This window comes from Lethenteron reissneri, chromosome 52 (genome assembly GCF_015708825.2).
Source record: "Lethenteron reissneri isolate LAM-NWPU_2019-01 chromosome 52, ASM1570882v1, whole genome shotgun sequence".
NCBI classification, from domain to species: Eukaryota; Metazoa; Chordata; class Hyperoartia; order Petromyzontiformes; family Petromyzontidae; genus Lethenteron; species Lethenteron reissneri.
In genome coordinates this window covers 3,179,936-3,324,114 of record NC_083830.1, presented here as the reverse complement: position 1 = coordinate 3,324,114, position 144,179 = coordinate 3,179,936, and the positions used below count along the sequence as shown (strand labels likewise).

Genomic DNA, 144,179 nt, shown 5'->3' with positions numbered 1-144,179 from the left:
ACGCCTCTGCTGTGCCGCCTGTGACTTGCCTTCAAAGGTGTTGCTTGCTGCTGCTAGCTAACAACAACACTGCCCCCCCCCCAAAAAAAAGTCTGTTGCGGCTATACGCGGTGTGATCTTTGTTTTGCGTTTGGTTTGTGTTCGGACCTGGTGCTGGCCAACCATCCAACCGCCCGCCCGCCCGACTGCCTCGTGTGCCGTGCCGGACGTCATAGGTGGTGCCCACTCGCTGGCAACACTTGCCCCCAAAAGTTTGCTGAGGCTTCACGGGTGACCTTTGTCTTTGTGGGTGCACGCGGCACACGGAGCGTCAGCTCCAAACTGCAAGTGCCGATTGCCGTTGCGATTTTAAAACGATACGTTTCAAGTGTTATGAATGTTTGTATAACTTCTTTCGCACCCTACGTAGGCAATCGTGCTTCATCGGATATCGAGGATGGGGGGGGGGGGGTCAGAGAGCGGTGGCGCAGCGGTTAGCGCACTGCACGACGAAATCTCCGCCCCACCGCGGGCAACCCAAGCTCGATAGTAAGATCTTGATTAGAAGTTTTCGTGACTGCAGGAATCCATAGTCTTTGGTTATTTCGGTAAAGTCACGTAGGAATAAAAAGTCTGTCTCAACAGCAGACCATGATTTCTCACCTGATGATGGACGCTTGTGTTGCGCCCGAAACGTCGTGATTTATTTAATTGTATACCTACGTGACTTTACTTTTCGATAGTGAGGTTTGTCACGTAAACAGAACGTGGCCAATTCGTCACTAGTACAGCAACACCGGTGTGTTGGAGAGCCAAGCCACAACATTTACAATCTGAGTACGACGTGTCGCCAGTTATTACAAATAGCTTCATCAAGTGACAGACACATTTGTGGAGAAGTCCACCTGTTTCGTTCCTTAAACAGATGTGATGCCAACAGTTCTTCTTGCGCGAAGTGGGGGGGGGGGGAGGGAGGTGGCGATTAATTAATTTTACTTACATTATGCAGCCTTGTTTAGACCACCAGACTCTCAAAATCGTGACCCTATTATCACGTAGGTGTAGAAATCACATTTCCTCGATGTATCGGAGACGTGTTCCCGATTTTTGAAATCACTTGGATAAATAGCCCCGCTACGAAAAAAAACTAAAATTTACTGCCAAGCCCGGAGACGAGATTTCCAATGAGGGCAGTTGGCTACGTACGGTGCGAAAGAAGTTCAGCGCACGTAGCATGCACACAATAGATTGAGAAAAAAAATTCATCGATCCACGAATGGGAATGTCACAGGAAGCGATGTCACGTCAGGGCTTATGAAAAGGTGTTCCCATCGTGTGAATGACGAGTGCAAATGTGCAATTGAAGGGCCTTTCAAAGGTATTTCAGAGTTGTCTACTTTTCATTCGCCGTGACACTGCCAGCTTCTAATGTCCGACGTTCCATCGCCTTCGTGGGATGGCAGCGCGAAGTACAATAGAAATGCGGCGATGCACAATCGTCGAACAAACAATAATAACAGCACATTCTAGATTTGAAGCTTTCGTGACTGCAAGGATTCATACTCTTAGTTTTTTCGGTAAAGTCACGTAGGTAGAAAATGAAATACAGCAAATTTAGCTGTGACGGTCCCACCTGATGACGGAGACTTGTGTTGCCTCCGAAACGTCGTGATTTTTTATTTTTTATTATTTAAATTTTATTAATTTTAATTAATTTTTTACCTACGTGACTTCACCGAAAATAATAACAGCACAGATACACACCTGAAGACGGCCGCTTGTGTTGTGACCGAAACGTCGTTTTTTATTTTATTATGTTTTCTTCTACCCACGTGACTTTACCGAAAGAACCAGAGAGTATGGAGATTCCTGCAGTCACGAAAGCTTCAAGTCAAGATCTTTCTCCATGTAAGTGAAACCGATTGTTAGTTTACCCAGGTTAGGTTAGGCCCACTGAGCTATACAGCTCTTCTTCAGAAGCGACCTGGTCATCACAAATGAGAGCTCGACGAAGTGGCTCATCGTCGTGTGGACATTTCGAGCAGCCAAATACAATAAACGCGGGATGTTGATTCTAAATGTGGAGGGAAAAACCGGAGGACCCGGAGACAAATCCACGCGACGACGGGGAGAGAGGCACGCAAACTCCAAATACACTTGTCAACACACTTTTTCTGGCATAAGGTATTCCAATGGTTTTAATGTAATTTTGGGGTGCTGATTCGAAATCTGCCATCAGTTTTTGTTTATCACATCAGGTTTTTGAGATATCAAATTTTGCATTTTCAATAAAAACTGCAGAATAAAAATATTAAATAAATGTGGATATTTACATAAAATGATATTATAAACACACTATCCTAAAAATACAGCACCATATTTTAACACTAAAACAGCCACTGACTCGCAACAACTTGCAATCATAAGTGACAGAGTTAATTTCGGGTAAAATCAATGAAAATGGGGTATGCCGATAGCATAAAAATGAGATGTGATCAATTCTGAGATCAGATTTGGAATCAGCACCCTGAAATTAGTCTAGAACAGCTGCAATAGTCCAGGCCAATTTTTTTTTTTTTGTTGACCAGTGTTATACAGCAGCAGGCGTCGTCGGGGTCGGGATCGAACCCACGACCTCCTGCATACCAGGCGAGGTAGTTAACATCTCCGAGCCACCGTGGCAAATCGTAAGAAGATGCTCAGGGAAAGTGAGGCTCACTGCACCCAACACTCGTGCGCGTGGCATCAATCCAAAGTTCTCCAATCCTGGCCACGTGTTTCAGGCACACCGCAGCTCCTGGATTAGAAGACACCGTTCCAGCACCCCGCAACTTTTGTTTTAAATTGCCAGTGAGGGGGGGGGGGGGGAGAAAGGAGGATGGGTGTCCCCTTTGAACAATGCTCTTTGCCTCGCGAGGTTTTAGTTTAGGAGAGCGGGGTGATTATTAACGCGGACGGGAAGACGAGGGACAAAAGCGTTGCACGCCCGGTGAGGTTTTTTTTCTCTCTCTTCTGCCTTTCTCTCTTTCCTCAGGAGCGTGTTCGTGTCTATTCGCGTCGGCGTTTGGGCCACGACTCGTCAGAGGGCGGTGTGAATCATCGCTCCGCGCCGTTCGATGTCGAAGTTTCCCATTTCCCATCGGCTGCGTTTGCAGGCGGACAGCGGTGGGAGCTCACGGCCGTGGCTGATGATGATTACCATCGTCGGCAAAACTACACCCGTAGAACATGAAGTCAATGACAGCAACAGTGACAATAATACGCATCGTTGTATCAATCCGTTGCTGGATGAAGTTCTGCCCCGAGAGCCTTGCCGGTCGTGGCGATGGTTGTGTTGAGCCATACTTGACACAGACTCGCGTGGTACTAGTAGTAGCTGCTGCTACCTAGCTACTATGTGGTAGTAGCTATGTACTACATATGTAGTAGCTACAGGCCCTAGACTTTCAAGGGACCCCGCGCTTAATGCTTTCAAGCTATCAATTCCGGTTCGGTGATTCTGCACTTGCTCTCTTACTATAGTACTATACCGCCTTCGACTTTTTATGAACGACTGGGTGTTTAAGGTTAGAGCTCTGTCGTATTATCTGGCTGTATAGCAAATGAAAACAATACAATTACTTTACTATGCAAGTTAAATATGGCTGTGTTTTTAAATTAAGTGATTCTGCACTTGCTCTATTACTATAGTACTATACCGCCATCGACTTTTTACGAACGATTGGGTGTTTAAGGTTAGAGATATGTCGTATTATCTGGCTGTATAGCAAATGGAAACAAAAACAATTACCTTACTATGCAAGTTAAAAATGGGTGTGTTTTTTAAATTTACGTGAATTTTTTTTGTCATTTAGGACCCCTTTATAACATCATGCACCAGGCCCCGCACTCGTTTCGTCCGGCACTGACGTGACCAGTAGCCTGGAATCGAACTCAGGTGACCAGGGTTCATGGCGCAAGTGCGTTAACCACTTTGCCACCAATCCAATCCAAACAAAATGATCTGTATGCTAACTTTTTGTGTTTTTTATTCCTTTTCTTCGCAAATTCTAACATCGGTGTATGCGCTTAATCTCCTTAATGCAACAAAAATTATATATTTCTCGTCTGCCCGTCCCCATTGTGTTGGAAACTTGGAATGTTTCAGAGCTCAATGATTGAATGATCTCGGGTTGGATGTGGTATCGTCACACACACGCGCACGCTGGCGTGTGTCAAGAAACTGACAACAGTTGGGGTGGCGCATAGCGTGCGCGTTTGTGTGTGTGCGTGCGTGAGTGTGTGCGTGTGTGTGCGTGTGTGCGTTTGTGTGTGCGTGTGTACGTGCGTGTGTGTGTGCGTGTGTGTGCGCGTGTGTGCGCGTGCGTGTGTGCGTGTGTGCGTGTGTGCGTGCGTGTGTGCTTGTGTGTGTGCGTGCGCGTGCGTGTGTGCGTGTGTGTGTGCGTGTGTGTGTGCGTGTGTGTGTGCGTGTGTGTGCGTGTGTGTGTGCGTGTGTGTGCGCGTGCGTGTGTGTGTGTGTGTGCGTGTGTGTGTGCGTGTGTGTGCGTGTGTGTGTGCGTGTGTGTGCGCGTGCGTGTGTGTGTGTGTGCGCGTGTGTGTGTGCGTGTGTGTGCGTGTGTGTGTGTATATGAACCTGGCGACCCGGGTTCGATTCCCGCTCACGGCCAACACCAGTGACGATTATCTGATCCAGTCCTGGGCCTCCTCTAGGTCGACTCAGCCTGAAATGAGTGCCTGGTGCGGTGTGCAAACATCACCAATGGGGAGACAAGGGCGGTCGGGCGTGGTGCCTGCCACCCACCACCTCGTGTACCGTTTCGGCCTTCATCGGTGTTCGCTAACAGGACTTTCCCCAACAGTCTGTTGAGGCTATACGGGGGATTCTTTGTCTTTGTTAGCGAGCGCATATTAGATTGGCACGGGTTGGCTGCGTACGGTGAGAAGGAAGTTCAGCATGCCGCCTTTGTCTCTCTCCAAATAGTACTTTGCGGTGTCCTATCCCCAAAGACAACGATCGCCCGTACAGCCTGCACAGAATGTTGGGGCAAGTGCTGTTAAGCAAGCACCTCCGAACGCCGGCGCGATGCACGAGGGGGTACCCCGACCGCCTTTGTCTCCCCCCCCCCCCCAGCGGCGATGTTCACCACACACCTCGCCACCGGGTGCTCAGTTGAGGCCGAGTCGACCTAAGTAGAGGCCAGGGTCCTGATTCAGATTCATCGGTAGCCGTGAGCCGAAGTCGAACTCGTGTCGCCGGCTTCTTAGCGCAGCGCGCTCGCCGCCGCCACCACCACGACCGCTTCCAAGCGTACACAAAGACAAAGACCCCCACCCACCTCGGTATAGCCTTCGACAGGCTGTCGGGGCAAGTGCTCTTAGCTCCTCGCACGCGCACGCAAGGAAGCCCCGCGTGTCCCTTGTGCGTTCGAGAGCCCCCTGTACCCCCCCACCCCGCTGCGCGATGCTCGAAGGGGATTAGCGTGGGGACACGGTTTGTTTAGATAAATGTATGAATGTTTAAAGGCTGCACTGGGGGGGGGGGGGGGGACAATCGAGAGGCGAGAGAGGAAGCGGTGTGATCGAGTCCCCCGTGTTGGGCCGAGATTGATTTGTCGGCTGACTTAAATCGGGTGGCTCCAAAAGGGTTAATCATTGCAGGGCTCCCAGCGAAGTGTGGGACCCGTGCGTGTGTGCGTCTCTGTGTGTGTATCTGTGTGTCTCTATGTCTCTGTGTGTCTCTGTGTCTCTGTGTGTCTCTGTGTGTCTGTGTATCTGTGTGTATCTGTGTGTCTCTGCGTGTCTCTGTGTATCTGTGTGTCTTTGTGTGTCTCTGTGTGTCTCTGTATCTGTGTGTATCTGTGTGTCTCTGTGTGTCTCTGTGTATCTGTGTGTCTCTGTTTGTCTCTATGTGTCTCTGTGTGTTTGTGTGTCTATGTGTCTCTGTGTGTCTCTGTGTGTCTGTGTTTCTGTGTATATGTGCGTCTCTGTGTATCTGTGTGTCTCTGTGTGTCTGTGTGTGTGTGTTGGGGAGCGGTAGTGTAGCGGTTAGCGCGCTGCGCTACGAACCTGGCGACCGGCAAACACCAGTGACGATGATTTGAACCGATCCTGGGCCACCCCTAGGTCGACTCAGCCTCAAATGAGTACCTGGTGCCACTAGAGAGACAAAGGCGGTCGGGCGTGGGGTGCCACCCACCTCCGTGTGTGCCGTTTTGGCCTTCATAGGACCTACCCGCTAACAGCACTTGCCCCAATAGTCTGTCTAGACTATACGGGGGAACTTTGTCTTTTCGATGTAAAGCTTTCGTGACTGCAGGGATTCATCTTCTTGGTTCTTTCGGTAAAGTCACGTAGAAGGGAAATAATAAAATACAAAAAATAAAAATTCTCAGTGAGAATTATTTTATTATGTTTAAATCAGTGGCACATGCGGCAATAAAATCATTCTCAGTGAGAATTAATTTATTATGTTTTATTTTTATTATTTTATTATTTTATTCTCAGTGAGAATTATTTTATTATGTTTTATTTTTATTATTTTATTATTTCCCTTCTACGTGACTTTACCGAAAGAACCAAGAAGAACTTTATCTTTCTTCGAATGTTCATTGCGAACGGGGGGGGGAGGTTTTTGGCGGTGTGATGCCGGTCTTCCCTAGGTCGACTCAGCCCGAAATGAGTATCCAGTGTGTTGTATAAACATCAGCACTTGGGGAGACAAAGGCGGCCGGTCGTACGTGCGTGTCGGCCTCTCAAGAGGTCGCTGCTCACACACACACACGCGCGCGCGTGTGTGTGTGTGTGCCGGTCTTCCCTAGGTCGACTCAGCCCGAAATGAGTTACCCGCCACTGTGCATGGCGCAGATGTGTGGAGTGGCATTTCATGATGAGCTCTTGTGCGTTGCGGGGTGGCGGGTGGAGGTGAGAACGGAGCGGTGACGCCTGCGGTCTGTGCACAGTGCAACGGCGAGCCCGGGTTTGATTTCCAATAATGGATAAAATCAGTGGCACATGCGGCTGTGCGCGTGTGTGAACTTGAAACCCGACTTACGCCCGGTTGGCTCAGGCATAAATGAGCAGTTACTTTTCGATTTAAAGCTTTCGTGACTGCAAGGATTCATCTTCTTGGTTCTTTCGGTAAAGTCACGTAGAAGGGAAGTAATACAATAATAAAAATAAAACATAATAAAATGATTCTCACGACGTTTCGGCCACAACGCAAGCAGCCGTCCACAGGTTAAGACCAGGTCTGTCGGGGAGACAGCGTCATTCAGACGCTTTTTTTCTTTGGGTTAGATCGCGTAAATATATAAATGCGTCGTTAAACCCGCCGCCACCAGACATAGCCAACTAGTAAGGTTTGTCACGTAAACAGAACGTGGCCAATTCGTCACTAGTACAGCAACACCGGTGTGTTGGAGAGCAAATCTACAACATTTACATGAATTTGCATCACCCATTCACTCGTATCACTCATTCACTCACTCATTTTTTTAGACTATCTGCTGAATGGAAGTCAGTCGGTGGCTACGTACGGTGCGAAATAAATTCTTGCACACACACGCGCGCGCGTGTTTACAAGCTTACGGGTCTGCTTCTTTCCCACTCCACTCCATTACCACCACCACTGCAGCCACCACCACCACCACTGCCACCACCACGACCCAATAACAACCACGGAACCAACCCCACAATTCACAACGCAATGGATGGAGCTGCGCAACGTGAGAGGGGGGGGGGGGTCAGAAGTCACGCCTGTCCCCTCGCAAAACCGCAGCCGATTAAATATTTTGACGAATTACACCGCGGCCTCGCACCGACTGGTAATGGATGCCGCGCGCTCGCCTCCACGTTGTGACGCTCCCTCGTTCCGCAGCCACAAAACACACATCGCAGCCCCCCCACCACCACCCACAACCTCCCCACCCACCACCACCACCACCCTCCCCACTCACCACCACCAACAACTTCGCCACCCACCACCACCACGAACCTCCCTACCCACCACCACCACCCCACCCACCCACCACCCACCACCACCACCCACCACCAACCTCCCCACCCACCACCCACCACCACCACCCACCACCAACCTCCCCACCCACCACCCACCACCCTCCCCACCACCAACCTCCCCACCCACCACCACCACCTTCCCCACCCACCACCACCAACCTCCCCACCCACCACCCCCACCCTCCCCACCCACCACCCACCACCACCAACCTCCCCACCCACCACCCCCACCCTCCCCACCCACCACCCACCACCACCAACCTCCCCACCCACCACCCACCACCCTCCCCACCACCAACCTCCCCACCCACCACCACCACCTTCCCCACCCACCACCACCAACCTCCCCACCCACCACCCCCACCCTCCCCACCCACCACCCACCACCACCAACCTCCCCACCCACCACCCCCACCCTCCCCACCCACCACCATTACCACCACCAACCTCCCCACCCACCACCCACCACCACCACCCACCACCACCTACCTCCCCACCCACCACCCCCACCCTCCCCATCCACCACCACCACCACCACCAACCTCCCCACCCACCACCAACCTCCCCACCCACCACCACCACCCTCCCCACCCACCACCACCAACCTCCCCACCCACCACCCCCACCCTCCCCACCCACCACCACCACCCACCACCAATCTCCCCACCACCACCACCCGTCACCCGAGCCGGGCACAGTGAATAGAACGCGCGGTGCGTAACGAGTCGAGACCGGGGCGACTCGCAGGCGTGGACGTAGTCGGAGGTGGAGTTCGTGATGGTGGTGGAGTAGCGGACGGGTGGAGCTGCGGATGGAGGGATCGAGGACATCCTTGGGCAGTGAAAGGGGAGGGAGTTGGGAGCGTCTGGAGGCATCTGTTGATAGCTACCTCCGATGGAGCGTGGCATTTGGGCGATGCTGATGCTGCGCTGGCTCGTGGCTCAACGAGCACGGTTAATAAAAACACTCTCTTTACAACAACAACAATTCCGACACATTCGTCAATAACAACATTGCGCGTGACCTTAAAAGGAACACAACCATATTCTAGATTTGAAGCTTTCGTGACTGCAAGGATTCATACTCTTAGTTTTTTTCGGTAAAGTCACGTAGGTAAAAAATGAAATTAAAATGAATAAAAATAAAATAATAAAAATCACTTGATATAGCAAATCTGGATGTGACGGTCCCACCTGATGACGGAGACTTGTGTTGCCTCCGAAACGTCGTGATTTGTATTAATTTATTTTTTATTAATTTTAATTTCATTTTTTTACCTACGTGACTTTACCAAAAAAACCAAGAGTATGAACACAAACATAAATTGCGCTCGTCTTAGTAGTATTACGGCAGGGTTATCTCTCTCTCTCTCTCTTGTCAGAAATAAACCTCGCCTGGCACCCAGAGCTTCGTCTCCTCGTTCGATATGTTCCCGTCTTGCCGGCAGAGCCCGTGGAAGAGGCGTGCGAGGCAGCAGAAGCCAACAGCCACAGCGAGGATCGCGCGGCACGCGATCTTGCCGTGCGCCGAATTCGACGTTCTGGGCTTTGCCGAAGCGGGCAGACGCCCTACTGCCGAGCAGAGGCTGGAGCACGCGAAGTTCGCCAACCGGGGCGGTGATACTTCTCAGCGGCATCCCACATCGCAACGCGTACATGCGGCCTCTTTTGTTTTGAAATGTGGTATTCTAGAAGCCCTCTCCCCATACCGTATCGTGCACGAAAAACGAGCGTCCTCCTGCTTGCAGGAACGAAGCCGGGTGCCTCGATGTGAACTCGCTGCACGAAACAAGCCAGTCCCCGTCCGTAGCGTGGTTTATACTTTGTAGACTTTTTGTTTTTACATTTTTTTTCATTTCATTTCTTTCCACTTCCCTCCGTTTCGTGCCAACACGCTCGAGTCGTGGCCACATCTTGCTGGCACCAAATCTCTTAATTGGGCGCCGTCAAGCCATCCTCTGTTTGGGTCTTCCTCTATTTCGGGTTCCTTCCGTTCTTCCGAACAACAACAACAACCACAACAACAACCATTTTAACGCACCTGATGTTGTCCATCCTACCCCCGCACCCAGTGCCGGATGAAGCTAGTGCGGAGCCACTAGCATTTGTTATAAAGTGGCCCTGAATATAAACAAAACACGTAAATATTAGAACACAATTTTTGTTTACTTGCATAGTAAAGTAATTGTATCTTTTTCATTTTCTATACAGCCAGATAATACGACAAATCTCTAACCTTAAACGCACAGTCGTTCGTAAAAGTTGAAGGCGGTATAGTGCTATAGTAATAGAGCAAGTGCAGAATCACTGAACCGGAAACGATAGCTTGAAAGCATTTAGCACGGGGCCCTTGAAAGCGCTACATATGTATATGTAGTATATGTAGTAGCTACTACATATGTAGTAGTAGTAGTAGCTACTACATATGTAGCTACTTTTGCTACCAGGATAATCCGACGCTACCCGCTCCCACCCACCCAGCCACGCTTACCCAATCGCCTCTGCCCACCAAGCAAGAAAATGTTAACGACTTCTCCTGCACAGTCAATCGCTTGGAGGTTTGCGTGTGGTGGGGTAAAGCGTGGGGTCAGCCAGCCTCTTCCAATACGTCCGCTCAGCGTAGAAGAACAGAAGATGGTCCGTTAAATCCTCGTGAAAATTCGGGCCAAAGTCACCAAAGTCGCCCCTCCACTCCATCCCGTCCCTCCCTCGTAGCCCTTTCGTGAACCCTACGTGCCCACTGTTACGGTCACCCATTCCTCGGCCTTTGCACTTGCCATTGGCGAGATGTTAACTACCTCGCCTGGTATACTAGGAGGTCGTGGGTTCGATCCCGACCCTGACGCCTGCTGCTGTATATTTGGAGTTCGCGGTGTCTCTCTCTCTCATCATCAGCGTGGCTAGGAGATGTTAACTACCTCGCCTGGTATACTAGGAGGTCGTGGGTTCGATCCCGACCCTGACGCCTGCTGCTGTATATTTGGAGTTTGCGTGTCTTTCTCTCTCATCATCAGCGTGGCTAGGAGATGTTAACTACCTCGCCTGGTATACAGGAGGTCGTGGGTTCGATCCCGACCCTGACGCCTGCTGCTGTATATTTGGAGTTTGCGGTGTCTCTCTCTCTCATCATCAGCGTGGCTAGGAGATGTTAACTACCTCGCCTGGTATACAGGAGGTCGTGGGTTCGATCCCGACCCTGACGCCTGCTGCTGTATATTTGGAGTTTGCGGTGTCTCTCTCTCTCATCATCAGCGTGGCTAGGAGATGTTAACTACCTCGCCTGGTATACTAGGAGGTCGTGGGTTCGATCCCGACCCTGACGCCTGCTGCTGTATATTTGGAGTTTGCGGTGTCTCTCTCCCCGTGGTCGCGTGGATTTTTCTCGGGATCCTCCGGGTTTTTCTCTCCACATTTCAAATCACCGTGTACGTTTCCAGTATTTGGCTGCTACACATTACCCCGTTATAAGCCACTTCGTTGGGCTTTCATTTATGGCCAGATCGCATCTGAAAAGGAGCTACAGTACATAGCTCAGTGGACCTTCCACTGGTAAAATATATTTAAAAAACTGTAAATCTAGGTTATAATACAGTTTTTTTGGGGGGGTTACACCGCGTAAATATATAAATGTGCCGTTAAAACCCGCCACCACCCGACACAGCCACCTAGTAAGGTTTGTCACGTAAACAGAACGTGGTCAATTCGTCACTAGCACAGCACTAACCGGTGTGTTGGAGAGCCAAGCCACAACATTTACAATCTGAGCACAAATCCAAGTCGCTCCATTTTCGTTCCCGCTTTGAAACTCTGTTCCACAAAGAGCGTCGCGAGCTGATGCGCTCCGTGCACACACACACACACGAAACACGAGATAAAAGTCGGGGGGGGGGGGCGACGCGACAATTCGGCATCGTGTAACCGAAACCCGTACAGCGATTTCTCAGCAAGCAGCCGTCAGCTGGACCAGACAACAGACCTACAAAGACAAAGAACCCCCGTGTAGCCTCTAACAGAATGTTGGGGCAAGGCGATCGCCAAGCGAGTAGCAGCACCCATTAAAGCGGGCACCGCGCACGTGGTCCAGAACCACCACCACCACCCACCACCACCCTCCCTGTGGGAACCCGCCAGCTTCCGCGGATTTCTTCCGTCGCAAGTCGCGAGGTTTGGAGGAGGGGGTGGGGATGGGGGGGGGGGGAGACCTCCAGAGCCGCCCGCAATCCGGGGGGGGGCAGCGAGTGAGGGAGGGAGGCATCGGAGCGCGGGGATTTTGCTAAACGAGGTGCGCAGTTGATTTGGAGGGGCCCCATCAATCCCCCACCTCTCCTCTCTCTCTCCTCATCCTCCTCTCCGAGGATCGAGACCAATTTGGTGTGAGGAGCAGTGAAGAGTGGGGGGAGGGGGGGGCATAGGTTCAGGCACCCTTGCTGTGCTCCCCCCCCACCACCACCACCACCTCTTCACTGCCCCCCCCTCACTTCCGCAGACCGCCCCGACCCCCTCCACTGCCCCCCTCCCGCCCCCCACAATTTTCGACGAGCTCCTGCCGAGATGCTGCTCCACCCCGCACGCGAGCTGATTGTATCGCTCCGTCTCCTCGTTAGAAGTTCCTCCCGGACGGGTTCCATTCCTCGGCTGTCGCTTTCCATCCTTGCACGCGAGCCCATTTCATCGCTCCGTCTCCTCAAGCGGACGTCCTCCCGTCGATGTAACGGGAGTAGAGCACGAACCCTCCTTGCCTCTCATCAATTGCGTGACGTCGTTAGCTTGTGTCGGTGGGCAGGGGAGCGACGCTCACAACAACGAGCGGAGGGACCGGGTGGGTAAAATGAAGGAAGTTGGCAGAGTAGGGGGGTGAAGCTGGTGGTGGATCTGCGCGGTCGTCTCAGTCAGTTGGCCACGTTCTGTTTACGTGACAATCCTTACTAGTTGGCTGTGTCGGGTGGTGCCGGGTTTAACGACACATTTATATATTTACGCAATTTAACCCCCCCAAAAAGCCTCTATTATGGATGATATTGGTCGCGAAAGCGTGCTACGTGTTGAACCATGTTGTATACGTCTGTTGAACTTCTTTTGAAACCGTGCGAAGCCAACAGTGCTAATCGGGAAGGACAACAAACTGAATACAAAAAGCAGTCGCTTCAGACACTCGTTTTCAATCTGGATGATTTAAAAGTGCACTACAGCTCCCAGTGGCTCCGCGACATCGGGAAGGGAGGAGCGTTCCAGACGGCCGCAGAAGCGTCATCTGAAAGCGCCGCGCGACGATGCGGCAACCGCCGCGTTTGTTCGACGGTTCGCAGCCAGAAGCCACCGCTGCTGCTGCTGCTGCTTCTACGAGTTCGCGTGATGATGGTTTAGGCTCCTTGGCGAGATCAGCGGGCTATCGTGGTTCGTTTGTGCCCAAGTCACTCTCGCGAAGGGCGTTAGCCATGGCCAGGAATCGAACTCGGCCCGCAAGGGTTCATCAGCGCAGCGAGCAAAACGCCGCGGCGCCATTCGACAGCTCACACGGCGCTGCGTGTGTTTCTTAATAATTCGAAAGTGAATTATTTATAGGACGAGAATTATTAAATGGACTTATTATTGTTATTATTTTTAGTACGATACGACCGGTTCCAATGCTCTCTGTGATTTCCAAAGGGAATCTTTATCTCGTGTCGTGGCCACGAGAGTGCAATTGGGGATAAAATCTGAGCAACAGATTACAAAAACAGATTAGCAAACAAATTGACAAAACGTCAAATATTTTCGTTTTGTTCTCTGTTGGTTAGTTTTATGCATTGCAAAGTGTTGCTGGTTTCGCTGTGCATACTTTAGCCCAGGCCTCCCTTGGAAATAGGCTCTCACATGCTCGGAAAATACAGGTTTCAGAATCCGAATTTGTATTTGGACGTTATCGAATCCGATGAGCTGTGAAGCTCTTTGTGCACAGATGTCCACGAGTTTATCTGATGTCCGCCGGCCGAGTCGCCCTTAGCTCAATGGGCTTTACTCGGACATAAACTTCCGATTATAATTCTGATCATCATATTTTACTTTACCGAGTGTTAACATCCCCGGTGTTTAACAGTACTCTCTTTATTGTCAGCCAACACTGGTATAAACATGGGCATTTTCGTTCTTAAATCCTTTATATTAAGTTCGCTTGCTTGCTTGCGTGCTTGCGTGCTTGCTTGCTTGCTTGCTTACGACTTCCCGTGATCCAATCGAGCTGACATTTTGCACACAGACTCGTTGTGCGAGACAATTAATGTTCGTGAATTTTTTTTTCCAAATTTTTACACTGTTTAGGGAAAACAAATTAAATATTTAATTACCAATTGCTTAATACTGGCAGACAATCATCTGACCCATAGGTGGCAGCCATCTCAAGCCAGAGGACGAGAGGACTCTAGCCGCCACGCATATAAAGGATTTATAGTGAAAAACTTTGTTTTTACGGGTTATACTTGTTTTCTATCATGTGTATCTACAGGTGCTTGTACATACACATGTCCACGTACACTTGCACCCCGTACGCTCTTTTAGCCCCGCCCCCCCCCCCCCCCCGATACGTTCCACTCATTGGCTACCACATTCTGATAAGCTCCCCCCCCCTCTCCTCCCCCCTTAACTTGTATTTAAGGGCTTGCATCTTGAATCCCTGCCTCACTTGATGCAGCAAATCTGGCTGTGACGGTCCCACCTGATGACGGAGACTTGTGTTGCCTCCGAAACGTCGTGATTTTAATTTTATTTTTTTATTAATTTTAATTTCATTTTTTACCTACGTGACTTTACCGAAAGAATTAAGAGTATGAATCCTTGCAGTCACGAAAGCTTCAAATCTAGAATCGTTCTCATCAGCCATCGTCAATCCACTGCTGGAGAATAAGAATAATGATAACGATCGCAGTAACAGAAATTCGCCAGCGTTTTTTTTTAATATCGCAGCGTCATTCACGACGACTGCACCTCACGAAGTTTCGCAACCCGCAGCACACGCGGGTGACGAAAGGATGAATATGTTAGCAGTGGATTAGTGAGCGGTTACACCCAGAGTGGCCAAGAGACCTCATCAGGCCTCTTCCACCAGGCCTCATGACGATGCATTTGGGAGGCCTTCATCCAGCAGCGGATCGACCAGGGTGTGATAATGGTGATCACCACCTATGGGTGTCCGTGAGTCTCCGTGTAAGTCTCTCGCGTTTTGCTGCAACTATTTACTCCCAATCCAGCCGCACCTCCGATTTGCACGGTTGGCTACGTACGGTGCGAAAGAAGTGCATACGTCCATGGCTCAGTGGTGGAGTGAGCGGCATGCAACGGTACATATTGGGAGATAAAAATCCTGGTTTGGAACTTGACTCAGTGCCATCATCATCATCATCATGATCCCTCCGGGTCGATAAAAATAAGTACCAGTTTGTGGGGAAGTCAGCTTCGCTTGTCCTATAGGCGATACCCGCTCCCGCCATGAGCAAGTGGAATTTCCACCACTGGCGGCTCAAGGCTGTAAAGAAGAAATTATCACTGCCTCTTTTGCTCATTTGAGCAGAAAATAACTTTTATATTTTTATTTTGCGTGGACCATCTTCTTATCCGGAATGCCTTCGTGTATCGGTGTGCTTGTAAGCCGAGTACACGCTCACTGCCCACCCCATCTGTATTCCTCTGCGCACTCCTGCCCTCCGCTTTCAGCCACTTAATCGCAATCCACTCCACCCTATCTGCATTGGCGGAGTCATGACCACTCTTATTGATCAAGGAGTGAGTGAGTGAGCGGTGGGTGTGTGTGTGTGTAGGTGAGTGTTGTGCTGGATAGCGATGGAGGGAGGTAGGGGGAGGCTTGGCAAGCCTGACGCAGGGGACAAGCTTCATCGAGATCATCTTCATCATCAGCCACAATCAATCCACTGCTGGATGAAAGCATATCCACGCCGCCGCCGTCTCTCGCGGTGGCTGCGATGCAACACTCCGTCTGGCCCCTGCACGCGAATCCATTCCATCGCTCCATCTCCGTGGTGGTCGTGCCCTCTCCAATGCGTTCCACTCTTTGCCTGCCACTCCGTTGTTATCCTTGACGCGTCCCAACCAAGGCCTCTTACTTTCCTTAACAGTTCGTGTGATAATTGTTTTTTTACCCTTTTATCTGGCAACAAAACGGACACCTTTTTTTTACAAGGAGTCATGTTTGCATTGACCACAATACCTGCGGTTGGAATACAAACAAAAAACACAACTCTGATAATGTATGCACTGTCCTTGAAATTGATTGGTCCACACCCGAGACAGCTTTTCTTAGAACCTAGTCTCACATGGTGTTGGACTAGATGATGCCGTTAAACTAAGACTAAACTATGAACTAGTTTAGTTTGTATTTTACCAGGTGAGGACCAATGAGCTGTACAGCCCGTTCTCAGAAGCGATCTGGACACAAATGACAGCTCAACGAAATTCTAGATTTGAAGCTTTCGTGACTGCAAGGATTCATACTCTTGGGTTTTTGATACAGTAAATCTAGCTGTGACTGCCCCACCTGATGACGAAGACTTGTGTTGCCTCCGAAACGTCATGATTTATTATTTAATTTGTATTATTACTTTTATTAATTTAAATTGTATTATTTTTTACCTACGTGACTTTACAGGAAGAATATAGCTCAACGAAAGTGGGCTCATCGGGTGGAAATTGACAGCAGCCAAATACTCAAAACGCGTGAAGTTGATTCTAAATGTGGAGGAGAAAACCGGGGAACACAGAGAAAAATCCACGCGACGACGGAGAGACAGAAGGAGAGACATTCAGAACTCCAAATATACAACAGGCATCGTCAGGGTCGGGATGGAACCCACGAGCCTCCTGTACACCAGGCGAAGTAGTTAACATCTTTTTTTCGATTTAAAGCTTTCGTGACTGCAGGGATTCATCTTCTTGGTTCTTTCGGTAAAGTCACGTAGAAGGGAAGTAATAAAATAATAAAAATAAAACATAATAAAATAATTCTCACGACGTTTCGGCCACAACGCAAGCAGCAGTCCTCTGAAGACGCTGTCTCCCCGACAGACCTGCTCTTCACCTGATGACGGCTGCTTGCGTTGTGGCCGAAACGTCGTGAGAATTATTTCATTATGTTTTATTTTTATTATTTTATTACTTCCCTTCTACGTGACTTTACCGAAAGAACCAAGAAGATGATAGTTAACATCTCACTGGCGCCCATCGCGTGCATGTGCTTCTTACCCCGTGCGCGCTGCCAACACATGCCCCTCTGGGTGTGAATGACGAGCGTGCGTCTCTCTGTCCCTCGCGAACGACACTTTCCCGAAGCTGAAAAGTGTCAAGTTGTTGTGGGCTGCCGGTTGTTGGGTGAGTTGGTGGTTGGGTTGGTTGGGACAATGTAGGCAGAGTGGGTGGGTTGGTTGGTGGGTGGGTGGGTGGGTTGGTGGGTGGGTGGGTTGGTGGGTTGGTGGGTTGGTGGGTGGGTTGGTGGATGGGTTGGTGGGTGGGTTGGTGGGTAGGTTGGTGGGTGGGTAGGTTGGTGGGTTGGTGGGTGGGTGGGTAGGTAGAGGGGCGATTGTGTTTTTATTTTAAAACATTTGGGGAGATCAGGGAGGGGGGTGAAGGGGGGGGCGAGGAGGAAAGGGGGGGGGGCTATATAGTGCCTCTGCTCGTTAGGCTAAGTGCAGTCGCCTCCTCTCAGGGTCATAGGGCAAACACGGACACAGCCCACAAATCAATACTCGCCTGAGAAAAGAGGCTCCCGTATTATAGGAGAGTCCTCGGCGAGGGAGGTAGTTGAGGTGGGGGGGAGACACCTTTGTTTGTGCTGGGGTGGGTGGGTGGGTTTGGTGTGTGGGTGAGTGGGTTGGTGAGTGGGTGGGTGGGTGAGTGGGTGGTGAGTGGTGAGTGAGTGGGTGAGTGGGTGGGTGAGTGGGTGGGTGGGTGAGTGGGTGGGTGGGTGAGTGGGTGGGTGGCTGGGTGAGTGGGTGAGTGGGTGGGTGAGTGGGTGGGTGAGTGGGTGAGTGGGTGGGTGAGTGGGTGGGTGAGTGGGTGGGTGAGTGGGTGGGTGGGTGAGTGGGTGGGTGGGTGGGTGAGTGGGTGGGTGGCTGGGTGGCTGGGTGAGTGGGTGAGTGGGTGGGTGAGTGGGTGGGTGGGTGGCTGGGTGGGTGGCTGGGTGAGTGGGTGGGTGGGTGGGTGAGTGGGTGGGTGGGTGGGTGGCTGGGTGAGTGGGTGGGTGGGTGAGTGGGTGGGTGGATGAGTAGGTGGGTGGATGGGTGGGTGGCTGGGTGAGTGGGTGGGTGGGTGAGTGGGTGGGTGGTGGGTGAGTGGGTGGGTGGGTGGCTGGGTGGGTGGCTGGGTGAGTGGGTGGGTGAGTGGGTGAGTGGGTGGGTGGGTGGGTGAGTGGGTGGGTGAGTGGGTGGGTGGGTGAGTGGGTGAGTGGGTGGGTGGGTGAGTGAGTGAGTGGGTGGGTGGGTGGGTTTGATGGGTAGGTGGGTGAGTGAGTGGGTGGGTGGGTGGGTGGCTGGGTGAGTGGGTGGGTGAGTGGGTGAGTGAGTGGGTGGGTGGCTGGGTGAGTGGGTTGGTGAGTGGGTGGGTGGGTGGCTGGGTGGGTGGCTGGGTGGGTGAGTGGGTGAGTGGGTGGGTGGGTGGATGAGTGGGTGGGTGGCTGGGTGAGTGGGTGGGTGGGTTTGGTGAGTGTGTGGGTAGGTGGATGGGTGGGTGAGTGGGTGGATGGGCGGGTGAGTGGGTGGGTGGCTGGGTGAGTGGGTTTGGTGAGTGGGTGGGTGGGTGGCTGGGTGAGTGGGTGGGTGGGTTTGGTGAGTGGGTGGGTGGGTGGATGGGTGGGTGGCTGGGTGAGTGGGTTTGGTGAGTGGGTGGGTGAGTGGGTGGGTGAGTGAGTGAGTGGGTGAGTGAGTGGGTGGGTGAGTGGGTGGGTGAGTGGGGAGCAGTCGTGTAAGTCGCGCACATCGCGCTGCGCTACGAACCCGGCGGCCTCGAGTTCGATTCCCGTCCACGGCTCACCAATGTCTGAACCGGTCACGGGCCTCCCCTAGGTCGACTCAGCCTCAAATGAGTACACAGCGCTGTGTATAAACATCGCCGCTCGGGAGACAGAGGCGGCCGAGGCGTGGTTGCTGACCACCAACCCCCTCGTGTGCCGTGCCGGGCCTTCATAGGTGACACTCGCTAACAGCACTTGCCTCAACAGCTTGTCAAGGCTATTCGGGGGATCTTTGTATTTTTATAGTGTCATGAAGAGTGTTGGCCGTGAGCGGGACTCGGAACGCCGGGTTCGCAGCGCAGCGCGCTAACCACTACACCACCGCTCCCCACAGGTGCTACTCGCTAACGGCACTTGCCCGAGCGGTCTGTTCCAGGCTACACGGGGGATCTTTGTCTTTGGGTGAGTGGGAAGATGCCAGGCCCCCACCCACCCACCCACCACACACAAGTCCGGGCATTTTTCAAGACAAATGCAGCCCGTCTAGTGGCGCCTCCCGGAACGCCGCTCAGGGAAAAAAAGTGGGGGGGGGGGGGGGTAGTGGTGGGGGGGGTAGTGGGGGGTAGTGGGGGGTTAGTGGGGGGGGTAGTGGGGGGTTAGTGGGGGGGGTAGTGGGGGTTAGTGGGGTGGTAGTGGGGGGTTAGTGGGGGGGGGTAGTGGGGGGTTAGTGGGGGGGTAGTGGGGGGTAGTGGGGGTTAGTGGGGGGGGGGTAGTAGGGGGTAGTGGGGGGGGGTAGTGGGGGGTTAGTGGGGGGGTAGTGGGGGGTAGTGGGGGGTTAGTGGGTGGGGGGGGTAGTGGGGGGGTAGTGGGGGTAGTGGGGGGGGTAGTGGGGGGTTAGTGGGGGGGTAGTGGGGGGTTAGTGGGGGGGGTTAGTGGGGGGGGGTAGTGGGGGGGGGTAGTGGGGGTAGTGGGGGTAGTGGGGGGTTAGTGGGGGGGGGTAGTGGGGGGTAGTGGGGGGTTAGTGGGCGGGGGGGGGTAGAGAAAAGCCCCCCGAATGTTCGTCGTAGGAGGGGGGGGGTGATTGAGAAGGCCTCACTAGCACTGACGGAGCGAGCGGGAGTGGTGGTGGTGGTCGTGGTGGTGGTGGTAGTGGTGGTGGTGGTGGTGGTGGTCGTGGTGGTGGTGGTGGTCGTGGTGGTGGTGGTGGTCGTGGTGGTGTTGGTGGTGGTCGTGGTGGTGGTGGTGGTGGTGGTCGTGGTGGTGGTGGTCGTGGTGGTGGTGGTGGTCGTGGTGGTGGTGGTGGTGGTCGTGGTGGTGGTGGTGGTCGTGGTGGTCGTGGTGGTGGTGGTCGTGGTGGTGGTGGTCGTGGTGGTGGTGGTCGTGGTGGTGGTGGTCGTGGTGGTGGTGGTGGTCGTGGTGGTGGTGGTGGTGGTCGTGGTGGTCGTGGTGGTGGTGGTCGTGGTGGTGGTGGTCGTGGTGGTGGTGGTGGTCGTGGTGGTGGTGGTCGTGGTGGTGGTGGTCGTGGTGGTGGTGGTGGTCGTGGTGGTCGTGGTGGTCGTGGTGGTCGTGGTGGTGTGGTGGTCGTGGTGGTGGCGGTGGTCGTGGTGGTGGTGGTCGTGGTGGTGGTGGTGGTCGTGGTGGTGGTGGTGGTGGTCGTGGTGGTGGTGGTGGTGGTCGTGGTGGTGGTGGTGGTCGTGGTGGTGGTGGTGGTCGTGGTGGTCGTGGTGGTCGTGGTGGTGGTGGTGGTCGTGGTGGTGGTGGTGGTCGTGATGGTGGTGGTGGTGTCCGCTCCGTCTCCAGCAGGAAGCTCGCGGTCGCCGATTTGTTTTCGAGACGCTGTTCGAGGCGACGCCGTGGGAGACATTCGTGCAGGAGGCGCCGTACGAATGGAATGTAAATTATTGACAATGAAAGCGGCGTCGTCGTTGTTGTTGTTGTTGTGGTTGTTGTTGTTGTTGTGGTTGTTGTTGTTGTTGTGGGAGAATGTCATCAATAAAATAAAACAACGCATCGGTCTCCCAGATGTGTCTGTCCGCATTAAATGGTACAATAATGTATTGTTGTTGTTTATACAAACCATCAGCCACGCTTGAATATTCATCGACGAACACTTTACAGAGACTCAACACTGCCCATTGACTCCTCCGATTAGCACGGTTGACTACGTACGGTGCTAAAGAAGTCACTTAGAGGCGAATTGGAATATATGGGACCCTTTTTTGCCGGTAGAATTGGCGTTACACTCTCCGGCAATAACACAGGAGGTGTTCATAATCAACGTTTTTGGGTTTAGATCGCGTTGATTATGAATCATATTGGTCGCGAAAGCCTACGTGTTAAACACAGAAGGTGCTAATATCTTCACAGAATCAAATCGATACCTAGACATCAGGTCTGCATGTGTGGGTGAACCCTATTCTATTTTTCATGTTGACAATGATGATGTTATTATCATGGATGATGTTGTTGATGATGATGGTGATGTTGACGGTTGTGGTGGTGGTGATGATGATGGTGATGATGATGATGTTGACTCATTCCCTCACTCATTCCCTCGCTCACTCACTCACTCGCATCCTCATTCATTCCCTCACTCACTCGCATCCTCACTCATTCCCTCACTCACTCGCATCCTCATTCATTCCCTCACTCACTCGCATCCTCACTCATTCCCTCACTCACTCGCATCCTCATTCATTCCCTCACTCACTCGCATCCTCATTCATTCCCTCACTCACTCGCATCCTCACTCATTCCCTCACTCACTCGCATCCTCACTCATTCCCTCACTCACTCACTCGCTCACTCACTCACTCACATCCTCACTCATTCCCTCACTCACTCACTCGCTCACTCATTCCCTCACTCACTCACTCGCTTCCTCATTCATTCCCTCACTCACTCGCTCACTCATTCCCTCACTAACTCACTCGCATCCTCACTCATTCCCTCACTCACTTACTCATTCCCTCACTCACTCACATCCTCACTCATTCCCTCACTCACTCGTTCACTCACTCACTCACATCCTCACTCATTCCCTCACTCACTCACTCGCTCACTCATTCCCTCACTCACTCACTCGCTCACTCATTCCCTCACTCGCTCACTCATTCCCTCACTCACTCACTCACTCGCTCACTCATTCCCATGTCCCGTGCTCTCGGTGTTTCACCGTGCGGAGAGCGCTGCGCTGCTGAGCTCACGAAGCACGCGTGAGTGTTGCATTGGTGTGTGTGTGTGACTGTGTGTGTGTGTGAGTGACTGTGTGTGTGACTGTGTGTGTGACTGTGTGTGTGAGTGACTGTGTGTGTGACTGTGTGTGTGTGACTGTGTGAGTGTGTGTGTGTGTGACTGTGACTGTGTGAGTGTGTGTGACTGTGTGAGTGTGTGTGTGACTGTGTGTGTGAGTGTGTGTGAGTGTGTGACTGTGTGAGTGTGACTGTGAGTGCGACTGTGCGTGTGACTGTGTGTGTGTGACTGTGTGTGTGTGACTGTATGTGTGTGACTGTGTGTGAATATGTGTGTCGTTGTTGTCGTTGTTGTCGTTGTTGTTGTTGTCGTTGTCGTTGTCGTTGTTGTTGTTGTCGTTGTGTCGTTGTTGTTGTCGTTGTTGTCGTTGTTGTCGTTTATGTTGTTGTTGTCGTTGTTGTTGTCGTTGTCGTTGTTGTCGTTGTTGTCGTTGTTGTTGTTGTCATTGTTGTTGTTGTCGTTGTTGACGCACGTGTTTGCTAACGCGCGCCTGCGACGATCACGGTGGGGCTACGTACGGCGCGCAAGAAGTCCCGCGTGCAATCCGCGCGTGCAGATGAGCGGTGGGTCTAGTGGTGTGGTCCGATCAGCCGCTGCACATCGATCCACGCGCAACGCCGCAGGGTTCCATTCCCGACAGCGTCAAATACAGCGTCGGCAAGCGATCTGTTGCATTCATCCCCTCCCTCTCCTAGGTCGACTCAGCCTGAACATAGACACACGCTGTGATAATACAGTCTATATGGGCTTAGACCTACAGTCTATATGGGCTTAGACCTACAGTCTTAATGGGCTTAGACCTACAAGTCTATATGAACTTAGTCCTACAGTCTATATGGGTTTTTACCCTTTTAAACTGGTAAAAAACTGACTGTCAGTTTTGTACCAGTTTAAAAGGGTAAAAACCTACTACTATATTTTGCCACTGGTAAAAGAGATCTCATAGAGTCTATATGAGCTTAGACCTACAGTCTATATGAGCTTAGACCTACAACTCTAAATGAGCTTAGACCTACAGTCTATATGGGCTTAGTCCTACAGTCTATATGAGCTTAGACCTACAGTCTATATGAGCTTAGACCTACAACTCTATATGAGCTTAGACCTACAGTCTATATGGGCTTAGTCCTACAGTCTATATGGGCTTAGACCTACAAGTCTATATACTTAGACCTACAGCCTATATGGGCTTAGTCCTACAGTCTATATGGGCTTAGTCCTACAGTCTATATGGGCTTAGACCTACAAGTCTATATGCTTAGACCTACAGCCTATATGGGCTTAGTCCTACAGTCTATATGGACTTACACCTACAGTCTATATGGGCTTAGACCTACAATCTATATGGGCTTAGATCTACAGTCTATATGGGCTTAGACCTACAGTCTATATGGGCTTAGACCTACAGTCTATATGGGCTTAGTCCTACAGTCTATATGGGCTTAGACCTACAGTCTATATGGGCTTAGACCTACAAGTCTATATGAGCTTAGTCCTACAGTCTATATGGGCTTAGACCTACAGTCTATATGGGCTGTATTGTTAACGCGTTTGAACCCGACGACCTAAGTTCGATCACCGCCCCAGACTTAACAATCAGTGGTCGATTGCTACCTCCGAAGCGATCGTATCTTATATAGGTGCAAATCCTATACCTATCCAGCACTGACCGGCGTGGTGAAGTATGGTCAAAACAACCGAAATTGCACAGCACTGCGTCCATATCTATATATTTCTTAACACGTTATACATAGTACGGGTTATTGAATTTAACGCTGTTTCAAATACCACGGGTATAAGTCCATTTGAAAATAACGTGAGATAATGCACATCGCAATGCGTTTAATTTTGTACGCGTGTTATATGTTATTGCAATAATTAATATGTAGACCTATAAAACGCTACACGTTTAATGTATCGTAACCATAACCATATATAACACGCAAAGCCGACAGACTTTACACAGTTTGTCACAAATCTATATTTAACGTTTGCGCGTGTGATAAAATAGATTATAAATGTAATTCAATAACCCAAACCTCTCGTTTTTAACTGTGCAATACGGTCTGTATGATAGATACAGGGCGTCTAAATACCGTCTATAAAGTCGACAATACCTTCAGTACACGTACACAGCTTCGATACAATGTAGTGTATGATGCGTGAAGTAGTTTCACTTTATTTGGTTTGGATAATGTACGAATGCATAAGTGAATGAGTGAGTGGATAGGTAAGTGGATGAGCGAGTGGATAGGTGAGTGGATGAGCGAGTGGATAGGTGAGTGGATGAGCGAGTGGATGAGTGGATAGGTGAGTGGATGAGTGAGTGGATGAGTGAGTGTATAGGTGAGTGGATGAGTGAGTGAATGAGCGAGTGGATAGGTGAGTGGATGAGTGAGTGAATGACTGAGTGGATAGGTGAGCGGATGAATGAGTGGATAGGTGAGTGGATGAGCGAGTGGATAGGTGAGTGGATGAGCCAGTGGATAGGTGAGTGGATGAGCGAGTGGATGAGTGGATAGCTGAGTGGATGAGCGAGTGAATGAGTGAGTGGATGAGCGAGTGAATGTGTGAGTGGATTGGTGAGTGGATGAGCGAGTTAACGAGTGGATAGGTGAGTGGATGAGCAAGTGAATGAGTGAGTGGATGAGCGAGTGAATGAGTGAGTGGATTGGTTAGTGGATGAGCGAGTAAATGAGTGAGTGGATGAGAAAGTGAATGAGTGAGTGGATTGGTGAGTGGATGGGCGAGTGAATGAGTGAGTGGATGAGTGAGTGGATGAGTGAGTGGATGAGCGAGTGAATGAGTGAGTGGATAGGTGAGTGGATAGGTGAGTGAATGAATGAGTGGATAGGTGAGTGGATGGGCGAGTGAATGAGTGAGTGGATAGGTGAGTGAATGAGTGAGTGGATAGGTGATTGGATGGGCGAGTGAATGAGCGAGTGGATGAGTAAGTGGATGGGCGAGTGAATGAGTGAGTGGATAGGTGAGTGGATGAATGAGTGAATGAGCGAGTGAATTAGTGAGTGGATGGGCGAGTGGATGAGTGAATAGGTGAGTGGATGAGTGAGTGAATGAGCGAGTGGATAGGTGAGTGGATGAGTGAGTGGATGAGTGAGTGGATAGGTGAGTGAATGAGTGAGTTGATAGGTGAGTGAATGAGTGAGTGAATGAGTGAGTGGATGAGTGAATGGATGAGTGAATAGGTGAGTGGACGAGTGAGTGAATGAGCGAGTGGATAGGTGAGTGGATGAGCGAGAGAATGAGTGAGTGGATAGCTGAGTGAATGAGTGAATGAGTGAGTGGATGGGCGAGTGAATGAGTGAGTGGATGGGCAAGTGGATGAGCGAGTGAATGAGCGAGTGAATGAGTGAGTGGATGAGCGAGTGAATGAGCGAGTGGATGAGTGAGTGAATGAGCAAGTGGATGAGTGATTGAATGATCGAGTGAATGAGTGAGTGGATGAGCGAGTGAATAAGTGAGTGAATGAGTGAGTGGATGAGTGAGTGAATGAGCGAGTGGATGAGTGATTGAATGAGCGAGTGAATGAGTGAGTGGATGAGTGAGTGGATGACCGAGTGAATGAGTGAGTGGATGCGTGAGTGGATGAGTGATTGAATGAGCGAGTGAATGAGTGAGTGGATGAGTGAGTGGATGAGCGAGTGAATGAGTGAGTGAATGAGCGAGTGAATGAGTGAGTGGATGAGTGAGTAGATGAGCGAGTGAATGAGTGAGTGGATAGGTGAATGGATGAAGTGGGTGAGTGATGGCGGGTGAGTAATTGAGTGAGAAAAGGTTGAGTGAGTGAATTTAAAATCAAATTAAACAAATAGTAATCAGACCAAACACAACTAAATCGGAATAAAAAACACATTTTGCAGATCTTTAATCTACGACATTAATGTAAACTGTATATTGGTACATAACATGCATTCAGTCGATATATTCAATATTTACATTTAATGACATTAGTACACAGTCTATAAAATACAGTATTTGACAGAACTATATATGTATGTACAGCTTCATAAATACTGTATGTAATGCACAATTACAATTATACAGTGAAGATAATATTCAGCCCTTTGTCAATTTACTGCTGGATGAAGGCCTTCGCCTAACTTACAGTCGTGGGTGCGATTTTTAAACCATAATTAACCACTTCTAATTAGCGATAGAAGTTCAACATGCAACACAAACATACTAACACTACCCATAGACTCAACACTACCCATAGACTAACACTGCCCATAGACTCAACACTGCCCATAGACTCAACACTACCCATAGACTAACACTGCCCATAGACTCAACACTGCCCATAGACTAACACTACACATAGACTAACACTACCCATAGACTCAACACTGCCCATAGACTAACACTACACATAGACTAACACTACCCATAGACTCAACACTACCCATAGACTAACACTGCCCATAGACTCAACACTGCCCATAGACTAACACTACACATAGACTAACACTGCCCATAGACTCAACACTGCCCATAGACTAACACTACACATAGACTAACACTACCCATAGACTCAACACTGCCCATAGACTCAGCACTGCCCATAGACTCAACACTGCCCATAGACTCAACACTGCACCATAGACTCAACACTGCCCATAAACTAACACTACCCTTAGACTCAACACTGCCCATAGACTCAACACTGCCCATAGACTAACACTGCCCATAGACTAACACTGCCCATAGACTCTAAACTGCTCATAGATTCAACACTGCCCATAGACTCACCACTGCCCATAGACTCAACACTGCCCATAGACTCAACACTGCCCATAGACTCAACACTGCCCATGGACTCAACACTGCCCATAGACTCAACACTGCCCATAGACTAACACTGCCCATAGACTAACACTGCCCATAGACTAACACTACCCATAGACTCAACACTGCCCATAGACTCAACACTGCCCATAGACTAACACTACCCATAGACTAACACTGCCCATAGACTCAACACTGCCCATAGACTAACACTGCCCATAGACTCAACACTGCCCATAGACTCAACACTGCCCATAGACTAACACTATACATAGACTAACACTGCCGATAGACTAACACTGCCCATAGACTCAACACTACCCATAGACTCAACACTACCCATAGACTAACACTACCCATAGACTCAACACTACCCATAGACTAACACTACCCATAGACTAACACTGACCATAGACTAACACTACCCATAGACTCAACACTACCCATAGACTAACACTACCCATAGACTAACACTACCCATAGACTAACACTACCCATAGACGAACACTGCCCATAGACTCAACACCACCCATTCACTAACACCACCCATAGACTAACACCGCCCATAGACTAGCACCGCCTATAGACTAACACTACCCATAGACTCAACACTACCCATAGACTCAACACTGCCCATAGACTCAACACTACCCATAGACTCAAACCACCCATAGACTAACACCACCCATAGACTAGCACCGCCCATAGACTAACACTACCCATAGACTCAACACTACCCATAGACTAACAGTACCCATACACTAACACTACCCATAGACTAACACTACCCATAGACTAACACTCCCCATAGACTAACACTACCCATAGACTCAACACTACCCATAGACTCAACACTACCCATAGACTAACACTACCCATAGACTAACACTGCCCATAGTCTCAACACTACCCATAGACTCAACACTACCCATAGACTAACACTACCCATAGACTAACACTACCCATACACTAACACTACCCATACACTAACACTACCCATAGACTAACACTACCCATAGACTAACACTCCCCATAGACTAACACTACCCATAGACTCAACACTGCCCATAGACTCAACACTACCCATAGACTCAACACTACCCATAGACTCAACACTACCCATAGACTCAACACTGCCCATACACTAACACCACCCATAGACTAACAACTAACCCATACACTAACACTACCCATAGACTAACACTACCCATACACTAACACTACCCATACACTAACACTACCCATACACTAACACTACCCATATACTAACAACTAACCCATAGACTAACACTCCCCATAGACTAACAACTAACCCATAGACTAACACTACCCATACACTAACAGTACCCATACACTAACACTACCCATATACTAACAACTAACCCATAGACTAACACTAATAGCATCGCAACTGGGGAGACAAAGGCGGCCGGGCGTGGCTGCTGGCCACCCACCACGCCGGTCAATTCGGGGTACCATAGAAATGGAGTACTGTACAATAACTCATGTTGCGATACTGTCCTCTGATAAGACAAAGATCCCCCGTATAGCCTTAACACGCTGTTGGGGCAAGTGCTGTTAGCGAGCACCTATGAGGGCCGGCACGGCACACGAGGAGGGTGGGTGGCTAGCACCACGCCCGGCCGCCTTTGTCTCCCCAGTGGCGATGGCCAACACCAGTGACGATTATCTGAACCGGTCTTGGGCCTCCCCTAGGTCGACTCGGCCTCAAATTAGTACCACCCGGTGCGGTGTAAAGGCGGCCGGGCGTGGGTGCTGACGATATTTGCCCCTGCCTGTCTCTGCCGTACACTGCGAGAAATGTAGCAGGAGACCTCTTTGCCAAAATCCATGGCCCTCCCCATCGATTGCGCAATTGAATGCCTGCAGTGGGATCGATGCGATGTTAAGTTTAATCATTTATCGGCTCTTTAAAAGCATGATAAATGGCATCGCGAACGCGATATTGTTTACTCAACCTCGCAAAACGCATTAGGAGCTCGCTAATGTGTTTTGCTGCTGCGCTTACAAGAGAGTGTGTGTGTGTATATATACTGTACTGCATCCATATACAGTACTTTTTATATACTGTATTGTTGTAGATTCCGTGCCTTAATTACTCACTCGATATGTCCGAAATGCTGCTAAGCCGCCTTGTAGTCGGGATTTATTGGCGTAAGGCACTACCACTAAGAGCACTTGGTGTGGCAGGGCCAGTTTGACACGTGGTCTAGGACTTTCGCGACCAATATCATCCACAATACAGGGTTTTGTGTTTCTTTCAGTTAGATCGCGTAAATCTATAAATGTGTCGTTAAACCCGCCACCAGGTGAGACACTCACCAGGTGAGTCACACACCAGGTGAGTCACACGCCAGGCGAGTCACTCACCAGGTGAGTCACTCACCAGGTGAGTCACTCACCAGGTAAGTCACACACCAGGTGAGTCACTCACCAGGCGTGCAGAGCGACCCTCGCCCCGACACTGGCCACGTCTACGTGAGACCGGCATGCTCCCTACGTAAATCAAACACAGCATCTCGGGAAAGTCAGACGCACCAACAGACCTGTACCAGTGAAGTTCTACAGATCTGGCGACACACCACACCACCCCACAGACCACACACACTACACCACACACACCACACACCACGCCACACACACACACCACACGCACCACACCACACACACACACCACACACACACACCACACACCACACACCACACACCACACACCACACACACAGACCACACACACCACACTAGACACACCACACTAGACACACCACACACACCACACACACACCACACACACACCACACCACACACGCCACACCACACACACTACACCACACCACACACCACACACACACACCACACACACACCACACACACCACACCACACACACCACACACACACACACCACACACCACACACCACACACACAGACCACACACACCACACTAGACACACCACACTAGACACACCACACACACACACCACACACACACCACACACACCACACCACACACACCACACAACACACCACATATACCACACACACCACACACACCATACCACACACACACCACACACACCACACACCACACACACACACCACACACACACCACACACACCACACACACCACACACACCACACACACCATACCACACACACCACACACACCACACACCCCACACACCACACCACACACACCACACACACACAACACACACACCACACACACACCACACACACACCACACACACACACACACACACCACACACACACACCACACACACCACACACACCACACACACCATACCACACACACCACACACACCACACACCCCACACACCACACCACACACACCACACACACACAACACACACACCACACACACACCACACACACCACACACACCACACACACCGCACACCACACACCATACACACACACCACACACACACCACACACACACCACACACCACACCACACACACCGCACACCACACACCATACACACTACACCACACCACACACCACACACACCACACACAACACACCACACACCACACACACCACACCACACACCACACACACCACACACCACACACACCACACACACCACACAACACACCACACTACACACCACGCCTACCGGATTATAAGACGCCCCGACGAAGTTCGCTTTGAAATACAGGGAGCAGGCGGGCGCCGTGCGTCTTATAATCCGGTAACTTATTCACAAGCCGCGTCACTTAGCGATACTCTAGAGTTATGTGCGCAACACTGTCAATCCATTCGGGGGGGGCGTGGTTGGGTTGTTTGACCATACTTCACCACACCGGTCAGTGCGCATCGGTGACGAGGGTGGCCGAGCGAGGGCGAGGTTGGGGTGAGGGTATCACGGGACAGGTTCAGACCGTCGCTTGCCACTCGATGACTGCTGTGGTCAGGGATCAAACTCTGGCACGCTGGGTTCAGAGCACGGTGCGCTAACCACTGCGCCACCGCTCCACTCACGGTAGGATTCTCGATTTCGGCGGAACGTGCAGCGGCGTTTTTACTTCTGAGCACTTCGCTTTGTATTGTCGGGGCACCCGCGAGGGGGTGGTTGGAGTGGCGAATGCCGCACCAGGCCGCCTTTGTCTCTCCAGTGCGGCTGATCAAACACGGCATCGAGTACGCGTTTGAAAGCTGAATCTTTCTAGGGGAGGTGCAGGACATGTTGAGATCACACGTTCCACTGATATTGTGAACTGCGAGCATACACACTTTATACATACACATACACACACGCGCTCTCTGTATGTTGAACTTCTTTCACACCCTATGTAGCCAACCGTGCTAACCGGCGGTGTGTAAATGCGTTGTCTGAGTTATACACGCAGACAGTGGTGTCTAACATAGCGCGAATAGACTGTTGGGGCAATAATTCTAGATTTGAAGCTTTCGTGACTGCAAGAATTCATATTCTTAGGTGTTTTCGGTAAAGTCACGTAGGTAAAACATTAAAATTAATAAAAGTAAAATAAAATAAAAATAAAAATCACGACGTTTCGGAGGTAACACAAGTCTCCGTCATCAGGCTTTACCGAAAACACCTAAGAATATGTTGGGGCAAATGCCGCGAGCGAGGACATTTTAAAGTGGTTCGATTATTTTTTTTGCCAGGGGAAAGCGTGAACACAAGTTACATTCCCGGCTACGCTTCACGTCAGCGGCGGGCGACTTCTGCAGCAAGCGTTTTAGTTTTATTTGGAGTGTTTGGCCGCTAGGAATGTCCACGTGGTGATGAGCCACTGCGGTGAGCTATCGTTCGTGATGGGCAGGGCGGTTCTGAAAAATAAGCTCAGTGATGAAGCTGGTTGTGATTACTGGCGAAACGTCGTAACTCAGATTGTAAATGTTGTGGCTTGGCTCTCCAACACACCGGTTAGTGCTGCACTAGTATACTACACTATACACTACTATACACTACATTATACACTACACACTAGTGGTGTACTAGTATACTACACTATACACAACACTACTATACACTACACTTTACACTACTATACACTACACTAGTATACTACACTATACACTACACTACTATACACTACACTATACAATACACACTAGTGCTGTACTAGTATACTACACTATACACTACACTACTATACACTACACTATACACTACACACTAGTGCTGTACTAGTATACTGCACTATACACTACACCACTATACACTACACACTAGTGCTGTACTAGTATACTGCACTATACACTACACCACTATACGCTACACTATACACTACACTATACACTACACTACTATACACTACACTATACACTAGTGCTGTACTAGTATACTACACTATACACTACACTATACAATACACACTAGTGCTGTACTAGTATATGACACTATACACTACATTATACACTACACACTAGTGCTGTACTAGTATACTACACTATACACTACATTATACACTACACACTAGTGCTGTACTAGTATACTACACTATACACTACACTATACACTACACACTAGTGCTGTACTAGTATACTACACTATACACTACACTATACACTACACTACACACTAGTGCTGTACTAGTACACTACACTATACACTACTATACACTACACTATACACTACACACTAGTGCTGTACTAGTATACTACACTATACACTACTATACACTACACTATACACTACACACTAGTGCTGTACTAGTACACTACACTATACACTACACACTAGTTCTGTACTAGTATACTACACTATACACTACTATACACTACACACTAGTGCTGTACTAGCATACTGCACTATACACTACACCACTATACACTACACTATACACTACACTATACACTACACTATACACTACACTACTATACACTATACACTACACTATACACTAGTGCTGTACTAGTATACTACACTATACACTACACTATACACTACACACTAGTGCTGTACTAGTATACTACACTATATACTACACTATACACTACACTATACACTACACTATACACTACACACTAGTGCTGTACTAGTGACGAATTGGCCACGTTCTGTTTACGTGACAACCCTCACTAGTTGGCTGTGTCGGGTGGTGGCGGGTTTAACGACACATTTATAGATTTACGCTATCTAACCCAGAAAAAACCTCTATTATGGATGCTATTGGTCGCGAAAGCCGACTACATCTTGAACCAAACTCAGTGGGCTTTATCTGCTAAAATAAAATAGTTTAGTTTCATATCCTTGGTTCTTTCGGCAAAGTCACGTAGAAGGTAAATAATGAAATTATAATAAAACAAATAACTTTTTTTCGTATTATTTCCCTTCTGCGTGACTTTACCGAAAGAACCAAGAAGATGAATCCTTGCAGTCACGAAAGCTTTAAAATAAACGAGTTTAGTTTCATTTCTGTGAGTGATTTGTTTACCTTTGCCATACGTTGCGCTCCTATCGTGTTTTCGTATTGTTTGTTGTTGTTGTTTGTTGTTGTTGTTGTTGCAAGGTTCGTATTGTTTGTTGTTGTTGCAAGGTTCTGAACCGCCCCTACTGGACATCTGTAAAACATAAAATAACTTCATAGCTCATCGGATTCCCCCTCCGGTATAAATAAAGATTCGGATTCCGATTTTGAATCAGTCCTCCAGCACCCCCCCCTCCCCCCGCCGCCATGTCCATCAACCCGCACTGACAAACGAGGTGAAGTATGGTCAAACCCCCCCCCCCACCCTACCAACCCCCCCTTACGACCGCCACAGCATTGGGGAGGTTCGTCATCCAGCAGTGGATTAACAACGCTCTGCACTAAATTTCGATTTAATGCTTTCGTGACTGCAGGGATTCATCTTCTTGGTTCTTTCGGTAAAGTCACGTAGAAGGGAAATAATAAAATAAAAAAAATAAAACATAATAAAATATTTCTCACGACGTTTCGGCCACAACGGAAGCAGCCGTCCTCAGGTGGAGAGCAGGTCTGTCGAGGAGACAGCGTCTCTCCACCTGAGGACGGCTACTTTCGTTGTGGCCGAAACGTCGTGAGAATAATTTTATTATGTTTTATTTTTATTATTTTATTATTTCCATTCTACGTGACTTTACCGAAAGAACCAAGAAAACGCTCTGCACATTACGCTTCCTACGTTACATCTATACCACAATCGTGCCATCCACACAAATCGTGGTAGACACGCTCATTGCAACCGCTCCCAACACGTGGTTCGCACAGCACGGCCATCAACACACAGCAGAAGGGAACCAACGGTGCCGTCCACAATGACACTGAACTCGAGAAAGAAGAACACGTGGATGATTAGAGAACTTTAGTCCGCAGGTTTTAATAAGTGCGCAGCAGTCGTCACGAGAGCGATCCGTGGGGGCAAATTTGGCAGGATGCACGGCGCGGCTCGAAGGGGTCTCTAACCGTGGCAGGGTGGTCGAGGACAGTGATGGAACGGCAGCCCAAGGTAGTCGGAGCGTATGCGAGGGGCCGGTTCGCCTTCGTCCCAGCAGTGGATTTGCCGTGGCCGACTGTGTAATTATTAAACCGCGTTCCGTACCGCGCACAGCACTCCCACAAGGGGAATTTACTTGTCAGCAAAGTGTCTGGATTTCCCAGCAGTAGCATCATCATCAGCAGCAGCAGCAGCAGCCTCTATATGAGAACATCACAATCGTCGATCATCATGATGCATCATCAGCATCATCGTCATGGTCAATACGTTTATATCGTATCTGTTCATCATCATCATACTCAGCGTGCATCATCATAATCCGTCTCAATATTCCATGGGAGATTAGGCGCTGGTTGGCGAAGGGAGATGCTATATTGTCTTGCTCGGCAGAGGGCAGTAGAACCTAACCTAAAGCCATTCCACGTCGCTCTGAACAAAGATCGGGCTCGGGGTCTTTTAATCTCGTCTTTATCTCACATTATTCGGCTTGTTTGCCCAGGAAAGCCACACTGAGTCTCGTGACTCTTTTCAAGAGGGTCCTGCCAAGTGTTCACAGCTTTGGGTGGTTGGGGCTGATGCTTAACTCAACTCCAAATGGATTCATTTGCCGGCAACAAATTTATTTATATACTTTTTAAATCAAATTCAGACCACAACGCCGCCACGCAGCGACAAAGCAAACGAACGCCGCCACGAGATCTTTAACGTCCACCGTGAAACGTACGCCGCGTTTGTGTCGCTGTCTTACGGCTAACATGACGCCGCAGCATTAATCAGGGCGGCCGCTTGTCTCGAGCCGTTAACCTCCGCAAAACAAGCGAAGGCTCTTTAAACCTCGACACCCTTTTGCAAAAGTACGAGCCATGCTGCCTGAGTGTACGACATTACCATCGTGTCCACACGATGCACGTAAAACTACGTGCAGCTTCCTTGACACGTGTGTACGTACACACGTGTCAAACAATGCTGTTGTAGATACACGTTAGTGAATGAGCCCACTGTCGCTTGCATGTTAGGGACACGCGAAAGTTAGAAAGCGCCTATTACGAGTCACGGGGTGGGGGGTGGGGGGGTTATGCCAAGTGACCGCGCATTCCTCGATCGCCTTTGTCGCTTTCGTCCGAGTCGATCTAGGAGAGAGACAGCCTTAACTACACCCCGTCGCCTTTGTCTCCCCAGTGCTCGGTACGTTATCTACCACGCCGAGTACTAACTCAAGGCTCAGTCGATCGATATCTGGAGGCCCAGATACGCGTCACCGATGCTACACCACCACTCCCCAGACGAAACCAACAAGAGCGTGCAGCATACACACACACAAAGACAAAGATCCCCCGTATAGCCTTAACAGACTGTAGGGACAAGTGCTGTTAGCGAGCACCTATGAAGGCCGGCACGGCACACGAGGGGGGTGGGTGGCCAGCAACCACGCCCGACCGTCTTTGTCTCCCCAGTAGCAATGTTCACACATCGCACTCAGTACTAATTTGAGGCTGAGTCGACCTAGGGGATACCCAGGACCGGTTCAGATAATCGTCACCGGTGTTGGCCGTGAGCGGGAATCGAACTCGGGTCGCCGGGTTCATAGCGCAGCGTAGCGCTAACCGCTACACCACCGCTCCCCACTACACACACACACGCGTACACACACACACGCGCGTACACAAGACGTGCGCGTGTGATGTTTCAAATCCCCGTGTCCTCATGATGCACGAGCATTAAGACCGCAAGTTAATTCCTGTACTAAGTCACGCGCGTACAACAAGCAGCCCTGACATGCGAAACACTGAAGCATGAACCACCACCAAAATGCACACACTTGGAAACACACTCATTTAATACGATATATATACATATCCAAGTACATTTTAAAACATTTTTTTTATCTATATATGTACATTTCTTGAACATTTAATAGACATTCTTACCGGCCGGCGATGATGTTTACATTGGTATGAATTCATTAAAAATAAATAAACAGCCACGTAACAATACACATCCATTTGCATATCACAAATGCATATATACAATACGAATCACGGCCCATTGCATTGCATTCCTTGAACGCAGCGTGTAAGAGCCGTGGCTGGCTGACCGACCAACCTTCCGTCCGACTGATTCGCCGAACGTCCAAACCACTCACCGACTGCACCGCCGTTTGTTCGACTCGTCGACTGGCCGATTGACGCTCGCGATTGACCGACGAGCCAAAGGTATAAACGATTCTCTCTCCAGCCGCCCGGCTATCTCGGGTTGGCCGCATCGCTCTGCCTCTTGCCTTCAGCCTCCGAACGGACGAAGCCAACCCGCCGAAACTGACGAAGAGCCCAGCACTGAAGTTGAGTTGCGCGAAACTCGGGCACGGATGACTGCCGACTAAGATCGCCGGCTGGAAACCGACTGACCGTGTGGCTTGCGGTGTTAGCCCGGTTGTTAGCCGGCTGGCTGGCCCAGGCGTTTGACGAGAGAGGGTAGAGAGTGAGAAAGACGGCGATTCACAGCCACCCTCTCGACGTGACGTCAGCACGGATATAAAAGGGCTTTGCAGGGGAGAGCCTCTCCCCACTGCTTCACTTGCAAGGCAACTCTCTTGTTGTTGGCTGCCCTTCACTATCTCCCTCTCTCTCTCCCTCTCTCTGTGTGTGTGTCCAACAAGGCACATCACCGCAGCAGCAGCAGCAACAACAACATAATAATAACAATAGATGCTTTCGTGTTTTTTTTTAATCAAGCACTGGCTTGGGAGCTTCGCATTAGCGGCGAAAAAGTGTGCGAGGAAAGTTGGTGCAAGTCTCTGAAAGTAAATGTAGGGTTTGTTTTTATTTGAAACTAATTTTATTTTTTACTTTTTTTTCGAGTCACATTTAAAGGAGGGACATTTGCGGAAGCATGTAAAAAAGTACGTATGCTTTTTCTCACACTATTTTATATGTCAACGTTGGTAACGGTGGTTGTAATACTGCTAATGATGGGCGCAATTTTAAATGAAACGTGGAATGTACAGTTTGTAAGAGTGTTAATTTAGATAAACCCGTTCGTATTGCTGAGACTCCTTTACAAAAAAAGTTTTAAACAATCTTAAAAGGACATTCCTGGCAGAGTCATACAATTACATCAGCAGCAGGAGGACTCAATACAATACACTTAGAACCCCTAACTAAACTTCGATTACCCTATTTCCTTTCACTGAGACATCTCAGGATTTGTACATTTAACAACAAAAGGAAAGCCATTTTTTTAAAATTTCTCTTTCACCTTGGCCAGGTCATCGAACAAGCGTTGGTCCTCGGCCACAGAGACCCGCGTGTTGGCATCATCACCCGGGACCGGTCACTGACCCAACCTTGACCCGGCCACGATGGAGGGCTGAGCGCACCTGGGAGCGATGGCCGTGGAGATGACACTGAGTTGCTCAAGTTCTCCCAGCGGCCCTCTCGCCATGCAGTACGTGAACGACTTTGACCTCCTGAAATTCGAAGTCAAGAAGGAGCCAATGGCGAACGTCGCCGATCTTTCAGGACCAGACTCCCCGCCCCGGAACGGAGTAGGCTGCGGTGGTGGCGGCGGTGGTGGTGCTGGTGGTGGTGCTGGTGGTGGTGCTGGCGGTGGTGGTGGAAGTGGCTGCATTCGTCTCGGCTCCATCTCCTCGACGCCTTGCAGCTCCGTGCCCTCGTCACCAAGTCTCAGCCCGTCGACAGACCTCAGATCGCATCAGTTGGAAGAGCTCTATTGGATGGGACCTGGTTATGGGCAGCAGCAGCAGCAGCAGCATCAACAACATCAGCAGCAGCAGCCACCGCAGCAGCAGCATCAGCATCTCAACGCGGACCCTCTGAGTCTCACGCCGGAGGATGCCGTCGAGGCGCTCATCAACAGTGGCCACCACGGAACACCTCTACATGGATTCGATTACAGGGGTCTGCCTCCGAACCATCAGCAGCAGCAGCAACATCAGCAGCAGCAGCAACATCACAGCGACCATCAGCAGGCCCCCTATCTCCACGGCCCCGAGCTGGCTGAAGGACATCACCACCAGCAGCAACAGCATCACCACCACCATCAGCAGCAGCAACAGCAGCCGCAGCCGCAACAACAGCAGCAGCACTTGCAAGGTGCGCTTCCTCTAACCGCCCACCACCACCATCACAGCAACCACCACCACCACAGCAGCAGCAGTAGCAGCAGCAACCACCACCACCACCACCACCATCACAACCTTCGTGTCGACGACCGTTTCTCGGACGACCAGCTGGTCTCCATGTCCGTGCGCGAGTTGAACCGTCAACTCAGGGGCTTCAGCAAGGAGGAGGTCCTGCGGCTCAAGCAGAAGCGTCGGACCCTCAAGAACCGTGGCTACGCGCAGTCGTGCCGGCACAAGCGCGTGCAGCAGCGCCACCTGCTGGAGAACGAGAAGACGGACCTCCAACGGCAGGTGGACGCGCTGCGGATGGAGTTGGCTCGTCTCGCTCGAGAGAGGGACGCGTACAAGGCAAGATGCGAGCGTTTGTCAGCTGCGGTTACGTCCGGTGCAGCTCCGGCCGCCGTCGCCGCCGCTGCTGCTCAGTATCAAGGAGACGAGAGGACGGGGAAATCTTCCGACGCTTCCTCCTCCTCCGCTGCTGCTGCTGCACCAGCGCCCTCGCCTTCAGGATACTACTCGTGAGAGACAGAGACAGAGAGAGAGAGAGACAGGGAGAGACAAAGGGGGACGAGAGAGACTCACCCACACACCCCGGTAGGGTAGGGTAAGATGTGACTGCCTGCCCACCTGCCTGGTTTCTCACTTCACACCCGATGCTTCCTGGGTGGCCACTCTGTGGCTATTTCACCTGTCCGCACCCCCCCCCCCACTACCTGCTTGCCTGCCTGCCTCGTTCTACTAACTGCCTACCTGCATGCTCATCTCTATATCCGCATGTCTGCCTGCTTACCTGTGTTTTTTATATCTTGGGCTACCTACCCTGCCGATTTACATCCGCGCCTGTATAGCCACCGGTGTATTCGCCTATCTCTCGACTTAGCTACCTCTTCAGCTGTGTGGGCTACCTTTCTGCCAACCTAAATACTTCCCGAGCTTTATGACTTCCTGCACGCTCACCTTCTTTGCACGTCCACTTACCTCCCCCCATCCCTTCTCACTCATCCCACTCATCCACCCAGCTGCCTGGCGTACCTAACTCGCCACCTAATTGCTAATCTGCTCACTCATGCACATACCTGCCTGTCCACATAGCTACCACCCTACCTGCCCGCCTGCCTGCCTGTTTGTCGTGCCCACTACTCCCACGTGCTACACCTAAGCCCCGATGCCCGGCATTGTATTCATAACAGAGCCGCGTGCGCGCATCATTGTGTTATCAATCGCTGTTTGTTTGTTTTTTTACCTTTTTTACGAACATGTCACGTGCGTTTGTGTTTATTTTATTGTTGTAAATGCTTAAGAAATGCAATGTTTGCCAAACTGCCAGATTAGTTGTTGACGGATAAACAAAAGAACAAATGTGTACATACGATTCTTCAACCAACCCCCAACCCTCTCTTCATGTCTCTTGCCATATTAATATATATATTTTTTAAATTAATACCACGATTATCGTAGCGCGGCAGTAATAAGCACAGTAGCGTTGTGCAGTGCTGAGCTCTGCCCGATCTGCTCGTGACACTTTCGGCGCGTTCATGAATTCGTGAGCACGGCATGGGATCGTGCTGCGTGTGAATTGCAGTTGCGTGTCTACGTGAAATGTTGAACTTCCTTTTCTAGCACCGTACGTAGCCAAGCGTGTTCATCGGAGGTGTTATGATGCACGCACCACCACCTAACATTGTGGCCAAATTATTCTAGGCAACAGTAGCACAATAAGACGGCCATATAATATTGAAACATATAACTCGTTTCACTCCCGTTAGGGATTCATCGGGACTGTACAGCTCAGCCATCAGCGTCTGCTGTAATCATTACGATCATCAGAGTCACCACGATCATTGATCCAACGTTTGCCAATCGCTACCACCACTAATTCATTATCATCTCCACTGCTGGATGAAAGTCCTCCCCAAGGCTGCGTGGCAATATAATGACACTGGTCAACACACTTTTTCTGGCATAAGGTATTCCAACGGTTTTAATGTAATTTTGGGGTGCTGATTCCAAATCTGGCATCAGTTTTTATCTATCACATCAGGTTTTTGAGATATCAAATATTGCATTTTTAATAAAAACTGCAAAAGAAAAATATTAAATAAATGTGGATATCTACATAAAATGATATACACACACTATCCTAAAAATACAGCACCATATTTTAACACTCAAGCAGTCACTGACTCGCAACAACTTGCAATCATAAGTGACAGAGATAATTTCGGGTAAAATCAATGAAAATGGGGTATGCCGATAGCATAAAAATTAGATGTGATAGAGCAAATCTGAGATCAGATTTGGAAGCAGCACCCTGAAATTAGTCTAAAACAGCTGCAAAAGTCCAGGCCAGAAATTTTATTTTTTTTGACCAGTGTAATAATAATAACAACCACTGTCTGGTACGCAACTTAAGTTTCATCATCATCATCATCATCAGCAGCAGCAGTGGCCAGCCATGATCGATCCACTGCTGGGTGAACGTCTGTCCATAGCCGTCGCCATCCCTCGCGATCCTGCCAAGTGAGAGTTTAGCTGGCAGTTGTGGTAGTCGCGACCGTGATAAGGGTGCAACTGGAATCGCGTGTGTGGACATGCAGACGAACGTCTCTGTCCGGCGGGTTTATGATCGTATCACACACAGAGAGAGAGAGACTGTGTGGTGAGAGAGAGAGAATTGGTGCATCAGCCTGCAGAGTGTGTGCGGTGACTTGGTGCATAAACGACTCTTTTGCTAAACAGCACGAGCGGGAAAGAAACTTTGACACCCGGCGGTTTACAAAGCACATGTCCACGTGAAAATTACATGGTCTTGCAGGAGTAACACGCGTATCATACAAGCACGTTAGCGAGATGTTAACTACCTCGCCTGGTATGCAGGAGGTCTTGGGTTCGATCCCGACCCTGACGATGCCTGCTGTATTTGTAGTTTGCGTGTCTCTCTCTCTCTCACCCCGTGGTCGCGTGGATTTTTCTCCGGGTCCTCCGCTTTTTCCCTCCCCATTTAGAATCGGCATCACGCGTTCAGAGTAGTTGGCTGCTGCTGTACATATCCACACGATGATAAGCCACTTTGTTGAGCTATCAATCGTGGCCAGGTCGCTGCTGAATAATAGCTATATAGCTTAGCGGGCCTGACCTGGTAAAATATATATTTTTTTATAGTTAAAGGCTGGCGCACAGCATAACACACACACGGCTAATTGCAAAGCTTCACACGGTGAATGAGTCCAGTATAACTACGCAATTCACAGCTGATGTTGTATTAGTTTAGATCGCAGCGCGAGTAAAACGTTGCGTCGTAAACTCTCCTCCACCCGACGCAGCCAATTAACTCAGTTGTCACGTGAGCGCACGTGGACAATTTAGTACTGCTTCGGAGACACCAACAGGAGGATTTGTCCACGACTCTGGCTGTCACCTGATGAAGCTGGTTGTAATTACCGGCGAATCGTCACGGTACCCGAATTGTAAATGTTGTTGTGGGTTCACTCTCCAACACGCCGGTGTGATGAACTTACTAATTGGCCGTGTCGGGTGGCGGCGGCGGGTTTAACGACACGTTTATATATTCTTGGTTATTTCGGTAAAGTCACGTAGAAGCGAAATAATAAAATAATAAAAATAAAACATGATAAATTATTATGTTTTACTATGTTTTATTTTTATTATTTTATTATTTCCCTTCAACGTGACTTTACCGAAAGAACCAACAAGATGAATCCCTGCACTCACTTTACGTTGACAGTTACAGCGAGCATCAGCGGACATCAACCACCTGATGATGCTGGTTTACGACACATTTTATTTTATTCACGAAATCTGACCCCCCACCCGCCTCCCCCCCCCCCCGTCTCAAGAAAACCAATTATCTTAATATTAGCCGCGAAAGCGCCACGTTTAATAACCGTGCCAGTCTAAAAGTTTCAAAGCGGTCGAAATTCAATCTCCAATAACCGGCAAATCATTTTGTCAACCGTCGTCGCTTGGATGAATGCCTCCACTCTCACTGTGCGTCGATCGTGGTGGGGTTGTTTGACCATACTTCACCACGCTGGTCACTGTGGGTTTTCGGGGGGGGGGGATTAGGTGAGTAGGACTGCTTTCAGATAATCGCTCGCCACTGATGTTAGCCGTGGAGGCGGGGGAATTGAACTTAGATCACGGGGTCCGTAGCGTCGTGTGCTAACCACGGCACCACCGCTCCACTCGATTCAACTTGGGGATATAAATATAGAATCTGACAGTATTTAGTTTTGTTTTACTTTATTACGATAAAACACACATTCCGTGCATTCTATATTCGCTAAAATCGCGCTAAAAGCCACATCTAGCAAACACGCTACACGCACATACATACACGTGATGTAGATTCTACACCTTTGACAAACCTCTGCAGATATAAAAAGTAATTGTTCTAATCACTCATAGGCCGCTCATTATAAAGTCCCTGCACCTACATGCTGGTCATGTAAGGTGGGGACGGTGGTGGAGTTAGTGTTTTTAATCAGCTACTGACGCGCGTGTGTGTCTTTGTGTGTGTCTCTGTGTGTATGCGCGTGTGTGTGTAAACGTTTTTTTAAATATATATAAATGACCACTTTTCACAAAACAAAAAATTCGTCTGCGCTTCCACTCGCAGCAAAATAAGAAGTAGTAATAATCGTATCAGTCACCGTATTCTCCGGATCGTAAGTCGCTCCGGCGAGTGAGAAGACGTACCCCAAACACGTGCCCGGTGTTAGCAAAGTTACACGAAAATCTGGCCTCACACACGCACAGCTACCGGATTGTAAGACGCACCCGTCCGCCCCCACTAAATTTGACTGTGAAATACAGAGGAAGTGCGTCTTGCAATCCAGAGAATTCCGTAATGTAGATGCGGCAAGCGTCGTTATCATTTATTGTAGATTTGAAGCTTTCGTGACTGCAAGGATTCATATTCTTAGGTTTTTTCGGTAAAGTCACGTAGGTAAAAAATTTAAAATTAATAAACGTCGTGATTTTTCTTTTATTTTTATTTTACTTTTATTAATTTGACTTTACCGAAAAAAACCTAAGAATACGTCGTTATCATATTGCACGATTGCGATAGTGTAGCATCATCTCTGTGGCATTCGTGCAATAGGCTCCACCTTGCCGATGACTCGGTACATTTGAAATCCAGTGCGATGTTGTTGTTGTTGTTGTTTTCTCCCCCCTCCATTATAATCAAAACAAATTCTGCTGCGTGAAATTAGTTGAAGAGACAAGGCCGCGAGCCGCGTGATTTAAAGTTGTTTCGGAAATTATAACCCCACTTTTACCCAGATATGTATTTAATTGCAATTTACAATGATGGGTCCTGAAATCATGAACCACTGGCTTTGGTTGTAATGTTAAGAATGTATTTTTGGTATAGGTGTGGTTGTTATTTTTGTTAAGCATTGCAGATGAATTTTTCTTGACGCAGCCCAAATTGAGATTTGGCCCAATCATAGCGAAGTGCAATAATCAAGTGTCTCTCAAATCCTGATGCACTATAACCTTGATTATCATTAACTTTAAGATATGATTATCAGGCGTATGTGTGCACGGCGCTCCGTTGCTTCCTTACCATGGTGACTTTTTACAGGCTGTGAATTGTTTTTGGAGGATTGGGGGCTCAGTTTTAGGTGGAAAATTCTGAGCGACGGTCAAAAAAAAAGCATTTAAAAATCCCAAATTTTTCCTTTGTTAATGTAAGACGTCAACTCTTGCTGGTAGCTTTGAGACAATTGTGGGGTGGAAATTCCACATTTCCAATTCCATATTGCCAATTCCAGATTCCCACATGTGTGTATGACAACCAACGTTGACTGGCCAACAAAGTGATACTTAATTTTATCAACACAGGAGGAGTGGATGATGGGTTGATTTAGCATGTGACCAGGATTGGAACCTATAACTTTTCTTTTGTGATATAAAATGTGATGCCAACCACATCATCAATATCATCTTGCCAACATGACATTAATCCCAAGTTAAATAATAACGACCATGAAAAAGCAGACTGATGTTAGTTTGTGGAATAATTGTCCCATTAGACGCAAGTTTGTCATTCCCCTCCCTCTACATGTGTGAAATTACAATGTAATTTATACGAGAGCACCGCACAAATACGAACACAATATACAAATATCGAAATCATAACTTAGTAGTAATGCATGGCTTAAGATCCTTTCTTTCCTACATTTCTAAATTACACTCGTCCCAAGAAGAAGAGAGTATCAAAATATGTGTTTGTAAATATTGTACGTTGCACTAAAAAGTCGATAACATTTGGTTTGTTTTACACTGTCGTAGATTTTATATAAACGACCGCAAGATAATTATTCAGAGGCGGGCGTCGTTGTAAAACAAGAATGCAAATTGTACGATGTGTCCGCGAGAATCAGAGGTCCCAATACCTGATTCGCGATGGCGAGATGTTAACTACCTCGCCTGGTATACAGGAGGTCGTGGGTTCGATCCAGACCCTGACGATGCCCGCTGCTGTATATTTGTAGTTTGCGTGTCTCTCTCTTCCCGTGGTCGCGTGGATTTATCTCCGGGTTCTCCGGTTTTTCTAATCAACGTGCGTTTCTAGAGTATTTGGCTGCTATACATTTCCACTTGACACTGCATGAAGCTATCATTTGTGGCCAGGTCGCTTCTGGAAACGAGCTGTATAGCTCAGCGGGGCCTTAACCTGGTAGAATGAACATAAATAGTTTGTTTGAAATCTGGCCTTGCGATGGCAGAGTTCAGGAAGTCTTCCGCCGTTCATGCGAATTGTAACAAAGCCATCGCGCGTAAACTGGACGCTGCGTGTGTGTTGTCCCGAGTCGATTTATCCACCACCAATCGAAATTTGTACGAAATTGTGTTGTCTTCCCCACCTCCCCTCCGAGTGTGCGCTTTTGTTACGTTGGAATGTTTACGGGCCCGACGACTATGATGATGATGTTGATTATTTTTGTTTATTTCATTTTTAGATTTTTTTTTACTGTTTGTGCTGCTTTGGTCATCATTAAAATTGAAAGGGAAAACAAACTAAAATATAGCGCGAGTGGTGTTTTTTTTTTTTGGGGGGGGGGTTATTTCCTTGATGTTTTCGTGTGTTTTTTTTATTTGCATTGAGTTTCCGTGCAATTTCAACGATTTCTCTCACCTAGATTTTCCCACAATCACACGTGCGTGTGTTCACGCGTGCGCGCGTGTTCACGTGCGCTTGTTCACCATCGGATGTGTTCACCATCGGGTGTGAATGTGAACCATTCCTGGACCTTCCCCGAGAAGTTGACCTGTTCCAAAAAATGTTGTTCTCACGTTCTGACCTCAAAAAATTATCTTCATAGCTCATCGGATACCTCCGGTATAAATACAGCTTCCGATTCTGCGAACGAATATCCTGGTGTACGTCAGTCCGTCCACTCCGTGGTGCCGGCCACACCACCCCCATCGTGCGCCGTGCCGGCTAACAGCACTTACACGAAAGTCTGTGAGGGCTATGAAGGTGATCTTCGTCTTCTTCTTCACTTTGTGTTTTGTCTGCGTGCGTGTCACGCACGTGTCCGTCTATACATCGCGTATACTTTCCCCCACTTCGTATTACACGGCCATTTTTTTGGGGAAGTTTATTTACAAACAACCCAAACGCGCGACTTGGAGCGGCATGCAAATCTTGTGGGGGCGAGGAAGCTGTCCAGTCGTCGGCGTGCGTGGCGCGTTGAGGGCTTATCGGCACCCTCCGCTCTCCTCCTGCCACGGCTGACGTCTTACTCCCGCACGCACGCACACACGCGAACACCTTCTGCAAGTTCAACCCTAAAGCCGACAACTCCGGCGGATTAGCCGTGGCAGTTAGCGCGCTGCACCGTGAACGTACGCGCGTCTGTGCACGTACGAGCTTCGGACTTCTTTCGCGCCGTGCGTAGCCGCCCGCGCAAATCGGAGGTGCGGAGCAAAGGAACACAGCGGCTCTGATACTGCCAGCGACGGCTACCGCCGCTGACGAGCGATGTCTCGAGCAGTTTTGACGAACGCCACCACGCACACACACACACAGCCCTCCCGTCGACTAGCCTACACTGAGCAGTGCGTGGCGAGGTGCGGTCAAACAAACTCCCCGTGACCCCCCCCCCCCCCCGCATGGCACGCAGAGGCCTACGTGCAGCGGTGAATTTACAAAGGGTTCATATATCCCGGGGGGGGGGGTAGCGTGCGCGTGTTGGAGGGGCGATGGCGCGGTGGTTCGCTGCGCTACGAACCCGACATCCCGAGTTCGATCTCCCCCCCTCATGGTCGCCAACACCGGCGACGATTTGTCTGAGCTGGTCTTGGGCCTGTACCCCCCCCACCCATTCTCCTCCACCACGCACAGAGCACCTATGGTGCGTACGTGTGTGTGTACGTGCGTGTGTGTGTGTGTGTGCGTGTGTGTATGCGTGTGTGTGTGCGTGTGTGTATGCGTGTGGGTGTGCGTGTGCGTGTGTGCGTGTGTGTGTTCCCGGTGGGGAGCGGCAGTGTAGTGGTTAGCGCTACGCTGCGCTACGAACCCGGCGACACGGGTTCGATTCCCGCTCACGTCCAACACTCAGTGACGATTATCTGAACCGTTCCCGGGCCTCCCCTAGGTCGACTCAGCCTCAAATGAGTACCTGGTGCGATGTGTAGTAAACATCGCCACTAGGGAGACAACGGCGGCCGGGCGTGGTGCTGGCCACCCCACCCCCTCGTGTGTCGTGCCGGCCTTCATAGGTGCTACTCGCTAACAGCACTTGCCCCTACAGTCTGTTAAGGCTATATGGGGGATCTTTGTCTTTGTGTTCTCGGGCTGTTTCCGGGCTACAACAAACAAAAGGGGTTCAAATCTCGGGGCCAAAACAAATGAATAGCGGCCGCAAATGTAAACTTGTGGCATGTCGTGCAGTGCGTGCGTCCACCCTGCATCGGCACACTTGCCTCCACAGCGCAGAGCAACTGAAATGATGGCATTCAGCCGCTTGATAATTCTTTTTTTACCCTTCTATCTGTGCGCCTTTTGGCGTCATCTGGTCCAACCCATGTGAGACTAGGCTCTAAGGAAAGCTGTCTCGGGTGTGGACCAATCAACTTCAAGGACAGTTGCATACATTATCAGAGTTATGTTTTTTGTTTGCATTATGGCTGCAGGTATTGTGGTCTATGCAAACATGACTCCTTGTAAAAAAAAGTGTCAGTTTTGTTGCCAGATAGAAGGGTAAAAAACAATTATCATATTTTTTACTGGCAAATGAGGTTCCAATGGTGTAAATATTCAGCCGCTTGCCGATCCACTGCTGGATGAAAGCCTCCTTACACACCTATCGGTTACGGTGATTTATTAGTTGTTGGGCAATACTTCACCACGCGGGTTAGCGTGGGTTTGGCGAAAGAAGGTTGGGGTGGGGGGGGGCAGGACCTGGTCGGATATCGCTCGCCACTGATGTTAGCCGTGGCCGGGAATTAAGCCGTAGGGTACGTATCGTATCGCCGTACGCTAACCACTGCGCCACCACGCCTTACTCTACGGTCACGACCGCCTTTGTGGTTCCAACGTGGCTCAAGGGAGACGAATGACTGTCACAATCCACGTGTGAGTCATGCCGTCCCTGTGGTGATCTGGGATAGCTCAGATACGATGGTGACATTATAATAATAAGTGGGTTGGGATCGCGCCGTTATCATCAAATCACCGTCGTCGTCATCATCATGAAATCGCCATCATCGCAATCATCATCATCATCATCACCTTTGGCAAAGCGCTGGGTATGAACATTCACTCCTGCATCAGCACACGGTATTTGGGTTGTCAATGGAAAACGCCCGGTAGTATTTATTTGTTTGCCGGCAACGTAGTTTCCCCCACCGCTTTAAATGCCAGTGACACAGCGCGTGCGTGCGTGCGCGCGTGCATGAGTGTGCGCGCGCGTGGGAAGCGGTGGCACGGCGGTTAGCGCGACGCCGCTACGAGCCCGGCGAGCCGAGTTCGGTTGCCGCTCGCGAACGGCATCGGCGGCGAATATGCGAACTGGTTTTTTTTGGGCCCACCTCTAGGTCGACTCGGCCTTAAATGTGTGCACTGCGCCAGGCGTGCTGCTGGCCGGTTTGTGTGTCGCTGGCCACACCAACTCTTCTAGCCCTGCGTCGGCCTTTATGCGTCGTTCTCCGACAGCACTTGCCCCGCTTGTCGTGTTAAGGCTACACGGGGGACCTTTGCCTCTGTTAGCTGTTTCCCGGCCCACCGCACCGCCACAGCGCCATGGAAAGAACCGGAGCGTGTACACAGGAGCCATTAAATAATTAAATCACTTAATCCAGAAGTGCTTCGCATGTGTGTACATGGGAGAGTGTGTGTGTGTGTATTATTAAGTAGCTGTAAGCTTAGGATGCTGTCAGGTTCCTTGATTGTCATCGTCGCCGTCGTCGTCACGGTCAGCCACGATCCACCGGGTGGGTGGACTTCCGCGGGGCCCGGTCACGGCGCTGACGGCATCGCTCCACGTCTGCGGTGGAGTTCCCCTCGGGACGCGATTTCCCCTCCTATTGGTTGCCCACGCCGTCGTTAGCCTCGACCACTTGGCCATCATCCTTCCGCTTCCCAGGCCCAACGTACCGAGCCCGGAGCTAATGCATCGCCTCGATCGCTGGCCCATTCACGACGAAACTTTCGCATCGGCTTGGGCAGTCGGGGTGGCGCGTCGCTCCACGTGGCGAGATGGAGCCGTGTTCGATTCCCGACTCGGGTTGCGTGTCTTCCGCACGCTCTCTCACCCTGCCCGGCATGGGGTTTCCCGTGGGTCATTCTAGATTTGAAGTTTTCGTGACTGCAAGGATCCATACTCTTTGGTTCTTTCGGTAACGTCACGTGGGTCCTTCGGTTTCCTCCACCGTAGCTGAACGCGTGCGCATCACAAACAAATATCGGTGGTGTCGGCCTGACATCCACATGTACGGTGGAACTTCCTTCGCACCGTACGTAGACAACCGTGCTAATCGGATGTGCGGGGGGAAGGACAACAAACGAAACAATGCATACATGTTGAACTTCTTTCGCACCGTACGTAGCCTACAAATATGTAACTCAAAGTGTGGCTATTCTGGGTAAATAATTGACACTATCGTTATTACAAAAAGGAAAAATTTTCTTCGTAAATTGAACACGTAGTAGGAGGCTTTCGCGACCAATATTATTGATAATAAAGGTTTTATGAGTTAGATCGCGTAAATATAAATGTGTCGTGAACCCTCCACCACCACCACCCGACACAGCCAATTCGTGAGGTTTGTCACGTAAACAGAACGTGCCCAATCAGCAAAAATTCAGCACACCCATTCCGGCAAATCGGCTGATTGTAACGACCGGAGGAACGTCACACAGCGCTCACATTGTAAACGTCGTGGGGGTGACTCTCCAAGCACGCCGGCCGTGTCCGTGAATCCGTTGCACATTTTCCCTTACGTTCGTTATATTACTAGCGGACCAAACTCGTTTCCGCAGGCGAAAATGTGACTTTTATATGTGTTACATAGTCAATATTATTCATCACGTGACATACATAGTAATATATATATAAAAGAACAGTTGATTTAGCAGCATAATTCGAGTATTTTACATGACACAATTGCGTCACTTTTTTCCCCATTTCCATTTGATCGCATGTGCATGTGGCACGCGAACGCAATGTACCCGTCCATGTGACCGCTGTACGCGTAAACGCAACACGCTTTGCAAAGTATGAGAGTGCACACGGTAATTATGTAACCGGTGCTTGGTTATTAATAGCACACACGTATAATCAGAGACCTATTTTTGTAAGTACGCACCTATAATGTGATGTAAGAAAGCGTGCCACGCATTCCCATACTTTCATTCAAAGTCCAACCTCAGAGGTTTCCTGCCCGAATGAGCTCATCTGTGGACATTCCACATTCCTGTGGTAGGGTTGAGTCCATCCATAAGCCAGACACTGTCGGCTTCGCGCAAAGTGGTACCTATTTTATCGATCCCGAAGGGAGCGATGATGGGCTGAGTCAACCCCCCTACCCCCCGAACTGGGATGTAAACTCAGCAAGATAATTTCACACGTATAGTTACAGACCGTGTGATCAATGTATTAAAAGTAAATCGTTATTAGACTAATGATAGTTATTATACTTATTTATGAAGAAGATAATTATAATGAATTGTAATAGTTTATCTCTCCCAGCACTTGCCATGCAATTATATTTTGTGTGTATGAAACTATGTTGTGTGTGTGTATCTACGTGTGTGTGTAGCAGTTAGCGCACTGCGCTACGAACCCGGCCACCCGAGTTCAATTCCCGCTCACGGTCAACACCATTGGCGATTATGTGAACTAGTCCCGGGCCTCCTCTAGGATGACTGAGCCTCAAATGAGTACCCGGTGCAGTTTGTAAACATTTGCCACTGGGAAGACAAAGGCGGTTGGGCATGATGCTGTCTACCCAGCCCGTAGTGTATCGTACCAGCAGCCTTCATAGGGGTGCCTCGGTGGCTCGGAGATGTTAACTACCTCGCCTGGTGTACAGGAGGTCGTGGCTTCGATCCCGAACCCTGACGCCTGTTGCTGTATATTTGGAGTTTGCGTGTCTCTCTCATCATCACGGTGGCTATGAGATGTTAACTACCTCGCCTGGTATACAGGAGGTCGTGGCTTCGATCCCGACCCAGACGCCTGCTGTATATTTGGAGTTTGCGTGTCTCTCTCATCATTACGATGACTAGGATAAGTTAACTACCTCGCCTGGTATACAGGAGGTCGTGACTTCGATCCCGACCCCTGACGCCTGCTGTATATTTTGAGCGTGCATGTCTCTCTCCCCGTGGTCGCGTGGATTTTTCTCCAGGCACTCTCGTTTCCCCCCCCCCCCCACCCCTCCACATTGAGAATCAACGTCACGCACTTTGAGAGTCATTTGTCTGCTATGAATTCCCAGACGACGATAAGCCGCTCCGTTGAGCTGCCATTTGGTCGTAGCAAGATCGCTTCCGAAAAACATCTGCATAGCTCAGTGGGCCTTAACCCCGGCAAAATACAAAATAGTTCAGTTCGTTTAAAGTGTATCGCCTCCTCTCGCAGACGTGCCCCGCTCCAGCCCACGTCCTTCCGTTCCAATCAACAGGACATCGTCTTCATATTCTTAGGTTTTTTTCGGTAAAGTCACGTAGGTAAAAAAAAATTTAATTAATACAAGTAAAATAAAAAATAAAATAAAAGCACGACGTTTCGGAGGCAACACAAGCTTCCGTCTTCAGGTGGAACCGTCACAGCACGCTTGCTGTATATCGTCTCCAGCGCCCCTAAGCTCTCGCCCCCCCCCCCCCCCCCCACAGAATATTTATTCACACTGGAGAAATCCGATAAGCTGTAAAGCTCCTGTCCAGTCGTTTTGCACAGACCACCAGTAGCAGTCACCTCCCACGCGCCTCTCCGTCCGTGCATACATCAGCTTTCGTTCCGCCTCCTCTGTCAGTGCCCGCCTTTACCCGATCCGCACGCCCCGTGTGGTCAGCCTCGCGGAGGCCTCTTCCGCCAGCGGTGGCTCGAGCGAAGGCACTTGCGGGGCTTCTCCTTTACCGCTCCCGTGACGGCGGGTGAATAAGGAAATAAATTGCGCACGCGATTGCCTCGTGTAGCGCGCGTACGCACGTGCCTAGCAGTGCGCGCACACCACTCTTTTTTATACGTAGGTCCCCGTGTTCGCGACCTTGTGGAAAGACTGCGCGCTTGCGTTTGCAGCGTTTGTCGCACGCGCGCATCAATGTTTTCGGTTGCCCGTCACGCGGCGCGACAATTCGTGCAACTCTTGCGCCGCTTCCGGCCGTTTAAGCCTCGACCACACGGGCAGCCGACATCGTCGTCGTCGTCGTCCGAGCCACATCCCCAGACACTCATTTTGAGGCCCGTCCACATTCGGGGGCGACTCGAGGCGCGCCTCAACTCAGCCGATCGCCGGTAGGGAAAGCGCAAATCGTGACCGCCGACTGAACTCAGGTCTCTGTGGCCGTTGTTCGATTAAAAAAAAAGAAGGTAACTCGAGTGAAACTTTCCCTTGGCTTGTCATCTAAATAAGTGTACACTAATCAGCGTACACTAATCAGTGCACACTAATCAGTGTACACTAATCAGTGTACAATCAGGGGAATATCCACTCGAGTTGTTGCGGGCAGCACCGCTCAGGAAAGGTGAACGTCGCGTGACAACCACCAGAAGTCGTCGCCCACGCACGCACACGCCGAGCGAACCCACCGACCCACCAGCCCAACCACGCACACAACCACGCCAATCACCCACCAGCCCACCCACCTGATCAACGACGCAACCCACCCACCCACTCGCCCAACCCACCGTCCCAACCCATCCACCCAACCAGCCAACCCACCAACTCATCCACCCAACTAACCACCCACCCATCCACCCAACCAACCCACGCACCCAACCAACTCACACACCCAACCAACCCACCCTCCCAGCCAACCCACCCACTCATCCACCCAACCACTTAATCAACCAGGCAATCCACCCACCCAACCAACCACCCACCCATCCACCCAACCAACCCACGCACCCAACCAACCAACCCACCACCCACCCAACCCACCCACCCAACCAGCCAACCCATCCACTCATCCACACAACCACCTAATCAACCACGCAACCCATCCACCCAACCAACCCACGCACCCAACCAACCCACACACCCACCCACCCAACCCACCCACCCACCCAACCAATCTACGCACCCAACCAACTCACCCACCCTCCCAACCCACCCACCCTCCCCACCCACCCAACCAGCCAACCCACCCACTCATCCACCCAACCACCTAATCAACCATGCAACCCACCAGCCCACCCAACCAACCGCCCACCCATCCACCCAACCAACCCACCCACCCAACCAACCGCCCACCCAACCAACCGCCCACCCATCCACCCAACCAACCCATCCACCCAACCAACCCGCCCAACCCACACAACGCTAACCGTGAGCGCGCGACTGCGAGCTCCACGTTGTTCAAAGCCGCCCACCGCCACTCCTGGTTCTGGTGCCCCAAATGCCGGCAGCCGTTCGCCACTTCCTGTTCAAGGTAAGGTCACTCCGTCCGTGGGGTAACTCGCCCCCCCCGCCTCCTCCCCCGCCAGCACTCCCCGCAAAGGGTCACGATTCCTCCTCGCAGGGCTTGGCCTACTCTCTCACTCTCTCTCTCTCGCTCAGCTCACCGCATGATGGAAATTCCCACGAACCCGCCTTGACACCACCCCGCCTCAGCCTCGCACGTACGTACATCGAACTTCTCTCGCACCGTACGTGTAGCCAAGCCGCGCTAATCGGAGGTGCCGGGGGCAGGACAGCGGACCGAACGCAAAAAGCGGTGATAAAGAAATGAGTCTTCTTGGTTCTTTCGGTAAAGTCACGTAGAATGGAAATAATAAAATAATACAAAATTTCACATAATAAAATAATAAAATTAAACATTATAATTTTTATTATACTCTATTATTTTATTATGTTTTATTTTTATTATTTTATTATTTCCATTGTACGTGACTTTACCGAAAGAACCAAGAAGATGAATCCCTGCAGTCACGAAAACTTTAAATCGAAATTTAAATAAATGAGTCTTCAATCGCGACGACGATGATTTTATAAGTGCGCAGCGTCCCGGTGCCGTCCTCATATCGGAAGGAAGAGGCCGCATAAGCGCCTCTGAAATGCGCGCGATGCGGTGACCGGCTTTGCTCGGTGGCTCGCCAGAAGCCGCCGCTGCCAGGATGACGACCTTGACCTCGGCACGGCCTCGACCCTGACGCAGCGGCGTGACTCACCGAGCACGCGGGCAGCGCAAATGCGCGGCGTTCAGGTGCGAACGGACGCGGTTGTGTTTAAGAAGACAAACTTAAATTTCGATTTAAAGCTTTCGTGACTGCAGGGATTCATTCATCTTCTTGGTTCTTTCGGTAAAGTCACGTAGAAGGGAAGTAATACAATAATAAAACATAATCAAATCATTCTCACGACGTTTCGGCCACAACGCAAGCAGCCGTCCTGAGGTGAAGACCAGGTCTGTCGGGGAGACAGCGTCTGAATGACGCTGTCTGAATGACGCTGTCTCCCCGACAGACCTGGTCTTCACCTGAGGACGGCTGCTTGCGTTGTGGCCGAAACGTCGTGAGAATTATTTTATTATGTTTTATTTTTATTATTTTATTACTTCCCTTCTACGTGACTTTACCGAAAGAACCAAGAAGATGAATCCCTGCAGTCACGAAAGCTTTTAATCGAAATTTCCTTTCCGATGTCGCTGATGCCGTTCGCTGCCGTGCGGCATCTGTATCGAGGATTCGGGACTGCTCGATCAATGCATCCCACCACCAGCCCTAACTGGAGGGGTGGGTGGGTGGGTGAATGGGGCGGGGTGGTGGTGGATAGACTGGGAATGGATGGATCTTGTGAATGGACTGGGGGGGGGGGATAGTTGGGAGTGCGTCGTATGACAAATGCGCCCGTGTCCTCTTGAACCCAAAATCTACGCGCGCGCTCGCACACACACACACGCACGTATAACGCACACACACGTACACACACACACGTACACACACACGCACGTATACACACACACGTACACACACGTACACACACACGTACACACACACGCACGTATAACGCACACACGTACATACACGTGCACACACACACGCACACACGTACACACACACGTACACACACACACACGTACACACACACGCACGTACACACACGTACACACACACGTACACACGCGCACGTGCACACACACACACGAACACACACGCGTAAATACACACACACGTACACACACACACGTGCACACACACACGCACACACACACGTACACACACACACGTACACACACACGTACACACACACGTACACACACGTGCACACACACACGTACACACACACACGCACACACACACGTACACACACACACGTACACACACACGCACGTACACACACGTACACACACACGTACACACAACAACAACAACCGCCATTCGCCACTAAGTGGCGGTGACGTCACCACGATGCTTGTGCCAGGCCAAGTGCACCTTGAGGCCACGTGAAGTGTCGAAAGCCCGCTGGCAGGAGGTCACGGGGCAGACCCAGGTGCCACGGGTCGACTGACCGAGATGACCGAGATGACTGGCTGATGCACCAACTGTGCCCCCTACTGTGCCAACTTGCTGTGCTTTAGCCACCCGGCGCTCCGCTCGTTGTTGTGAGCGTCGCTCCTCCGCCGTCCGTTGTTGTTGGAGGGCGACTGCCTCCAACTGCCCAGTAGCGTCCTTCACGAGCCTCCTCCACTGAGGCCGATCTTGACACCGCTGGTACCAGTCATCGGCAAGTCCACTCAGCTCCACGTCCTCCTGTACCACATCACTCCATCTCTTCTCCAGCCCGTGCCGCGCCCGTCTAGCCCCCTCGATCCGGCCGAACAAAAGCTGTTTAGGCATGCGGTGGCTGGGCATGCGGGCTACATGACCCAGCCAACGCAGCCTTGCCTGCCGGAGGAGCTCACTGATGGGACTTTGCCCAGATCTTTCAAGGATTTGTGAGCTCCTCACACAATCCAGCCTGGTTAAACCCAGGATGGATCGTAGGCAGGCCAGCCTAAATGTTTCCAACCGGCGAAGATGCTCCACCAGGGGGGTCCACGTCTCGCAAGCGTAGAGAAGGGAGGGAATGACCGTGGCCGAGAAGACCTGAAGCTTCGTGCGGAGCGACAGACCAGGTAGCTTCCACACAGCGTTACGCAACCGATGAAAAGATATTGCCGCTCGACTGATTCGGAGTGAGACCTCTGCTGATAGAATGGAGCCGGTCATAAGCACACTGCCCAGGTATGGGAAACTCTCCACTCTCTCCACAACTGCCCCATCACCAATTGGGAGTTGTGGGGGTGGAGTGTCCGATGGTACAAAATACCCAGGCAGGTGCTTGGTTTTGGTGGGGCTGATGGTAAGGCCCCACCTCTTAGTGGCACGCTCCAGTCTCAGCAGCAGCGCCTCCAACTCCTCTTCTGAATGAGCAGCTATTACCAAATCATCGGCATACATAACGTGGTTGACCAATAGGGAGCCATCCCTTGATCGCACCCGGGCGTCGATCAGCCTCCCATTATATCTGTACCAAACGGAAATTCCCCCGGTACAGCTATTGAAGGCTTCACGAACTACGCGGTCAAAATAGATGTTAAATAATGTGGGAGCCAGAGGACATCCCTGTCGCACCCCAAGGTGTACAGGGAAAGGCTCCGACTCCCGGCCACGTAGTTTTACCCGGGCCCGCTCACCATCATGAAGGTCCTTAATGATCGTGAGCAGAGGGTCAGGGACTCCGAAAGCACGAAGAACAACCCAGAGTCCAGTCCTACTGATGGTATCATAGGCCTTGACCAGGTCAATAAAGCAGAGATGTAGGTCTTTTTGGAATTCCCTACACCTCTGCTGTAGCAGACGGACAGAAAATATGGCATCTGTGCAGGACCGCCCTTTCCTGAAACCGCATTGGGGCTCCGCAAGCCCCTCCTCAGCGTGCCTAGCAAGGCGATGTTGAATAATCCTTGCCAGGACCTTACCCGGCACACTGAGGAGTGAGATGCCCCTGTAGTTGTTACAGTCTGTGCGGTCCCCCTTCTTAAAGAGGGGGACCACCAGGGCATCCTTCCAGTCCTGCGGAACCCGTCCAGTGGTCCAGACTGTTGTTATGATGTCATATAGGGCAGTCTGTGCACAAACGCCACCCTCCCTCAGCATTTCGCTCAGCACACACGTACACACACACACGTACACACACACACACGTACACACACACGTACACACACGTACACACGTACACACACACACGCACACACACACGTACACACACACACGTACACACACACGTACACACAAACACGTACACTCGTACACACACACACGTACACCCACATACGTACACACACACACGTACACACACACACGTACACACGTACACACACACGTACACACACACGTACACTCGTACACACACACACGTACACACACACACGTACACACACGTACACACACACACACGTACACACATACGTACACACACACACGTACACACGTACACTCGTACACACACACACGCACACACACACACACACGTACACACACGCACGTGCACGCACACACACACGCGTAAATACACACACACATACACACACACGCACTTTACACAAACACACGCACACACACACGTACACACGTACACACACACACGTACACACGTACACGCACGCGGCTCTCAGGAAATTGAGTGGGCATTGGGCTCCTGGGCACGGGCTATGAAACCCGATCACCACCCGCTCTATGAATGCACTCTGCCTTCTTGACAGTCATAAGTAGATAAGCTTTCTGCCCCCCCTCCCCCCCCGTATGTGTACAGTGCTGTGTGTGTGCGTTCGTTTGCATTGGGGAGACAAAGGTGGCCGACACTCGGCACCCACCTTCATATTCGTTAACTGCACTTGCCCTCGACAGGCTGTGTAGGCTACACGGGGGATCTTTGTCTTTGTAGTGGTTTGTGGGGAGCGGTGGTGTCGCGGTTAGCGCTACGCTGCGCTCGATTCCCGCTCACGGCCAACACCGGCGACGATTATCTGAACCGGTCCTGGGCCTCCTCTAGGTCGACTCAGCCTCAAGTGGGTAGCTGGTGGCGGTGTGTAAAAAACATCGCCACTGGGGAGACAAAGGCGGCCGGTGGTCTCCACCCAGCCGCTCGTGTGCCGTGCCGGCATTCGTAGGCGCTACTCGTTAACTGCACTTGCCCCCGCCAGCCCGTGTTAGGCTACACGGGGGATCTTTGTCTTTGGTGTGGTGTGTGTGTGTGTGTTGAGTGTGTGTAGTGGTTTTGTGGGGAGCGGTGGTGCAGCGGTTAGCGCTCTGTGCCACGAACCCGGCGACCCGACTTCAATTCCGGTGCACGCCCAACAACAGTGAGGATTATTTGAACCGGTCCCGGGCCACTCCTAGGTCGGCTCAACCTAAAAACGAGGACCCGGTGCGGTAGTGTAAACAGCGCCGCTGGGGGAGACAAAGGCGGTCGGGCGTGGTTACTGGCCACCCACCCCCTCGTGTGCCGTGCCGGCCTTAATAGGTGCTGCTACTCGCTAACAGCACTTTCCCCTACAGCCTGTTAAGGCTACACGGGGGATCTTTGTAGTGGTTTGCAGGGTCAAGAGGTGTCATTGGGGTTAGCGCACTGCACTGTGAGTCCGGCCTGTCCCGAGTTCAATTCCCGGCCATGGTGAACATTTTGTGGGCGAACATCTGAACGAGTCTCGGGCCTCCTCTAGGTAAACGTCGACTTAAAAACGACTACCTGCTGTGGGCCAACACCACCGCCACGTCCATCGTTGCGGCCGCGATCAGCCCTCTAGCCCCAGCGGTCTGCGAGCAGACTGAAATTAGGGGATCTTCGCGGTTAGTGTTCGTACGGTTTGGTATATTTGTTTGAAAAAAAGTTTGAGGTTCAGTTCCCGTCGGTGACGTCCGACAGAGGGGAAATGCGATCCGCACGGGCATCTCGTAGGGTCGGCTCAGCCTTAAATGAGGCACCTTTTTTATCAACGTGACCATCAAGGGGAAAACAGAGGCGGATTTTGTGCGTGTCTGTGCGTGGCACCTGCTGGGTCTACCCCGTGACCTCCTGCCAGCGGGCGTTCGACACTTCACGTGGCCTCAAGGTGCACGTAGGCTGGCACAAGCGTCGTGGTGACGTCACCGCCACTTAGTGGCGAATGGCGGTTGTTGTTGTTGTGTCTGTCTGTGTGTGTCTGTGTGTGGGGAGCGGTAGTGCAGCGGTTAGCGCTACGCTGCGCTATGAACCCGCAGACCTGGGTTCGATTTCCGCTCACGGCCAACACCAAGTGACGATTATCTGAACCTGTCCTGGGCCTCCCTCTAGGTCGACTCAGCCTCAAATGAGTACCCGGAGCGGTGTGTAAACATTGCCACTAGGGAGACAAAGGCGGCCGGGCGTGGTCCTGGCCACCCACGCCCTCGTGTACTGTTCCGGCCTTCATAGGTGCTCGCTAACAGAACTTGCCCCTACAGTCTGTCAAGTCTATACGGGAGATCTTTGTCTTGTGTATTTCTGGTCAGCGGGCGAGTAAGCGAGTAACATTAACAAACGCACAACTCTCATAACCGAGGTCATCACTGGCGACTCTAACAACCCCTTCATATGCCGTGGCAACTCCAATCATTGGTGCTCGCTCCCTCCAACGCGATCATTATCTTTTGCAAGCTGGAGACGGGATTGCGAATGTTCCACAGTCAGTGCCATTGCTACGTGTAAGAAAAGCAATGGATTGATAACGAAAACGTCACTTGTTTATGTTCGATGGCCAGCAGCCAAAAGCCGCCGCTGCTGCTGCGAGGATGAGTTCACGCGGCGATGGTTGATGCCCCTTGGCAACATCAGCGAGGCTAAATTGGGTGCTTCATTTGCGGCAAGCAACTTTGCGTGCCTAACGAGCTCGACCTTAAAACTCCATTCGCTCGGCAAACCGGAAGCCAATGCGACTCGGCGAGTAATGCACGGAACACGGTCGGATTTTAAATGAAAAATGTTCTTTCAAAATCCACCCCATCGTTCACCTCTTTGCGCAGAGTGCCACACGCGCGACAACACACGAAGCGACGTCACCGAACCTCATGGGGAGCCACGGGATGAGATCCCAGCGATCGCCCGCTCAAAACAAAGCCCTCGAGGTGGGCGGACAACGCTGGCCGGATCGCTTGGGCGGCGAGCCGTGTCCGTGGGGCCGCCCGTCGGTGTTTCCGTGAGCCTCGGATGCCGTGGAGGTCGTGGCCGACGTGGTAGCGGTGGCGGCGGTGGTGGCAGTGGCACGGGAGGTCACACCGAGCGCGCGCGGGGAGTGGTTCCCGGTGATTACACTGGTCAACAAAAAAAAAACATTTTTTCTGGCCTAGACTTTTGCAGCTGTTTTAGACTAATTTCAGGGTGCTGATTCCAAATCTGATCTCAAATTTGCTCTATCACATCTCATTGTTATGCTATCGGCATACCCCATTTTCATTGATTTTACCCGAAATTAACTCTGTCACTTATGATTGCAAGTTGTTGCGAGTCAGTAAATGCTTTAGTGTTAAAATATGGTGCTGTGTTTTTTAGGATAGTGTGTTTATAATATCATTTTATGTAGATATCCACATTTATTTAATATGTTTCTTCTGCAGTTTTTATTGAAAATGCAATATTTGATATCTCAAAAATCTTATGTGATAGACAAAAACTGATGCCAGATTTGGAATCAGTACCCCAAAATTACCTTAAAACCGTTGGAATACCTTATGCTACAAAAAGTGTGTTGACCAATTTTATTGGTGAGGTCGGTCTGACAATCAACCGCTGGAGGCAAATACTAACGGACCGCTATGTGGGTGATTGAATTCACTCTGGCTAACAGATCTCTGTGTGGGTGAATTAATTCACTTTGGCGAACAGATGTCCACGCAGGGGACGCAGTCGCACGGGTGGAAGTAGCTGGCAGGGCTCCTCGCTCGCGAATCGCCTCCCTGACGGATGCCGATGGAATGACGGCACGTGCAGCGCTGAACCCCACGGTTTCTTGGCTCGTTCCATCGGTGATTCCCGTACGCCGCTGCGGCCGTATGCGGCACGGTATCCAGTGAATCACTAACCTCCCCCACCCCTCTCCTCCTCCTCCACCACCAACTCTGCACGCGTCTAACCCAACTCCGGCCTGCAAGGCGCCACGATCTTAGCGTCCGCGCAAACGTCGCCGTTTGAGTCGCCCCTTGCGGGAAACGGAGAGAGAGAGAGGGAGGGAGAGCGGCGCGGGGCTCAAAAGTGGCGGCATTGTTGTCAAAACCGTTGCGGTTGCGTGTCTCTTAGCAACAAATATCTGAACGTGTTGGTGGTGCACGGACGCCCACACACAGTGCCCTGTGACCCGTGGTGGTGGTGCTGGTGGTGGTAGTGGTGCTTTTGGTGGTAGTGCTGGTGGAGCTGAAGGTGGTAGTGGTGCTGGTGGTGGTAGTGGTGCTGGTGGTGGTAGTGCTGGTAGTGCTGATGGTAGTGGTGGTGCTGAGGGTGCTGGTATTGCTTGTAGTGGTGGTAGTGGTAGTGGTGCTGGTGGTGGTAGTGGTGGTGCTGAGGGTGGTAGTTGTGGTGGTAGTAGTGCTGGTGGTGGTAGTGGTGGTGCTGGTGGTGGTAGTGGTGGTAGTTGTGCTGGTGGTGGTGGTAGTGGTGCTGGTGGTGGTAGTGGTGCTGGTGGTAGTGGTAGTGGTGGTAGTGGTGGTGGTAGTAGTGCTGGTGGTGGTGGTAGTGGTGGTAGTGGTGGTGGTGGTGGTGAAGGTAGTGGTGGTCGTGCTGGTATTGCTTGTAGTGGTGGTAGTGCTGGTGGTAGGGGTGCTGGTGGTGGTAGTGGTGGTAGTGCTGGTGGTAGTGGTGCTGGTGGTGGTGGTGGTGGTGCTGGTGGTGGTGGTAGTGGTGGTGGCGGTGGTGGTGGTGGAGGTAGTGTTGGTCGTGCTGGTATTGCTTGTAGTGGTGGTAGTGGTGGTGGTGATGATGGTGCTGGTGGTGGTAGTGGTGCTGGTGGTGGTAGTGGTAGTGCTGGTGGTGGTGGTAGTGGTAGTGGTGCTGGTGGTGGTAGTGGTGCTGGTGGTGGTAATGGTAGTGCTGGTGGTGGTGGTAGTGGTAGTGGTGGTGGTAGTGGTGATGGTGCCGGTGGTGGTAGTGGTGCTGGTGGTGGTAGTGGCAGTGCTGGTGGTGGTGGTAGTGGTAGTGGTGCTGGTCGTGGTAGTGGTGCTGGTGGTGGTAGTGGTAGTGCTGGTGGTAGTGGTAGTGGTGGTGGTAGTGCTGGTGGTTGAGGTGAGGGAGAGCGTGAGTCGATTATGCAAGCGCTCCTCCACCATCGTATTGCTGCCCACACCACAAATCTTCCCCCACCCCCCATACTTCACCACGCTCGCGTGTGCCACAGCGGCTGCCTGTTGGGCAACGGCGCCTCGGGTTTGCAAATAATCCTCGGGAGGAATTGGCCAATCGGCCGATAGCCCAGCACCCTGGCTCCCCGCAAAGCAACACGATTCACGGGCAGGGGGGGATGGGGTGGTGGGGGAGGGGTGGGGTGGTGGGGGGGGGTGGTGGGGGGGATCGACGGCGACTGGGAGAGACGCACCATGAGTCCAACGCTCTCGCTCTGAGATCGGAGCTTGTCCGTCCGTAGCGTTCGGAGGCAACAGGAATGCACGAACACTTTCGCAGACGACGACGATCCGAAAGCATGAACTGAAATTCTAGATTTGAAGCTTTCGTGACTGCAAGGATTCATATTCTTAGGTTTTTTTTCGGTAAAGTCACGTAGGTAAAAAATTTAAATTAATAAAAGTAAAAATAAAATAAAAATCACGACGTTACGGAGGCAACACAAGCTTCCGTCTTCAGGTGGAACAGTCTCTGACTGTCTGTGACTGTTCCACCTGAAGACGGAAGCTTGTGTTGCCTCCGAAACGTCGTGATTTTTATTTTTATTTTATTGTTATTAATTTCAATGTTTTACCTACGTGACTTTATCGACAAAACCTAAGAATATGAACTGAAATGTTGCGCAAGGTTGTCTTGCTCCATCCCCCGTTTCAAATCCGGAACAAATGTAATCGAAGCGTTGCCCACGTCATTGGCAAGACACAAACCAGCGCTTTCAAATAACTTTCCGCTAATATTTAAGCACGTTTGTACATGCTTTGCCCCAACACCTCGGATTAGCACCGTTGGCTACGTACGGCGCGAAAGAAGTTCAACACACACGCGTGCACCCGTCACGTTCCACGGAGCTCGTTCAATCCTTCCGAGTACAATTTCGTGTTGGAAAGTGTCGCAAAATCAATGCACGCGCATGATTTCCCCCTGCCCGCCCCCCCACGCCCGCCTGGTTTGTTATCTCACTTGCGCGTTTGTGTTTTTGTTGAAGGTTTGGAGCGAGTTGAGAGCTCATAAAGCCTGGGAATGATTTATAACGAGAGGCTTTCGATGCGAAACCGAAAGTACTTAATTGCGATTTTAGTAATTGTTGCTGTTTACTTCTGGGTTAACATTTTTACGCTGTTTACCTTTTCATTATCGCGAAAAGACATTTCTCGATGATTTTTTTTGTATTACTCACCGGGAGAAATAAAATATATACCACTTCCTCAACTTTTAACACGCGAACGATTGCGTTATCACCTTCCAAGCGCGATAAACTTTGACCTCGACATTGGGGGGGTGGGAGGGGGGAACGGGGTTGTGCCATTTAGCCGGAGCCGACAAGAAGGACATCGCGAATCCGATTGCTTTCACGATTTGTTTTGAAGAACCCCTCGCAGCCTTATCGCTCAGCCCCGCAGCATGTTAGCACCTCCCAGTTTTGAGTTGTTGTTTTTTTTCCGCACAACGTTCACAACGCACGCACGCTGAACTTCTTTCGCACCGTACGTAGCCAACCGCGCTCAAAGCTTCTAGAAGCTAGCCGCTCGCCTCGGTCTTCGTTCAGCCTGTTGCTGTTGCCAAATGTAATTAGTCTATCGCTTGGCATGCGACTTTGATGATTTTAATGACAACCCCTTCTCATTCGCATTGGGATCGACGTCTGTTTGTTATTGCAACGCGATTTCTTCGGCAACGCAAACCGCTCCTACTGGAACGTCCATCCAGTCCCACCCCCCTCCCTATCCCCACTGCTGATTCCAAAGAACACAGGATGTGAGTAAGTTCGACTTCCAAATGTTGAGTTGGTGTTGTTGAACCAGGTGAGAACTCACAGAGACCCGGACGAGAATCTCATCTGCAAGAGTCACCGGGGGGGTGGGGAGGGGGGCGAGAAGTCTGACGATTGGTGCCGTGCAGTGCGAAAAAAATGCAACATACAATTGTTTTTTTACTGGAGGAATCCGATGAGCTATAAAGCTCTTTTCACAGATGCCTAATAGGGACGGGTTCCAAGAACACAGGATGAGATGTTACTATCCTTTGTGCAAGCACTTCCAAGAGTTCATGAACAGTGAGCCTGGTGAAATTTGGGGAGCGCATCGTCAGTAGTGACCCTTTGGTTCCTAGGGTGTTTCGGCCTTTCACACTATACACCCTCCCCAAAGGCGGCCAGCGACAGGGTGATCAATCCTACGCTTGCGTCCCATTCCCAATTATTCATAGGAGTTGCCTTGTTGTTGATAGGTAAGAAAGTCACAACAACAAACAGTGCAAAGTACAAGAGAGTCAAACAAATCACCCAAACGCGTTCAAATTCAACTCTCAACCAGCCCCATTTTTTTCCAGAAGCGACCTGGCAACCACAGACGTAGGCTCAACAAAGCGACCCACCATTTCCACATGCATGGCACCACCATAATCGAGGTAATCTCAACGCATGTGCTCATCGCAGATGCGCTCATCACAATTGGACTTACGATCCAGAGGTCACCGGTTCCATCTCCCGGCGCAGCGGTTGAAACGACACATTTCTGACGTTTCTGCCGCAGCAGCACGGCGAGAGTAAGCGCTTGCAGGGCTGCGCTTTGACCTTTTAGCTTGTGTGTACAAAGACAAAGGATCCCCCCCCCCCCCGTGTCGCCTTAACAGACTGTTGGGGCAAGTGCTGTTAGCGAGCAGCACCGATGAAGGCCGAAACGGTGCACAAAGCGGGTGGGTGGCCAACAACACGCCCGGCCGCCTTTGTCTCCCCAGCGGCGATGTTTTACGCACCGCACCGGGTACTTAATTGAGGCTGAGTCGACCTAGGGGAGGCCCAGGACCGGTTTACGATAACCGCCAACGGCGTTGGTGACTGTGAGCGGAAATCGAACCCGGGTCGCTTGTGTGTACACACAACGCACGCATACATTATACATGCGCGCGCGCGTGCGTGTGTGTGTTTGTGTTTGCGTGTTCTCCACTCTCCTATTCATCCCCCTTTTCCCTGCTCCTCTCCGCTTCCCGGCCCACGGCTCTTTACGAGCGAAAAGCTTTCGCGTTACCGACATTCGCAAAACACCTCCCTCCAAATCGCCCCGGTAGGTTGTTCTTACACCCGGCAGCACTCCGGCCGCTTCAATAATACATCACCAGCGGCCCGGGAGAGAGACGAACCAACACAAGAAGGAGGTGGGGGACGCGTGGGTGGGTGGGTGGGTGGCCGGGGGGGGGGAGGTTGCGGGGGTGGGGGGTAGCAAGGGGGGGGGGTGGAGGAGGGGGGGGGCAGCTCACACAACGCTTGCGCTTAGCGGGGAAGGTTTCCGCGAGAGAGGACGGCCCTTGACGTGACGCGCGATGCTGTCCCCGCGACATATTTGCGCGACCCTTTCAGCGGCATTGCCCCCCCCACCCCACCCACCAGCCCCCCCCTACCCACCCACCAGCCCCCCCCCCACCCTCCCACCAGCCCCCCCCAGGAAGAGAACGCGGATTGTTGGGTGGGGAGTGGAGGGGTCGTTCGTCGTCACGGTCCGATGGTCGCGATGCGCTCATTCGGCCGGTGGGTTGATGGCAAATACTGAGATCGCTGATTTTGATCTTTGTGCTGCAGCTCTAGAAGGGGGGAATTGTCAAGCGGCGTGCCGAGTTTCCGCTCCGCTAGTTCGAGCGTCGAGACACGGGTCGAAAAATTCCGTTCACGATTTTGTTTCTGAAGATATTCATTCATGAATGTTATACTGGTAGGAACCTCCTGGTTGCACCAGTCCACAGGGGATTATTGTGTCCGTCGTGCAGGGAGGGGCTGGGTGGGGAGGGGCGGGGCTGGGGCTGGGTGTGGCTGGGTGGGGCTGGGTGGGGCTGGGTGGGGAGGGGTGGGGCTGGGTGGGGAGGGGCTGGTCACCCCGTGGTGCCCTTATAAAACTCAACGTTTAACCTACTCACGCCGGCTTGTGCCCGCCCTCACAGTCGGCCATATTTGCGGAATACACCACGCCGCCGTTGACCCTGCAGGCCATTGACCGAGCAACCCAACATTCCTACCAGCTCCCTCCGCAGGAATGTGTTTTTGTCCTGTTTCGCTCGTGCGTCATAGCCCACGTGTTACCACGCTCGCATGTATGTTGAACTTCTTTCGCACCGTACGTTTGCCAACCGTGCTGCTTTGTGCGTTATATACACATATCCCACATATATCCCATACACCCCATGTACTGTGCATTAACTATTCTTTATTTGCACTCTTCGCGAACATTAGCCTAAATGAATAGTGTGTATTTTACATGGACACGGCGGTGCATGAACGCGCAAAGTGTGGAAATTACAAATAAATGATAATTTACAGCTCCCTGGAAATCCACTGTTGGATGAAGGGGGGTAGTTTGACCATACTTCACCGCGCCGGTCGGTGCGAACTGGTGAGCACCCTGCACTGATTCACACGACGCTCACCGCTGGGCTCTGTGTTCACTCTCCGCTGGTGCAAATTCCACATTCCCATGGCGGTTGCTGATCTCCCTGGAAGGGATGTGTGTGGAGGGGGGAGGGGAGCGGGGGGCATGGCGTTGCGTTAGGACACGGATTGATCGCAATCGCAATCGGGCCGCGAGAAACGGCGGCCCCTTCATCCAGCAGCGGTAAGATCTCGGCTCAACATTTGCACGCGCGCACGCGGGCCGATTGCGTGGCGCGTTGCGGGAGGGGAGAACAAAAAACCCACCGCGCTTGAACGACGCGCTACTCGTAGCGGCGACGGCAAATGGCTTCGGCGTTTGTGTGTTCCGCGCCGAGTCGCACCGGACGAGGGGAGGCAGCGGGGGCAGTTTGCGAGGTCGGGCGCGCGCGCGGCTACTTTCAACACCCGGGCGCCACTTGCAAAATCGCGTTCAAATCTCTCGGAGGATCTAGCTTCGTCCGTCGAGCGCTCAACGGTTTCTCGGCGGAGCGGGTGGGTGGGGTGGTGGTGGTGGAATGGGTCGTGGCGGCCTTGAGTCGCCGTTTCGCAAACCCGCGCCGTGGGGCCGGTGACGAGGACCGTAGTCGTCGTCGTCATGGTGACCCGTCGTCATCATCACCGTAACCATCATCGTAGTCGTTGCCATCGTCGCCGTCAACGTCTTCGCCGTGGTCATCATCGTCACCATTGCCGTGGTCACCATCATCATCGTCGTCACCGTCATCATCGTCAAAGTCTTCACCGTCGTCATCCTCATCCTCATCATCATCTTCATCATCATCGTCATCGTCATCATCATCGTCATCATCATCGTCATCATCATCCTCATCATCATCCTCATCATCGTCATCATCATCGTCATCATCATCGTTATCATCATCGTCATCATCATCGTCATCATCATCGTCGTTATCATCATCGTCATCATCATCATCATCGTCATCATCATCGTCATCATCGTCGTTATCATCATCGTCATCATCATCGTCATCATCATCGTCGTTATCATCATCGTCATCATCATCATCATCATCGTCATCATCATCGTCATCATCATCGTCGTCGTTATGAATGATGCACAATTCACCGCAGGGGTCTCCATGCACAACGGGCCTGCTTAACGAGCGTCCACGTCCGTGTTGGTTCTACAAACCGGCCGATTCGCTTTGCGGCGTTCAGACGTTTCGACTGCGGTGCAGGGATGGTCGCCATCTCCGTCTTAGTCACCCCTGGGGGGGGAGGGGGGGGAGCTGAAGGGATCGGCTTGCAGGCAGCCCAGAAGACAGTCCAGCGGAGGAAGCAACGTATAGCCGCATCGCATCCAGCTCAGAATCGGAATCGGAATATTGATTTATACTGGAGGAAGAATTCGATGAGCTTATTGAGCTCTTAATTCTATAAAGCTCTTTTTCACAGGTGTCCAGCAGGGGCGTGGGGAGAAAATTACAACAACAAACAGTGCAAAAGAGTGAAAATAAATTTTGCTTTTCTCTTCCACGTGAAGCCCGCTGAGCATGTATACTTCTTTTTCGATTTAAAGCTTTCGTGACTGCAGGGATTCATCTTCTTGGTTCTTTCGGTAAAGTCACGTAGAAGGGAAAAAATAAAATAATAAAAATAAAACAATAAAATATTTTATTAAGTTTTATTTTAATTATTTTATTATTTCCCTTGTACGTGACTTTACCGAAAGAACCAAGAAGATATATACTTCTTTTTTCAGAAGCGACCTGGCCGCAAATGATCGCTCAGCGAAGTGGCTTATCGCGTGGGAATTGATAACAGTGGCCAAATGCGTTTGGCAACCCACAGTTGTCCTTCTGACGTCGCGCGCGAAAGCAAGCGGGCTCGTCGCAGAACACGATTACGCAAAACCAGACGTTGCAGACAAAGGCGCGGCCCTGCAACTCCCTTGCTGTGCTCCACGCTTCTGCTACGAGCAGGGAGTGGGGGGGGGGGGGCTCCCACTGGATACATGTGAATGACGGTCTCGGTGACAGTACCCACGCATTATCCCACCACGCTCGACCTACCGGTCGAGCGGCTGCGGTGGACCGCAGCCGCTCGACCTACCGGTCGAGCGGCTGCGGTGGACCGATTCACGCTGCTGCTGAGTGGACAGGGGCCAGCGAAGGGGGTCTGAAACAAACTAAAGAAGCATATTATTGGTTCTTTATTATGTTTTATTTTTATTATTTCCCTTCTACGTGACTTTACCGAAAGAACCAAGAATATGAATCCCTGCAGTCACGAAAGCTTCAAATCAAAATTTGAACTTAAGAAGCGTCGCACCCTACTGGCAGCAAACAAACGGCCCCCTAGGTCACTATTTACTCGGGGCATTAGTAGTTTTCGATTTAAAGCTTTCGTGACTGCAGGGATTCATCTTCTTGGTTCTTTCGGTAAAGTCACGTAGAATGGAAATAATAAAATAATAAAAATAAAACATAATAAAATTTGTAGTTGTTGTTGTCCTTCCCCCCACCGCCCCCGCGCACATCCGATTGGCACGGTCGGATACGTACGGTGCGAAAGAACTTCAACATACATACATAGACTCACGCAGAGACCCATAGACTCACATGGAAACCCACAGTTTGCTGTCTTCCCACCTCCCACCCGCACGTCCGATTGGCACGGTCGGATACGTACGGTGCGAAAGACGTTCAACATGCGTATGTACGTACGCATGAAAATGAGACTTGGCATGGGCTCAACGGTTCTCCTGCTTAGCAATTAAGCCAATTAACTAATTAATAATAAGCATCTTCTTGGTTATTTCGGTAAAGTCACGTAGAAGGGAAATAATAAAATTATAAAAATAAAACATAATAAAATAATTCTCACGACGTTTCGGCCACAACGCAAGCAGCCGTCCGCAGGTGAAGAACAGGTCTGTCGGGAAGACAGCGTCCATTCAGACGCTGCCTATTCTTCACCTGAGGACGGCTGCTTGCGTTGTGGCCGAAACGTCGTGAGAATTATTTTATTATGTTTTATTTTTATTCTTTTATTATTTCCCTTCTACGTGACTTTACCGAAAGAACCAAGAAGATGAATCCCTGCAGTCACGAAAGCTTTAAATCGAAATTTAATCAATTTATAATGTTTTATTTTTATTATTTTATTACTTCCCTTCTACGTGACTTTACCAAAAGAACCAAGAAGATGAATCCCTGCAGTCATGAAAGCTTTAAATCGAAATTTAAGCATACTAAGCTCGTGGTGTAACACGGGGGGTGGAGGGTGGGATTGAAGAAACTTCGCCACCGCTGTGTGAACCGCCGCTGCCGCACCTGGAGATGAAATCGAACCGGCGACCTCTGGATCTCGAGTCCGGTGTGCTTGTCATGACATCGCTGTGACAGCGTCACGGTTATTGTTGTCACCACTTCATTAAGCGGCTAAATTGCTCAGCAGGAGAACTGACGAGACCAGATGAAGTCTCATTTTCGCAAGAGCGATTTGGGGTATTAATCTGCTGCCATCATGGGGAGGAGATGTTGACTACCTCGCCTGGTATACAGGAGGTCGTGGGTTCGATCCCGACCCTGATGCATCTATATTTGGAGTTTGCGGTGTGTCTCTCTCATCGTCAGCGTGGCTAGGAGATGTTGACTACCTCGCCTGGTATACAGGAGGTCGTGGGTTCGATCCCGACCCTGATGCATCTATATTTGGAGTTTGCGGTGTGTCTCTCTCATCGTCAGCGTCGCTAGGAGATGTTGACTACCTCGCCTGGTATACAGGATGTCGTGGGTTCGATCCCGACACTGATGCATCTATGTTTGGAGTTTGCGGTGTGTCTCTCTCTCATCGTCAGCGTGGCTAGGAGATGTTGACTACCTCGCCTGGTATACAGGAGGTCGTGGGTTCGATCCCGACCCTGATGCATCTATATTTGGAGTTTGCGTGTTCACCCCGTGGTCGTGTGAATCTTTCATCGGGTCCTCCCGGTTTCCCTCTCCACATTTATAACTAACGTCGCGCGTTCAGAGTATTTGGTTGCGACGCATTTCCACGCGATGATAAGCCACTTCGTTGCGTTATCGTTTGTGAACTTCGTTGAGCTGTCATTTGCGATAGCCAGGTGGCCATAGCCAGGTGGCTATCGCAAATATAAAAAATGCGATTTTGTGCTGGGTATGATCCCCAAACTCGAGTAGTAAATATATAATCGGTGAATTTGGAAAGCGTGGACCCTGACACACAATGGCCTCCTCTTGCACAATGACATCTGGATTGCAAGTCCAGCTGTGTGCTAACCCGTTACGCCATCCCAGCACCAGCATCATCATCATCATCCCACACGTTTCTGAGGTTTCAATTAACTTCATTCATTCGGACGTGTACGTACGTATGTTGAACTTGATAATTGTTTTTTTACCCTTTTATCTGGCAACAAAACTGACACCTTTTTTACGAGGAGTCATGTTTGCATAGACCACAATACCTGCAGTCATAATGCAAACAAAAAACACAACTCTGATCATGTATGCACTGTTCTTGAAGTTGATTGGTCCACACCCGAGACAGCTTTTCTTAGAGCCTAGTCTCACATGGTGTTGGACCAGTTGACGCCAAAAGGCGCACAACTCAAAGACAATGCACCATCAGAGTATAAGAGCTCGGGGTAAGCATTTACCCCGAGTAAGTAAAAAAAAGGTGTCAGTTTTGTTGCCAGATTAAAGGGTAAAAAAACCAATTATCATATTTTTTACTGGCAAAGGAGGTACCAATGGTATGTTGAACTTCTTTCGCACCGTACGTAGCCGACCGCGCGAATTGGAGGTGCTCGCGGGGGGAGGGACGACAAACCAAACACAACAAGCAGTTCTCAAGAAATGACTTTTCAATCTGGATGATTGGAAACGTTCCATAGCCGAAAGTGGCCTTCCTTAAAATCAGCAGGAAGGAGCGTTCCAGACGGCCGCTAGAAGCGCGTCTGAAAGCGCCGCGCGATACGGTGGTGCGATTGTGCGGTGGTGTGGTGGTGCGGTGGTGCGGTTGTGTGGTGGTGCGGTGGTGCGGTGGTGCGGTTGTGCGGTGGTGCGGTGGTGTGGTTGTGCGGTGGTGCGGTTGTGTGGTGGTGCGGTGGTGTGGTTGTGCGGTGGTGTGGTTGTGCGGTGGTGCGGTTGTGTGGTGGTGCGGTGGTGCGGTTGTGCGGTGGTGCGGTTGTGCGGTGGTGCGGTTGTGTGGTGGTGCGGTTGTGTGGTTGTGCGGCTGTGCGGTTGTGCGGTGGTGCGGTAGTGCGGCTGTGCGGTTGTGCGGCTGTGCGGTTGTGCGGTGGTGCGGTGGTGTGGTTGTGCGGTTGTGCGGTGGTGCGGTAGTGCGGTTGTGCGGTTGTGCGGTGGTGCGGTGGTGTGGTTGTGCGGTTGTGCGGTGGTGCAGTGGTGCGGTTGTGCGGTTTTGCGGTGGTGCGGTGGTGCGGTGGTGTGGTTGTGCGGTTGTGCGGTTGTGCGGTGGTGCGGTTGTGCGGTGGTGCGGTTGTGCGGTTGTGCGGTGGTGCGGTGGTGCGGTGGTGCAGTGGTGCGGTTGTGCGGTTGTGCGGTGGTGCGGTGGTGTGGTTGTGCGGTTGTGCGGTGGTGCAGTGGTGCGGTTGTGTGGTTGTGCGGTGGTGCGGTGGTGCGGTGGTGTGGTTGTGCGGTTGTGCGGTTGTGTGGTGGTGCGGTTGTGCGGTGGTGCGGTTGTGCGGTGGTGTGGTTGTGCGGTGGTGCGGTGGTGCAGTGGTGTGGTTGTGCGGTGGTGCAGTGGTGCGGTTGTGCGGTGGTGCGGTTGTGCGGTTGTGCGGTTGTGCGGTTGTGCGGTTGTGCGGTGGTGCGGTTGTGTGGTTGTGCGGTTGTGCGGTGGTGCGGTTGTGCGGTTGTGTGGTTGTGCGGTGGTGCGGTGGTGCGGTTGTGCGGTTGTGCGGTGGTGTGGTTGTGTGGTTGTGCGGTGGTGCGGTTGTGCGGTGGTGCGGTTGTGCGGTGGTGCGGTGGTGCGGTTGTGCGGTGGTGCGGTTGTGCGGTGGTGCGGTGGTGCGGTTGTGCGGTGGTGCGGTGGTGCGGTGGTGCGGTGGAGTGGTTGTGCGGTGGTGCGGTGGTGCAGTGGTGCGGTTGTGCGGTTGTGCGGTGGTGTGGTTGTGCGGTGGAGTGGTTGTGCGGTGGTGCGGTGGTGCGGTGGTGCGGTGGAGTGGTTGTGCGGTGGTGCGGTTGTGCGGTTGTGCAGTGGTGCGGTGGTGCGGTGGTGCGGTGGAGTGGTTTTGCGGTGGTGCGGTGGTGCGGTGGTGCGGTGGAGTGGTTGTGCGGTGGTGCGGTGGTGCGGTGGTGCGGTGACCGCCGCCTTTGTTCGACTGGCAGCCAACAGCAGCGTCGCGTCTCGGCGCTTGGGTCGAGGGCCGCGAGTGGAACTCCGCTGGCTTCATTTCGACAAACGAATTCGACGGAGTGACGACGCAGAATTGCAGCTTTTGTCCCAGCCTCGCGTTTCGGGGGGGTGGGGAGGGAGGGGTGGGTGGTTAGGGTGGGTGGGGGCAGAGGCGTAGCTAGGGGGGGGGCAGGGGGGTACATGTGTTCCCGGGCGCCAAGGTAAAGGGGCGCCAAAATGAAGCTTGCAACGTTACATTAGAACTTATTGCGGCGGGCGCGGCAGCCTGAAACTACTGCACAAATCTACACCTCAACCTAAAAGTTTATATATCCCGCCACACACAGCCTACATGTCATGTAATTACATTTTGGTATGTGATTAAACGGGGGGGGGGGGGGGGCGCCGATTTTATAGTTCGTCCCCGGGCGCAAAATATCCTAGCTACGCCACTGGGTGGGGGGGGGGGGGAATTATTTGGCTCAACACAGAAAAACTAAATAATAATTATAATGATGATAACCAGTCACGCGCGATTTGAAAAGGTTGGAATTTGACGTCGGGCGAACTTTGACGAGTAGGAAAGCAGTGGCGGCGGGGTGGGGGGGGGGTGGTGGAACGTACTAAGGTGAGACTGAGCAACGCTTAACCACAAAATAAAGGTTACAGCAAGTGTAAGTAAATTCGCAAGCGATGCTGCGACGGTGTGAGCGTTGTGAGTGGCGGCGTAAAAATGTTTTAGTATTAATGCTGGGCGACCGATTGAGGAGTGGTGAGCACGTGGAGGTGAGAGGCGATAACGGGAACGCAGTTCGGCTTCACGCGCGCGGGGTCAGTGAGTCACCAGAATTTCGACTGACTCAGGCGAGCGTAGTAGCACATCGTACCAGTAGGGCTTTGGCGAGCAATATTATTCACGAAAAAAGGTTTTTTTGGGGGGGGGAGAAGGGTGGGGTGGTGAGATCGCGTGAGTATAAATGTGCCTTCTTGGTTCTTTCGGTGAAGTCACGTAGAAGGGAAATAATAAAATAATAAAAATAAATCATAATAAAATCATTCTCACGACGTTTCGGCCACAAACGCAAGCAGCCGTCCTCATGTGAAGAACAGGTCTGTCGGAAAGACAGCGTCATTCTTCACCTGAGGACGGCTTCTTGCGTTGTGGCCGAAACGTCGTGAGAATTTTATGTTATTATGTTTTATTTTTATTATTTTATTATTTCCTTTCTACGTGACTTTACCGAAAGAACCAAAAAGATGAATCCCTGCAGTCACGAAAGCTTTAAATTAAAAATATAAATGTGTCGTTGCGGCTACCACCACCACCACCACCCGACACAGCCAATTAGTAAGGTTTGTCACGAGCCGGTATGATGGGGCCGTCCATAAATGACGTCACGCACCTAGAGGGGGGGGGGGGGTCAGACATTTGTGACGATGTGTGACGAGAGGGGTAGGGGCTTGAGAAATGTGACGTCACATCAAAATGCGCAACTTTAAATGAATAAAGACAACACATTCTACTTAATTAAATAGACTTTTTCATAAATGTTTTCTCCTACAACATCAGAGTGCAGCGCCACATTAAATACGCACTACAATGACAACAGTTTAAAGCGATTTGAAGCATGTTTTTTTTTTTTGGGGGGGAGCAGAGCTTTGTGACGTCATATTTGAGGGGGGGGTCTGTCTTTTTGTGACGCCGTGTGACGAGGGGGGTGGGGGGGGGGGGGTCAAAAATCGTCCAAAATCGCGTGACGTCATTTATGAACGGCCCCTAGCCCCAACGACATTTGCCATTTGAGTGCTGCGACGTTTCACCGGCGATTACAACCAACTCGCTTCGTCCGTGAAAAAAACCGCCTAACGAACCTGCCTGTGCCGCGTGGCGGTGGGTCTCACGACACGTTCACGTGACGGACACAACAAACAGCGACAGAGAACGTTGCCTTGACCGACTCGAGCGCGAGTGTAACGCTGGAAAGACGCGAGCCCTTTTGCCGCTGACGAGCGCGTACTTTTTCTCTTGCCGGAAATAAATCGGGATGAACAACAACAACAACAACAACAAAAGAAATGAAACAAGAAAAAAAATTATTCAACGTCTCGAATTGCATCGTTTTGCGGCCGTGATACCGCGTCGGGCAGTGGTGCGTGAGCGCAGATAACAAAAAATGTTTTATTAAATAATTAATGAAACACATCCGTCAATAATGCTGCCCCAAATCGGAAAAAAATCTATATACTATAGATGATATTTGGGGGCAAAGGTAGGCAGGGTACGCGCGGACCGTTACGTTGTCAGAACTTCTTTTGCACCGCACGTGGCCAACGGCGCCGATCGGAGTTTGCGGGTGACTCAGTGTGCGTGACCCAGCGGTGAGCTCGGGGCTTTATCCGCGCCCCGGCGTTTTGGAGGTCACAGCGCGACCTCGCACCGCTCTCTCTCTCTCTCTGCCGGCTCCCACGCTCGGTGTTTTTTGTTGTTTGTTGCTGACACGCACACCCGAGCGTGTCGCGCCAAAGGTGCTCGCGTGTTTAACCGTGCTGTAGTAGTACCGACCACTGCTGGATGAAGGCCTCTTCCTCCACGTGTGTGTGTTGTGTGGGTCTCGTGGGGTAACCACCTTTTCCACTGCGGGATGAATGCCTCTTCCTCCACGTGTGTGTGTTGTGTGGGTCTCGTGGTGTAACCACCTTTTCCACTGCTGGATGAAGGCATCTTCCTCCACGTGTGTGTGTGTGTCTCGCGGGGAGCGGGCGAAGATGGGGGAGGGTTGATCGGGGTAACCACCTTTTCCACTGCTGACCCAACCCGGACGTGTATCTCAGTCAGCCCAGGTCTATTATTAGAACCGCGCAGTGTCCTGCAAGCGAGGTTCAACACAACAACGCCGGCACCAGACCTCAGCGCAAATCAATTCCCGCTGCCCACCAGAACTCAAGATGCCAGATTTCCGGACCGTCCAAGGGTCGAACCCGGACAGGATGGGAACCTTGGGGTCATTCGACCATACGTGGGGTTAGGAGTTCATTTCAGATGGAGGTGTCAGAGGCTGCCCTTCGGAAAATATTTACACCCCCACCCCCCTCCCACCAAAGGCAAAGACCCCCCCCCCCGGATAGCCTTAACAGACTGTAGGGGCAAGTGCTGATAGCGAGCAGCACCTATGAAGGCCGGCACAGCACACGAAGGGGGTTGGTGGCCAGCACCACGCCCGGCCACCTTTGTCTCCCCAGTAGCGATGTTTACTACACACCGCAGCAGGTACTCTCATTTGAGGCTGAGTCGACCTACTCCCCCCCACCACCACCACCACATGTCGAGGAAAGGGGGGAGGGTGGTAGCGGTTTAGAGTATGGGGGGGGGGGGCAGAAATGGAACCCTGTTTGTTGTGGGCTGGAACAAACTCCAGCCCGGGAACACAGCCACACAAAGACAAAGATCCCCCGTATAGCCTTAACAGACTGTAGGAGCAAGTGCTGTTAGTGAGCACCTATAAAGGCCGGCACGGCACATGAGGAGGTGGGTGGCCAACACCACGCCCGGCCGCCTTTGTCTCCATAGTGGCGATGTTTACACATCGCACCAGGTACTCATTTGAGGTTGAACCGACCTAGAGGAGGCCCAGGACCGGTTCAGATAATCGTCACCGGTGATGGGAATCGAACCCGGGTCGCCAGGTTCGTCGCGTTGCGTAGCGCTAACCGCTCCCCACAGACACACACACACGCACAGACACACACACACACAGATAAAGATAAAGATCCCCCGTATAGCCTTAACAGACTGTAGGGGCAAGTGCTGTTAGCGAGCACCTATGAAGGCCGGCACGGCACACGAGGGGGTGGGTGGCCAACACCACGCCCGACCGCCTTTGTCTCCCCAGTGGCGATGTTTACACCCCGCACCAGGTACTCATTTAAGGCTGAGTCGACCTAGGGGAGGCCCAGGACCGGTTCAGATAATCGTCACCGGTGATGGGAATCGAACCCGGGTCGCCAGGTTCGTCGCGCAGCGTAACGCTAACCGCTCCCCACAGACACACACACACACACAGACACACACACACAGACACACGCACAGACACACACACGCACGTATGCACACGTATGCACACGTATGCACAGGCCCGCCATGGTACTCTGCGTGTGGTGGAGTTTTGTTTGTGACGACGGCGATTTTAGCCACGATCCGTGTGCTTGGTGAAGAACGGGAGGATTGGTTCCTGGGGGGTCGCGGCGTTTATGTGCGAGGCGTGGGACGGAGTGGCCCAAAAATAAATAAATTACGATTTTAAGTTTTGTTTATTCGCGAACCCCGGGGCCCCCGCCACAAAGGTTACATTGACCGGCTAGGTCAAGTCAAATTCTTAGGTTTTTTCGGTAAAGTCACGTAGGTAAACAATAAAAATTAATAAAAGTAAAATAAAAATAAAATAAAAATCACGACGTTTCGGAGGCAACACAAGCTTCCGTCTTCAGTGGAACCGTCACAGCACGATAGCTGTATCAAGTAAGAGAAACTGTTTTCTTGGAATTTCTCTTTACTTGATACAGCTATCGTGCTGTGACGGTTCCACCTGAAGACGGAAGCTTGTGTTGCCTCCGAAACGTCGTGATTCTTATTTTATTTTTATTTTACTTTTATTAATTTTAATTTTTTACCCACGTGACTTTACCGAAAAAAACCTAAGAATATGAATCCTTGCAGTCACGAAAACTTCCAATCTAGAATTACGCCAAGTCAAGTTCAAGCCGAGTTGACACTCGCGCGCCTGTGGTTTCATTTTTTTCCCGAAGGCCGTCCGATGAGCCGGCATTTGAACGAAGCCGCGGCGGCGGCGGCATCCGCTGAGCACTGCGATCGCGGACAGCGCAATGATGACTCAAGCGAGAGGCACCGCAACGCCAGCTGCTGACTACGCACGAGCAAACGTTGACAACGACGGTGGCGATGATAACGGCGACGATGATGACGATGATGATGATTACGATGGCGATTGTGGCATTAAGCGATTAAAACAAAAACTTTTTAAAAAAATTTTTGCTGCAGCTGAAGATAAACATTGCTGATGTGTCGCGAAAACCAACAGCAACTCTTTTTAAAATTTACATCGAGACCAATAGGATTCATCGTTTTTATTTAGTGGGTCAATTTTCCCCGTGACGAACGGTCCCTGCGAAATCATCACGATCGCTGGCGATAATTCACTTTGGCACCGTGAACTTTGGCGTGCGATTTCATATACAATATATATTTATTTTTAAATATCCGAGCGCGTGTCCGACGTTCCCGATTCGCACAGAGAGCCTCCGGCATGAGCTGGAGGAGGCATCGTGCGGAAGCGTCGTGCGGTAACAAAGCCGAACGAGCGTAACTCGGGCAAGCTAAAAAATAAATATATATATGTGTGTGTGTGTACAAGAGAGTGCTTTTAGCCAAGTTATCATGTAATAGCGCCCGGGCTTGTGTAAAGGGATCACTGTCTTGAGAACATGAATCAATAAACGCGAGCGAGTATTTTTAGCCGATAAAAGGCAGCGATGAGAATCGGCCGCCGATCTATCCCAGCGACGTTTTTTTTTTGTTAAGGATATCCCCCCCCCCTCTCTCTCTCCCCCCCCCTCCCACCATCCACCATCCACCGGCCACTCCTGTATAAAACATTATCGTATATTTTCTCTTTAATCAGTTTTATATGATCTGCCGTGACACGCGGATCAGAGACGCGCACGACGACGACAAAAGAATCTGGGAACAAAAGCTCCGAGGGAGGGAGAGAGAAGTGCGCAAAGACGCGGGGGGGGGGGGAGAGGGGGAGAGGGGGGGGAGGGGGGAGAGGGAGGGAGAGAGAAGTGCGCAAAGACGCGGGGGGAGGAGGGGAGAGGGGGGAGAGGGAGGGAGAGAGAAGTGCGCAAAGACGCGGGGGGGGGAGGGGAGAGGGGGGAGAGGGAGGGAGAGAGAAGTGCGCAAAGACGCGGGGGGGGGGAGGGGAGAGGGGGGGAGAGGGAGGGAGAGAGAAGTGCGCAAAGACGCGGGGGGGGGGGAGAGGGAGAGGGGGAGAGGGGGGAGAGGGAGGGAGAGAGAAGTGCGCAAAGACGCGGGGGGGGGGGGGGGGAGAGGGAGAGGGGGGGAGGGGGGAGAGAGAAGTGCGCAAAGACGCGGGGGGGGGGGGGAGAGGGGGAGAGGGGGGGGGAGGGGGGAGAGGGAGGGAGAGAGAAGTGCGCAAAGACGCGGGGGGGGAGGGGAGAGGGGGGAGAGGGAGGGAGAGAGAAGTGCGCAAAGACGCGGGGGGGGGGGGAGGGGAGAGGGGGGAGAGGGAGGGAGAGAGAAGTGCGCAAAGACGCGGGGGGGGGAGGGGAGAGGGGGGAGAGGGAGGGAGAGAGAAGTGCGCAAAGACGCGGGGGGGGGGAGAGGGAGAGGGGGGAGAGGGGGGAGAGGGAGGGAGAGAGAAGTGCGCAAAGACGCGGGGGGGGGGGGAGAGGGAGAGGGGGGGAGGGGGGAGAGGGAGGGAGAGAGAAGTGCGCAAAGACGCGGGGGGGGGAGAGAGGGGGAGAGGGGGGGAGAGGGAGGGAGAGAGAAGTGCGCAAAGACGCGGGGGGGGGGGGGAGAGGGGGAGAGGGGGGGAGGGGGGAGAGGGAGGGAGAGAGAAGTGCGCAAAGACGCGGGGGGGGGAGGGGGGGAGGGGGGAGAGGGAGGGAGAGAGAAGTGCGCAAAGACGCGGGGGGGGGAGAGGGGGGGAGGGGGGGAGAGGGAGGGAGAGAGAAGTGCGCAAAGACGCGGGGGGGGGGGGAGAGGGGGAGAGGGGGGGGAGAGGGAGGGAGAGAGAAGTGCGCAAAGACGCGGGGGGGGGGGGGAGAGGGGGAGAGGGGGGGGAGGGGGGAGAGGGAGGGAGAGAGAAGTGCGCAAAGACGCGGGGGGGGGGAGGGGAGAGGGGGGAGAGGGAGGGAGAGAGAAGTGCGCAAAGACGCGGGGGGGGAGGGGAGAGGGGGGAGAGGGAGGGAGAGAGAAGTGCGCAAAGACGCGGGGGGGGGAGGGGAGAGGGGGGAGAGGGAGGGAGAGAGAAGTGCGCAAAGACGCGGGGGGGGAGGGGAGAGGGGGGAGAGGGAGGGAGAGAGAAGTGCGCAAAGACGCGGGGGGGGGAGGGGAGAGGGGGGAGAGGGAGGGAGAGAGAAGTGCGCAAAGACGCGGGGGGGGGAGAGGGAGAGGGTGAGAGGGGGGAGAGGGAGGGAGAGAGAAGTGCGCAAAGACGCGGGGGGGGGGGAGAGGGAGAGGGGGGGAGGGGGGAGAGGGAGGGAGAGAGAAGTGCGCAAAGACGCGGGGGGGGGGAGAGAGGGGGAGAGGGGGGGAGAGGGAGGGAGAGATAAGTGCGCAAAGACGCGGGGGGGGGGGGGAGAGGGGGAGAGGGGGGGAGGGGGGAGAGGGTGGGAGAGAGAAGTGCGCAAAGACGCGGGGGGGGGAGGGGGGGAGGGGGGAGAGGGAGGGAGAGAGAAGTGCGCAAAGACGCGGGGGGGGGGGGAGAGGGGGGGAGGGGGGAGAGGGAGGGAGAGAGAAGTGCGCAAAGACGCGGGGGGGGGGGAGAGGGGGAGAGGGGGGGGAGAGGGAGGGAGAGAGAAGTGCGCAAAGACGCGGGGGGGGGGGGGGGAGAGGGGGAGAGGGGGGGAGGGGGGAGAGGGAGGGAGAGAGAAGTGCGCAAAGACGCGGGGGGGGGGGAGGGGGAGAGGGGGGGGAGGGGGGGGAGAGAGAAGTGCGCAAAGACGCGGGGGGGGGGGGGAGAGGGGGAGAGGGGGGGAGGGGGGAGAGGGTGGGAGAGAGAAGTGCGCAAAGACGCGGGGGGGGGAGGGGGGGAGGGGGGAGAGGGAGGGAGAGAGAAGTGCGCAAAGACGCGGGGGGGGGGGGGGGAGAGGGGGGGAGGGGGGAGAGGGAGGGAGAGAGAAGTGCGCAAAGACGCGGGGGGGGGGGGAGAGGGGGAGAGGGGGGGGAGAGGGAGGGAGAGAGAAGTGCGCAAAGACGCGGGGGGGGGGGGAGAGGGGGAGAGGGGGGAGGGGGGAGAGGGAGGGAGAGAGAAGTGCGCAAAGACGCGGGGGGGGGGGAGGGGGAGAGGGGGGGGAGGGGGGGAGAGGGAGGGAAGGGGGGGAGGGGGGGAGATTGGGGGAGAGGGGGGGCCGTGGGGGGGTGGGGGAAGAGGGGGGGGAGGGGGGGAGAGGGAGGGAGGGGGGGAGAGTGGGGGAGAGGGGGGGGCCGTGGGGGGGTGGGGGAAGAGGGGGGGGGAGGGGGGGAGTGGGAGGGAGAGAGAAGTGCGCAAAGACGCGGGGGGGGGGGGGGAGAGGGGGGCGGTGTGGGGGGCGGCCGGGGGGGAGGGGGTGGGGGGGAGGGGGGAGCACGGAGAGAGAATCGCGTAGGGACATGACGGGATCACGACGCGGGGTAGGAAGCGTCGTCCGCCCCATCAAGAAACAATCAGGTGGGGGGGGAGGGGTGGGGGGGAGGGATGGTGGGGGGGGGGATGGTGGGGGGGGGGAGGGGTGCGGGGGGAGGGGTGGGGGGGGGATTGGGAACGCTCCAGAGGGGAACGTCCACGGGGGGGAATGACCGGGGGGGGGGGGTGGACGTCCGGGGGGGAACGACCGTGGGTGACGTCCAGGAGGGACGACTGGGGGACTACTCCGGGGGGTGTGGGGGGGGGAGACCGGGGGAAGGTCCGTGGAGAATGTCCGCCAGTCGCTGTGTTATGCCTCCGCAGAGGTCCCAGCGGGGATTGTCCGCGTATTCTTGTCACTTCGGAATGAAAATAACCATTCCCCCGATCTCCTTCTCCTTTATAACCATGTAAACACTTGCAACTCTGTCGTAAAAACTAGGTTCGAAGCTTTCGTGACCGCAGGAATTATTCTTTGGTTCTTTCGGTAAAGTCACGTAGAAATAAATTAAATTAAATACTAGAATACGACGTTTCGATTGCAACAGAAGCAACCATCATCAGGTCCAAATGCATGAGAAAACAAACGTCGTAAACTTGGAAGTATAATGCAAGACAACACAGAGACTCTGCCAACGCAGCAGTCAACAACCCCACCTGGTTGATTAACGCTCCTCCAAAGATTGCTACATTTGAGACAGAGAGACAAGACACAGACACACAGACAGGGACCCCTCGTGATGCGAGGCACTAAAATCCGTCTGAATGACGCTGTCTTTCCGACAGACCTGTTCTTCACCTGAGGACGGCTGCTTGCGTTGTGGCCGAAACGTCGTGAGAATTGTATTTTATTATGTTTTATTTTTATATAAGACAGCGTCTGTCTTTCCGACAGACCTGTTCTCCACCTGAGGACGGCTGCTTGCGTTGTGACCGAAACGTCGTGAGAATTGTATTTTATTATGTTTCATTTTTATTACTTTATCATTTCCCTTCTACGTGACTTTACCGAATGAACCAACAAGATGAATCCCTGCAGTCACGAAAGCTTTAAATCGAAAAATCCGTAGCTTCCATCGCTTGACGCCTCAATCGGGGCACCTACGACGACGAGTCCACCGCGGATGAGTAGAGAGACGATATCACATCGAGTACAGGCGGGGGGGGGTGAGTGAGTGAGTGATCGAGACATGCAAACGGCGGTAGTTTGAAATCAACCTCACAAGCCTCCACCGCCCCCCGCAGGGCGCACCAGGACTAGCTGACAGATGTTCCGTCGCTGTTGATGCCGGAGTGCGTCACGGCTCCGACTTCGCCGACGACGACGTTCATTTATAGACACTGGCGTGCCGCGTGGCTTGGAAAGTGGCCGGATCGGCCGCGGGTCACGGTGACGCATCCTCGCCGATGAGTCGGGAGCCGGGCGGTGGCGGCGGTGGTGGTGGCGGTGATGATGATGATGCTGCACCAGGGGAAACTTCGGTTATTGTTGTTGCTGACAACCACATTGGCAACCACGGTTCCATTCCCGATCCCCCCACGGGCCGTGGTTAGCGTGCCGCCAACACCGCCGTGGCGAGTTCCGAGTTCGACTCCCAGCCAAGGCTGCCATCAGCAGCGGCGAATGATCACTCCGTAGGTTCTGGGTCTCCCGTCGGTCGGCTCGGCCTCGAATTAGCAGTGCCTGGTGCGGTGTTTAAACTTCGGCACCGGAGAGACAAAGGTGGTCGGGTGTTTGGTGCCAACTCGTGTGCCGCACTTGCTCGCAGCGCTTGCCGCAACAGTCTAAGCGAGCCACAGTGTAGGGGACACGTGCGTGTGTGCGTGGGTGTGTGTGTACGTGTGTGTGTTCGTGTGTGTGTGTGTGTGCGTATGTGTGTGCGTGTGTGTGTGCGTGTGTGTGTGCGTGTGTGTGTGCGTGTGTGCGTGTGTGTGTGCGTGTGTGCTTTTCTGCGTGCATGTGTGGTGCTGGCCACCCACCCCCTCGTGTGCCGTTCCGGCCTTCATAGGTGCTCGCTAACAGCACTTGCCCCAACAATCTGTTAAGGCTACAGGGGGGATCTTTGTCTTTGTCTTTGTTGTGTGCATGAGTGCGCAGCGGTGGTGCAGGTTAGCGTACTGCGTTCTAACCCGGTTCCAATTATCTGAAACGGTCCTGGCCCTCCCCGAGGTCGACTGAGCCTCAAACGAGTACTTGGTGCTGTGTGTAAATAACATCGCCACTGGGGGAGACAAAGGCGGCCGGGCGTGGTTGCTGGCCACGCGCCATCCCCGCGTGTCGTGTCCGCCTTAATAGACGCTCGCGAAGGACGCGATCCACTGACAGTCCATTCAAGCTGAGTGTGGATCTTTGCTGCTGTTCAAGGGGCGCGCGCGCGCGTGTCTACGCGCTGTGTGCGCTCTGACGTTTTGACAGCTGTCGCTGGGTCCGCTGGGATCGTATCGCTGATGGGAAGTCGCGGTTACACCCAGGGCTGGCGAGACAGCGCGCTTCGCAGGGAATGCGGCTGCTGCTGCTGCTACGGGGGGGGGGGGCGGGGGGGCGTAGTTAAGTGGGGGGGGTAAGTGGATATGTGGGGAGCGGTAGTGTAGCGGTTAGCGCGCTGGGCTATGAACCCGGCGACACGGGTTCGATTCCCGCTCACGGCCAACACCAGTGGCGATTATCTGAGCCGGTCCCGGGCCTCCCCTAGGTCGACTCAGCCTGAAATGAGTACCTGGCGCGGTGTGTAAACATTGCCACTAGGGAGATAAAGGCGGTCGGGCGTGGTGCTGGCCACCCACCCCCTCGTGTGCCGTTCTGGCCTTCATAGGTGCTCGCTAACAGCACTTGCCCCTACAGTCTGTTAAGGCTATATGGGGGATCTTTATCTTTATTTTATGTAAGTGAGTAGTTGGGCGGATGGGTGGGGGTGTTGGGCGTGGTGCTGTCCACCCACCCCCCTCGTGTGCCTCGCCGGCCTTCATAGGTGCTCGCTAACAGCACTTACCCCAATGGCCTGTTAAGGCTATACGGGGGATCTTTGTCTTTGGGTGAGTGTGTGGGTGAGTAGGTGGGGTGGGCAAGTGGTTGCATGGGCGAGCGGGTGGGTGGTTGAGTGGTTGGGTGGTTGGTTGGAAAAGGTGTGTTGGGTGGGTGGGTGAGTGGTGTGTGCCTCCCCATGGATGTCAAGACAGCAGCCAAGCCTGATCTTCCAGTGGCTCAATCTGTAAAGAGAGGGGGCGGGGGAGTGTGGGTCGGTGGGTGGGGACGGAATCCCCATTGTGAATCTACATCGCGGTGTTTCAACTGCTTCAGACACAATACAAATATTTCCTGGATAAACGAAGGAAAGGAGTGGGGAAGGACTCGACATTGGCTTGTGTCAGGTTTTTTTTTTGGACATTTGCATTCTCTGTGGAATCTTAAAAGTCCCGGTTAGATTTGTGAGTTTTGCATTCACGCGAATCTCACGATGGCCGATGGGTTTTGCAGAGGAAAACAACACAGATATTGGATGTACGTTCCACAATGATGATACAAATATAACAAATCTTGTTCTTCATTAGTACGGCTCAAAGAACAAGATTGTCATTCAGACGTAACAATAACGATGATAATCAATTCACTGCTGGAATGGACTCGGGTCGCCGGGTTCGTAGCGCGGCGCTGCTAACCGCTGTACCACCGCTCCCCACTCTACGCTTTACACACACAAACGCGCAAGAAAGATGTGTATATTTGTGCAAAGGCGCAGAAATTCTTTGGGCGTGCGTGTGCGTGAATATGGATAAGCCCTCCGTAACAAAAATGCGTTTGCTATTTTAGTTGTGGATGATGATGATGATGGCGGTGCTGTGCATGACAAACACAGAAACCAATTGTGATATGTATTGTAAATTTACAAATGGAGTTGTTTTAATATCGGTGCAGTATATATTATACAAAATAAATACGTATATAGACTTGTGCGAGACCCCTTTGACTCAGATTACAAATATATTCCGTGTAAAAGGGGGTCTTTTAAAACACAATGACAAAGGGCCGCTGTATAGCCTTCATAGGCTGGTTGGGGCAAGTTCATTTAGCGAAGACCCATCGAGGCCGTGACGGTACATGAGAAGGTGGAGTGGCCAGCACCACGCCCAGCCACCTTTGTCTTTCCAGCGATAACGTTTACACACGCTCACAAAGACAAAGATCCACCGTATAGCCTATAACAGACTGTAGGGGCAAGTGCTGTTAGCGAGCACCTATGAAGGCCGGCACGGTACACGAGAGGGTGGGTTGCCAGCACCACGCCCGGCCGCCTTTGTCTCCCTAGTGGCGATGTTTATATACCACGCCAGGTACTCATTTGAGGCTGAGTCGACCTAGGGGAGACCCAGGACCGGTTCAGATAATCGTCACCGGTGTTGGCCGTGAGCGGGAATCGCCAGGTTCGTAGCGCAGCGTAGCTAACCACTACACCACCACTCCCCACAAGTGCTATTAGCACGCACACTCATCCACGGAACCTCTGCCCCTCCCCCGCAGTCCTTCGCATGGTCCGGTTGCGTCGAAGGGGTGGGACCTTCCTCCATGATGCCACCGGTCACGCGAGCCGCGCGGGCAAAAGTGCAAATAATCTAAACAGCCATCCACCGCAGTATTAACCGGGGCGGCCGCTGGATTGGAACATCTGCAAAGAAGAGCGGCGGGCAAAAGTGTAAATAATCTTAACAGCCACCCACCGCAGTATTAACCGGGGCGGCCGCTGGATTGGAACCTCTGCAAAGAAGAGCGGCGGGCAAAAGTGTAAATAATCTAAACAGCCACCCACCGCAGTATTAACCGGGGCGGCCGCTGGATTGGAACCTCTGCAAAGAAGAGCGGCGCTACGGCGCTTATCGCTGAGCCGCGTCACCGCCCCCAAAATAATTTGCCTTGCAAATTATAAAAAATGAAATGTTCTCTGTGCTATGTGGGCGTGTGGGTGCACGCATGCGTGCGTTGGTGTGGGAGCGGTTAGCGCTACGCTGCGCTCAGGACTCGGCGAACCCGAGTTGGATTCCCGCTAGCGGTCACCAACACCGGTGGCGATTATCTGAACCGGTATTGGGCCTCCTCTAGGTCGACTCAGCCTCAAATGAGTACCTGGTGCGGTGTGTAAACAGCGCTATTGAGGAGAAGTCGCGCCGGCCACACCACCACTCGTGCGCCGCGTCAGGCTTGATCGCTGCTCGCTAACAGCATTTGCCCCAACAGTCTAATAGCCTATACATACAGGGGGGGGAGGGTGCAGGGGGGAGCCTGGTATTGTGTGTGTGTGCGTGCGTGCGTACGCGTGTGCGCGCTTGAATAACAGATCGTTTCAACGCAGCCCGTACTGCACTCGTTAAAATAAATTACTCGTGCCTGTCCATTACAGAACGCAAGGGACGCGTGCTTTGTCATAACCGTCTCTACAATTGAAAATCAACATCCGGAATTGTTCCCTTACTCTCATTCACGGTCGCCTATTTCATCTCGTTCCATGCCCGACATCGCGTTCCGGCCTTTCAACGGGCAGTACGGGGAGCAGAGCACAGAGACAATGGGAGATCAGAAAATCGCGTGTACACGATCCTCCCCCCCCCCCCGCCCGCCACCCCCAGCACTGCGTATTCTCCCTGCCGCGATCTGACAAAGTAGAAAAGTTGAACGAGGGATGAAGGGGACAGGAGGAGAAGTCAAGTTCATTTATTAGGTATAGCCCTGTGAGCCATTCGGCTCTTGAATCGGGTGCAACCGCAACAAACAAAAAACAAGAAAATGAACAAAAACATCTTAAAGTGAATATGTGACTAAGTGCAAACAGAAATCCAAGAAAAGACAGCAAAATATTGCAGGAAAAAAATCACCGTACACCAACGCTGTGTGCAAAAATCCCAGTGGGATGCAAGTCAAACAACCAACAACAACAACCACAAGACAACTTAGATTAAGGCCATCAGTCTAACTCTGTACTACAACAAACAAACATAGCTAAAGAAGGAGGGGGGGAGGGTCCACCACAAGCGATCTCTGCAACAGAGCTCCCCTTTACACTCTCCGGCTCATGAACCCACAGATCCGAGTGGAATAAAAACACCGACGACGATTGTCTGGAACCGGTTCTGGGCCTCCCCGAGGTCGACTCGGCCTCAAATGAGCACCTGGTGGCCGGGCGTGGTGCTGGCCACCTACCACCTCGTGTGCCGTGCCGGCCTTCATAGGTGCTACTCGCTAACAGCACCTGCCCCCGGGGTATCTTTGCCTTTGATTTGTCCTACCTGTGTGCAATATAAGACGGCCTTTGTACAGCAGTGAATTATGATCAGTATTAATAAGTAGTAGCAGTAATACTGGATCATAGTAAACGTTTCTGCTTTTTTTTTTACTATTTTTTTTTCTTTAAAGATTTCCATTCATTGCTGGCGAATACTGCTCGGTCTTTAGACCGCGCGCGTTAGACCAGTCGACGGCACATGGCGCGCGAGCATTACGTTCCGCCCTCATTGCAGCTCATCAGCAAACCGTGCCTACAGGATTCTCACCAGAGGCTGACTTCCCTGCACCAACACTGGCCAAGCGCACACTCAAATATCACTCAAGTCGATCGGCAGGACACATACGGTGGGATAAGAATCGGAATTAAAATGCAGGGTGCTTCAAAAAAACGTTAACACTTCGGAGAATTTGCAACAATACCAAAAGCGGTGAGTTCAATGATGACGTCACCCTGCTGCTGTTCTATTTAAGACCGGGAGCGAGAATGGAGCCTCACCATTCTGGCGAATTGCCCGATGATGCTGGGTGCAATTACCAGCGAAACGTCGTGCTACTAAAAAATTTTACATGTTGTGGTTTCACGCTTCAACACACCGGTGGGCTAAAGCAGTGAACTATTTGTCTTTTGTCAACGTGACACGTTTTTACTGATTGGCCGTGTCGGGTGGTGGAGGGTTACGACACATTTATAAATAACGCGATCTGACCCAAAAACGTTTACTATGAATACAACAAGACACGTGCCTCCGGGCTCTGGAGACCACCTGGAGAAGATTCCAGGCCACGTGTTGACAACGATGGCGAACAAGTGGGAGACCTTTCGATTTAAAGCTTTCGTGACTGCAGGGATTAATCTTCTTGGTTCTTTCGGTAAAGTCACGTAGAAGGGAAGTAATAAAATAATACAAATAAAACATAATAAAATAATTCTCACGACGTTTCGGCCACAACGCAAGCAGCCGTCCTCAGGTGAAGAACAGGTCTGTCGAAAAGACAGAGTCTGACTGATATTGATGTAGTTTATATTTGAGTTTTATACGTGGTGATTTGGCTGCTGCAGCTCCTTACTATTAAAATTTCCCTCCATTTATTACTGCTAATCCTACTTCCTCCAATTATGACTGCTAATCCTACATAATACACGAGCATAATATGACTTTGAGACCCCCCCCCCACCACCTACACATTCCACAAGTAGTGACTAATCCAATATCTGCATTTTACATAAATATGCAAAATTATTCTGTTGATATGTAAATTCCTTTGTCAAGGCGCCCTTCCCCCTCTAACCCAGCTTAAATATGCGCTGCCAAGCTTGATGGTGTTCATTGGGACGCTGTCTTTCCGACAGCCCTGTTCTTCACCTGAGGACGGCTGCTTGCGTTGTGGCCGAAACGTCGTGAGAATTTTATTTTATTCTGTTTTATTTTTATTATTTTATTATTTCCCTTCTACGTGACTTTACCGAAAGAACCAAGAAAATTACAGTTATCACGTTACAGTGTATTATCCGTTCTTTTCCATTAAAAACGATAGTCTCATTTTTAAGCGTCAACATTTTTTGAAGCACCATGTATTTACGTTTACTGGAGGAATCCGATAAGCTATAAAGCTCTTTGTTCACAGATGTCCAGGAAGTGGCGGGTCAGAACGTTACAACGACAAACAGCGCAGAAACACGACAGGAGAGCAACGTGTAGGAAATGTAAACAAATCACTTAAAAATAAACACAATAAAACTAAACTATTCCTTATGTTACCAGGTAAAACACCACCGTGGTATGAATTTATTTTTCAGAAGCGACCTGGCCACAAATGATCCCAAACGAATCTCAATAATCTCAATGCATGTTGCTAAATGTGTATAAAAGTGTGGCGACTCCCACCTCTTTAAACGTGTCTGTACAAATATATCTAGAAAAAGTCACTTTGCCGGCACCCGCTGCGACGTTTCAAACTCAGCGCCCTGAATCCATCAGGATTTGTGAAAGGTCCGCAATTTTAAATGCACTTCCAATAAAACATGCACGCGCACACACACACTCAAACAGACGATCAACAACAACTGTTCTTCGAACGATGCTCTTTAACGTCCGCCGTGAACCAGGCGGCGCGTAGCAGTCGTAGTAGTATTCTTCCCCCTCCAACCCAGCTTAAATAGACGCTCCAAGCCTGGTGGTGTTTCATTCAGACGCTGTCTTCCCGACAGACCTGTTCTTCACCTGAGGACGGCTCCTTGCGTTGTGGCCGAAACGTCGTGAGAATTATTTTATTATGTTTAATTTTTATTTTATTTTATTATTTCCCTTCTACGTGACTTTACCGAAAGAACCAAGAAGATGAATCCCTGCAGTCACGAAAGCTTTAAATCGAAACGTAGTAGTATTATTATGAAGGCTGACGCCACACCGCGGCATTAACCGTCCCAGCGCGAAAATCAATGTCGCGTACGAACTCAAGCGTCATCTGTTGCCGTCCCGCTGTTGCTGTTGGGCATCATGGGTAAACGAAGCGTACACAAGCAGAATTCCGGTACCGTGTCTCGGCACGCCATTGCGGCGTGAACGTCGGGAGAGGAATAACACCGGCGCGGCAAAGTGCGTAGCAGGACCCTCTTGAAAAAGGAGTCTTCAAATTCGGCGAGGCCTTGCCGAGTAAATAAATCACATTATTACCGGGCTGCCACGATGATTTATTATTGTGGGAGCCAGGACTTATGATGAATGATTGTTCTAAGCTAAACTGCCAAAGTACATATAGAGAAAAAATAAAAGCAATATTTCACATGACAGCCGCTTATTTTGTATCAGTTTTCAATTCACCTCCAGTTTACGGAGTGCGTCTTGCCGATTTTTTTTTTCTTCTTCGCCCGTGGCGGCTCGGTTTATGCCCCGCGTCAGTCACGCCGCGGCTCCGCGCCACGCACTCTGTCGCCCGGCGCAAATAAAGCGCCGTTAATTGACGTCCAATCAAACGTTGTTACATTGTTCCATTGGGCGTGTTTGGGGCCTAGGAGATATTAACTCCCTCGCCTGGTATGAAGGAGGTCGTGGGTTCGATCACGACCCTGACGCCTGCTGCTGTATATTTGGAGTTGGCGTGTCTCTCTCTCTCATCATCATCACGGTGGCTATGAGATGTTAACTACCTCGCCTGGAGTGCAGGAGGTCGTGGGTTCGATCCCGACCCTGACGCCTGCTGCTGCATATTTGGAGTTGGCGTGTCTCTCTCTCGTCATCATCATCATCACGGTGGCTATGAGATGTTGACAACCTCGCCGGGTGTGCAGGAGGTCGTGGGTTCGATCCCGACCCTGACGCCTGCTGCTGCATATTTGGAGTTAGCGTGTCTCTCTCTGACGTGGATTTGTCTCTGGGTCCTCCGGTTTTCCCTACACATTTAGAATCAACGTATTTGGCTGCGATGAATTCCCACACGATGATAAGACACTTCGTTGATCTATTATTTGTGGCTAGGTCGCTTCCGGAAAAGAGCTATTATAGCTCAGTGGGCCTTCCCTGGTAAAAAAAATAAAACATTGTTCAGTTGATTTATTTTCCATTCTGATATTTATTTACTCTGAAAGCATCGCCGGAATTTCAAGTGTTTTACTTTTGAATGTCTCGACTTGAAGAGCCATCTGTTTAAAAATATATTCTCTCTCTCTCTCTCTCGAGTTTGTTTCTTTCTCTCTCTGTCACCATTCTCTCCCCGGTTACACCGATTAGCACGGTTGGCTACGTACGGTGCGAAAGAAGTTCAACATACGTACACACTCAATCCTCTTCCTTCTTCACACACGGCAGTCTGGGATATACGATGCAGTGGGCGCCTTGTGAAAAATACAAATTATGATTGTTATTACGTCCACAGCGCCTTTGTTATCGATCCGCCGCAGGATGAGAGGGTCTCTTTCTCGCCGTGCGGTTGGTTGTGGTGGTTTGTTTGACCATACTTCACCACGCTGGTCAGAAGAAGGCAGTGAGCCTAAACGTGGGAGCGTTTATACCACCGGTCACGCATGGCGTGCGTATTTCTTGTGTAATAAGAATACGACAGTTACTGTACCAGCCGATTACATTGTCTTATTAATTTCATTATTGTATCTTTTTTAAACGTCATTTCCACAATTTTTGTCCCGATTGTGATTTTTTTCCCCATCAGCGTCGCGTCGTCACGAGACGCAGAATCCGTCCGGATCTCTTGCGGTTGCGACCCCCGATGCTAGAGATAGCCCGTGGAAACGAATATCAGAGAACTACGTCTGAGAGAAGCCTTCACCGTGGTGACCTCTGGTGCACATACCAAAATGGGACCGCGTTTTTGGCCACTGACTGCGCCTGAGATTAAATGTCCATCTCATGACCAGCCAAAGCAATATTTTTTTCATCTCAAATCTGGAATTTAGATAATTTAAGTGCAGGAACAAACTTAATGGGATGGGTTTTTTTTGTTGTTGCCAAGTCCACCGGTGACCTGGACTTGTGCCCAGGGTCTCAGCGGTGCCAGCCCATCGCGCTACGGCCTCCTGCCGCCCCAGCCACCTCGCTTGCTTATTTTTTTCATGAATAATTTAAGTTTTTTTCCAGATTACGAAAAGACAAAAGGTGGCGAACGGTGGCATCATCGGCAGCTCTCGGTCGACGTGAGGGACGGCAGTTTAAAGCATCGTAGTGGTAGTCGTACAATCAATATTGTCCAGAATAAAGTGTGTTTTGTTGGGTTAGATCGCGTTGATATAAATGCGTCGTTAAACCCGTCACCACCCAACGCAGTCAATTAGTGAGGTTTGTAGCGTAGACGAAACGCGCCAATTAGTTACTACTTCAGCGCACCGGAGTGTTGGGGAGCAAAGGGAAGTTTCAGGCTACAGGAGCAACAGAGGAGAAGGAGAGACCTTGGTTCTGGGGCAAGAGAGTGCATGGAGGGGAGTAGAGCGAGATGAGAGGGGAGAGGTAGGAGAGTGCGTGGAGGGGGAGTATAGTGAGGTAGGGGAGTGTGTAGAGGGTAGTGACGTGAGATGAGAGGGGAGAGGGGGAGAGTGCATGGAGGGGAGGGAGATGAGAGGGGAGAGGTAGGTGAGTGCGTGGAGGGGAGTAGAGTGAGATGGGAGGGGAGAGGTAGGGGAGTGCGTGGAGGGTAGTGAAGTGAGATGAGAGGAGAGAGGTGGGAGAGTACATGGAGGGGAGGGAGATGATAGGGGAGAGGTAGAAGAGTGCATGGAGGGGGGTAGAGTGAGAATGGGAGGGGAGAGGTAGGAGAGTGCGTGGAGGGGAGTAGAGTGAGATGGGAGGGGAGAGGTAGGAGAGTGCGTGGAGGGTAGTGAAGTGAGATGAGAGGAGAGAGGTGGGAGAGTACATGGAGGGGAGGGAGATGATAGGGGAGAGGTAGGAGAGTGCATGGAGGGGGGTAGAGTGAGATGGGAGGGGAGAGGTAGGAGAGTGCGTGGAGGGGAGTAGAGTGGGATGAGAGGTAGGAGAGTGCGTGGAGGGGAGTAGAGTGAGAGTGAAGGTGGGAGTAGAGTGAGATGAGAGGTAGGAGATTGCGTGGAGGGGAGTAGAGTGAGATGGGAGGGGAGAGGTAGGAGAGTGCGTGGAGGGGAGTAGAGTGAGATGAGAGGTAGGAGAGTGCGTGGAGGGGAGTAGAGTGAAATGAGAGGTGGGAGTAGAGTGAGATGAGAGGTAGGAGATTGCGTGGAGGGGAGTAGAGTGAGATGGGAGGGGAGAGGTAGGAGAGTGCGTGGAGGGGAGTAGAGTGAGATGAGAGGTAGGAGAGTGCGTGGAGGGGAGTAGAGTGAAATGAGAGGTGGGAGTAGAGTGAGATGAGAGGTAGGAGAGTGCGTGGAGGGGAGTAGAGTGAGATGGGAGGGGAGAGGTAGGAGAGTGCGTGGAGGGGAGTAGAGTGAGATGAGAGGTAGGAGATTGCGTGGAGGGGAGTAGAGTGAGATGGGAGGGGAGAGGTAGGAGAGTGCGTGGAGGGGAGTAGAGTGAGATGAGAGGTAGGAGAGTGCGTGGAGGGGAGTAGAGTGAGATGGGAGGGGAGAGGTAGGAGAGTGCGTGGAGGGGAGTAGAGTGAGATGAGAGGTAGGAGAGTGCGTGGAGGGGAGTAGAGTGAAATGAGAGGTGGGAGTAGAGTGAGATGAGAGGTAGGAGAGTGCGTGGAGGGGAGTGGAGTGAGATGGGAGGGGAGAGGTAGGTGAGTGCGTGGAGGGGAGTATAGTGAGATGAGAGGTAGGAGAGTGCGTGGAGGGGAGTATAGTGAGATGAGTGGTAGGTGATGTGCGTGGATGGGAGTAGACTGACATGAGAGAGGAGAGGGAGGAAGGGCTGAGTCCACGGAGGGTTGTTAAGACGGCGTGGGTTGACTGTGAAGTTGACCAGCGAGTGGATGGTGTTTAGCAGGGGAGCGAGAACATTTCTGCGAAGGGAAGTGGTTGTCGGACCGTTCCTCCACGCCACCCTCTTGGCAACTTGCAAACGGTTTCGGGCATCCGGGAACCGTGCCAGGCCCGGCCACCCAAACCCCAACCGCGAACACAACGCGAACCCCCCCCCCCCCACCACCACCCTGACCCCCACCACCACCACCACACTGACCCACACAAAAAACAAAACCACAGCCGGAATAAACACGTCCTTCGCAGAAGTAAAAAAAAAGGAACCAGAAAATGCAATTTTGTGTTCACGTCCTAATCTTTGTTGAGTTGTTGATTTTTTTTCCGTTCCCTTCTTTGACACGTCGCTCGCTTCATTTACTTGGGATTTTTTTATTGTGTTTTTTTTATTTATATATAAAATGAACCCTTGCAGCACCGCTGACCGCGAGCGCTTTATCTGGGCGTCCAGCCCCCCCCCCCCCCCTTCAGCCCGGCATGGAGGGCCCCCCCTCCAGCATCGCCCATCCGGTCCCACTCTTCAGCACTCTCTCTCGCTTCTCCCGTCTCTTCCCGGAGCACACTCGCTCGCTCGTCTGACTCGCGGGTGTGGTCAACGCGGGGTTGACGCCGTGCAATGTGTTTCCCTTTCAACGCGTAGCGGTAGTAAGTCGCACTCTTTCGCGACAAAAATCACCCAAAATAGAGGGGTTTTTGGGGGGAGTCAGGGTCGCGTAAGTATAAATGTGACGTGAAACCCGCCACCACCCCGGCACGGCCGATGAGTAAGGTTTGTCACGCGAACTAAAGCGTGGCCAATTAGTTACTAGTACAGCACTAACCAGTGTGATGGGAGAGTAAACCCAGAACATTGCTGATTGTAATCACCAGCGAAACGTCACAGGACCCGAATCGCTAAAGTTGTGGGTTCGCTGCAGTAGTTCAAGTTCAAGTTTATTTATTAGGTATAGCCCTGTGAGCCATTCGGCTCTTGAATCGGGTGATACCGCAACAAACAAAAAACAAAAACATGAACAAAAAAACATCTTAAAGTGAATATGTGACTGAGTGCAAACAGAAAATCCAAGAAAAGACAGCAAAATATTGCAGAAAAAAAACACCATACACCAACGCTGTGTGCAAAAATCCCAGCGGGATGCAAGTCAAACAACCAACAACAACCACAAGACAACTTAGATTAAGGCCATCAGTCTAACTCTGTACTACAACAAACAAACATGGCTAAACCAAAACACTTTTCGAAATCACCAAAATAAAGCCATGAAAGCAATGAAACAGTGATCATAAGGACTGTGACGGAATTTTCACAATAAATGGCATAAACAACATGTACTACCAAAACCCTGCAGCCATAGCTGGGTTTAACGACGCATTTATATTTACGAAATCTCACCAAAAAAAACCTTTATTATGGATAATAGGTGCCCGTTTGGTGTTTGAACATCCTAAATCCCCTCCTCTAGCCTGCGCGATCTCGTCCAGGAGTACAAACCACCGCGCAAACTCCAGTAATCCTCGAGCAGAAACTTTTGGCTGGGCCATCGAACAAAAACGGCGGTCACCGCATTCAGATGCGCTTCCGTGGCCGTCTGGAACGCTCCTTCCCTCCCATTGAAGCCTTTTCTTTTTGCATCATAATGATACTGGTGGCAGAACGGCTTCCATAAATATTGCCCCTTACCCCCAACCACCCCCCACCTCCCCCCCCCCCACTGCCCCCCACCGCCCCCCCCCCCCCCACGAGATGACGTCATCCCCTTCGTGTCAGACGACAGCCCGCGGAAGCAGATATCGCAGATCTACCTCCGAGTTCCATTAAGGCGACCCGGAGGCTCCACACATTTTTTAAAAAAGTTTTTGCCGGCAACGCTTTTTTCTCGCCAAAAGCCCTGCCTGCCCTTGACAGCAACGTTCCCCATAAGCGGTCCGAATGGCATGACAGCCGTTCGAACCGCTTATGGGGGATTTGGGCCAAATGAAGTCTGGAGAGGGGGGGTGTTGGCACGGTCATTGATGACCCACGGTCTCTCTGCTCAAACAGGGAAAGGTGCAGCCCTGCAATTGCTTGCCTGCCCGCCTGCCTGCTTGCTTGGAAGGGCCTCCGCTAGAGAGGGAGCTCGAGGGGGTGGTACACGGACCCCTCGGGCGTACGTGGCAATGTCCCAGGGGGTACGTGGGGTAAATTATAAAAGCGTGAATTTATATCATAGTCATCGGTGAATAATCGCGCGTGGATCTGCCAAGATAAAATAACTACGATAAAAAATGTGTATCCATATGGTATCCTAGAACGATGTAAAAGACGGTTCTAAATGCATTGATTGCAACAAAAAAAAGTTGGTTATCGAGAGTAACCAGCGAGCACTAACAAATTACGTGACGCGTGCAGGAGCGTCCGTTGCATTTATTTTTATTCGCTTGCAGGATAACCTCACAAAGTGGGCAATTGGTTCAATAATATATCCATGTTCGTTATTCATTTCATTTACTTCTCAGAACCATGTTGGGTCAGGTAAGGGGGTGGGGGCGGTTACTCTGTTGAAACATAGTTTAACAAGGTTGGGTAATACGCTTAGGTCTTTTCGGTAAAGTCACGTAGGACCTTTTTTTATAATAAATAAATAACTAAAATAAATAACAGTAGCCAACAAAATGTTGAGAACCACTGCTCGAGATCAGTGGACTTCACCTTTACTGCAGCCTTGCACCCATTGGCTTCTCAATCGTGAACAAAACTTACGCTAATAAATACATAGAGGTTTGATGAAACTAAGTTAGTTGTACCTTACGTGTCCGTGCTTAATACGTGCTTTCGACGATTTACCTTCGAAAAACATCTGCCCATGTCTCAGCTACCCCCCGAAAGGGCATTTGGCACACGCAGGGAACGGCGTGTAGCCCGGGTTAAGAACCGATGCCCGAGAGGGTATTTGGCCGACCCTTGAACACTGGCCAAGACGTCACGAAACAGGTGGGAAACACCCGCAACTTTACGCAGCACGCAATCTGCCGGTCAACGAGGACTAACTTTGTGGACAGGGCTTTACCTAATACATGAAACTGGAAACTGAAAAAAACTGTCTACCCATTGAAGACCAGTTTAACACGTAGGCTTTCGCGACCAATATTATTCATAATCAACGTTTTTTGGTTTAGATCGCGTTATTTATAAATGTGTCGTAACCCTCCACCACCTGACACGGCCAATCAGCAAAAAAAAAGTGTCACGTTGACAAAAGACAAATAGTTCACTGCTTTTGCCTACCGGTGTGTTGAAGCGTGAAACCACAACATTTACAATTTGAGTAGTACGACGTTTCGCTGGTAATTGCATCCAGCATCATCGGGCAATTCGCCAGAATGGTGAGGCTCTGCTCTGTCTCCCGTTCTTAAATAGAGCAGCAGCAGGTGACGTCATCATTAACTCATGAACTCATCAGGTGCAACGATTTGAGGGGGGGTTATTGTAATTTTATACTAGATTAATAATCAGGAAGTTGTTACATTGAAGACCGCTGGCTGGCTGGCTGACAGCGGCGGTGGGGAGGGGATTTCATAAACCTGTCCGTTTCAGACTGCCCCCAAACACGGCAAAGGGAATCGCAAACCCGTGGACTTCTGGAGCCGCAGCTCCCAAGTGGCTTGAAAGATCTGGACACATTCCCATCAGTGAGTTCCTCCGGCAAGCAAGGCTGCGTTGGCTGGGTGATAGAGCCCGCATGCCAAGCCACCGCATGCCCAATCAGCTTCTGATTGGCCGCACAGAGGGGGCTAAATAGGCACGATATTGACTGGAGAAGAGATGGACTGATGTGGTTACGGGAGGATATGGAGCTGAGTGGACTTGTCGATGACTGGTACCAGCGGTGCCAAGATCGGCTTCTATGGAGCAAGCTCGTGAAGGAAGCTGCTGCTACTGAGCAGTTGGAGGCAGTCGCCCTCCAGCAGAAACGACGGAGGGCAGAGGAGCGACGCTCACAACAACGATCAGAGCGCCGGACTGAGCGTGGACAATTAGACCCAAGCCGAAATATAAAATATACAAAAGATTGATTTAAAATATATATTTTATTATTTTGTATGATAGAATATAGTATTGTCATCAGTATATGACGTAAGTATACCAAGTTTGCAGTCGATACATTGGGAAGTGGGTGAAAATTGAGTTGCAATATTTGAGGATACGACAACAGACAGAGTTGAGGATACAACAGACAGAGTGGGTTAAATAAAAAGCGTGTAAAAAACATTTAATGTGAATACAATTGTTCGCGAAAGCCTCCTGCGTGTTTGACGGTACTTTTATTTGAGATATTTATTATGTAGAGAGAACGAGAGAGTCAGAGACATATCTGACGCTGTATCGTTTCGCGTCGTGAATATCCGTACGCTCATTTGTGTGTTTTTTTTTACTGAAACAGCATTTGAATCTTATATTCTTTGGGTCTTTCGGTAAAGTCACGTAGATAGGTTCAAAGAAAATCTTGTTATTTTTTGCTATTTTCTTTGAACCTATCTACGTGACTTTACCGAAACACCCAAGAATATGAATTCCTGCAATCACGAAAGCTTTAAGTCAAGATTTAGCATTTGAATATGACTATGCGAACGCAAACACATTCCTGCGGAGGGAGCTGGTAGGAACGTTGGGTTGCTCGGTCAATGGCCAGGGTCAACGGCGGCGTGGAGTATTACGCAAATATGCCCGACTGTGAGGGCGGGCACGAGCCGGCGTGAGTAGGTTAAATGTTGAGTTTTATAAGGGCACCACTGGGTGACCAGCCCCTCCCCACCCAGCCCCACCCCTCCCACCCCCAACCCAACCCCAACCCCACCCTCCCCACCCAGCCCCTCCCCACCCTCCCCACCCAGCCCCTCCCCACCCTCCCCTCCCTGCACGACGGACGGACGGACACAATAATCCCCTGTGGGCTGGTGTAACCAGGAGGTTCCTACCAGTAAAAAAAGGATGTTATAAGAGGGCGTGGTGTTTCTACTCAGTAAGGTCAAGCATGAAAGGTCATTGTTTTTAGTTTGTAGTTTTGGTTCATGTTAATGATGTTGTCATTCACTTCATAAGTATGGACGTGTCTCCTGAGTGGCGATGTCTACACACGGCACTCGATAGTCATTTAGGTTGAGTCGACTTAGGGGACGCTCAGTACCGGTTCTGATCATCGTCACCGGTGTTGATGGCCGCGAGCGGGAATCGAACTCGAGTCGCCAGGTTTCATAGTGCGCTCTCTGCAGACCCATACACAAAGCTCCCCCGTATAGCCTGCTAACAGACTATTGGGGCAAGTGCTGTTAGCGAGTAGCACCTATGAAGGCCGGCACGGCACACAAGAGGGTCGGTGGGTAGTCAACCACTACGCAAAGACAAAGCTCCCCCGTATAACCTGCAGACTGGCGGGGCAAGTGCTGATCGCGAAGCACTGCACACCGCCACCGCACCTACGCACAGACGCCTCGACACACACATCGCGGCCGCGTTGATTGCCGCTCTGGCACGATGGACCTGCCGCGGTTTATTTCCAGAGATGTCCGTCAATTAGAAGGCGGCGGCTGTAATCGCCGTCATTAGCGCGAGCCCCGTTGCGTGCGCTGCGAGGCGAGATAATCGTGGCTAATCACCGCCATAGTCGCAGCAGCGGCATCATCAGCATCATCACAACAACTCGTTTAATGAGTGCGGGGCAGAGAGACAGGGGGGGTAGGGGGGTTCGGGGTGGATGATGGACAGGCGTAGGGAGAGTGCACACTGTGTGCATGTGTATTTGGGGAGCGGTGGTGCCGTGGTTAGCGCACTGCGCTGCGCACGCAAATCCGGCGACCCGAGTTCGATTTTCGCCCCCGCAGGCTAGCGGGCAAATCGTTTTGTTGACGAATATCTGAACCGCTTCTGGGCCTCCCCTAGGTCGACTCGGATGTAAATGAGTTTCTGGTGTGGTGTGCGTTGAGGTGGTGGGGGGGAGGCCGGGCGTGGCACTGACCAACACCACCCCCTCGTGTGCCGTGTCGGCCTTAATAGGTGCTCGCTAACAGCACTTTCCGTACATTCTTTAAAGGCTACATGGGGTGGCTTTGTCTTTGGAGCGGTGGCATCGTGTATTGCACAATGCACTGCGAACCCGGTCACTCCCAGTTCGACTCCCGCTCACGGCTAACATCAGTGGCGAGCGGAGGATGTCTTAACCGGTTCATGGCCTCCCCTTCCGTGGGAGGCCAGGGGGTCATGACCCACAGGTGACAATTCCACATTCTCACGGCCAGGACCAGTTCATCCACATGACATCCATGAATGCTTTCTGTCAACGTGGTACTCGATTTATCGATCCCACGAGGATGATTGTCACACGGGTGTATGTGAGTTACAATGTGTGTACGTGGACATGTGCGATGCGTTATATATTTGCCTATATCAATGCATAGGCGTGTATCTCGCATACGGTCCATATGTTGTGGCGTGCGCTCTGCATGTCAGCCGACGAGCCGGCTAAACGGGAGGAGATGTTTGTATTTTGATTGTGACTTTTGTAATTGTTTTGTGTATAAAACTAATTCGCTTTGCACAAACAGCCCCGGGCATTTTTTTGCTGTGAGCGCTATATTCAGCAGAGTGTGATAATGCGTGAGTGTTAATGGGCGCGCGTGTGTGTTATTGTCTGTGTCTGTGTTATTGTGTGTGTTATTGTGTGTGTGTGTTATTGTGTGTGTTAGTGGGGAGCGGTGGTGTAGCGGTTAGCGCTACGCTGCGCTACGAACCTGGCGACCCGGCTTCAATTCCCGCTCACGGCCAACACCGGTGACGATTATCTGAACCGGTCCTGGGCCTCCCCTAGGTCGACTCAGCCTCAAATGCGTACCTGGTGCGATGTGTGAGCATCGCCACTAGGGAGACAAAGGCGGCCGGGCGTGGTGTTGGCCACCCACCCCCTCGTGTGCCGTGCCGGCCGTCATAGGTACTCGCTAGCAGCACTTGCCCCTACAATCTGTTACAGCCTATACGGGGGATCTTTGTCTTTGTGTGTGTGTGTGTTTTTGCGTCTGTGTATTAATGCATGTCTTGTGCTTATTTGCCAAGATGCTTCACGTGTATTAAAGTCGCCGTGTGTGTTGCCGTGTGTTCTTTGTATGTGCTGAGGTATGTGTGTGACAGTGTGACCTAGTTAGTCTGTGTGTGTGTGTGTTGTGTATGTGACTGAGTTAGTCTGTGTGTGTGTGTGACTGTGTGACTGAGTGAGTCTGTGTGTGTGTGTGACTGTGTGACTGAGTGAGTCTCTGTGTGTGTGTGACTGTGTGAATGAGTTAGTCTATGTATGTGTGTGTTGTGTGTGTGACTGAATCAGTCTGTGTGTGTGTGTGACTGTGTGAATGAGTTAGTCTGTGTGTGTGTTGTGTGTGTGACTGAGTGAGTCTGTGTGTGTGTGTGACTGTGTGACTGAGTTAGTGTGTGTGACTGTGTGTGACTGTGTGACTGAGTTAGTCTATGTGTGTGCGTGTGACTGTGTGACTGAGTCAGTCTGTGTGTGTGTGACTGTGTGACTGTGTGACTGAGTTAGTCTGTGTGTGTGTGTGACTGTGTGACTGAGTGAGTCTGTGTGTGTGACTGTGTGAATGAGTTTGTGTGTGTGTGTGACTGAGTTAGTCTGTGTGTGTGTGACTGAGTGAGTCTGTGTGTGTTGTGTGTGTGTGTGACTGAGTTAGTCTGTGTGTGTGTGTGACTGAATGAGTCTGTGTGTGTTGTGTGTGTGACTGAGTCAGTCTGTGTGTGTGTGTGACTGAGTGAGTCTGTGTGTGGTGTGTGTGTGTGTGACTGAGTTAGTCTGTGTGTGTGTGTGACTGTGTGACTGAGTGAGTCTGTGTGTGTGACTGTGTGAATGAGTTTGTGTGTGTGTGTGACTGAGTTAGTCTGTGTGTGTGTGACTGAGTGAGTCTGTGTGTGTTGTGTGTGTGTGTGACTGAGTTAGTCTGTGTGTGTGTGACTGAATGAGTCTGTGTGTGTTGTGTGTGTGACTGAGTCAGTCTGTGTGTGTGTGCGTGTTGTGTTGTGTGGGGAGCGGTGGTACCGTGGTCAGCGCGTGGCACTATCTACCCGCAGTTCGATTCACGTGATCTGAACCAGTCTTCGTGCGCGGTGTGTAAACATCGCCACTGGGGGATACAAAGGCGGCTGGGCGTGGCGTTCACCACAAGACCCCTTCGTGTGCCGTGCCGGCCTTCATAGGTGCTGCTCGTCAACAGCTATGTAGGGGGGGGGGGGGGTCTTCGTATTTTACTTGTTCTATGTCCCAAATGGTGACATGTGCATGTCCACTGTAAGCACACACACACGTGGGCCTGGGGTGTCCAGAACCACGCCCGGCCGCACCCAGAAATGTATTTAAAGCCGAGTCTACCTAGGAGCGGGACTGCTCGTGAGATATCATCCCTGCTAGGCGTGGCACCGGAATCGAACTGTGTCGGCTGGGTTTTGTGGCGCAGTGCTCTCCCCACCGCCACCGCTCCCCATACACAAAGACAAAGATCCCCCGTATAGCTTCGACAGACTGTTGGGGCAAGTGCTGTTAGCGAGTATTCACCGATGAAGGCCGGAACGGCACACGAGGGGGTGGGTGGCCAGCACCACGCCCGGCCGCCTTTGAATCCCCCAGTGGAGATGTTTTTACACATCGCACTAGGTACTAATTTTGAGGCCGAGTCGACCTAGGGGAGGCCCAGAACCGGTTCAAATAATCGTCACCGGTGTTGGCCGTGAGCAGGAATCGAACTCGGGTCGCCGGGTTCGTAGCGTAGCGTAGCGCTAACCGCTCCGCCACCGCTCCCCACGTACACACACACACGCGTGTGTGACTGTGTGTGTCTGTGTGTGTGGGGAGCGATAGTGCAGCGGTTCGCGCGCTGCGCTACGAACCCGGCGACACGGGTTCGTTTCCCGCTCACGGCCAACACCGGTGACGATTATCTGAACCGGTCCCGGGCCTCCCCTAGGTCGACTCAGCCTAAAATGAGTACCTGGTGCGGTGTGTAAACATTGCCACTAGGGAGACAAAGGCGGTCGGGCGTGGTTGCTGGCCACCCACCCCCCTCGTGTACCGTTCCGGCCTTCATAGGTGCTCGCTAACAGCACTTGCCCCTACAGTCTGTTAAGGCTATACGGGGGATCTTTGTGTGCGTGTGTGCGTGGAGGAGGAATCTTCCCGTGCCTCTCACCTTCCCTCATTAACGACTGGGCCCTTCAATCTCCCGCTACCTCTCCCCAGCGCCACTTCCACTGGCAGAGCACTTAGTATTTCTTATTGAACGCAAAGCATTCATCACTGCGCTGGCCGAGGCGGGGATAGAATCCCTTAGCAGCTTGGGTGGTTAGTGGCTGGAGAGGGGAGAGTGGAGTCGGTGGGGGGGGGGGGGGGGCTCAGAGGGAAGGTACCTTGACCCCCCCTCCTTAGCCCCCCATTCGTCTTGGAGGTAACACCAAAGCCACATTTTTAACAGCAAAAGTGTTTTAGACGGGAGTGAGTTTTTTGTTGTTGTTGTTTTTGTTGTTGTTGTTGTTTCGTACCCAAACAAACGCGTGGCGATCCCGGGAGGTTGGCGTCGAAACAGTCCGGAATTCGCGTCCTCCGATGAATCTTCTGTCCGCCCGACAACACTTTGGTGTGGAAAAGCCAACAAGCCTACGGATTAAGACACGGCCCGTGTAAACTTGTATACGTTAATGATAACGGTGTGTGTGTACATATATATACAGCACACACGCAATGGAAAAATGATTCGGACTCATAACACATTCCTGCGGAGGGAGCTGGTAGGAACGTTGGGTTGCTCGGTCAATGGCCAGGGTCAACGGCGGCGTGGTGTATTCCGCAAATATGGCCGACTGTGAGGGCGGGCACAAGCCGGCGTGAGTAGGTTAAACGTTGAGTTTTATAAGGGCACCACGGGGTGACCAGCCCCTCACCACCCAGCCCCACCCAGGCCCACCCCCCCACCCCGCCCCTCCCCACCTTCCTCACCCTCCCCTCCCCACCCAGCCCCTCTCCACCCTCCCCTCCACACCCAGCCCCTTCCTCCCCACCCAGCCCCTACTCAGTAAGGTCAAGCGTGAGTTTTATAAGGGCACCACGGGGTGACCAGCCCCTCCCCACCCAGCCCCACCACTCCCACCCCCACCCAGCCCCACCCTCCCAGCCCCTCCCTCCCCACCCAGCCCCTCCCTCCCCACCTAGCCCCTCCCTTCACGACGGACGGACGGACACAATATATCCCTGTGGGCTGGTGGGTTCCTACCAGTATTATTACATTTAGTGACTTACTTACATCAATGTTCTCTATGTTGCACTCCCGTCGTGTTTGTTGAAGCGTTTGCCGCCCTAAGTCGCTGAGCCGCCCGTATGTGGAACATCTGTGCACAATAAAAATAGCTTCCATGGCTCCCATCGGGTTCCTCCGGCAGTCTAAAGAACAATTGTGACGACTGCTTGTCTCTCTCGCCGTTGGTTTGATTGGTGGTGACAATGGCTGCAATGCGTCATCACTGCCGATTGCTGCGACCTGGGACTCAAGCGTTGTGATCTGTAGGGTCAGCTCGAGGTTATCCCCCAACCACTCCGTCGGGCGGATTAACCGCGTTCAAGATCGAGTCCCAAGTTGCACGGGACGGTCGTCTTGCGTGCAACGCAACGTTGACCGTGGGTCAAGAACGATGACTGCCAAAATTAAAACGAGTAAGAATGACACCGCAAACTGAACGCCGCGTTGTTCCCCAATCGGCACGGGCAGAGAGGGTGCCACGGTGGCTAGGAGATGTTAACTACCTCGCCTGGTATACAGGAGGTCGTGGGATCGATCTCGACCCTGACGCCTGCTGCTGTATATTTGGAGTTTGCGTGTCTCTCTCTCATCATCATCACGGTGGCTAGGAGATGTTAACTACCTCGCCTGATCGGATCATTGGGTAATAAATCGGCATTTTGCGACCTCTATGAGATGATAGGACAATAGTCTGAGTCCATAATTGGCAATAAGTAACGGCAAAGCGGTTTCAAGCGACTCACAGAATTGTGCGCAGTTGCGTCTGCAGCACACGACTTCCCTGAAGTGATTCACCTTCAGCGAGCGCGATGCCGATCACACGACGCGGTTCGAATTCGACCCTCGATCGATGGCTGCGCCATCGCCGCACACGCGTCGAATACAAAGCAAGGGACAAGTCCATACTTACTAACAACTCCTTACTTACTAACAACTCCTTACTCACTAACAACTCCTTACTTACTAACAACGCCTTACTCACCAACTACTCCTTACTTACTAACAACTCCTTACTAACTAACAACTCCTTACTCACTAACAACTCCTTACTTACTAACAACTCCTTACTAACAACTCCTTACTCACCAACTACTCCTTACTTACTAACAACTCCTTACTAACTAACAACTCCTTACTTACTAACAACTCCTCACTAACAACTCCTTGCTCACTAACAACTCCTTACTCACTAACAACTCCTTACTAACAACTCCTTACTTACTAACAACTCCTTACTCACTAACAACTCCTCTATAATTTTTCATTGTTGGAGGGGTTGCCCCCCACTACTTAAAAACCCTGGCTTTCATCCAGCAGTGGATTGCCAAAAGGCCTCTCAGTTAATATGTTCGTCCTCTTAATAATTTACCACTACTGCCATTGCCAGCCTCGATAAACTCACTCATGCTTAACATGAACGGATTTTAATCATATTTAGTTTTGCTGTTGCAATGGATGTAGCATCTGTTGTGAAATGATATCTGTAGCGTCAATATATATTCATATACATGCACATTTATATGACTGTGTACTCAGCAACAGTATAACAATCACATGAGCACCACAGCGTACTATCTCCGATTCGTAAATATGTGGGCATACATGTGTGCATATATATATCTGAACCTATGTATGTATGTGTGTGTATATATATGAATAAGAAAGAATATCACTCTCGTGCACAATTCGACGCATGTATCCCAAGTGCAAGAATCAAGTTCGAGTCGAAGAATCGATGATAAATCGATGACCAATCGATAACAAATCGACGTGAACAATTAAAGTATAGAACTCCTCGACTCGTCATTCCCTGCCTTTTCTTTGCAATTTCCCTGCAGCTTCTTGTTTTTTTATTTATAAAAAATGTATTTTTACGGGAACAGTTCAATTTCCCTTAAAAGTAACTCTGAGCTCGCTTTGTGCTGTAAAGGAGAGCTCGTTTTTGGTCAACTTTCAGAGTGATTGCCTGTACGCCCGCACACGCGCGCGCTCGTGAGCGAAAGCAACACGGGCAGATTGCAAGGCCGCTCCTAATCGCTCTGAAAGGAGGAGAGCGAGAAGAGACGATTGAGACACGACACGGGGAGAGAGAGAAAGAGACAGCGAGAAAGAGACAGCGAGAGAGAAAGAGACAGCGAGAAAGAGACAGCGAGAGAGAGAGACACGTGTAGCGGAGATATCAAGTGAATAGCAATCGGAGACACCGCGCGTTGACTGAGTGACCAAGGAAAAGGACAAAGACCCCCCGTATAGCCTGTAACAGACTGTAGGGGCAAGTGCTGTTAGCGAGTAGCACCTAATGAAGGTCGGCACGGCACACGAGGGGGTGGGTGGCCAACACCACGCCTGGCCGCCTTTGCCTCCCTAGTGGCGATGTTTACACACCGCACCAGCTACTCATTTGAGGCCGAGTCGACCTAGGGGAGGCCCCAGGACCGGTTCAGGTAGTCGTCACTGGGTGTTGGCCTTGAGCGGGAATCGAACCGGGGTCGTCAGGTTCGTAGCGCGGCGCGCTAACCGCTGCACCGCCGCTCCCCGCTGACCGAGTGTCCGCACCGCACGGCGAGACGGGGTCACGGTGGCCCCGATCGATGGGGTCTCGGTGGGGGAAACGGGCAGCCGCATTGACGCGATTGGCCACGTACGGTGCGAAAGAAATTTCAGCATACATACAAGCAAGGGAGGGGTAAACTTCCCACCCCCTCCCCTCCCGACCGCACCATCAGTGTTGGTGTACGGTGCTTTTTCTGCAATATTTTGCTGTCTTTTCTTGGATTTTCTGTTTGCACTTAGTCACATAGTCACTTGAAGATGTTTTCTTGTTCATGTATTTTTTTTGTTTTTTGCGGTTGCACCCGATTCAAGAGCCGAATGGCTCACAGGGCGATACCAAATAAATGAAACTTGAAACTTGAACTTGAAACCAGTGACATGGAGGGGATGAGATCGCATCGGGGTTCCATGCCGGAGTGGAGATGAGTTTGGCGAGTGGCAGGACCGTGAGCGCGGTGGCTGCGGCGTTAGTGGGGAGGCGTTGATCCAGCAGTGAATAGACCGTGGCTGATGTTTGACGACTGTGTGCAGTAGATATACAGATAGTTGTTTTTAATGTCACGTGCTCTTGTTTAACTCTTGACGTCTGCACAAAAATGAAGTTATCCTCGATAATAATTATCCATAATAGAGGTTGTTTTGGGTTAGATCGCGTAAATATCAATGTTGTGTCGTTAGACCCGCCACCACCCGACACAGCCAATGAGTAAGGGTTGTCACGTGGACAGAACGTGGCCAATTTGTTACGAGCACAGCACTAACCGGTGTGTTGGAGAGCAAATCTACAATGTTTTCGCTCAAATGTCAGCACCATCATTTAATCTGCGTTTGTCTCTCTCCGTCAACCCTCCTCCTCTACCCCACCCCCATCCCCCCCTTCTCCCCCTGCTCCCCCATCTCCCCGTGTCCCTCCAACCCTGTGTGCGCGCGTCTGCGTGGTGCCTCTCCTCGACTCCAGATGGATCGGATGAAAACCCCTTCACGCGTCTCATTTTTTAGTTGTGCTCCCTTTCTGCGCAAGAGCACAAGCGAAAGAGAGAGAGAGACACACACACAGGAGTGTACTGCCACCCTCTTTAGATATCTGTTTTCAACGAATCGTGTTCATCTCCTACTCCTCGTCACCACCGTTGCTGCTGCTGCTGTTGCTGTTGTTGTTGCTGCTGTTGTTGCTGTTGACGCTGGTGGCCGTCGCAGCAACAACGCCGATGTCAGCGGACCGCGAGCTGCCGCGAGAACTCCGGCAAGCGACTTGCGGCGACGAGAGAGGCGAGGGATCAGCGCCGCACGAAAACTACGAATCCCGCTTGACCGAGGACGGTGTCGATGACCTTCGCCGGATCACAACAACAACAACAGCCGACAACAACAACTCGTGGATTTTTTGCTGATAAACCAGCGTTTTTAAAACTGGCATGAAAAATAAAAAATATAAAAAACGCTTAAACGACAGAAATAAGCGTTGGAACAAACTGAGGACTTTTTAATCATCAGAACACTTTTTTTCTTTTGTAAACGCCTCGTGTATATATTTTTTTGTTCTCTTTAATTTTTTTTGTACACTGAAAATGCAATCGAACAGTTTCAGCTATCAAATGGAACTGCGATGGACGTTAAATCATCGCTTGGTCAACCTCAACGAAGAACATTTCACGATATTGGCAGGATGAGTACTTTGATTCGTCGCGCCGTGCATCGAAGAATTGGCCCAAGACCCGAAACGTTGGTGGGGGGGGGGGGACCCCACGGATGAAAATGGAAAACAAAAACACGTGGAAGAAAAACCATGCATACGCACGGCACTCTCATCTGCATCGCCCTCCAACATGCGTTTGACCTCTCTAAGTCCCCGGCATTGACGTCATCTTGTGAGTCGCAAATAAACAAAAAAAAGAGAACGACATGACGTCACTCGGTGCACGCGGTGACGCGCCGCGAGATGACGTCGCACGGGCGAGGCGCGTGCATGGCGCGTGATGACGTCGTCGAAGAGGATCTTCGTCGTTTTAATTATAGATTTGAAGCTTTCGTGACTGCAATGATTCATATTCTTAGGTTTTTTCGGTAAGGTCACGTAGGTAAAAAAAAATTTAAACTAAAATTGATAAAACTAAAATTATTTTACTTTATTAAAACTAAAATTGATAGAAGTAAAATTATTTTACTTTTATAAATTTTAGTTTACATTTTTTACCTACTTGACTTTACCGAAAAACCCCAAGAATATGAATACTTCGTCGTTTTGTGCACGTGTCGATGGGTTTGTGAGTGCGCAGGTCTTGACTCTCCGTCCAATTTCATTTGCTCAGCTTTATGCAGGGGGGGGGGGGGGGTGTAAGTCCCGGCGTAGCGACAGAAACAACATTCAAGTTGATATTCGATCATCGTTACAAGAGTTATTGTGACCTCCCCCCGCCATCAGCCCCGTGTTCCAGACGGACGGACAGACATGGCCGATGCATTTGTTGCAAAGCATTAAGCGAGACACGAATATGCTCCCATCACCGATAAGGTGCCGTGGTACATTATAAAATCATTAGAAACAGTGGGGAAATTGGGGAGGCGTTCATCCAGCGGTGGATTGACCACGGCTGACGATGATGAACGACTATGAGAAATGGAATAATCAGAGTTAGAATGTTTATTTATACCGGAGGAGGAATCCGATGATCTGCGAAGCTCTTTTTCACAGATGTCCTGTAGGAGGCTGGTCAGAACGTTACAGCAAACAGTTACACAAACGCGATAGGAGTGCAAAGAATAAGAAAGGTGAACAGGCCACATAGATCTTCTTGGTTCTTTCGGTAAAGTCACGTAGAATGGAAATAATAAAATAATAAAAATAAAACTGAATAAAAGAATTCTCACGACGTTTCGGCCACAACGCAAGCAGCCGTCCTCAGGTGAAGAACAGGTCTGAATGACACACCCCAGGCTTGGAGCGACTATTTAAGCTGGGATGGAAGGGGAAGAGCGCCTTGACAAAATAATTTGCATATCAAGAGGAATTTAGCATATTTATGGGAAATATTTATGGGAAATCCACATAGACATATACAACTAAACTAATTTTATTTTACCAGGTAAAACCCCGCCGAGGTATTAACTTATTTTTCAGAAGAGACCTGGCCACAAACGATAGCAAAAACACATTCCTGCGGAGGGAGCTGGTAGGAACGTTGGGTTGCTCGGTCAATGGCCAGGATCAACGGCGGCGTGGTGTATTCCGCAAATATGGCCGACTGTGAGGGCGGGCACAAGCCGACGTGAGTAGGTTAAACGTTGAGTTTTATAAGGGCACCACGGGGTGACCAGCCCCTCCTCACCCAGCCCCTCCCTACCCTTTACTCCCCACTCAGCCCCTCCCCACCCTCCCCTCTCCACCCAGCCCGACCCCTCCCATTTTTGGATGCACGACGGACGGACGGACGGACACAATAATCCCCTGTGGGCTGGTGGAACCAGGTGGTTCTACCAGTATAATCTCAATAATCTCAATGCATGTTGCTCAATGTGGATGAAAGTGTGGTTACCCCCACCTCTCTATGCGCGTCTGGCCCCAGCGTTGGACGAATCGTGGATCATCACGTGGAGATGTTTAGCAGCCGAATAATCTCATCGGAAAGCAGGCACCGGAGGGTTAACACAGCGCCATCTGTATCATATTTAAAATATAGAAATATATCTCTTCCCGCGGCAAACACGTCTATTATTGATTTACCTCCCCAAGAGCCGAATGGCTCACAGGGTTATACATAATAAATGAACTAAACTGAACTTATCCAGCCCCTCTTTGCTACAGCAGCAGCAGCAGTAGTAGCGGCAGAACGCACGTGGCCTATGGCGGCTCGCTCACAACGACATCGATGTTTGGGGGCTTTTAAGCGTTTGGCCCCCCCCCTCCCCCCCACTGGTGGATGTTTGAGAAGAGCCCCCACCCCTTAGCAGTGGCTGTGATGAAAGCATCTCACGACGTGATCCAGTAGTGGATGGATCAAGCCTTTGATCCAGCAGTGGATGGATCACGGCTTTGATCCAGCAGTGGATGGATCATGACTGACGATGATGATGATCGATCGTCTGATAAATTGAAAACGAAGTCGCATGGGATGACAGTTACCTCCCTTGGGCCGTCTAATCTGCTTATAGTTCAGAGTTTAACGTCTTAGCTTCTGCTCGATATAAAAACCCTCGATGGATTTATTTGATCTCCTCCACGCCGACGGTTGTTGTTGTTTGTTATCGCACAACGCCTCCTCCGTGTGTGGACATTCAACTTTTTGTTAGCTTCATTTCCACGAAACCGTCTCCGCTTACACCGATTATATATATTTTTTTTATTGCAGTACTTAAGTGACAACATCGTTGCAATGCTGTTTGGTTCACGTGCGCGAGTTCGATTACCGCTCACGGCCAACACCGGTGACGATTAGCTGAACCGGTAACGGGGCCTCCTCTGGGTCGACTCAGCCTCAAATGAGTACCCGGTGCGGTGTGTAGTAAACATCGCCGCTGACAGCACTTGCCCCACGAGGCTGTTTACAGGCTACACGGGGGATCTTTGTCTTTTTTTGTGTACATTGGTGCCAGAATTGTCCGGATTATAAGATGCACTTTACACTGCCCCCATGCCCTCTTCCGCCGCTGTATTACAAAGACGACGTGGTGAGTTGCGTTGAATAACAGCTGGGGCAGGTGTGTGTTGCGTGTGCCTGCTCTCTGACCCGTCTTGTGCCCAACCTTGTATTGGCATCTTCCTCAATCACAGGCCGGGCGTTGTGGCAAGGCGCAAAAGGGCACGCGCACAGACAACGGGGTGGACATTCACTCTGGCGTGACAACCCATGAACGATTGCGTTCGTATCAGGCGCCGTTCGTGGCACGCGATCTTACGTGTCGGATAATCGAGGGGGGGAAGCAGAGTTAATTGTCGCTTCTTCGCACGAGTACGGAAGCGGAGAGTTACTGGGCGAAACTATGTCCTGAGTTTTTAGTAAAAGATTGAAGTACTGGATTATTTGTAAATAGTTGCCCGTGTATATTTACAACGTCGCGAAATCTATGCATGATGGTACGATATTTACACAAAGTTGGTATACCTTGTAAAATATACCCATCTATATTTATTGATTTTTAAGGGCAGTAATCAAGGAGGGGTTTGCTTGTTAAGAAAAAAAAACGAAAATAAAAAGTTTAAATAGACGGTATTTTGAAAAAAATACACAAGTTGTATATAAGCAATATTTAAATCAAGAACAGTGCTGTTGTGTGTTGTATATAGCCGTGGCAGATCCTGGTATTTAGAGATGAGCATGCCATGCTAACCAACACAATATTGCCTGCACAAATCTAATAAAAGTACATTTTATCTGCATTGACTAAACCTTTTCGCGGATTTAAAAAAGAAAAAACCATGAGCATTGCGGAATGTATAAAAAAAACACGTGAAGGTATTAATTTCAAAATAAAGTTACATTTAAAGGGTTGCCTGTATGTGTATGGTAATTGCTCACTGTGTGGTGTTTGAAAAGTTGCACCGCTATTGCTACATGACTGCACCAAGTTTGCGTGTCTTTGTTTGGTACCACCTCGTGTAGTTATTGTCAAGTTTAGTTGACGATTAATTTAGTTCACACGGACAACCCCAATTGTGAGTGTTGATCGACAGGTTCTAGCCTGGGATTCCACGGTGGCTAGGAGATGTTAACTACCTCGCCTGGTATGCAGGAGGTCGTGGGTTCTATTCCGACCCTGACACCTGCTGTACATTTGGAGTTTGCGTGTCTCTCTCATCATCATCACGGTGCCTAGGAGATGTTAACTACCTCGCCTGGTATGCAGGAGGTCGTGGGTTCGATTCCGACCATGAAACCTGCTGTATATTTGGAGTTTGCTATGTTTCTCTCTCTCTCATCATCATCACGGTGGCTAGGAGAAACATCTTAAAGCGACGACGCGCAACAGAAACATCCTGGATAAACCAGCAAATCTTCAAAAAAAAACGCATTACAACGCTGTGTGCAAAAATCCCAGTGTGATGCAAGCCAAACAATAACAGCTATAAGACAATTTAGATTTTAAGAAACATGGCTTAACCATATGTTTTCAAAATCATCAAAATAAAGCTTAAAGAAACAAACCAACAACAGTTGGTTGTCCTTAGCTCGTCCTCGTTCCCCGAACCTCCGATTGGCACGGTCGACTACGTACGGTGCAAAAAAAGTTCAACATTCACACGCGCAGATAACCCTCCTCCTGGCTTATGTCGAGTTTCCCTTCACCGCCACACAGACGCTGCTGATGCCCCAATCCCTCCACACACACAGCACACAAAGACAAAGATCCCCCCCGTATAGCCTTCACAGACTGTTGTAGCAAGTGCTGTTAGCGAATAGCACCAGTGAAGGGAGGGGGGTGGGTGGCCAGCACCACGCTCGGCCGCCTATGTCTCTCCAGTGCCGATGTTTACACGCCGCACCAGGTACTCGTTTTAGGGCTGAGTCGACCTCGGGGAGGCACAGGAGCGGTTCAGAAATCGCTCGCCACTGATGTTATCTGTGGCCGCGATGTTGAACGCTGAAAAAACTAGGAACTGTTCCAATTCGGCACTCGGTTTGACTCTTTGCTCATTCGTCTCGAAATTGTGAACACTTTCGGATGAAAGTAAATATCTGTCGGGCAATGTTGGTTCGTGTCCTCAACACAATGGGGCCCGCTATGTGTGCACCGCGTTTGAAAGCATTTAGCTCACTCACTGTGCGTTTAATTTGCTAAATGTGTCCTGGTAAGTGGTGCAAGACTGGCAAGAGCCACATTGATCTCTTTCTTAATATATTCCAATTGTGTTTTTATAAAAAAAAAATATATAAAACTATTGGCCTAATCTCCGTACTATAAGACTCATGGCTGATGCCAGTAACGTTAAACAAAAGACAAAGATCCCCCGTATAGCCGTACCAGACTGTTGGGGCAAGTGCTGTTAGCGAGTAGCACCTAATGTATGAAGGCCGGCAATGTGCCACACGAGGGGGTGGGGGCTGGCCAGCGTCACGCCCGGCCGCCTTTGTCTCCCTCGTGACGATGTTTACACACCGCGCCAGTTAGCAATTTGAGGCCGAGTCGACCTAGGGGAGGCCCAGGACCAGTTCGGATAACCGTCGCTGGTGTTGGCCGTGAGCGCAGCAGCTTCCGTGCCACGACTCTCGGTTCGACACGCCGGGTAAGAAGACAATGTGCATCTCATCGACGGAATACGGTAACAATTATCGTCCTGTTGTTACACTTTGTCTTGCGATACTCTGGCTCCAAGATGTTGGGGCTTGTTTTTTTCCTCCCCCTCCCCCCTCCCCCCCATTTCTTGTGGCACCTTGGAACAACAAAGCGAATGCGGTCTCCGTTGCGGGCGCACATCAAGAATCTGGCTGAGCAATCACTACTCTCGACTAGCCGGTAAGGCAGCTCTTGGTCACTCGCCACTTTAACTCCACCACGTGGTGATGATGATGGTGGTGGTGGTCGTGTTCCTCCCCCCCCCCCCCCCTTTGTCGCCCGCGGGACAATTCCAGAATCGTCGCAATAAGAAGGTTCACTCAGGCCGGAGGAATCCGATGAGCTGAGAAGCTTTTTTTTTCTTCTTCCACAGATGCGTCCAGAAAAAAAACGGGCGGGTCAGCGAGTTGCAAGGGGAAAACAATGGAACAGCGAAAAAAACGATGAGAGTGGACGAATTTATATTTAGCTAAATAGCTAAATATAAATACGTAATAAATGTATTAATTACGCAAGTCCGATTCATCAGGCTTGGGCAAGGCTGAAAAAACGTCTAAATGAGTCCCAGACCACACCAAGATAACACCACACAGCAGTAGCAGTCCCGCAATAAAGTAACTGGATTTCCCATCTCTCACGTAAATGTTTCCTATTTAAGAAAGCCGCAACATACAGCGGAACTCCTGCGATAGTTCAATGGGGCGTCACGGTGGCTATGAGATGTCAACTACCTCGCCTGGTGTACAGGAGATCGCTGCTTCGAGCCCGACCCTGACGATGCCCGTTGTATATTTGGGGTTTGCGCATTATCCCTTGTGGTCACGTGGATTTTTCTCCGGGTCCCTCCGATGTTTCCCACGACATCGAGAAACACGCGTTTGGAGTGTCTGGCTGCTACACATTTCCACACGATGAGAAGCCACTTTCGTTGAGCCATCATTTGTGGCCAGGTCGATTCTGAAAAAAAGAGCCATACATCTCAGCATGGCCTTACCTGTTAAAATAAAAAATATATATATATTATAAAGAGCATTGATTTATATTTAGAGGGCTCAGTTCTAAGGAATATCCCTAATCGTCTGGTCAGTATCAGCCATCCTCGTCCTCCTCGGCACCGCAATTTCTCCAGCAAGCTGCATCCACCCGCAGTGTAAACAACCACATGGGGGAGGAGGGGGAGTGACGCAGACCCGTTTACTCCTCGCTAAAGCCCCCCGGGTTTAAGATGCGATGGGAAGGATTTGGGCCAAGGGGTAAGTTGAGTGAGAAAGGGGGGGTGGTGAGACACGGGGGGAGGGAGTGGGAGTAGAGAAGCGTGATAGGCCAGACACGTGGTACGGGGGGGGGGAGGGGTTGGTCTGGGGAGTAGCGCTGCAGGGAGGTGAGGGGGGTCAGTGCGATGTTTAGCTGGGGTGGTGTTGGTCGCTCTCCCAGCGCTCAAATACCTTCCACTGGTCACCCGCAGGAGCACCAGGCCACACGGTGGCTGCGACTTTGTGTTTGCACGTGAAAGTGTGTTCCCTCGCTCGCTACGGGCGAGAGGGCAGACAGCCCACTTTCACGGCCGTCCAATCGAGCCCTCTTCAGCTCTGCGGCACGAGCGCGCGCGCACGCGTGCGTGCGGATTGTACCGGGAGCGGTGGTGCAACGGTTAGCGCTGCGCTGCGAACCCGGCGGCACCGGTGACGATTATCTGGACCGGTTCTGGGCCTCACCTAGGTTGACTCAGCCTTAAATGAGTACCGAGTGTGGTGCGTTAAAACATCGCCACTGGGGAGACAAAGGCGGCCGGGCGTGGTGCTGGCAACCCTCCCCCCTCGTGTGCTGTGCCGGCCTTCATTAGTGCTGCTCGCTAACAGCACTTGCCCCGACAGTCTGTTGCAGGCTACACGGGGGACCTTTGTCTTTGCTGCGTACCGACGCGGTGAGTTCGGTTCCTGAAGAAGCTCCCGGCACGTGGAGCAAGAACGTCGGTCACTGCGCCGAACGACACGCACGGGATCCCCGCTGGCCACTTTGACGTTCGCTCCGGGACGGGAATCCAACTCAGGGCCGCCAGTATCCGTGCAGCGCCTTGCTTACCGCTCAGCTGCGTCATCGCCTGCGTGTATTTATATTAAAGAAATACGTAGAAATCGCTCGCGAGGAAACGGGGGGGGGGGGGGAGGAGGGGGGTCATTTATTTATTTATTAACCAGAGAACCCCAGCGAGGGAGGCGCGTATCGATTTGTCAGTTTTGGTTTTTATGAGCCAGTGGATTGGAACGCGGGACGGGTGTCGGTGGTGACGTTCAGTGGCGTGCGCGCACACGCGACGAGCAGTCCGAGCGAACGCGAAGAGACCCAAGTGGATCAAGGGGCACCGGGATTCATGAAAACATTCGGAGATGCACCAAACATCAGCTCAAGTTCATGATCCTAATGGGCACAACGAGATGGGAAACAGAGAAGAGTGAATGAATCTCATCTCGTCCTTCACCTCCTTGTTTCACTACAACTTTATGTCCACGTATATCCCAATCTCACTCATAATCTCTGAATCCGCACCTCCGATTAGCATGGTTGGGTACGTATGGTTCAACAAACATACATACATACAACCTCATCACGTGTCTGTCAATCCCATCACGTGTCTCTCAATCTCATCACGTGTCTCTCAATCTCACCACGTGTCTCTCAATCTCACCACGTGGGTCTCAATCTCACCACGTGTCTCTCAATCTCATCACGTGTCTCACACACTAAACACAAAAAGCAGTTTTAAAAATAAATGAGCTTTCAATCTCAATTATTCTAACGGTGTGTAGAGGTGTAATTGCGCATGTCTACGAATGTTGAGGTGTGATTATGCATGGCCACGGATGGCCAACAAACACAAGGGGCGGGGTTACGGCCGTACACAAGGGTGGCGCTCGCACCGACGTCCGCATGTGTATCCCCCACGGGCCCCCCCTTGGGGGCAAGTCCTATAAAAGGTGATGAGCCGAAAGGCTCGGGAGTGGGGACTCAGCTTTAACCAGAGAAGAACGAAGACCTGCTAGTATAGGCCCCGGAGCTCCCCTGGCTCGCTGTCCTTCTAAGGGCCGACCAGGGCAAGCCGGTGGCGTGGCCCCGAGAGCCCAGACGAAGCTGGTCTGGTGACTCAGGGAGCCGGGATCCCAGCTTAACCAAGCTGGGACAGATAGCCTCCCCTAGTCCCGTAGTGGAGGAGTTGGTATAGGTTAGAGGGGTTAGCTGTCGAGAAATCCCTGTAGCCAAGTGACCTGTAATAACTGTGTTGGTGTAATAAATAAGTGTGCCTCCGATCCTGTCGTCAAGCCTCCATATATACTTACTACATCTGGTGTCAGAAGTAAAACGTCCAACGATGGACACACGAGGGACGACACGTACCAGGGAGTCGGAGATGGAAGACGCCGGGGCCGAATCACCACCAGAGATGGCCGGGGTCGAATCGGAGCAGCCAGGGCCGAGTACGCCCGCGCCGCTACGACAGGAGGAGGGGGATGCGTCGGCCGAAGGACTCCGGCTGGCCCACTCCCGCCTGGTGGACCTGCTCTACGCCGCGGCCGCCGCGTTGGAGGAGATCACGCGGCTGGGGGCTGGAGGAGCAGCGCGGGTCGACGACGGCAGCCGGCGCGGGGCGACGGTTCCCGCCACCCCGACGCGGCTCGCGGTCAAATTTCCCGCCATCTCTACAGTACGAGCGGTGGGCGGGGCCGGCCCGCGTCACGTGTCTGCTGAGCGCCAAGCACAAGCCGTGACATCATCAACGCCGGCCGGCGCGTCAACATCGGAGCGACCGGCGATGCCATGCTCACGGCCCGCCCACACTGTATCATCGGCGGGGAGCGACGGAGAGCGTTCTGCAGCCACGGACGCCGCCTTACAGCAGCGTCTGCCGCCTCTTAAAGAATTCGTCGGCGCTGACGGAGACTGGGGCGGCTTCAAGAGGCGGTTCATCGCTCATCAAGAGATGGCAAACTGGTCGGACGCCGAGGCTCTACGCGCGCTGCCAGCGATGCTGGACAACGACGCCCTGGCTACCCTCACCTCGGCGCTGAGGGAAAAGCGCGCCACTCTACACCTGGCGTTGCAGCTGCTGTCAGCCGTCTATGAGCCGCCTTCGGACTGCAGGCAGCTGTTCCACGATCGGCATCGGGGCGCCAACGAATCGCCCCTGGCCTTCCGGACGGCTCTCCTGGCCCTGGCGAAGGCTGCTTTTCCACGGATGGACGAGGAAGGAGTGGATGCCATGGTGGCTGAGAAGCTGCTGCTACTCGCTGATGAGCTGGACGTCAACGTCCTGGCTGAAGACGACGCAGAGATGTCGTCCCTGCTGGTCGCGCGCCACATCCACGGGGGCTTGCGGTCCCTTCGTCGAAAGGCGGCAAAGGGGGCGGCCAGCCATGCCATGGCGGCTACCGCCCTCCCATCGGAGGAGGTCTGCGGGGTGGAGCGGCGAGGGGAATGGAGAGCGGCGGCACCACAGGCTCGGAATGGACCGAGCCGCCAGGAGCAGCCCAGGACATCGGGGGCGCTCACACGCTGCTACAACTGTGGCCTGCAAGGCCACGTTGCGTCAGGATGCCGGGCTCCCCGTCAGCGCGGGGCGACACCTCGTCAGGACGCCACGCCGTCTCCTCCCAAGCTCCAGCAGAGAAATACGGCGAGTCGCGGCACCTCACACGTTTGGCCCACGCACACATCCGACACACACTCACGCGCTCAACTAAACAGGGCTCCAAATTCCCCATCCGTCGCGCGCGATTGTTCGGTAATGCAGCGAGCGCTCCAACCGGGTCAGTGGTCGGAGCTCGCCCATCGTGTCGTTGCTGCGTCGGCGGGATCATCGGTCGTGGTCGGTCACATTGATGGGGTAGAGGTGCGGATTTTAATTGACACAGGGGCATCGGCGACCATTATATCTGATTTAATTTATAACATCCTTCCCGTTCAAAGTCGTCCCTTGCTCCCTGTTGACGTGCCGTGCTATGCCGCTAACGGGGGCTCGCTGGGCATTATTGGCCAAATCCGCGCCACTATCTGCATTGGGGACATTAAATTATCCGGGCCTGTTTTGGTTTCCTCCTCACTCGCGGTCCCGTGCCTGTTGGGGACGGATTTTCTGGCCAAAATGCCCATCCGTATCCTTATTGACCAGGGGTGCATTGAGCTCCCATCGGGCCGACGCGTTACATTTTTGTCTTCCCCCACCACGGAGCGTCGGGCGTTTGCCACCGTGCAGGCGCTCGTCACTAAAACGGTGCGCGTGCCTCCGGGGGCTCAGATGCTCGTCCCTCTTAGGTTGCATCGGCCGTTTGATGAAGGGGTTGCGGATCGGGGGGTCTTGTTGGGTCCATCTCGGGCCGGGGTCAATGGACCCGATTTGCTCACGGCTCAGACCATGGTGAGAGGGGATGGGGACCCCTTCATTGCAGTCCTTAATGTGGGATCGCGAACGGCCGTGGTTCCTCAAGGGACCGTGCTTGCACACGCAACGCCGGTGCCCTATGAGGAACCACTCGTGGGTCAGGTATCCACCGATCCTCCGTCGCGACCACATTCGGACTGTGATGACGGATGGCTGGATGCGCTTTGCGCGGGTTCGGTGGACCTGTCCGACTCGCAGCGCGCGCAGCTGCGAGTTCTCCTGAGCGAATTTGCTGACGTTTTTAGTCAACACAAATTTGATATTGGTTGTACTAAATTGCTGCGACACCATATTGACACGGGTGACAGCGCGCCAATCCGCCAAAATCCCTTTCGGTTGAGTCCCGCCGAAAAGGATCATGTCAAATCGGCTGTTGATGACATGCTAGCCGCCGATATCATTTCCCCTTCCAACAGCCCGTGGGGCGCGCCGATCGTTTTGGTGAAAAAAACATGACGGCTCACTGAGATTTTGTGTCGACTTTCGGCGTCTCAACAAAATCTCTGTGGCAGATGCGTACCCGCTTCCTCGGATGGATGAGTCGCTCGACGCCTTGGCCGGTGCGCGATTCTTTTCCACCCTCGATTTGCTATCAAGATTCTGGCAGCTTCCTCTGGATGACGAATCGAAACCTAAGACTGCTTTTCGTACACCGCAAGGTCTCTTCCAATTTAACCGCTTGCCGATGGGTTTACATTCTGGGCCGGCAACTTTTCAGCGGTTAATGGAATTGGTCTTGGCAGGTTTGCAATGGGATTCGTGTTTGATTTACTTAGACGATGTCATCGTCTTTAGCAAATCCTTCGAGGAACACCTCCAGAGGTTGCGTGCTGTTTTTCTCAAAATGCGGGCTGCCAATTTGAAATTTAAACCACAGAAGTGCCATTTACTCCGCAAATCGGTGCGATATTTGGGTCACATTGTTGGGCGCTCGGGGATATCCACTGATCCCGCCAAAACGGAATGCGTCAGCTCCTGGCCGACTCCCACCTCTGTGGGAGAGGTCAGGAGTTTCATTGGGTTCGCGTCGTATTATCGGCGATTTGTGGCTGACTTCGCTACGATTGCGAAACCATTGCATGCCTTGACGTCCAAGGGAGTCAGGTTTCATTGGGGGCCGGAGGAGGAGGCTTCTTTTCGCGCCCTCCGGAATGCTTTGGTGGGGGCTCCGCCGTTGAATTACCCGGATTTTTCACAACCCTTCTTGCTCGATACAGATGCAAGTAACACGGGCATCGGGGGCGTGCTGTCCCAGCTCATTGGGGGCGTAGAGCATGTGGTGGCTTACGGTAGTCGGGTACTGTCTCCAGCCGAACAGCGGTACTGCGTTACCCGTCGGGAATTATTGGCGATTGTTTATTTCATTCAGCAGTACCGCCCGTATCTGTACGGTCGGCGGTTCACCGTCCGTACAGATCATGCGGCCCTACAATACGCCCTGCGGGTTCAACAACCATCGGGCCAGTTGTCTCGATGGTTGGAGATTCTCCAAGACTATGACTTTGTCACCACATATCGTAAGGGTCTCCGCCACACGAACGCTGACGCCCTGTCGCGATTGCCACCCACTTCGGAGTGCGCGTGCCTCTTGGGTTCGGGGCGTTGTAGGTCTCCGAACGTCACCACCGATTCGGTCCTCGTGGCCGCTGCCGATGCGCCTTCGGTTTCGGGTCCTATCGAGCAAGAAGGGAGGGATTCGTTGCTGGGGTTGTCGGTCGCGGAATGGGGTCGCCTCCAAATGGAGGACACCTCCCTCCTCGCTCTGCGCCGTCGCGCCGGGGGGGTTGGCCAGGGGGTGGAAAACGTTGACTCGTGGGGGTTGTTCCAGGGACTTTTAATGCACTGGGATGGTAAAACCCGGCGCCAGCGGCTCGTGGTGCCTGCTGCTTTAAGGGGTAAGGTGGTATGGGCTGTTCATGAGCGGCTTCTGCACTTGGGGGTTCATAAGACCTTTGCCACGCTCCAGCTAGATTTCTTCTGGCCGGGCATGGAAAAGGACGTGGGGGATCTCTTGGGGTCATGCACGCAATGCGCGCAGAGGAAGCCACCTGCTAGGGGGTCCAACCCTCCGCTGCAGTCCATAAAAGTTTCCCGGGTTAACGAGCTCGTCGCTCTGGACATACTTGGCCCATTTCCCGCTACACCCAGGGGCAATAGGTATTTACTAACGGGGGTTGAATACTTCACGAGATGGCCTATGGCCTGGCCCCTGGCGAACCAGTCGGCAGCAGCCATCGCGGAGGCCTTTGTCCAGGGCTATGTCCTCGACAAGGGTGCTCCGGAACGGCTGCTTACTGACCAGGGTAGGAATTTTTCTGGTAAACTCCTACGTGAGGTGTGCGACCTCTTGGGTACGGAGAAGGTTCGGACCTCTCCGTATCACCCACAAACTGACGGGATGGTGGAACGGCTGCATCGGACCATCACGTCCATGCTGTCCCAGCAGGTGTCGGTATCCCAGACGGATTGGGACCTCCGCATAGCCGGTGTGTTGCAGGCCTACAGAATGGCTCCCCATGCGGCCACCGGATTTTCCCCTTTCTTTTTAATGTATGGGCGCGAAGTTAACCCCCCTGTGGCGACCCAGCTGAAGCTCTCGGCGCTCCAGGCGAAGTCTAATTTGTCCGAACACGTTAAATTTAACATCGCTCAATTGTCTGAGGTGCGGGAAGCGGCCGTGCAAAATTCTGAACTCCGCCAGAAGGCGAACGAGAGGCTTCGGTTGGGGCGGGTGCAGGTGGTCAAATAGGAACCAGGGGACAGGGCGTGGTTGCACTGTCCTCAGGTGCCGCTGGCAACCTCGTCGAAATTGGTACGGCCGTGGCGGGGGCCAGTGGAGGTCGTGCAGGTTTTGCGGCCGCAATGTGTTCGCGTCAAATGGGGGAGGCGCCGGTGGTATGTGCACCCCTCAAAGTTAAAACCATTCGTCACGCCGCCCCGGGGTTCACACACACACACGCATGGCCAAACGTGTGAGGGTGTCGCCGACTCCCCGTCGTCGCTGCACTCGCCTAACCTGACGCCAACTGTTCCGTCCCCAGGTGAAACAGGAGTGACGGGCCCACGCCCACCAACCCCTCCCGGAGGGGTCGGGGGTCACTCGGCAGCGAAGCCTGACCCTCTTGCACCCGGACCGTCAACAACCGTCACTGAGCGTGCCGGGACGGGCCCTTGTGACGCGCGCCAAAACGCGCAGACTTTTGTGAGGTCGGCCGTTGGGGGGCCTTGCGGACAAAAGGGGAGGGGTGTTGTGAGGTCGGCCGTTGGGGGGCCTTGCGGACAATGGGAAAGGTGGCGTCCGGAGTGTATATATATGTTGGTTTTGGGGTGTTATCCGGGGAGGGTGCGTCGGGTTATTTTTGTTTTCTCTCTCTCTCTCTTCCTCTCGTTGTTCTTGTTGAAGTTTTCTTGTTCTTGTTAAAAATTACGCGAGGCACACACACGGGGTTTTTGTGAGGGATGCACCTTTATTCAGATTTTTTTTGCAGCCGGGGACGGCTGCGAGCTGTACAGGGGGGGTGATGTAGAGGTGTAATTGCGCATGTCTACGAATGTTGAGGTGTGATTATGCATGGCCACGGATGGCCAACAAACACAAGGGGCGGGGTTACGGCCGTACACAAGGGTGGCGCTCGCACCGACGTCCGCATGTGTATCCCCCACGGGCCCCCCCTTGGGGGCAAGTCCTATAAAAGGTGATGAGCCGAAAGGCTCGGGAGTGGGGACTCAGCTTTAACCAGAGAAGAACGAAGACCTGCTAGTATAGGCCCTGGAGCTCCCCTGGCTCTCTGTCCTTCTAAGGGCCGACCAGGGCAAGCCGGTGGCGTGGCCCCGAGAGCCCAGACGAAGCTGGTCTGGTGACTCAGGGAGCCGGGATCCCAGCTTAACCAAGCTGGGACAGATAGCCTCCCCTAGTCCCGTAGTGGAGGAGTTGGTATAGGTTAGAGGGGTTAGCTGTCGAGAAATCCCTGTAGCCAAGTGACCTGTAATAACTGTGTTGGTGTAATAAATAAGTGTGCCTCCGATCCTGTCGTCAAGCCTCCATATATACTTACTACAGGTGTATCGCTCCCAGTGGCATCGTAGTGTTGGAAGGAAGAAGAACGTTCCAGACGGCCGCAGATGCCTCGTCAACAGAGCGGCTCTCAGCAGCCTGGCCTGGCGGCACAGCGTCTTGCCTCCCCCTTCACCAATTCGCAATGACCAGGCGTGGTGAAGTATGGTCAATCACCCCGTGATTAAACACGAGGGGAGAGCGCTGGTTTCACCGAAAGGCCACGCGTTTTTTTCATTTTATTTTCGTTACGATTTCTTTCTGCCGTTCTTGGCAAAGCGACGCGATCTTGCGCAAAGGATTTAAAATATGATAATTGGTTCTTTACCCTTCTATCTGGCAACAAAACTGACACCTTTTTACAAGGAGTCATGTTTGCATAGACCGCAATACCTGCAGTCATAATACAAACAAAAGAACATAACTCTGATAATGTGCACTGTCATTGAAGTTGATTGGTCCACACCCGAGACAGCTTTCCTTAGAGCCTAGTCTCATATGGGTTGGACCAGATGACGGGTAAAGAACCAATTATCATATTTTTACTGGCAAATGAGGTTCCCATAGTGTAGATGCTTGCCCCGAGCTCTCATACTCTGATGGTGCATTGTCTTTGAGTTGTGCGCCTTTTGGCGTCATCTGGTCCAACCCATATGAGACTAGGCTCTAAGGAAAGCTGTCTCGGGTGTGGACCAATCAACTTCAAGGACAGTGCACATTATCAGAGTTATGTTCTTTTGTTTGTATTATGACTGCAGGTATTGCGGTCTATGCAAACATGACTCCTTGTAAAAAGGTGTCAGTTTTGTTGCCAGATAGAAGGGTAAAAAACCAATTATCATATTTTTACTGGCAAATGAGGTTCCCATAGTGTAGATGCTTGCCCCGAGCTCTCATACTCTGATGGTGCATTGTCTTTGAGTTGTGCGCCTTTTGGCGTCATCTGGTCCAACCCATATGAGACTAGGCTCTAAGGAAAGCTGTCTCGGGTGTGGACCAATCAACTTCAAGGACAGTGCATACATTATCAGAGTTATGTTCTTTTGTTTGTATTATGACTGCAGGTATTGCGGTCTATGCAAACATGACTCCTTGTAAAAAGGTGTCAGTTTTGTTGCCAGATAGAAGGGTAAAGAACCAATTATCATATTTTTACTGGCAAATGAGGTTCCCATAGGATTTAAAATAATTAAGTTGTTTGCAAGGCTACGCACAACGCGTTGACTCGCGTTGAATGATCGTTTAATGTTTAACGTAATTAGATTATGTTGTGGTTGTTGTTGTTGTTGCTGCATTGTTTTAAGAGACGCGTGATGTTTCTTAACCCCCAAAACAAAAAGGTCAGCGAGTTTGATTGGCTCGTCACAATCGGTGAAATGAAAGCCGGCTCGTCCAGTTTGGTCAAAACAAGAACCACCACAGCAACAAACCACACCCACTGACTCTGGTTGTCCATCATTTTTTGTCACTGATAAGCTCCGGGTAAGGAACAGATGAACACCAGGGGCATGGCGGTGACCGCCTGCCCGTGAACACGAGATCTAACGAACATTCTCAAATCTGGCATCTCCGCACTGAAATCACGGCAGCTCCAACGGCAGGCACACTCACCTCTCTAGCTCTCGTCTCCGGAACTCTCATCTCTTGAATTCTCGTCTCTCTCACTCTCTCATTCTCCCACTCTCAGCTCTTCTCTACCTAACTCTGCACTCGTTTCTCCCACTCTCAAACACATTCCTGCGGAGGGAGCTGGTAGGAACGTTGGGTTGCTCGGTCAATGGCCAGGGTCAACGGCGGCGTGGTGTATTCCGCAAATATGGCCGACTGTGAGGGCAGGCACAAGCCGGCGTGAGTAGGTTAAACGTTGAGTTTTATAAGGGCACCACGGGGTGACCAGCCTCTCCTCACCCAGCCCTCCCCACCCAGCCCTCCCCACCCAGCCCTCCCCACCCTCCCCTCCCCACCCAGCCCCTCCCTGCACGACGGACGGACACAATAATCCCCTTTGGGCTGGTGTAACCAGGAGGTTCCTACCAGTATTAATCTCTCGCACTCCTTACTCGTGTTTCAAACTCTCGTCTTTCTCAATTATCTCTGTCGCTCTCCACTCATCTCTCTCCAATTCTCATCTCTCCCCTTCTCCACTCATCTCTCCCACTCTGATCTCACCCCCTCCCCACACCCTCATTAGTCCCACTGTCTGCTCCTCTCTCCACCTCATTCCCCAGGGCCGGCGTTCCAGGGCTTCACCACTCACTGGACATTTTCCACGTCTATTGGTAGACTGGAGTTTGTGGCGCGTGTTTAGTAGCCACAATCAACGCGCCAAGTATACTGGATGTGGCATGCCGGGTGCGCAAATATTTCCGCGGCTCGCCGACCAGGATAGACCCGAGGAATGAAATTCTAGATTAGAAGTTTTCGTGACTGCAAGGATCCATAAACTCTTTGTGTTTTTTTCAGTAAAGTCACATCGGTTAAAAAATAAAACAAATATATTAAAATTACTGTATCACTTGATACAGTCATTTTGCTGTGACGGAGGCTTGTGTTGCCTCCGAAACGTCGTCATTTAATTTGTTTGTTTTCTTTTTTTAACCTACTTGACTTTACCGAGGAATGAAATTCATCCCCGGCTCTACTCATCACCCATCTATCCAATAACTTTACCACCACCGCCTAGCGAGATAGAGAGAGAGACACTCTCGACCCAAACTTTTTGAAATCTGTTTAAATCTCCGCTAATTCAATCGGCGCTCTAAGATGCGTGTGCGCGTGCGTCTATTAGCGACAGCGCGCGAATTAAGGTTACGCGCGCCGCACTTTTTGAATTTCATTTAAGAGCTGAGAACAAAAAAAAATCCAACGGGGTTTTTTTTTTCCTTCTTTCTTGTGGTTGGTCTAATTCGTTTATTTCATCGTTCATCATAAATCAAAGTTCGCTTGCGAAGGTTTCATGTTTTGCTTCGGCGCGAGAAGTTTGCCAACAATCGGCGGTTGGCGCGGCAGACATCAGCAAAGCTAAAGGTTAAGAGGTCCCAAACGGCTCAAGGGGGCCCTCCGGATTCTCCGGAAGTGGCTGCGGTTTCCTCCCATGTGTCAAAAAAAAAACCCCCCACTTCATTCATTAGTCGATAGCACCGTCACATATCCGAGAACCGCAGAGCTTGGGAAATCGCTGGGGCCCACTGGCCGCGTGGCTGCCTGCTGCTCGTCCGTCACGGCCCCTCGCGCCCCGCCGCAAACAACGCGCGTTACGGCATTCCGAGTTACGGACTTCAGAATTACGGAATTCCGAGTTACGGAATTTCGAGTTACGGAATTCCGATTTACGGAATTCCGCGTTACGGAACGGGGTACGGAATTCCGCGCGCTTGCAATAATTTTTTTTGTGATCAAGTAGTGTCCACAAGGTGCTTATACCTCCCCCCACCCCCTCCCCTGAGCCACGGTGAATGTCAGCGGTGGGCAAAAAAAAAGTGCTGCGGGAAATTATCCTGGACCTCCCCTAGGTCGACTCAGCCTCAAAACGACCCAGGCATTTCGTGACAACCAGCACGCATCTCTGGGTTGACTCGAGAGCGCCCTTGATTGATTGAAGGGCTCCATGTCCATTTTATTCAAACCCCGAAGCGTTAGATTTCTTGTTATCTCTCTCTGTCTTTCTTTCTCTCTCTCTCGAGATTGCCTCTCTGTTATTTTATTTTTATTTTAAACCTAGAACCGGTGGACCAAACGTTTTCCAAATGCAAAACTGCATGCGTGTGCTTGTGCTTACGCGGTTAGCGCTACGCTGCGCTACGAACCCGGCGACCCGAGTTCGATTCCTGCTCATGGCCACCACCGGTGACGATAATTTGAACTGGTTCTGGGCCTCCCCTAGGTCGACTCGGCCTCAAAAAGATTACCTGGTGTGGGGTGTAAACATCGCCACTGGGGGAGACAAAGGCGGCCGGGCGTGGTGTTTGCCACCCACCCCGTCGTGTGCCGTTCAGACCTTCATCGGTGCTACTCGCGAACAGCACTTGCCCCAACAGTCTGCTGAGGTTATACGGGGGATATTTACCTTTGTTTTACGCATTTGGGGAGGGGGGGGGAGCGGTGGTACAGTGATTAGGGCACTGCAAACCCGGCGTCGCGAGTTCACATCCTGGCGACAGCTCACGTCAGGCACGATTATCCAAACCGGACCTGGGCGTCCTCTATGTTGGATCAGTCGTAAAAATCAGTGTCCAGGGGCGAACATCAGCACTGGGTGATACAAAGGCCGCTGGGCGTGGTGCAGGTAACACGGCCCACTGACGGGCCGCGCTGGTCTTCATGGGAGGTCACGTGTCACCAGAGGTCGCAAACGGGTTTTGATTCCTTACCCGTACCCGGCCGCACCAGGGTCGCAAACGGGTACCCGTACCCGTACCCGGCCGGGTACGGGTAGCCGGGTATCGGGTAGGGTACGGGTATCGGGTACCCGGTTGCGACCTCTGCTGGAAGCTGGAATCAGAAAGGGGGAAATAAAAGCAGAGATATTTATTCACGCCGGAGGAATCCGATGCCCAGTATTTATCACATATGTCCAGCACTTGCCCCGTCAGCCTGCGTGGGCTACCCCAGGGGTACCTGCGTCTTTGTCTATGCTGTCGTGTCGTGGTTCCGCACTGTGAGTTCAAATATCTGGTTGTGGTTAACATCAGTGGGAGGGGGGGGAGTGCTGTCAGGACTTATCCTAGGCCTCCTCTAGGTTTACTCAGCCGTAAATGAATACCTGGTCTAGTGTGGAGAAAAGAAGAAAAGCATGCATTGATGTGTTCAACGCATTTCGGTGCATAGAGATACAGTAGACACCCAAATACCATCAGAAAATGAAATTGTTACGTACAATTTGTGATATTTGGGGGGGGGGGGGGGTTTGAGACCACGTGATTGATTGTTCGAGGCGATGCAAATGATGCCACCGGACGCCACATTCTGACCGGCCAGAAAAACTAAATCGTAACCAGGATTGATAACAACACAAACAACAAAATCGTAACGTGGATTGATAACAACACAAACAACTAAATCGGGAACACACCAACGTCGATCCCGGATTCCGAAAGTCAAAAATATTCTCTCTGCATAGACCCGCAGTGGGCCCACATGCGGGATCGGCTTGTGGCTATGTCCACACACACACCCACACACCCACACACACCCACACACACACATACCCACCCACACACCTACCCACACACCCACACACCTACCCACACACCCATCCACAGACCCACACACCCACCCACCTACCCACAAACCCATCCACCGACCCACACACCCACACACCCACCCACCTACCCACACACCCACACACCCACACACCCACACACCCACCCACCTACCCACACACCCACCCACACACCCACACACCCACCCACGTACCCACACACCCACCCACACACCCACCCACCTACCCACACACCCACCCACCTACCCACACACCCACACACCCACCCACACACCCACCCACCTACCCACACACCCACCCACCTACCCACACACCCATCCACCTACCCACACACCCACACACCCACCCACACACCTACCCACACACCCACCCACCTACCCACACATACATCCACTTACCCACACACCTATCCACCTACCCACACACCCACACACCTACCCACACACCCACCTACACACCTACCCACTCACCCACCTACCTACCCACCCCACGTGTGTTTTTTTTCCGTGCCAATTTTTTTGGGACGGCGCGGTTAAAATTTAATGTCGTTCGTGTAAGAAAGACGCAGGGGGCCAGCGGAGGCATCAATAATTCAGACGCGCGTGTTGTGCGCAACGCTTGTGCATGGATGGGATCCCATCCGCTCGCCTCTCACAACCACGCAGAGAGAGGAGGAGGAGGGGGGGGGAGGGAGATTTGAGAGAGATGAGAGAGAGATGGGAGATGGCAGGGTGAAGGGATGGGGAGACAGTGAGTGAGATAATGGCAGAGGGAGGGGATACGAGAGGAATATGGCAAAGATCTGGGATACGGGACAGAGAGATGGCACAGAGATGGGAGAGAGAAGTGAGAAGTGGGGGAGAGATTAGAGATTAAACAACTAGATGCGAAATGGGATGGGGAGATGGGAGAGAGATGGTAGAGAGAGAGAGGCGCAAGAGATGGGGGAGATGAATGTACGGGAGATGTAGGAGATTTGAGAGCGATTTGAATTGTTATGGAAGATGGGCGAGAGAGATTGGAGAGAGTGATGGGAGAGAGTGACATGGGGTTAGATAGGGGAGTGTACGGAGAGGCAGAGAGGGTATAGATGTTGTGGAGAGAGGAGATATTCCAGAGAGGAGAGAGACAGGAAATGGAGAAATAAAGAGGCAGGAAATAGAGAAATGAAGAGGAAATGAGGAGGATGGCGATGTCATCTTATTGGTTCTTTCGGTAAAGTCACGTAGAAGGGAAGTAATACAATAATAAAAATAAAACATAATAAAATAATATAATAAAATAATTCTCACAGGATGGAGATGGGTGAGAGAGGGTGGAGAGGTGATCCGGGCGAGCTCGCAGAGACGAGATGGAAGAGAGGACAGAGGGAGGAGGAGGAGGAGAGGGTGGGTGGGTGGGGAGAGACAGGAAAAGAGATCTGCGTTATCGCTCTGTTTGCGACCCGAGGCAGTAAATAAATCAAAGCGCGTGTGTGTGATGGGTGAGTGATGGGTGAGTGGTGAGTGAGTGGTGGGTGAGTTGTGAGTGAGTGGTGGGTGAGTGCTGAGTGAGTGATGGGTGAGTGAGTGGTGAATGAGTGATGGGTGAGTGGTGAGTGAGTGGTGAGTGAGTGATGGGTGAGTGGTGGGTGAGTGTAGAGTGAGTGGTGAATGGTGAGTGAGTGATGGGTGAGTGATGAGTGAGTGATGGGTGAGTGTTGAGTGAGTGACGAGTGAGTGGAGTGAGTGGTGAATGAGTGATGGGTGAGTGGTGAGTGAGTGGTGAGTGAGTGATGGGTGAGTGGTGGGTGAGTGGTGAGTGAGTGATGGGTGAGTGGTGAGTGAGTGGTGAGTGAGTGGTGAGTGAGTGATGGGTGAGTGGTGAGTGTGTGATGGGTGAGTGGTGAGTGAGTGATGGATGAGTGTGAGTGAGTGATGGGTGAGTGGTGAGTGAGTGATGGGTGAGTGGTGAGTGAGTGATGGGTGAGTGGTGAGTGAGTGGTGAGTGAGTGGTGAGTGAGTGATGGGTGAGTGGTGGGTGAGTGGTGAGTGAGTGATGGGTGAGTGGTGAGTGAGTGGTGAGTGAGTGGTGAGTGAGTGATGGGTTAGTGGTGAGTGAGTGATGGGTGAGTGGTGAGTGAGTGGTGAGTGAGTGGTGAGTGAGCGATGGATATTTATTAATTGTGTTGCTTAATAGTAGCCTGCACGCCCTTTGAATGCGACCGTTCGTGCATCCCTCCAGCCAGCAACACTTTTTGTTTTCTCACGTCCGGTGGCGTGATAGCCTATCCCGCCGACCTATTGCGGCTCAACACTCTGGGGATGCGGGTGACGTCGTCACGCAGACGTGCGCGGTGACGTCACCACAGCGCACGGTCACTTGGCCACGTGCCGGCCAGGAATCCGCCCAGGCAGAAATCCAGTCCGCAAAACTTTAGTTTTCTCACGTAAGTATGACCGTGTGCACGACGACACCCAACGACTATTTTTTGAGTTTGGCAGCGACTGCGCGGCACGAGCCTGGGCTGAGCCTAGCGAGAGGCCAGGTATGAGCCGAGCCAGAGCCGAGCCAGAGCCGAGCCAGAGCCGAGCCGGAGCCGAACCCGAGCCGAACCCGAGCCGAACCCGAGCCGAACCCGAGCCGAACCCGAGCCGAACCCGAGCCGAACCCGAGCCGAACCCGAGCCGAACCCGAGCCGAACCCGAGCCGAACCCGAGCCGAACCCGAGCCGAACCCGAGCCGAACCCGAGCCGAACCCGAGCCGAACCCGAGCCGAACCCGAGCCGAACCCGAGCCGAACCCGAGCCGAACTCGAGCCGACTCGAGCCGAACTCGAGCCCGAATCTGAGCCGAACCCGAGCCGAGCCAGAGCCGAACCCGAGCCGAGCCGAGCTAGAGCCGAGCCAGAGCCGAGCCAGAGCCGTGCCAGAACCGTGCCAGAGTCGAGTGAGTGTCGCGGATTAGAAATATTTTGGCCGCGTGGAGGAGGCGGGCGGACGGGCGGAAGGAGGGCGAGCGGCGCGGGCGACGTTGAGACGAGGGCGGGCGACGCTTCTGTTCCCCCCCCGCCCCTCCCCCCTTTGTTGTGTTCGTGAAGCACCAAAGCGGGAACGGCAACATCGCGATAAGGCGGCGGGTGGTGGGGGGTGGTGAGGGGTGGTGGGGGTGGTGGGGGGTGGTGGGGGTGGTGGGGAGTGGTAGGGGGTGGTGAGGGTGGTGGGGGGTGGTGGGGGGTGGTGAGGGGTGGTGGGGGGTGGTGGGGGTGGTGGGGGGTGGTGGGGGTGGTGGGGGTGGTGGGGGGTGGTGAGGGTGGTGGGGGGTGGTGGGGGGTAGTGGGGGGGTGGTGGGGGGTAGTGGGGGGTGGTGGGGTGGTGAGGGGTGGTGATGGTGGTGAGGGGTGGTGAGAGGTGGTGAGAGGTGGTGAGGGTGGTGGGGGTGGTGGGGGGTGGTGAGGGGCGGTGAGGGGTGGTGAGGACTTCCAGACCGGGGCACCGCTCTCGCAGGAAGACTCGGAATCACGCGCGCGCGTGTGTGACTGTGTGCGCGTGTGTGTGTGACTATGTGTGTGTGACTATGTGTGTGTGTGACTATGTGTGTGTGTGTGACTATGTGTGTGTGTGCGCGTGTGTGTGTGTGACTATGTGTGTGTGTGTGACTATGTGTGTGTGTGCGCGTGTGTGTGTGTGTGCGTGTGTGTGTGTGACTATGTGTGTGTGTGTGACTATGTGTGTGTGTGACTATGTGTGTGTGTGCGCGTGTGTGTGTGTGTGTGACTATGTGTGTGTGTGTGACTATGTGTGTGTGTGCGCGTGTGTGTGTGTGTGTGACTATGTGTGTGTGTGTGACTATGTGTGTGTGTGCGCGTGTGTGTGTGTGACTGTGTGTGTGTATGTGAGCGATAGTGTAGCGGTTAGCGCTACCCTGCGCTATGAACCTGGCGACCCGGGTTCGATTCCTGCTCACGGCCAACACCAGTGACGATTATCTGAACCGGTCCTGGGCTAGGTCGACTCAGCCTCAAATGAGTACCTGGCGCGGTGTGTGAACATTGTCACTGGGGGAGACAAAGGCGGTCGGGCGTGGTGCTGCCACCCACCCCCTCGTGTGCCGTTCTGGCCTTCATAGGTGCTACTCGCTAACAGAACTTGCCCCTACAATCTGTTAAGGCTATATGGGGGATCTTTGTCTTTGTGTGTGTGTGTGTGTGATTTTAAAAGCTTTTTATTCTTTGGTGGAACAAAAAAAAACACCCACACCACCACCAACACACACGCGCGCAAACATTGAGATTTATCAGTAAGACGGCCACTTAATTACCCCTTTGCTTAAGTGCTCTGCGATGTGGAAACAAGGCGAGGTGGGGGGTCGTTGTATCGGACCGCGTGGCTCCCAGCGCCTCGCTCGCCACCGGGAAGGTCAAAAAGAGCTACACGCCTTCTTGGTTCTTTCGGTAAAGTCACGTAGAAGGGAAATAATAAAATAATAATAAAAAAACATAATAAATAATTCTCACGACGTTTCGGCCACAACGCAAGCAGCCGTCCTCAGGTGAAACCAGGTCTGTCGAGGCGACAGCGTCTGAATGAAACAGCACACGTGCTTGGAGCATATATATATAAGCTGGGTTGGAAGATGAATCCCTGCAGTCACGAAAGCTTTAAATCGAAAAAAAAGAGCTACACGATCACATTCGGGGATCGACTGAACTTTCCAGCGGTCAGTTTCATAAACAACAACAACCACAACAGAAAGCAACTTTAGTCTAGAAATGTTCACCCAACTCCGATTCAATCAGTGCCGGTTAACGGAGTCGATTCGGTCGTTGTTGTGGTTGTTGCTGTTGTTGTTGCTGTTGTTGTGGTTGTTGCTGTTGTTGTGGTTCCTCATTTGCCAGTAAAAATATGATAATTGGTTCTGTTGCCAGATAGAAGGGTAAAGAACCAATTATCGTTGTTGTGGTTGTTGTTGCTGTTGTGGTTTTGTTGTGGTTGTTGTTGCTGTTGTGGTTGTTGCTGTTGTGGTTGTTGTTGTGGTTGTTGTTGCTGTTGTGTTGTTGCTGTTGTTGTGGATGTTGTTTGCTGTTGTTGTGGTTGTTGTTGCTCTTGTTGCTTTTGTTGTGGTTGTTGCTGTTGTTGTGGTTGCTTCATTGCTGTTGTTGATGTTGTTGCTGTGGTTGTTGTTGCTATTGTTGTGGTTGTTGTTGTTGCTGTGGTTGTTGTTGCTGTTGTGGTGGTTGTTGTTGCTGTTGTTGTTGCTGTTGTTGTGGTTGTTATTGCTGTTGTTTCATCGCGCATCGGATTCCTCCAGTATAAATAATATTCCGACTTGTTTTTTTATCTTCCTGATTCTGCTTCCGTCGAGCACCTACGAAGACCGGCACGGCGTCATGAGTGGGTCACGTGACCTGCACCACGTGCGCAGCCGCCTTTGTATCCCCAGTGTTGTTGTAGGTGGCGCGTGAACGATAAGTCACGAGAAGTCACGCGCGGCCGTGCCACATCGAGAGTATCCCGGATGTGGTTGTGCCTGGCCAGACTGCAGCTAAGCACCCCAAGCAGAGGTCGCAAACCGGGTACCCGATACCCGTACCCTACCCAATACCCGGTACCCGTTTGCGACCCTGGTGCGGCCGGGTACGGTAGGCCGTGAGTCACTGGTGAGTAACCGTTTGTCACTCATTTCGGGTAGGGTACGGGTACGGGTAGGGAACGGGTACTCGTACCCGGCCGGGTACGGGTACGGGTACCCATTTGCGACCCTGGTGCGGCCGGGTAACGGGTAAGGAATCAAAACCCGTTTGCGACCTCTGACCCCAAATGACCACGGGTCCGAAATGTAAATCACTTTTTCGCACCCCGGCTTGGGATTTTCCCGCGAGTCAACAAAGCAGTGGACCGTCGTCGTGATGACGCCCTCCGATCGGCACGGTTGGCTACGTGAGGTGAGAAAAGAAGCGTTCGCACTGGGAAGACAAAGGCGGTCCGGCGTGCCTTGCAACTTGCCCACGGCTTGGCATCTTGGCTCTCTGCAAAGGCTTTGATACGGTGCCCGCTAAGAACACAGTGTTGGTGTACGGTGCTTTTTCCTGCCAATATTTTGCTGTCTTTCTTGGATTTGCTGTTTGCACTTGTTTTTGTTTTCTGTTTGTTTTTGTTTTCTGTTTGTTGCGGTTGCACCCGATTCAAGAGCCGAATGGCTCACAGGGCTATACCAAATAAATTAAGATGAAAAAAAACGTGTGTGCGTGGATCTCTCTCTCTCCCCGTGGCTGCGTGGATTTTTCTCCGGGTCCTCCGGGTTTTCCCTCCACATTCAGAAATGTGCGTTTAAGAATATACCAAATAAATGAACTTGAACTTGAAGAAAGGGCGCTGACAACAACACAACGTGGCCCAACATCCCAACGCAGAGATAGGAGCCTCTTGCCAATTATCCTTGAGACTCGCGCTACACGGTCTTGGGAACAGTAGTGTGAGTTCCCCCTGTGACTGAGTTGGAAGCTGAGTAAATGGAAAGGACGCGAAATAGAGAGTAGAGGGGGGGGGGGAGGAGGGGTGGGACGTTCACAACACGGAGACGGAGCGACAATCATCGTCTCGCGTGCCGGAGCTAGCGAGAGATGGTGGTGGTGATGATTGCTATGTGTGTGTGTGTGCGTTATGTAACACAATAAGTGCTTCTCAACACAAACGCATTGTGAGACGTGGCCAACAGGAAGATGAAAACGCCCAGCCATCGCTTTTGATGCCCCCCCCCACATCCCTCCCTCCTCGTCCCCCCCCCCCCCCCACAACTCAAGACGTCGTTTTGATGCTCGTTTGGCGATGGCGTTTGGAAGCTGCGCGGGGTCGTGGAGTCGTTGTTGTGTGCTCACCGCTTTGAGGATTCATCATCAAAAAAAAACATTCCGAAAACCTGGGACTACGTATGTGTCTGTTGAACTTCTTTCGCACCGTACGTAGTCAACCACGCTAATCGGAGGTGCTCGGGTGGGAGGGGGGAGGGGAGTGTGAACAGCAAACTAAACGCAAACAGCAGTTCCAAAGAAATGAGTTTTCGATCGAGATTTAAAAGATTTGAAATTCATTTCTTTAGATCGAGACGATCCGATTGAAGAAAAAAAATTGTTTCGGATTGATTCGAAAATGTAACATCGCAGGAGATCACGCGCGTCATTTATTTCTCAAAACATAAAAGCACACTCGACGCATGCGTCGAATAACACTGCGTGTGCCATGCACATTGAACTCATTTCGCACCGTACGTCGCCAACTACCCCTCGTGTGCCATGCCAGCCATCACAGGTGCTCGCGAACAGCATCTTGCCCCAACATTCCGTTACAGGCTATACGGGGGGGTCTTGTCTTTGGGGTGGTGGGAGTGGAGGTGTAAGTGGTAGCGCATCCGCCAGCAGCGATGCGAGCGAGCGATTGCAGGGGGCTGCGCCTTTAACCATATTTTTTTGCTTCGCGTTTAATAACGACGCTAACGCTCGTCCGCCACGCGAAGACTTTCCGACCGTTAATTTTTGCTGAGGTCGTCACTGGAGTTGGCTGATATAATTTGAGCTCCCCGTGATTTCACTGCCGCGTTGAGGAGTGGCCCGCGACTTGGGGTCATTTAACCCCTCCTCCTCCTACTCCTCCTCCTCCTCGTCACCGATAAGCACGAGATGAGACCCAAAGTGTCCCTGAGAGAAGCCCTCGGACTCGCAAGCAGGCGGAGTGCAGGTTCAATCCCCGGTGCTGTGGGTCGCTTTACGTTACGTTCATCATCATCGTCGTCGTCAACGTCAAAGCATCATCATCATCATCGTAATCAATAGCATCAGCGGTTGGTTATGTTACGGTGTGAAAGAAATTCAACGTACATACAGCAAAATAACACATTCCTTGCGGAGGGAGCTGATAGGAACGTTGGGTTGCTCGGTCAATGGCCAGGGTCAACGGCGGCGTGGTGTATTCCGCAAATATGGCCGACTGTGAGGGCGGGCACAAGCCGGCGTGAGTAGGTTAAACGTTGAGTTTTATAAGGGCACCACGGGGTGACCAGCCCCTCCCCACCCAGCCCCACCCCTCCCACCCCCCACCCAGCCCCACCCTCCACACCCAGCCTCTCCCCACCCTCCCCACCCAGCCCTTCCCCACCCAGCCCCTCCCCACCCTCCCCTCCCCACCCAGCCCCTCCCTCCCCACCCAGCCCCTCCCTGCACGACGGACGGACAGACACAATAATCCCATGTGGGCTGGTGTAACCAGGAGGTTCCTACCAGTATAATAATCATCAAGTCATCATCAGCCACGGTTAACCGCTGCGCCACCGCTCCCGCCTTTCTCTCTCTCACACACAGACACAGACGAGACACCGACGTCTCTTTAACTTTTCGCAAATCCCTCGCGCGAACATTTCCATAAGATGCACACACACACACTCGCGCGCATGTCACCCCCCCCCCCCCCCCCGCGTGATGAAGTTAAGGGACAAAAATACGAGTAACCGCGATCAAGGGCGGCATGGGCTAAATTGAGTGAGGGGCGGACGGAATTAGGAGACACAAACAAAAGACGAGGCCGAGTGGAAGTGCTTGACGGATGCACTCCCCCACGCCTTCATTTTTCATAGTAAGTAGATTTAGCATACTGCCAAATCCCATTGGCCAGGCGTGCCCCCTCGCAGACAGAGGCAGTGCAAGCACGGGGCGCGTACGGGGGCGCTGGGAGGTTGAGTGGGTGGGTGGGTTTGGTGGGTGGTGGGTGATTGAGTGAATGGATGGGTGGCTGCGTAGGTGGGTGGGTGGGTGGTTGAGTGAATGGGTGGGTGGGTGCGTGGGTGGGTGGGTGGTTGAGTGGGTGGGTGGCTGGGTAGTTGAGTGGGTGGGTGGTTTGGTGGGTGGGTTGGTGGGTGGGTGGGTGGGTTGGTGGGTGGGTGGGTGGCTGAGGGAATGGGTGGTGAGTGCGTGGGTGGGTGGTTGAGTGGGTGGGTGGCTGGGTAGTTGAGTGGGTGGGTTTCTGGGTGGTTGAGTGGGTGGCTGGGTGGTTGAGTGAGTGAGTGAGTGGCTGGGTGGTTCAATCTTGATTTGAAGCTTCGTGACTGCAGGAATCCATACTCTTTGGTTCTTCCGGTAAAGTCACGTAGGTAGTAAAATAAATCACGATTTATGTTATTTCATACCGACGTGACTTTACGGAAAGAACCAAATAGATTGGGTGGATGGCCGGGTGGTTGAGTGGGTGGGTGGCTGGGTTGTTGAGTGGGTGGGTTGGTGGGTGAGTGGGTGGTTGAGTGAATGGGTGGGTGGGTGCGTGGGTGGGTGGTTGAGTGGGTGGGTGGTTGAGTGGGTGGGTGAATGGCAGGGTAGTTGAGTGGGTGGGTGAATGGCAGGATAGTTGGGGGTGGGGGTGGGTGGTGGGTGGGGGGTGGGGGTGGGTTGGTGGGTGGGTGGTTGAGTGAATGGGTGGGTGGGTGTGTGGGTGGGTGGTTGAGTGGGTGGGTGGTGAGTGGCTGGGTGGTTGAGTGGGTGGATGGCCGGGTGGTTGAGTGAATGGGTGCGTGGCTGGGTAATTGAGTATGTGAATGGCTGGGTGGTTGAGTGGGTGGGTGATTTATTGGATAGCTAGGTGGTTGAGTGAGTGTGTGGTAGAGTGAGTGGGTGGTGTAGTGGCTGGTTAGGTGTTTGTATAAATGGTTAGGTGACTGCGTGTTTGAAGGAGTAGGTGGATTGTTGAGTCAGTGAGTGGTTGAGTGGCTGGCTAGATGGTTTATTGTTTGAGTGGCTGGGTAGGTGAGTGAGTACCTGTGTAGTTAAGTGAGTGGGAAGTTGAGTGATTGGTTGGGGTGGCTGGGGTGGTTTAGTGGGCGGTTGAATTAGTGGGTGGTTCGGTGGTTGAGTGGATGGCTGAGCGAATTGTTGGGTGGGTGGATATATGGCTGAACAGCGTGTCGATTCGGACTGAGTAGAATTTCAGGTTCACATTGCAGCTCAGCTGGTTGGGAGAGTGGATCAGGCAAGGTGGGGGTTAGGATGGAGGAGTGAAACTAAACTCAACAATTTTTTTATTTTAAAATCCTTTATATTAAGTTCACTTGCTTGCTTGCTTGCGCGCTTACGACCGTGAAAATCTTTCGGTCGTTTTTAACCCACTTCCCGTGATCCAATCGAGCTGACATTTTGCACACAGACTCGTTGTGCGTGACAATTTATTTTCCTGAAATTTTTTTTCCAAAATTTTACACTTTTTAGGAAAAAAAATTATATTTAATTACCAATTGCTAAATGGTGGCAGGCAATCATCTGACCCATAGGTGGCAGCCATCTCAAGCCAGAGGACGAGAGGACTCTAGCCGCCACGCATATAAAGGATTTATAGTGAAAAACTTTGTTTTTACGGGTTAATTTTTACCAAATGAGGCCCACTGAGCAATGGAGCTCTTTTTCAGAAGCGACCTGGCCACAAATGATAGCTCAACTAAGTGGCTTCTGAGGAATTTTATAGCAGACAAATACTCCAAACGATATGGTGCTGTGGTTTGTGTTGCTTGCAGTGCCGGGTGATCCTAGTAGCAAAAGTAGCTACATATGTGTGTTGTTATGTTGGATACATGTGCACAAATTCGTGTACGTGTGTGTATATACTTTAGACCGTGTGTTAGCATGTGTGTGTGGTTATATCACTGCTGGAGTCACGTAAGACTGGGTACGTGTCTGTGTACGCATCGCCACGAGGGAGACAAAGGCGGTCGGGCACGTGCGTTGCTGGCCACCAATCCCGTCAGTGCACTTGCCCCAACAGCTCTGTTGAGGCTACCCGGGGGACCTTTGTCATTCCCCTTTTGTCGTCCGCCCGGAATGGGCTCTACAGACAAATATCCGCCGTGCATAGCGCGCATAGAGACCGTCGGAGCGAGTAGCACTTACTCTTAGATGTTTTTTCGGTAAAGTCACGTAGGTAAAAAAATGAAATTAAAATTAATAAAAAATAAAAGAATAATTATTAATTTAAATTTAATTTTTTTTTTTACCTACGTGACTTTACCGAAAAATAAATTAAGAGTATGAATCCTTGCAGTCACGAAAGCTTCAAATCGAGTAGCACTTGCCCCTGCCCCTCAACAGCAAGTCTGTTGAGGCTACCCGGGGGATCTTTGTCTTTGTGCACGTACGGGTCTCAACTCCGCGCGTCTCGCCGACTGCGACCGCGGTCAGAGCGCCTCGTGAACACACAAAATGCCATCAGCGGCCCTAATTGATTTCGTTGGGCAAGGAGCGGAGATTCAATTTGCTCTCGCGTTAAAATATTAACCCCTCCGGGTCGTCGTCCACTCACTCTCTTCGTTCTAATTTGTATCAATTTGCGTGCGCGCTTACGTCTCGCGCGAGTTTTCTGCCGCGCGTCTGCGTGCGTGGAAGGGGCGGCGGGGAGCGGTGGCGCAGTGGTTAGCGCGCTGCGCCACGAATCCTTGGCGAGCCGAGTTCCATTTCCGCCACGGCACACGAGGTGGGTGGGTGGCCAGCGGCACGCCCGAGCGCCTTTGTCTCCCCCATTGGCGATGATTTCGTTTGAGGCTGAGTCGACCTAGGGGAGGAGGCCCGGGACCGGTGCAGATAATCGCCACTGATGTTGGCCGTGAGCGGGAATCGAACCCGGGTCGCCGGGTCCGTGGCACATGTAATTTTTATTCGCACCAAAAAAAAGACACAAAGTCAAAAACAAACGGCGGAGATTAAAACGACGAAGTGAGGTGGTGGTGCAGGTGAGATTGGAAAGCCCAGAGCGCTTACGTGATTATCACACCCCAAGAAGAGGACGATGCATATACAAAACAGATTGTTCAATCAAGTAAACCACGCACGCTAATTACAATAAAGCACGTTGAAACTCCGCGTTCAAACAAATGCACGATTGTTGTGTTGTGTGCGCATGTGTGAGCGCGTGTGGACGAGACTACATGAGGAGTGTGTGTCTGTGTGTGGTGTGTATGTGGTGTGTCTGTGTGGTGTGTGTGTGTGATGTGTGTGTGGTGTGTGGTGTGTGTGGTGTGCGTACGCGGGCGATTAATTTGGGGCCAGCGGACGGATCGGTGGCTGGCAACGTCAGATGAACGGGCGGGTTAGGGTGATACGGTGAGCCAGTCGATACATGGGCAGGGAGTGGGCAGGTGGGTGTGCAGGTGAGTGGCTGACTGGTTGCTGGGTAGGCAGGTGGGTTGACGGCTGAGTGGGTGAATGGCTGATGATAAGGTGTTGAGTGACGTGGTGGACGGCTGTGTAAGTGGGCAAGCAGATAACCAGGTGGATGGCTGCGAGGGTGGATATGTGGTTAGATGGTGCATGGCTGTATATGTGCCGTGGGTGGACGAGCGAGTGAATTACGGGGTGAATAGGCGGTTATATGGTCGAGTGGTCTCTGATCGGGTGGGTGAGCGGGTGACTGCCTGACTCGGTGGACTGGTGGCTCAGTGCGTGTGAGGGTAACCACACGGGTGAGTGGGTGAGTGGGTGGCTGTCTGAGCGGGTGAGGTATGAGGCAAGCCGTGAGTTGGTGCGGTTGGGTTGTGTGTGTGGGGGGGGGGGGAGGCCCCCTGTTACACAAGGGGCGCCTATCGACCGTTGCCTTGCCTCTGCCCCCCTAATTACGCTGTTTATCAAATCGGCCACGCTCGCGCGCTCCCCGCGACTTCATTAAAGTCACGGAGGCACGCGGAGTGTCGGCCTCGGACGCATTAATCAACGGGGAATAGCTCGCCCGCTCGTTAATACACTCATCATAAACGGTGCCCACCCCCCTCACCACAGCTCCCCCACTCCCCAAGCCTGGGCCCAGGTCTCCACACGTGGCCCCACGCCAACCCTGACCCCACAGCCACTTGCCTAACCACGCAACCCCCCGCCCCCCCTCGCCAGTCACCAACCCAGCCATCCCCCCACCCAGCAACCCACACAGCCACACAACCACTCACCCACTCAGCCACCCACCCACACAGCCGCTCACTCACCCACTCAGCCACACAACCAGTCAGCCACCCAACCACCCAGCCACATAACCACTCACCCACTCAGCCACCCACCCACTCAGCCGTTTACTCACCCACTCAGTCACACAACCACTCACCCACCCAGCCAACAACCCACCCAGCCACACAACCACTCACCCACCCAGCCACCCAACTACTCAGCCACACAACCACTCACCCACTCAGCCACTCACCCACACAGCCACACAACCACTCAGCCACTCACCCACACAACCACTCGCCCACCCAGAAACCCACCCACACAACCACACAACCACTCAGCCACACAACCACTCACCCACCCAGACAACCATTCAGCCACCCAACCACCCAACCACTCAACCACACAACAACCCCACTACTCACCCACACAGCCACCCAACAACCCAACCACTCAGCTACACAACCACTCAATCACCCACACAACCACTCACCCACTCAGCAATCCACCCACCCACTCACACAACCACTCACCCAACCACCCACACATCCACTCACCCACTCACCCACCCAGCCAAACAACCACTCACCCAGCCACACAACCACTCACCCAGCCACACAACCACTCACCCACCCACCCACACAACCACTCACCCACCCATCAACCCACCCACACAACCACTCACCCACACATCAACCCATCAACCCACCCACACAACCACTCACCCACACAACCACTCACCCACCCACACAACCACTCACCCACCCATCAACCCACCCACCCAACCACACAACCACTCACCCAGCCACACAACACTACACCCACCACAACCACTCACACCCACACAACCACTCACCCACCCATCAACCCACCCACCCATCAACCCACTCACCCAACCACACAACCACTCACCAACCCACACAACCACTCACCACCCACACAACCACTCACTCACTCACTCACCCACACAACCACTCACCCACCCACACAACCACTCACCCACCCACCCACACAACCACTCACCCACCCACCACACAACCACCACCCCCACCCCACACAACCACTCACCCACCCACCCACAAACACCACTCACTCACCCCACACAACCACTCACCCACCCACAAACCACTCCCACCCACCCACACAACCACTCACCCACCCACCCACACAACCACTCACCCACCCACCCACAAACAACTCACCCACCCACACAGCCATCACCCACCCACCCACACAACCACTCACCCACCCACACAACCACTCACTCACTCACTCACCCCACAACCACTCACCACCCACACAACCACTCACCCACCCACCCACACAACCACTCACCACCCACCCACACAACCACTCACCCACCCACCCACACAGCCCAACAGGCCACGCGTCCCCTAGCCCCCAGCCCGCCGTTATTAGTTCATCGGAAGGGACAAAAGTGCGTGGTCAGCATCGAGAATGTCGCAGTCATCACTTCCATCATTCCACTCATTGCCATGTGTGGATTTTGATGGCCGTGATTTGTGAGCGCGCGTGAGTGTGGTGTGTAAGTGAGTGTGCAAGTGAGTGGTTGTATGAGTGTGTTAGTGAGTGTGGAGTTATGTATGAGTGTGTGTATGTGAGTGTGCGTGAGTGTGTGAGTGTGTGTACGTATGAGTGTGTGAGTGTGTGTACGTGTGAGTGTGTGTACGTGTGAGTGTGTGTGTGAGTTTGTGGGAGTGTATGAGTGTGTGTATGTGAGTGTGTGAGTGTGTGGGAGTGTGTGAATGTGTGTACATGTGAGTGTGTGTGTGAATGTGTAGTGAGTGTGTGTGGGAGTGTGTGAATGTGTGTACGTGTGAGTGAGTGTGTGGGAGTGTG

At 51.9% G+C, this 144,179-nt stretch overlaps 1 protein-coding gene across 2 annotated transcripts; it reads left to right on the top strand.

The window, feature by feature from the left end:
• The first annotated feature begins 36,997 nt into the window (after nucleotides 1-36,997).
• Nucleotides 36,998-111,235, top strand: LOC133355906 (transcription factor MafB-like). Of its 2 annotated transcripts, none has more exons than XM_061573322.1 (3): nucleotides 36,998-37,358; nucleotides 37,724-39,118; nucleotides 108,366-111,235. In XM_061573322.1, the coding sequence occupies exons 2-3, from the start codon at nucleotides 37,845-37,847 to the stop codon at nucleotides 108,376-108,378; spliced, it is 1,287 nt and encodes a 428-aa protein (XP_061429306.1). In that variant the 5' UTR covers nucleotides 36,998-37,358; nucleotides 37,724-37,844; the 3' UTR covers nucleotides 108,379-111,235. The 2 variants fall into 2 exon arrangements, 1 of the variants encoding a protein (XP_061429306.1); XR_009756798.1 differs by having other exon boundaries at nucleotides 37,001-37,358; nucleotides 37,724-39,194.
• Nucleotides 111,236-144,179: the final 32,944 nt, after the last annotated feature.

What these genes read in the sequence shown, in the direction of transcription:
- LOC133355906 (XM_061573322.1), top strand. Translation starts at nt 37,845, where the DNA reads ATGGCCGTGGAGATGACACTGAGTTGCTCAAGTTCTCCCAGCGGCCCT.